The sequence below is a fragment of the Rutilus rutilus genome (assembly GCF_951802725.1).
Source record: "Rutilus rutilus genome assembly, chromosome: 24".
Lineage (NCBI taxonomy): Eukaryota > Metazoa > Chordata > Actinopteri > Cypriniformes > Leuciscidae > Rutilus > Rutilus rutilus.
Genome location: NC_140228.1, coordinates 26,110,164 through 26,254,342, shown reverse-complemented (window position 1 = coordinate 26,254,342; position 144,179 = coordinate 26,110,164). Strand labels below are relative to the sequence as shown.

Below are 144,179 nucleotides of genomic sequence, written 5' to 3'. Positions count from 1 at the left end.
CAAGGATCTGCATTGTCATTAGTAGGGTAAGAAAGAACAGTTACACTTTATTTTAAGGAGTCATTGTTACAGTGTAATTATATATTTAAGTACTGGATAATATTAATTAACTACATGTACTTACTTTAGGGTTAGGGTAGGATTATAATTTGGTTTATGGTCAGTTGCATGTAATGTTAAATACGTGTACTATATGTAACAAGGACACTGTAAAAGTGTTACTGAAAACACTTTAAAGGTTTATGCATACACTGCTGTTGGGTCTACAAATAAACTCTCAAAGTGTTAAAAATGTATTCTGTGAATAATGTACATATTTAACACTTTCAAAGGTGTCAATATAAAGATTTAGTTCACCCAAAAAATGAAAGCTTCAGCGTAAGTTCTGCCGGGAAGACTCAATTGTTACGTCACTTATTACCTTCTCATCTATCCAATAGTGTTCGAATACTTGTAGTATAAAAGATCGGTACTTACACTTCTGAGTTTGCAGATGCTGATGCTTTCATTCACCTCCATCCTCCCCACCACCACCAGGATGGTCCCTGCCCATACCTTGCAGATGCAGATTCTGTACCCTCAGATTACGAGCTACGGACGGGGCCTACGCCAAATAACTTTATATCATAATTTTTGCTTGCTGGGCTGTTAATAAATGTATACTTGTTACGGTATTTTGCCTCCTCAGTCTTTCTGGCAGAATGAAAATTCTGTCATCATTTACTCGCCCTCGTGTTGTTCCAAATTTGTATGAGTTTCTTTCTTCTGTTGGTAAGAATGTTGGTAACCAGACAGTTGATGGTAGCTATTGACTTCCATAGTATTTATTTTGTGTTCAACAGAGCAAAGAAACTCATACAGGTTTGAAACAACTTGAGGGTGAGCAAATGATGACAGAATTTTAATTTTAGGGTGAACTATCCCTTCAACTCCAGAACAACGGGTCATGTAAACATTTTAGGTTTAAGTTAAGTTTGCCTCAAATTAAGTTAAATGTCACTGGCTTTTTCTCTTCTTTTTTTTTTTCTGTGCATGAGTGAATGGCATTGCTATTGGGGAAACAACAAGGATCAAGCTCTGAAAGTTTGTTCTCAAAGTTTTAAAGCTCAGGATATCTTCCTGAAGGAGACAGTTCCAAGTACAGTAAGTGGAATTCCCCCATGCATACGAGTGGATAATATTATGACGCCACAGTCAGTCAGTGATACTCCTGAACCACCGTGAGCAACCCGTGAATACTAAACCTTCTTAATCAAGTGTAAATAATCAACCTTGTACGCCTGTCAAACCATACAGATTAATCCTGGTTTAAAATTCCCAGCCGAGGCCAAATTAAAATCTCATAGATATCCTTTAAACAGAAGGTGGTTCTAAATACAGCTGTATAAACGATTCCTTAAATAGACAGCAGTCACGCAGCAGGCGAAGACGGGCTATGAGAACAATGCCTGGTAGACAGCAGCATATGTGTGTTTGAGATTTATGCCATGATAGAGGAACTTGGCTCGCTGCCTGTGGATTGTCAGCTCATTGCCTATGGCCAATGATATAACGTTTGCGGATTGCGAAGACATTGGGCAATTTGCATGGGACAGATGTGCTTCCCCGTGCGACAAAGTAATTCGAGACCGCATCTAAATGCATATCTGTAATGCCTCTGTATTGGCTCTAGTAGTGGAAATGCACTGAAAGGAGCTGGGTGTTACAGTGCTGGGTAATTCAGTTCTGGGATCAGCGACTAAGTGTAATTTCAGGCTCAGATTGTAGGGCTATGTGTCATGTTTCTGTGGAAACTGAGATAATAGACAACATAAGTGCAAGCCAAGACATTACTATACTGGACATGGGCGGCTCTTACGGGCACTTGTGGGCTTTTAGAAAATAAACTCACTTAAAAAACTCTCACTAGTTTATTTCATTTTTCTTTGTTACAGTGGACATACATGGAGAATTATGGGGTTTTCATTTGCTGAATATCATTTCCAGCACATCTCAAATTATGTATTGAATTACGTGATGGAAGTAACATTTTATATATATTTTTGCAACAAAATGGCAGATGTCTGTCCTGCTAAAGCTAATTTTAAATATTACATTACACATTATGTATCTTAATTAAATGTAGTTACATTAGCTTATTCAACTAAATCAGTAGTCTGGCTATCACCAGACCAAGTCAATCTAAGATTGAACATTAGTCTGGGGAGTCTGCTCTGTATTTTCTACTGCACAAGAGGCGTGATCAACGGGCATAGTTCAGATGACTGCACGCAATTGGATAGTCCTTCAACCAATCAAACCAACGATCCGGTTGACGTACTTTGCAGCGAAAACTCCAGGCAGGAAACGTGTCAACAAACGTGTTTGTAGCATTGATCAGCGGTTTGCAGAAGCAGCAATGGCATCGAGCGATTTTTGCAGGTTGTGCAAAAAAACACATGAAAGTGAGTGGTATTTACACCCACTCGAGAGATTTGTTTGCTAAACTAAAGAAGCCATTGAGCATTGTCGAGAGGTTAAAAGGAATTGGATTGGATTAAACCCGCCAACAGCGCACCAGGTGGATAAGCCAGTTTGTGATTGGTCCCCGCAGATTTGTAACGGAAGCAGGATAGAAGAGTGTACAGGTTTCCAGCCTGAGCTGCAGGGCGAAATCAAATCGTCTACTAAATCAGAGTTTATTTGACAAAAACATGCACAAAAAAAAAAAAAATACCTTAATTTTTTCCCCTTTACTGACACTATTGTTGGAAGAACTATAATTAAAACTAAAAACAAAATAAAAAAGAATAAAAAAATACCAATGATTTGATTTAATATTTCATTTTGCCATATAAGATTTGAATTGTGTGTATTTAATGCCATCTATAAAAAAATCAAATAAAATTAAGCACTTGGCGAAAATGGCGAGAAAGGCAATCAGATAATATACAAGAAATGTTCCAGAGATGATAACATTTATAATAATCATCACAATAAACAATTCTTCAACCAATTAATATAGTTCATTAGCCTTTTGGTTGCAACTTTGGGCCATATAATCATATAATTAAATTACGTACAGTCACGCTGTGTGTGTATATCTGAATTTACAGCAGCTCTGACGAAGCTCATCTTATCAGATTTTAGAGCCAAAACCATCTGTTTAATATTAACTCAAACTCTTTTAATTCTGAATTTACAGAGCATGTGTATTGTAAGTTGGATTTTATGATTTTTTTGATTGTGTAAATACAAAGAGTGGCACAAAGATGAGTAAATGACAGAATTTTCATTTTTGGGAGAACTATCCCTTTAAAAATCTCCCTCATTTTGCCTACAAACCATTTCAGCAGCATACAAACGGTTTCCGATAACGTAAAAGGGCATTTTTCCACATTGTCCTCTGCTCTGCTTTGTGACAAGATACACGCAGAAAGCAAAGCATCATAATTAGATTAGAATACTGTGTGAAAACACTGGCTCGGACTATTGCTGCATATTGACATTGACAGCTGCCAATACAATGAGCAATGTTACCATCATCTCTGAAATGGGAATATACAGCTCTGTCAGATTTCCCGGTGGGGTGAACTCCTCAAGGCCAGACAGGAAAACTCGCACGGGAGGGAGAATGATAGCGCTCACAATCATAAAGCTGCTGATACGTACAGACACTCTATGATATTCATGAGCTCGCCGTCTGGCGCATTCACGGGTGACATGCAATAAACATGTAGACAATGTCTGTCCTGAAGATAATGTCATTTTATTGACTGGGCTGTGACCTACAGGAAGGAGCAAAGGCTTGACTGCTCTAGTTTGACCCCGGAGAGGGTTAAACAGGGGCTAGTTTTACATCCACATCTGTCCATCTGATTGGCTCATAAGCTCTTGGGAGTGGGGTACAGAAAGAGGGCTTAGCCGGATCTCCCAGCAGTAAGACTTGAGTGATAGCGTGATGGCTTTTTCCAGGTGATGTGTTGAGATTTTCTCTCCCAGGTGAATTACCCAGCTTAAAACTGCTGTTTAAAATTCACCCGGGTGCTTGGAGGAGGACAATCAGTGCCTCTTGCTGGCTGATTATATAGAGGTGAGGAGCATTCATATTCATGTATGCGGGCCACAGCTCCTTAGTTCTCTTCCCAGCAGCTCTCCTTCAGAGAGACGAGGTAGCGGTGCTGGAAATCTCACATCTCAAACTCTGGAACAACGAATCGATGTCCATAAATGATTTATAATCTCTAACTATTAGGAGAAAATCCAGCACTGTTAACGGGTCGTTCTGTTGTAAGCGGTGCAATTATGTCTGAGCAATTCTAGATTTCATAAATAAAAATACAAAATACAATTTAAAACGATAAAAACTATGATGGAAATGTTTGTGATGATGATTTGAGAAATGCTTTCTCCTATCTCAGCAAAATGTGTTACTATAAAATAGGCTACAAGTATAGAAATGTATATATATACACACACACACACACACACACACACACACAATTGTTTGACTATTTAACCACTCAAAAGATGATTTTTGCTTTGCTCAGAAAAATACTTAGAGTATGGTTTACTCATTATATATAATTAATAATATACAGTATTATCATAAATCTCAAGGAAGAATTTGTTTCACCCCAATTGTAGTACCAGTAATTTTAATGTTGTTAGACATTTTCTAAGCTGTCATGTTAGCATAAAATCACTCTTACATAGTGACAAGAATAAAATGATGACATCTTTTGTGGGAAAATGAGCAAAGTGATTTCAGCACAAAATTGCATCTTAAAAACTGCAGATCGCAGACTTTTCAGGAAAGAAAAAAATAATAACTTCTGTACAGTTTGGAATAAATTGAACCTCCAAGTTCAGAGAAGACTATATAATCTGTGCTTTGGAGGTCAAAAGTTAATGAAACAGCCAGTTCAGTTCAGAAGCAATTTACGTAATATACTGCAGCAAGCCAGACTGGCCATCAATCATCCTAATTTAATAAATGTGAGAATAATGATGAGACATTCATTGAGGACGTTTACTTACAGAACTCATCACGTTTAAAAAAAAATTATAGTGTAAAACAGGAAATGTCTAATCTTGTTAGGAAAGAAAAGCATCACTAGAACAACAAACGATTCAGATTACAATCAGCTGAACTCAGAATAATATCCAGTTCCTCTTTTAATGCAGGTAAATGTCATGTTGAAACCCTGCATTTGTTTGAATCCATGCAATATGATCAACTAAACCCTGACCATAAGAACACAGGGAATATAAGTCCAAAGTCCAAAAACAAACTGACATGTAATATTACTCCTCCTGGCACCCTGGAGTTTTGGAGGTCATGGCAGGGCGGTGCAAGCAGAATAGGAAGCCTCCAGGGTGGTGCCAAACGTGCAGGTGACCATGGTGGATACAGGCTGGCAGTGCGGGTAAATCGGGGGCAGGAGCCATCACTGGATGCTGGTCGGGGGATCTCGGGACTCTAGACGGGAGATGGAGTCCTCTCTGGACTCTGGACAAGGACTGGAGACTCAGGCACGGCGGCGGCGGGCCATCTTGGCAGAGGGCTCACGCGCCGCGGCGGCCATCTTGGCAGAGGGCTCATGCATGGCGGCGGCCATCTTGGCAGAGGGCTCACGCGCCGCGGCGGCCATCTTGGCAGAGGGCTCATGCGTGGCGGCGGACATCTTGGCAGGGGGCTCACACGTGGCGGCCTTGACTAGACTTGACTCTGGAATGGCGGCAATGACAGGACAAGACTCTGAAATGGCGGCCATAACGGGACTCAGCCACAGCACATAATCAATGTATCTGGCTAGGGAACGTACTCGGTTACTAACGTAACCTCGGTTCTCTCTAGAAGAGGGAACGAGTACTGCGTAAGATATCTTACGCTAGGGGAAAATCCTTTTTCCGCGAGATATTGAAGCCAAAAATTATCCTTAATTTTGTAATAATGCAAAACGCGTTGCGGCAGCATGCAGACATAGGCGAGACAGCTCGCGCGCCTATTGGCTGCTCTGCGGCAACTGCAGCAGCCTATCGAGCGAGGCCTGGCGTGACGCCAGACCCAATCAGGGCACTTCGCGCCCGCTGCGTCACGTCCCGCCGAAATGGGCGTGGTCTAGGCCTATAAATACCGCTCGCAGGCAGCTATTATCTGATTTTTCATCATCGAAGCAACCAGAGCGTGCGCGTGCACGGCAAGATACGCAGTACTCGTTCCCTCTTCTAGAGAGAACCGAGGTTACGTTAGTAACCGAGTACGTTCTCTTACGAGAGGTCTCTCGTACTGCGTAAGATATCTTACGCTAGGGGACCCAATGCAAAACGCCGTGCATGCTGAGATCTGACACCAAAGACCCAAGGGCGAAAGCCCGGGGTACATATAGTGCACAATCACTCAGGGAACTCACAGGGAGTCCAGGAAGAGGGAGGGGCGAAGCCGCACTCTTCCACATATGGTAGCGTCGCTGAGACGCGAATTTCATCATACAGACAGGGCGGGGTACGGCCTGAACTGATGGGGGAATGTGGGTCTTACACAGTTTGCCCAGGCACATCTCGTGCTGCTACTTTTTTACTGTCGAACATTGAGCTGTGCTCAGTAGACGCAGCATTCTGAGCTGACGCATCAGGTCAGATAATACTGGTAAACTTAGACCGACAGCAGCCTGGCCTGCAGGGCGGGAACCTCTAGGTTATAAAACCTTATAAATGTAGACGGGGAGGCCCAGCCTGCCGCCATACAAATATCTTGCAAGGCAATCCCACTTGACCAGGCCCACGAAGAGGCCATGCCTCTCGTGGAGTGCGCTCTGACACCCAACGGGCACTGCATGCCCTTGGAGGCGTATGCCAGCGCTATAGCATCAACTATCCATCTGGATAGGCTCTGTTTCGACGCGGCTAGTCCCTTGGAACGTCCGCTAAACGAAACAAAGAGCTGCTCCGTTCCGGGGCCCGCTGGGCACTAGGCGAGTCCTCAGAGTCGCCATTGCCATCAGCTCGCAGTGAGGGCAGCCGCCGTCAGTGAGCGCGAGAGCTGCATGTTCCTCACCCAGGCAGGAAACGCAAATCACGTGGCGGTCCCCGTCGCTGAGTGTGGCTCTGCACGAGCCGCAGGAAGGCATCTTTAAAAAGACGCTAGCTCTTTTAGAATGTGTGTCGCGGCGGCGACACACACACACAAAAGTACAGAGTAATAAAAGGATATAAGCGCCGGAAAGCGCAGCAGGAAGGCAGGAAGGCGGCGCGGCCAGCGACTTCAGTGACTCGTCCCGCTGAAGGTGCTCTCTCTCAAACGGCGCGGCTTCTTCTCCGGCTCCAGCGATGCGTGTGCTTCGCTTGAAGGATGAAAAATCAGATAATAGCTGCCTGCGAGCGGTATTTATAGGCCTAGACCACACCCATTTCGGCGGGACGTGACGCAGCGGGCGCGAAGTGCCCTGATTGGGTCTGGTGTCACGCCAGGCCTCGCTCGATAGGCTGCTGCAGTTGCCGCAGAGCAGCCAATAGGCGCGCGAGCTGTCTCGCCTATGTCTGCATGCTGCCGCAACGCGTTTTGCATTATTACAAAATTAAGGATAATTTTTGGCTTCAATATCTCGCGGAAAAAGGATTTTCCCCTAGCGTAAGATATCTTACGCAGTACGAGAGACCTCTCGTAAGAGAACCTGTGGTAGCCGCTGCAGGTAACTGGTGAAATAGGCGCCCATCCAAACCAGTCCAGAAGACGGTCTTTAGGATCCCCTCGTTCCAGGGCACCAGATGGGCAAGGTCAAGGAACTCCTCAACATAATCTTCGATCGGGCGGTGGTCTTGTGAGATGGCGAGAAGCAGATCGGCTGGGTCAACTGGGGTGAGGAAAATGCTCATCTTGCGGTCTGTCTTGGGTCGGTTCTTCTATTCACAACGAGGAATAACTTTAGAAGTAAGACTTTAATGATCAACACTAGGAAAAACGCAGGAGAAAATTACATCCAAACATTAACGAGAACCGACAGAGACTGAGGGAGAACACAGGGAATATATAGATGAGACAAACAAAGGACCTTAACCCTTTTAAACCGCCTGTGTCGTCGCCGAGACAAACCAGCAAGCTGTATTCGTTTTACCGTAACTCTTCAACCATTTGCACTATCAAAACCATTCAAATGCAAACTGAACAAATGCAAACAGAAATTCCAAACACAAACTGACATGTAACAGTCGTTAATAAAATGAGATTCTGACAGAAAAACTGAGCACCCACATAGCACCAATAAACGTTATGACCTGTAAGTTGATGAAAAGGTAATATGATGCACTTATTGCCTCAGATGTGACCGTTCTAATGACGGACAAAACACATATGTCCGACATTCTCTGAAATTGGCTGGTCAACAACCTTGTAACTCCATTTGAGCTTGATTTCGGTAATATGTTTATAGTATAAGAGCACATTAAAGTGTCTGATAATTAGGCCTTCGTTTAATTAGGGCATTTAAGTAAACCAACAAATAAAAACATTACTGGTGTGCATGTTTTACGACAAAACAATGGCAGCGACATATTTTAAGATATGTCAGTACAAGTTACTTTTAGTTAATACAGCTCAAACATGCATTTCAGTCTGTGAAACTGGGGGAAAGTGTTTTTCCATTTCCTGAAAAGTAGCGTTTTTAGAGATACAAGGTTTACGCCTGACAGCGACAACAATATATAAGCATATTTTTACACATCACTGCAGGGAGACTTCGAGGTGATTTTAAAAGTAATTTACTTTAAAAGTGCAACTATGATCCATTCAGTCATGGGAACCCAAAGACAAATCTAAATTTGAACTCAATTGTTTCTCCTAGACAGCAATCAGAGCAAAGAAAGAGCAGATGGAGATCTGAACTTTCTTCTAAGAAGAAAACCCCAGTAATCTCACATGTGTTTCCTCTAGAGTTTCAACAAAATCTCAAACTGCACTCATGTTTGCCAAGATCCCATGTCCCGAGATTTGTATGATCCTTTCAAAAACAAATGTTCTGAGCTATTAGGGTCCACATTAATTTTATACACTACCGTAAGAGTTTGGAGTCTCTTAAAAAAAAAAAAAATAAATAAAAAAAAGTAGTTTACTGTAAAATGAAAATGACCTGTAATTCAGCAAGGATGCATTCAACCGACCAAAAGTGTTAAGAGACATTTATAATGTTACAAAAGATGCCTATTCTAAATAAATGCTGTTCTTTTGAACATTCTATTCATCAACGAATCTGAAAAAACAATTTATCACAGTTTTTAACATTGATAATGATAAGAAATGTGTCTTGAGTAGCAAATCATCATATTAGAATGATTTCTGCAGGATCCTGTGACACTGGAGTAATGATGCTGAAAATTCAGCTTTATATTCAGCAAAATATATATTAAAATATAAAACAGTTACTTTAAATCGTAATAATATTTCACAATATTACCGATTTTACTATATTTTTTGGTCATATAAATGGAGCTGGTGATCAGAAGAAGACTTCTTTTGAAATCAGATAAATCAATGCTTCTCATTTATGTTTCGATTGAAACTTTTTGGATGGAATACTAGACACACAGATATTATTTTACAGAACAAATGGTATGGTACTTTACTCCTAAAAGTCCCAGAGCCCAAGACTGAATAAAACAGTAGTGAAAGTAATTTTGCCCCCTTCCTCTTTGGAAGATATATTTGAGGAAGAGGTGGTTTAGCAGGCTAGGAAAATTGTACCACATCTAAATCACGTCTAACATACAGACCATGGTTTAATGCCACCGGTAAGAATAAGAAAACTTTCTATGGTGTCATTCTTCAACAAAGTTACTGAATAAAGAGTGGTCAAGTGATTGATTTGGAAGCTTGTTTCTGCCACAGAACAAGAAAAGGTAATTGCCAGTTTATATCTCACAACTCTGAGGGAAAAAAAGTCAGAATTGCGAGTTATTACCTCTGAATAGCGATAATTAAAGTCAGAATTGTGACTTTATATCTCACAATTCTATTTTATCTTGGCTTTTTTCCCTCATAATTGTGAGATATGAGGTTATATAAAGTTATAAGGTCAATTCTGAGTTAGAATTGTGAGATCAAAAGTCACAATTCTGTGGTAGAAGCAAGCTATTGGTATTGTGGGTTTATGAGGACATGAATCTAATGGTGTGTATATATATATATATATATATATATTTATATTTGAGGCAATGACAATTAAAAATCATGCACATCATTGAAAATTATTGTGTGTATGGACAAATTCAAAATGAAATACATGTACTGCAGTAAATAGATTCTTGCCAACATTCATCTGACAACATAATAGCAAAATTCCACAGAAGCTGCATGCTGGTTTGATCGATTGAGTCGCAACCCCATACTGCCCCACTGTGGCTGAGAACAACTACCACATCTGAACACTTCCAGACCTCTCAAAGTACACAACGAGAGGCTTTTGAGGTGCACATCATCAGTGACAGACTGGAACAAAAGCAGAAAGCAATCATTTTATTAAGCTGAAGGGTGCATGACCTCTGTCCTAAAACACAATATGAAGAACAAAGAAGTGAAATATCAAGCAAAAGCAGTGAACAATGAAGCATTAGGACAAGCAAACAAGACAGAACAGCCAGTGAACCCAATCAGACTCGCCGTTTCAAATGCCAATGCAACAGTAGCCACGACCTATCGCAACGTGTAACTCTTCATGACATTTTCATGCTATTCAGTGCAATTCACTTAGATATGGAAATGCAAGCCTGCTAATCTGATTTCAATAAATGTCATTCAAGATTTAAATGGAAAAAAAAAGGCGTCTTATGTCCTTTCCACGGGAACTCAAGGAGGAACCTGAGCTGAGGAAAAAGAGAGACAGATCGCATGGATGATGGCAAAGGCCCACGAATCACAATGACATACTGATATTGAACTGCATGAGCTTATTTCCTCTATTTTTACATTCAGATTACTTTTGCTGTCATTTAATGCTAATTAAAGTCACTATGAAAACGAAATTGATATTCTATTTTTTATGGAATATTACAGTATTTATTATATACCAATTGTTTTAATTTGTGTGCCCCTTATCTTTCATTGAAACAGCTTCCCCTTCCTCCTGCAGCGACATCTCTTCTCTTTTCTGATGTCACTCACACGAGATCCACCAATAGCAAACCACGACCATCCAATCAATTCCCCACGGACAAAATCAAGTCCCGCCCTACATTTCTTCTTGTTTGAGAAGCTATTCACTCAGTTATATATCTAAAAAAGGGAAGAAAAGAAAATTGCAACTTCCGTTTCATTTAAAGTTAATCTTTAAAAGTACCAATAAACAAATAATAAGAGCATTAGGATATTTTTGTCACTCAAATTGTCTGCTTTCCAGACCAGATCATGTGAGCAGTGCAGAGTAGAGTTGTGTGATTTTACCTCCATTTGACCATAGTATTTTAACTATTGTTTAGTATCTTATTTTTACACAGTGCTGTTAACAGTATAATTTACATGAAGAGCATGCTCCTCACATTTATAAATTTAAATTAAAGGGATCGTTCAATTAATTAAATTCTGTCATTGATTACTCACCCTCATGTCGATCCAAACATGTAAGACTTTCGTACATCTTCGGAACACAAATGAAGATCTTTTTGATTAAATTTTACAAAAGATTTCTGTCCCTCCATTGACAGCTATGCAACTGCCACTTTGATGCTTTAAAAAGTTCATAAAGAGATCGTAAAACTAAGTCATGTGAATTGTGCAGTTTAGTCCAAATTTTCTGATTAAACTCAAACGTTTTATATAATGAACAGACTGAATTTAGGCTTTTAGGCTTTTATTCATATATAAACATTGATCAGCAAACATTAAAAGATCCTGCTTGACGCACAAGAACAAACCTCTTGCTGAAGCCCAAACGTGCTGCGTAACACGAGAATGAACCTCATTGGTTCTTGCTGAAGCTCAAACGTGATGCGTAAGACGAGAATGAACCTCATTGGTTCTTGCTAAAGCTCAAACGTGATGCGTAACACGAGAATGAACCTCATTGGTTCTTGCTAAAGCTCAAACGTGATGCGTAAGACGAGAATGAACCTCATTGGTTCTTGCTGAAGCTCAAACGTGATGCGTAAGACGAGAATGAACTTCATTGGTTCTTGCTAAAGCTCAAACGTGATGCGTAACACGAGAATGAACCTCATTGGTTCTTGCTAAAGCTCAAACGTGATGCGTAACACAAGAATGAACCTCATTGGTTCTTGCTAAAGCTCAAACGTGCTGCGTAACACGAGAATGAACCTCATTGGTTCTTGCTAAAGCTCAAACGTGATGCGTAAGACGAGAATGAACCTCATTGGTTCTTGCTGAAGCTCAAACGTGATGCGTAAGACGAGAATGAACCTCATTGGTTCTTGCTAAAGCTCAAACGTGATGCGTAACACGAGAATGAACCTCATTGGTTCTTGCTAAAGCTCAAACGTGATGCGTAACACGAGAATGAACCTCATTGGTTCTTGCTAAAGCTCAAACGTGATGCGTAACACGAGAATGAACCTCATTGGTTCTTGCTGAAGCTCAAACGTGATGCGTAACACGAGAATGAACCTCATTAGCCGCGTTTCCACTGTCGGGCCAGGGCCGGGCCAGGGCTTTAAACGGGCCGTGCCGGGCTAATAGCCTCGGGCCAATAGCACCGGGCATGCGTTTCCACTGTCGGGCCAGAAGCTCCACAGCGCTTCACTAAAACACGCCCGTAACACGCCTCTCTGGGACAACGTCACCCTAACCCATCATTTCACCAACAAATGGAAGTTTTATCAGAAAAATAATCAGAAATCACTAGAAACAGCGTTGAAAACAAACACGATAAAAGCGGCCGTTTGCTAGCTTTTTTTTGTTTGTTTGTTTAGCAGCTACTTGAATATTTAAAACCCAAGCATCGATGTTTTACCACAGGTTTACAATAAAAAGTGATACATTGATCATAATGAATTAATTTATGTAAAAATTGCACATTAGTCACTCAGAAATAAATTACCGTTAGGTCTATTTCACAAAAGAAAGAGGACACACTTACTTTTTCAGTCGCGTCTGTTTCTTTATCTGATAACTTAGTTACAGGACATATTTTCATCACATTTAGAAAAAATGATAATTTCTACAAATATATGCCATACGACCTGAGGAGCTTTAGCACTCTCTCGACTCCCATACAGATATTTTCAGTCAGAGAAACAGAGGAAGCTCCCGAAAAAAAAAAAGTTACTTTATTTTTTGATAGTCCGGTTTAAAGAGACGAGACGCTATGACAGATCAAATAAAAACATGACTGATAGCCTTTAAGATTGGTCTGATTTCTTCAAGCGTTCGCTATGTTGTTTTTTTTTACTATGCGTATCTTCAAGCGTTTACTATGTTTACTATGGTAACGGCTAGCGCGCATAGTCTTTTGCATCACAAACAGAAGGCATTCAAACATGAACGCGATTTAAATTATTTTATTTTTAAGTCTTAAATGCTTACATGCTGACAGAATCATCCGGCGCTGCCGTCTCCCAACGGTAAACTCCTCCTCTGTTGGTAACCACTCCTCTAGCCCGAGCTGGCCCGCTTTGGCCCAAGGTATTTGACGGGCCAGAAATCCTGGCCGATGGCCCCGAGTAAGCCCCGGAAGTGACAGTGGAAACGCGACTGGCCCTGGCACGCACTAGCACGGCCCGGCCCTGGCCCGACAGTGGAAACGCGGCTAATGGTTCTTGCTAAAGCTCAAACGTGATGCGTAACACGAGAATGAACCTCATTGGTTCTTGCTGAAGCTCAAACGTGATGCGTAACACGAGAATGAACCTCACTGGTTCTTGCATGTCAAGCGAACATGCTTGAGTGAATGTTAATGTAAATAGAAGACTAAATTCAATCTGTTCATCATATAAAGTGATCGAGTCTCTTCAGAACATTTGGACTAAACCGCTCAATTCATATGGATTAGTTTTACGATCTCTTTATGAACTTTTTGAAGCGTCAAAGTGTCAGTTGTGCGTAAAAAATCATTGTTGTTTCATCAAAAAGATCTTCATTTGTGTTCCGAATATGTGTTTGGAATGACACGAGGGTGACTAATTAATGACAGAATTTTCATTCACTTCTCTAACTCTAATCATCTGTATGTTTATAATTTGTAAACAGTGTAATTGTCTGAAACTGTTAGAAAATTATAATCATATAATTTATCTTGTAAAGATATTAAATGTGTGGAAAAGTATAAGTGGAGATGCTACTACTGCTAGAGAAAATAAATTATGTAATAAAACAGGAATCAAAATGAGTAAATTATCAGCCTTTCGAGGACAAATGCATTGTCTTCACATGATATCATGATTATTAAGGAAGGGTTTTGTCTGTCAAAACATCATAATGACCGCTTTACTGCTAATGAAAGGGAAGCGTTATCTGATATTAATCTGCTCTAATTAAAGGTTCATTTTAAATGACTTGGTCCATAGCCATGAGCGCAAGCCAACATGACTGGACTGTTAAAAAGCTCTTGGACTGTGAGAGGGACATTATTTCAGTCCGAAAACATTAATCATTTATTATCATTTACATATGAGGTTGACTACGTTCATTTTAAGCATCCATCCATCTCTTTCTGTTTCCCATTTGTATGCACAAAAAAAAAAATCCTTACAAAAAAATAATATCATGGTTAGACATTAAAAAATAAAAATAAAATAAAATAAAATAAAATACAATTTGTGAAGGATCATGTCCACTCTGAAGACTGGAGTAATGATGCTGAAAATTCAGCTTTGATCACAGGAATAAATTACATTTTAAAATACATTAAAAATAGAAAACAGTTATTTTAAATAATAAAGTAATAATATTGCACATTATTACTGATTTTACTATATTTTGACCAAACTAATGCAGCCTTGGTGAGCAGAAAAGACTTCTCAAACCAGACTTTTGACTGGTTATAAAACAGGAATCTATATATCCATACATAACCAGTCAAAAGTCTGTAATAATTAGTCAAAATTATAATAATAATTAAGATGCTTTAATGTTTTTGAGAAGTCTCTTCTGCTCACCAAGGCTGCATTAGTCAGTTATATATTATAAATAACTGTGGACTCTTTCTTTATGGAACACACGGCTGATGATTCATTAAAATATTAAAATAACCATATCTGTTCTATATGGATTTATTAATGAGTTCAACATTCATTCATCTGATGTATACGTTTTGCTTTAAAAACAGATATATCCACCAGGTGGAAGCAGCATGCAATGAATGAAGTATATGGCTTATTTTTCATTATATTATTATTATTATTATTATTATTATTATTATTATGATGTTATTACTAATGTCATTAACCTAATTTAATTTGATGGTTTTATTTTTTATTTTTTATTAAATAAGCCATTTTATTTGCCGTGGTAATATTATATAGTTTCTTATTCTGCAAACACATAGAGGTCTGACTGCTCAATAGCACCCCCTGTCAGTGCAGGCAGAACAACAGCGTTAAAACAAAACTGATTTGTTAAAGGCGCACTGAAGCGCTTTGAAACGCACAGCATTATTCAATGTGTTGATGTAATTTCCACTGAAACAGGAAGACAGGGCGGGACATATCGAACAGCGTTTCATTTATATTACAGTTCACCCAGATCCGTTGATCTCGGTAAAGATGCAGTTTCCTCCTAATCTCTAACTGTTTCTCATCATAATCTCCTCAATTTCGCTTTAAGATACAGCATTCTGTGCAGAATTCAAATGAGTCTGGTATGCGCCAACTCACGCACATGATCCGCTCTGTGCTACCGTGTCTCTGGACCGGAGCACACTGTGTGCACGCTGTTTGCGTCACACTAGTGTGAAACAGACTTCATTCGCCCCAATGGAAAGCATATTTACACTGTCTGAATTGTTCCCTATACCCTATATACTATAGTGCACATATGCCATTCACCATGTAGAAAATAGTAAATATGAGAACAAGTGACCGATTTCAGCCGCAGCTTCAGCATCTGTTTGTAAATGTAGGGGGCGGGACGCTTTAGATTCTATAGAGCATTTGATTGGACAGAAAATCTGATGAGAAGTGCAGAGTGATGTCATCAAAATCATTCATCACATCAAAATCACTAACCCGGTTAGGAACCCCTTTAAGGATACCAATTTTCTTTGTGAATGAATAATGTATCGTAAATAAATAAATGTTCTTCCTTAAAATACAGGGTGCATAAGTCTGGACACCCCTATGTTAAATTCCCATAGAGGCAGGCAGATTTTTATTTTTAAAGGCCAGTTACTTCATGGATCCAGGATACTATGCATCCTGATAAAGTTCCCTTGGCCTTTGGAATTAAAATAGCCCCACATCATCACATAGCCTTCACCATACCTAGAGATTGGCATGGTTTTATTTCAGTTAGCCTAATAGCTAGTTTGATTTGCATTGAGAGATGATCTTATGGAAAGTACTCCATGCCAATCTCTAGGTATGGTGAAGGCTATGTGATGATGTGGGGCTATTTTAATTCCAAAGGCCAAGGGAACTTTATCAGGATGCATAGTATCCTAATTTTTTTTTTTTTTTTAAATACTTAAAAATAAAAATCTGCCTGCCTCTATGGGAATTTAACATAGGGGTGTCCAGACTTATGCACCCTGTATTTCAAGGAAGAACATTTATTTATTTACGATACATTATTCATTCACAAAGAAAATTGGTATCCTTAAAGGTTGGATTTTTCAAAAAAAAATTAATTAAGGCATTAAGTTCAATTTCCAAAAGAAGATTTTTTTTATTCCTCTTTTTAGTCAACTTTAGCATGGGTGTCTAAACTTATGCATAGCACTGTAGATAAGGTTAACGTTTTCATGCTAAAAGCTAAAAATATTAATAAAAAAATATTTTAATTTTGCAATACAGCACTACAAAATTTCCACCATATATTTCAGATAACTTAATAAAAATAAATATTTAAATCTTAATTTTAATGTATTAGCTATGCAATATATAATTTAAATTAATTTATATTCAATATAATTAAATAAAAATGAATAATATAATTATCAATAATTATTAATTTAATATTTCTGAAAAATTTTTTTTTAAATGTTTATGGGAACCCAAATTCATACAGGTAAAAAAAAAAAAAAAAAAAAAATTATATATATATATATATATATATATATATATATATATATATATATAAATATATAAATTGCACTTACTGCTATTTCTGCTTTTCCTGGCAGCACACGGAAACAGAGCAGCGTTTATAAATGAGCCTAGGGTCACATGATGTCTGTCGGTCTCTGGTGCTTTGAGGGTGAAGCAGTAAGACAGAGTTCCGTGGACATTATTTTGTCTACAAGAGGTAAGAACAAAGACAACACACTTTTAAAAACAACAAACTAAGCAGAGTCTTGCAACATAGAAAATAAGATAATTAGTAAATGAGCTGCAACAGCTGAGAGCTTAAATGCTATTTAGGCTACTTTTTACTCCTTCACACGGTTTAGGGTAAACATTTATTTTCACACTGAGTAAGGGCAAAGCATTTTCTCTTAGTGAGTAATACAGATAAATGGGACAGAGGGTGTGTCTGTATAATATAATGATTATTTAGTCTGGTATTATGTCTGGTAATTGGTTTCCTGGGACTGTCCTTGGGTCACAACTTCAGCATGGACGACTACTCCCAAGACATTCAACTGAAAATCATTGGCCTGAGCTTCATCTTCTATACCTTCATCTTCCTCCTCTCTCTCACATGTCTAACCTGCTGTTTTGCACCTTCCGCTCATTGTCAGCCAAAGAAAAGATGCCCATTAAAGAGATAGTTCAAACAAAATAGAAAATTCTGTCATAATGTACTCACCCTCAAACCTGTGTGAGTTTCTTTCTTCTGCTATTCGGTAGCCATTGACTTCGATACAAAGAAAAAAATATATATACTATGAAAGTCAATGGCTAAATTCAACTGTCTGGTAACCAACATTCTTCAAAATATCTTCTTTGTGTTCAACAGAAGAAATAAACTCATACAGTTTGAGGGTGAGTAAATTATGACAGAATTAAAAATTTTGGTTGAACTATGCCTCTTATGTTAACATAAAACTGAATTTTTTAAAAACCAACCATTTTGTTATGATATTCTGCCATTTAGATAATTTTCCTAAGGTCTTCTGGGATGTAGTTGTGACATGGGCTGTGTTTGGCATCCAAAGCATGGTGGCAGGGTTTCGAGCACTCATGGAGGACTCTGCTGTCTTCTCTGATAAGATTCTCAGGCAGGAGGACTGGTCGTGGTTCAACGTGCCATCCGCTACGGGCTTTTTCCCATTTGAAAATGTGGCCATTTATGCGTACAAAGCAACGCTATCTCACGACCAATTCGTACGAGTGAGTAAAATGTGTCTGATCCCTATGAATTTGTACGATTTGTCTAAACTCCAGTGACGGTTAGGTTTAGGGGCGGGGTCAGTGGTAGGTCATTCGTGTGAATTCGTACGAATTAGCCACCTCGCAAAATTAGTACGAATTGCCGTGAGATCGGGTTGCACAAAGTGGTGTCCCGGTCCTTCGATCTGCTGTTAGCTGTGCACCACTTCTTTGCCCTGGCAGGGTTTGCTGGGGTGGGTGTGTGGGACTGGCTGGGTCATTTCTTGCCTATGGTAACCCTGCTTCACCCTTCACATGCTTCTCCTGGATGCTGCTTAAGGTGAGACGCAACGGTCAGGGGAAAATGTTTTTGCTTGAAAACTTAATAAAGTCTTTAAACTTAATCTGTGAGCAAAGCAGCAAAGAAACTGTCTAAAGACTGTAGTGATCTTCTGAAATACCAGCAGGCCAGTTTCACTTCTATTTTGATGTGGAGAAAAACATGTTTTTCTTCCTCTATTCAACAATTTATCATGCCTGATTCTGGGGAACACTTTATATAGCTCTGCTATATTTATACACTGTTCTTAGAAAGAGGAACTTTTTTCTTTTTCAGCCATTTAAATGGATGTGCTTGACCTTTGTGCTCTCTTCTCGTGACTTTTGTAGCATCTGGGTCATAGCACAACATTCTAAAAATACAAATTAAAAGACAAACATTTGCCTTGTCTTGCATTTTTAAATGCAAAAACGCTTTCTGTATGAACAACCCAGAATGCTTTTTTTTTTTTTTTCATTCCACTGTGCTTTTTCATTGCTTTTCTAGGTAAACATGCGCTACATGGATGTGTTTGAACATTCAATCAATCACTTTATTTATAAAGCACAATTGAACACAACTTCCGTTGACCAATGTGCTATACAGAATGCAAAAGTTTAAAATAAATACCATAACAAGATAAAAGACAAGGACAAACAGGACAACCGCATCAACATTCATTTCGTATAAGACAGATCAAATAAAAAAAAAAAGTCTTTAACCTCACTGTAAAGATGGACAGGGTGGGTGCAGTTCTAATTTCAAGAGGGAGATTGTTCCAAAGTCTTGGAGCAGCAATAGAAAATGCTCTATCTCTAGTCTTAAGTTTCGATCTAGGAACCATTAAGAGGCCTAAGTTCGCAGACCTAAGAGCTCTTGTAGGTTGGTGGACTGTCAGCAGATCAGAAAGGTAAGACGGAGCTAACCCATTTCATTCCATTAACATTGCACTTATATACTTGCAGAGTAACATGCATGACACAGCGTTCTAAAAAAAATGGCGCTCAAGTTAAATCTAACTCATTATTGTAACAAAACAAAAGGAAGATATTGTGGACAATGACCCTGAAGAAAGACCCGTGGTTTTCGCAACGCGTCAGTCTGTTTTAAAAAATACATACTGCCACTGATTGTTTTTGAAAGAGATGTGCATTTTACATTTTTGATGATTGAAACTATACTCCACCCATGCAATGAGCCATGTGCTTCACAAGATGGAATAGGGAAAAATACCTCTTGGTGAAAAGAGTAAAGGCCATTCCTCCTTAACAACTGCAACGGCTGGTGCAGGTCCACTATTAATATAGTATCGCTGGATGACATAGGTCTTCTCCATCAGAGGTTCAGCTCTTTCAGCACCACTCATGCCTTCCTCTGAGTAGATGTTAAGGAGATGACTTTTGATGTCATCTAATGATGCCTCAGTTTCGCCAAATGGATCTTCTACAGGACACCACCTTACACAGCCGTACTGATCTACAGGGGCTCTTGTCACGCCTCTGCCTTCATCTGGTACCTGACTGTGCGTCCTTCTCTCTCTGCGTCATCTCGCTAGAGTATTGTTCTTGGTTTTATATTCCACCCTAGTTTTTATTTGCTGCAGAGGAGAATGACAACCATCTCCAAGGATGTCTTCATTTTTTGCAACGTCAGCAAAACATTTCGGATGGCTCCTTGCAATGCTTCGAACAATGTTGTGACACATTGCTCTGTTTGGGTTAGGGTCATGATCCAACATCTGATCAACCACTGCCCTAACCATATCTTTTCTATCGCTTGGTGATGGTCTTGTTTTATTTGTTAGTGCGAATAGCTGTTGGCATCCTATCCCAGTTGACCTCGAAGGCGACATGCCATGGTCTGCCAAGCGGCAAGGATGGAGACGAAATGGTGTCTTGAGTGCATGGGCAGTTGGAAGGTGTGTTTAAGGAGCTGGGGACAAAGGTTGGAGTGACAGGAACCAGTTCCAGTTGAACTATTGTGAGTCCTACAAATAAGAGAACAGATTATTACATGAAGGTAAAGAGAAAGTACTCTATTTGTGTCTGATCATCGCTTTGAATCCGATCTGGATGTAGTCTTTGACAAAAATTTAATTTGGGAATTGAGGAAATCCTCAATTCCCTAAAACTCCACTAATATTTCCTTTGGCCAAGCAGATTTCTAACCCACTTGACCGACCGAGTAGATGCTATATTCATGCTATATTTACACTTATGTAATGCTGCCTTTCTTTTACTTAATTGTATGCATTCTATGCATTATATTTTTTACTTTATTTTTATTCTATTCAACTTTATTCAACTTTAGTTTATTCAACTTTTCAATGGGACAGTATTAAAAATATAGTTACCTTTAAAGCCATTCAGTAACTTTCGACACTGAATTGGTCGAAGGTATTTCTCTATATCTTTTTCTTGAACCAAAGCAAGGTCTTCCTTGTTTTCCACACCAAGCTCTTGCAACCCATACAGCAGTGAAGTCAGAGTTTCTTCAGAGAGACCAGGTATGAATGACAGCACCACTTCTTCCATCATTACTTCATCCATTTTCTGAAAAGAGTTTGAGCAGACATACAAACCATTCCATTTGTCAAATTACTATAGTTATATACACAATGTTTGAGCTTTATTACTGCAACAGACTGTACCTAAAAGAGTGGAACTTTATATAACTCATCATTCCTGACCAAACTAAAAGTTTCTAAGTTTACTGCACTTTTCAGTCACACTGTCCATTTTCCATGTTGATTACAAACAAATTATGTTTACTCACCCTTTACTGTTACACGTACAAGTTGTCCAACATTTCCACAACAGAAATCAAAGTACACTATCCCTTTGCACTATATACTAACTGGGGGGAAATACAATTAAACTATTTACAACTATATAGAAACAATTGTCTCAGGTAATTGACAAAAGGAAGGTATGAATTGAATCTGGATGTAATGAACTAGGATATTTAAGAAACAAAATATCAGTTTAGACAAATTATTTTGAAATAGTTGGATTTAATACAGACAGGGATGGTATCAGTTTCTTTTTTTCTATAGCATTTGTTTTTTTACCACACCTAAAAACCGCCAGCTCTGGGCTATGGAAGCTTGTTTCCGCCACAAAATAAAACATTTTAAAAGATAATTGCGACTTTTTATCTCACAATTGCGAGTTTACATCTCGCAATTCTGACTTTATTTCTCAGAATTGCGAGACATAAAGTCAGAATTGCGTGAAATAAAGTCAGAATTGTGTGTTATAAAGTCAGAATTGCGAGATATAAAGTCAGAATTACGTGTTATAAAGTCAGAATTCAGACTTTTTTTCTCGCAATTGCAACTTTATATCACGCAATTCTGACTTTATTTCATGCAATTCTGACTTTATATCTCGCAATTCTGACATCTTTTCTCAGAATTGTGAGATATAAAGAATTGAGACTTTTTTTTTTTTACCTCGGAATAGTTTATATCTCACAATTCTGACTTTATAACACGCAATTGCGACTTTATATCGTGCAATTCTGACTTTATATCTCCCAATTGCGACTTTATTTCTCAGAATTGTGAATTTATATCTCGCAATTGCGACTTTATTTCCCAGAATTGCGACTTTACAACACGCAATTCTGACTTTATATCTCGCAATTGCGACTTTATTTCTCACAATTCTGACTTCATATCTCGCAATTGTGAGGAAAAAAGTCACAATTCTGACTTCATATCTCGCAATTGTGAGAAAAAAAGTCAAAATTGTGAGATAAAAAGTTGCAATTAATATTATTTATTTATTATTCATTGGCGGAAACAAGCTTCCATACTGGGCACCTAAACTTTGACTGTGTGATGAGTGATAAAATAATGACTTTAAGCTTAAACAAGCTTAAAATATGCACAGTTTTACAATCAGTTTTTTTTGTTTTTGTTTTTTTGTTTTTTATCACTGTGATGAGAACATGTACTACAGAACATTTGGTAGTAAACCAGAACCTGTGCCATAGCTTAAATACATGTTATTAAAAGGAACACCCAATAAGTTTACATCTTCTGTGTGCATTTTTACCTAACTAGCTTGCTCCACTCATCACATCAATTCCGTCTACCTCTGTCACGTGCCAGTTCAAACTGCCTCTGGAAAAGAATGGTGGTGATACATCATACACTTTGTATGATGGAAGAGGATAATAGTCAAGCAAATCCTTTTGCTCGATGCAAACATAATCCTCTTGGGCTGCTCCTAATTCACAATAGACACCCATGTCGCTCAGCTTCACAAAAGTATGTTTCTGAGTCAAACTGCACAGACTCATTAAGAGTAATGATAAGATTAATCTTTCCAACAGAAAGTTCTCCATCAGTACTCTCAAGCAAAACACGCATCCCTTTTCGGTATACTGTGCCTTTCACTGTGACTCCATTGCAAGCTACTGCAGATTGTGACTCAAAATTTTGACCAGCTACTGATGCCCTGATCCTGTCATTGTAATCACTCACATAAAACTCTGTACCCTTATCAACATGCACATCTGAAAGAAAGAGACTGCCTGCCACTCAGGTAGGCTTGCAATAGTTGCAAAGATTCTTAAAGTTGTACAATTTCCTAGCACACTGCTTGAAGAAGGTACGTTTGCTCTCGAGCCGTAACGTCCACAGGCGTATAAGAGGGCCAAAGTGAAGAATCAGCTCTGGGTAATGGCACAAATAGTGATGCTTGGGTTTTGACAGACTGGCAGGGAAAAGCCTTTGACAACTGAAGACATATTCTTCAATAAGGACTTTAAGATATGCCACTTGGCCTGCTGTAATGGCTGGTGCACAAACAAGCTCCACAATCTCTCTCAGCTGCAGAATGAATTGCCATACTTCATTTTCAGAAGGACCTTTAATTCTGTCACACTCAAAAAGAGGTAGCAACTTCAGAAAGCACCAATTCTGAACTGCATGTCCACTTAATCGTTCACTACCAGGAGACATGTCTGCTGGTTTGCTGATGGCATCATTTCCTTGATATTTGAATTGATTTGTACATGTTTAATTGTAAGTAGGTAAAGTGCTTCTCCTGAACCAAGTGACCAACAAACAAGGCAAGGTCATAAGACACAATACCCTCAAACAAGTCATGCCCCAGACATGGCGGGAGCCCTGGCTAGCAAACATGAAAATAATTAAGCTGGTTAAAACAAAGGAGAGTCCATCTTGATGCTGCATACTGTGGCAGTAGCACTGTTGTCTAAACCTTGCAAATGACTTTGGTAGGATTGTGCAGTTCTTGAAGTCCCACACGTGTACGGTTCATTCATAAATGCATTTCTGTCGATCTCACAGTAGCGGCAGAAATGGCTTGCCCGACTGAAGTTTTCGACAAATCCCCCAATGCAACGTGATCCCAGGTTGTCTCCTGAAATGGCAACTAAAGCTCCTTTTACAACTCTGCCATCATTTGTCAAAATACCTGCTTCCTCTAGAAGTTTGAGGTCACTGATCAATGGTTCAAAAACGTTGTTCATGCCAAAGTATTTCGAATCTTTGTCCCTACATAGGAGGACAAGTTGCATGTGATCTACTGTGGATCTATAGTGAGGCAAAATGTCAGTCAGGGTCATGTAAACAGCTACAACAATGTGTTTTTTCCCCCCCCTGAACCAAGTGGGTTCACAACCTCAAAAGCATCTTTATATAGGATCACACCAACAGAGGAAGGTTCTGTTTTCAACAGCTGATTGCCCTTAAATCCCTCTCCATCTCTCACATCCTGAATTATATTTTCAGTAGCTGGTTGCAAATGTGTGGCGACATATAGTTCTCTTACATACTTTTGAACAGTGTAGCTGGTTTTAAAAAACTCTTCCTTTTTTGGTCTGTACTCAAAATGTCCCTGTTACACATCTTAAGAAGATCTTCCCTGTTGATTTCATCAATGATATTGCTTACAGTGACCTCTTGGATTCCAATTTCTTTCAGTTTCTTACTTAACATCATAAGGGAATGTGATAGGCCAATGTCATGGGCATTTTGAAAGTCCTCAATGATTGTCTGTATGGTACTGGCTGGTAGCAATAACTTTCCTTGTAATTTAATATACAGAAGGGCAAGGTTTTGCATAGAGAGTTTCATCTACATCAAATTGCCCCTCTGGCTCATTATCATCCACAACAGAAGTATCAGAACATGCAGACTACTAGGCTCAGCAAGATCGGACACATCTAACAAGGTGTGATCTAGATTTTTATGTTTCCTTGAAAAATGTGAGGCTAAAGTGGATGCAAGTGTAAAGCTGCAATCACAACCTATGACTGAGCATTTGATTTCTAAACCCTCATGTATATGTGACTTCTAATGCTTGATGAGGGAGCTTAAGGTGTCACATGTAACTGTACAAAACTGAGCAACACATTTTGAGGGAGTTTCAAATTGCTTGCAAGGTCGCACAGATGATCCAAGCCCTTTATGCTCTCTATACATATGAGTTTTCAAAATATTTGATTTACGATACATCCTAGAGCATTCATTCATTTCATGTTTTATTTATTTGGATGGGACAGTGCATATTAATGAATGTACAATAGAAATTGACATAAATATGCCGGATTTAGCACAGTGCTAATTTCCATCCGTATAGTCCCAGACATAAAAAAAATAAAATAAATAAAATAAAAACATAACTAATAGACATATAAAGCTAAAAAACATTAAAAGTACCTATACTATATGAAGTACGTATTATAATAGTTATTTAAGGTGCATAAATGCCTGTGCATAGACATCCCAAAGTGCTTGTAATAAATATCAAAATCTACCTATCAAAATCTACCTTCTTACCTTATGTTCACATTTTTGATTGTTATTCAGCCATCTTTTAAGCTGTTTCTTAAATGAAACAAAAGTGGGGCTACCTCTAATTTCCGTCGGCATACTGTTCCAATTTGCCTTTAATAGAAAGGACGTTTTGTGCAAAAGTAGACTTTTGTTATTCAGGCACACCGCAATTGCACTTAAAGTTAGGAACATTGCTATGCAGCTTTAAGTGCTGCATAAACTCAATAACAGTCTCAGACACATGCTCACACAAACTGAATTTACAGTTGAACATTGTGTTCTTCAGTTGAGGAAAAACTAAATAAGGCTTTTTTTTTTTTTTTAACTAGCAAATTTGGATGTAGCTAGCAGATTGCCCTAATAATACCAAGTTAACATATTTGGATCACCCACACCTAAATTACTTAACACTACTGAATCACATAAAAAGTAATGAACAATATATTCACATTAGTTAAAGATAAACGTGAAAATATGGGATCTATTAAGGATTACTCAGGCTGTTAACTTTAAAATGAACAGTGTGTAGTGTAGCTAGAAAGCTACTTCACCAGAAACTATAGGGTTTGTATTTAAAACACCATTACAAGATGACGGTTAAAAGCCAATAATTACAAACATTATCCTACAGATACAAACACTGCTATTACTTTGGACTGTCTAGTTATAACCTGTTCTTGCAAAATGAGTGCATCTTGGTCTAACAGCGGGAAAACTGCCACGCAAATCATTTATTTTGGCAGCGGAAAATTCCAGAGACAAGATTATATCTAAAAAAAAAAGAATATTGACATGCACACTTCTTTTTTCTGTTGATGAGACAGACAACGGCTGCTCCCTTTCACACACAGCAGGGAAGAAAATGATAGAGTTACTAATTTGAGATTAATTTAATCCACCTTTGCCCAAATTCACAACACCATAATTTATCAAGTTGATAACTGTCGTAATTACGGTGGCCCAGTAGTACACAACACAACAAAATTAAGCCACAGCACAACGAAATTAAGCCACACATAACGGAAATGCTCCCGACCATTAGAGGGCTCTCGGAGCACGGTAAAGTTAGTTTTCCTTGCCATTGTTCTATAGAGTCGGCAGTCTTAATATATCAATACCACGATTAGTTTTTACAGTATGTAACCATTGTATATCGACATAAAATATACTTCAAAATCACCTACATGAATTATAGCTGCGTATTTATACTCGAGAATGTTTTGACGCGCCATCACAATGCATCCCTAAGGGAACTCCTGGCAATTCCACCAAGTGGTTAAATATAATATAATTATAATATAATTTGATGAATAAAAATAAAAACCATTTGGTGAAAAAAATAAAATAAAAAAAATGTAGGTGAATTACAGTAGGCCTAATGTTTTTATAAAAAACTAATTGTGTACTGTGCATATAGGGAGCTATTGGCACAATTTCTGTTGTAAGTCAGTCTGGTTAATAGGAACTACAACCTTTGAATCATGATAAAAGAAAAAAAAAACGTATTATATTACAGAAATTTCTTACAAAAAATATTGTTTACTGTAATGAAGGGAGGTTTTGGAAGAAAGTCAGCTGTAGTAAGTCAGTCTACTACACTTGTACATTTTCTGTTGTGTTGTGGATTAATTTCCTTGTGTTGTTAACTTGTGTTTGCTTTTTAAATTTCGTTTTGTTGTGCACTACTGGCCACCGTACATAATACCCACATTAAGGCCACATCTTACCTTATAACTTTATTTCTCGTAGGTCACCGAGAAATGCTGTGGGAAAAGAAAGAACGCTGTTAGAGTAACTAAGAAAAGCATTAAGCAAAGCTAAAGTTACATTTTCGATGGTGTAGCTAACGTGACGTCTCACAGTCACAGTTACTAACTTAATGGCCCGGTTTCACAGACAGGGCTTAGACTAAGCCAGGATTAGACCATAGATCAATTAGGACATTTAATTAATTTTTTATAAACATGCTTAGAAAAAAACACATTACCGATGTGCATCTTAAAACTAAAAAGGCACTGATATATTTTTAAGATCAGTCAGTGCAAGTTTATTTCAGTGGAAACAGCTCAGACTTACATTTTAGTCTAGGACTAGTCTTAAGCCCTGTCTGTGAAACCAGGGGAATATGGTACAATTAACACTACAACCAACGTCTGTTCGTTCAAATGTGCGCGCTTAAACCTAGATGAGTCTGCTCCAGCCAAGTTACAAAAACATGACAACAGAACCTACAACTAACGCTAATTTGGTTCATACTTTTAAATAACATGCGCTATCATATAAAAAGAGTCATCAAATTGACAAAGTTTGACATAAACACTTACCGCTGAATCCACCGAATGAGACCACGGAGATCAGAGAGCTCTGACGACCTGACGCAGTTTCCGCTCGAAAAAGGAGGAATTCACAGTAGTTTCTTGTAATAGCCCCGCTTGCATTATTTTCACAGTAAAATTCTAAATGCGAAATATCACAGTTAAAGCATGTGGTAATAATCTAATTAACTGTGAAATGCTGGAAATATTTTACAGTGTAAGTTAAAATGGGTGGTGTGGCGCAATGGATAAGACACATGCCTTTGGTGTGAGAGACCCGGGTTTGAATCCACTGTGAGACACCAATGTGTCCCTGAGCAAGACACTTAACTTCTAGTTGCTCCAGAGGTGTGCGACCTCTGACATATATAGCAATTGTAAGTCGCTTTTTGTCAGCTAAAATGAATAAATGTAAAATAAATTTGACTTAAGAAAAACCTTAGACCTAGTCTCTGGACATTGCGTTTTTTTTTTTTTTTTTTTACTGCTTCATCTTTACGTAAATGTACTGAATATTCTATCCAAGCTTAATTTCATGTGTAATTGCTTTCTAAAATGTTTCCGAATGCAATTCATAGCATATATGCATTGCATTCTTTACATTAGAGCAAGGGATAAGCTGACGTTAGCATGAATTATCTTTCAGTTTTCTTTTTCAGGTCAACTATTGTCCTGATGGATCAATAGTTTAAGATTATGAAAATTATGAAGATAATTTTATATAAAATATAAAGTTAATAAAACTGTGGGTAAGTTTCATTTGAAAAAGCAAAAATTAATCAAAAAGCTGAGAAAATTATATTGTCAAAGACTACGTCCGGATCAGATTCAGAATTGATGATCAAAACAGATGGAGTAGATCGAGTACATCAACAGCCCCAAAGCTTCAGAGTCATTAACCCTTTCTGGGCCGACATTTCATTCTGTAACTTTAGGCAGTTTTGAACATATGCATGCTGTTAGATGATCACATTATTTTACATTTACCCAAACAATCTATCACTTGTTACTGTGGCTTCTTTACCCCTGTTTTCATCAGGAGATTCTGTACTCTTTCCAAGATGTGTTATAGGCTAGCGCCCCTTCCGTGACAACGTCGCTGGCTGGAAAGTTCAATCAATGGAGGGGAAAGAGTGAAGTAGAATAAGTAAATTCCTATGTATACTAGCATTATACTATCCTACAAAAAATTCAGATACTCAGAATTAGGAACATGGCCATTTGAACAGTCAACCACATGAGTGTTTACACTATGAAAGCAATCTAGTCAGATGCATTCGACTACCTCTAGAAGTTGTAGAAATTGGAAGAGCTCAAAACATTTTGGACACCTTTACAAGCGTTTTTAGCATACACTTGATCTGAGCAACCAAAACTCATCTCCAGGTGTAAACCTAGGAGTGAACAAAGCAGATTATGTTAAACAAAGATAAGGTCATGCTAATGCAGTACAATACTAAGACTCCCAGTAGACACTTGAGATTACAGGTTTGTTTATTTTCTCAAAAACAAAGCAAACACTAAATGAAGAAAACAAGGCAAAGTATGCAGCTATGACTTCACTTGATGCAACAACCTCAATATGCCTAGAGATAAATGCTTATGTTGAGTAATCTGAGAGTGCAGAGGTGCTGGATCTTGAAAGCCAGGCTAGACAGACTGCATCAGACTCATAACTTGAAGTGGTATTTTAGAGGGTTGTGCCAAAGGTTTGGAACCAAGACTAGAAAGAGACCTGTAACTTGACTGCTCTGGCTTAGAAAACACCTGGAATCTAGACTGCCGGGACACAGACTGGTAACGGGCTTGTGCTGACTGCAGGCCACTGATATGGGACACAGACTGAGAGCTGGTTTGCGCTGACTGCAGGCCAGTGGGCTGGGACACAGACTGGTAATGGGCTTGTGCTGAATGCAGACTGCTGGGCCGGGACACAGACTGGTAACGGGCTTGTGCTGACTGCAGACTGCTGGGCTGGGACACAGACTGGTAACGGGCTTGTGCTGATTGCAGACTGCTGGGCCGGGACACAGACTGGTAACGGGCTTGTGCTGATTGCAGACTGCTGGGCCGGGACACAGACTGGTAACGGGCTTGTGCTGATTGCAGACTGCTGGGCCGGGACACAGACTGGTAACGGGCTTGTGCTGATTGCAGACTGCTGGGCCGGGACACAGACTGGTAACGGGCTTGTGCTGATTGCAGACTGCTTGGCCAGGACACAGACTGGTAACGAGCTTGTGCTGATTGCAGACTGCTTGGCCAGGACACAGACTGGTAGCGGGCTTGGGCAGGCTGTTGGATGCCAGACTGGTCCACAGACTGGTAGCGGGCTTGGGCGGGTTGTTGGATGCCAGACTGGTCCACAGATAGTGAGCTGGCTTGGGCAGGTTGCTGGATGCCAGACTGGTCCACAGACTGGTAGCGGGCTTGGGCGGGTTGTTGGATGCCAGACTGGTCCACAGATAGTGAGCTGGCTTGGGCAGGTTGCTGGATGCCAGACTGGTCCACAGACTGGTAGCGGGCTTGGGCGGGTTGTTGGATGCCAGACTGGTCCACAGATAGTGAGCTGGCTTGGGCGGGTTGTTGGATGCCAGACTGGTCCACAGACTGTGAGCTGGCTTGGGTGGGTTGTTGGATGCCAGACTGGTCCACAGACTGTGAGTTGGCTTGGGCGGGTTGTTGGATGCCAGACTGGTCCACAGACTGTGAGCTGGCTTGGGTGGGTTGTTGGATGCCAGACTGGTCCACAGACTGTGAGCTGGCTTGGACGGGTTGTTGGATGCCAGACTGGTCCACAGACTGTGAGCTGGCTTGGGCGGGTTGTTGGATGCCAGACTGGTCCACAGACTGTGAGCTGGCCTGGGCGGGTTGTTGGATGCCAGACTGGTCCACAGATAGTGAGCTGGCTTGGGCGGGTTGTTGGATGCCAGACTGGTCCACAGATAGTGAGCTGGCTTGGGCTGGTTGTTGGATGCCAGACTGGTCCACAGACAGTGAGCTGGCTTGGGCTGACAGCAGGCTACCTGACAGTTTAACAGATTGTGAGCTGGCTTGGGCTGGTTGTTGTTTGCCAGACTGGTAATAGACTTGATGGAACTGCAGACACCTGGGCCGGGACACAGACTGGTAACGGTCTTGTGCTGACTGCAGGCCACTGAGCTGGGACACAGACTGGTAAGGGGCTTGGGCTGACTGCAGACTGCTGGGCAGGGACAGAGACAGGTATCTGGGTTGTGCTGCCTGCAGACCGCTGGGCCGGAACACAGACTGGTAACGGGACTGTGCTGACTGCAGACTGCTGGGCTGGGAGGCAGACTGGTAACGGGACTGTGCTGACTGCAGACTGCTTGGCCAGGACACAGACTGGTAGCGGGCTTGTGCTGATTGCAGGCCACTGGGCTGGTCCACAGACTGTGTGCTGGCTTGGGCGGGTTGTTGGATGCCAGACTGGTCCACAGACGGTGAGCTGGCTTGGGTTGATTGCAGGCCAATGGACTGGTCCACAGATTGCGAGACAGCTTGTTCAGAGTTCTGGCTGCTGGCTTGAGATGATTGTTGGAGGCTGGGCCGGGCCGCAAGTTGGTATCCTGCCTGTGCTAGCTGCACACCACTAGGCTGAACTGTGGAACCATAGCGTGACTGCACTAGTTGCTGGCCACTCAGTAATGGCACAAGTCCATATCCAAAGCTGGCTTGCCCTAACTGATAGCTGGATTGTGAGGACTCATTTCTCTGCTGCAAAGGCTTGACCAAAAAGTTAGAACTCGAAATCTGGACTGGCCTGTTAGCAGAAGATAACTTGGAAACAACTTGAAGTCTACTACTCTGAGGCTTGACAATGGGCTGCACTGCAGACTGGAAGCTTACTTCCACTAATTGGCCACTGGACTGGGAGCTGTTCTGCACTATTTGCTGGCTACTAGACACCACAGACTCATTACTAGACTGTACTACAGTTTGATAGTTGAGCTGTGTTGGCTCAGGTAGAGACTCAATGCGCATACTTGTTCCCATTGCAGTAGTCACAGAACCAGAAACAAGACTGCCACTACCAGTTGAAGATATCAGAGATCCTTGAAGTTGAGTACTAGCATCAGAGTCAGAACCAGGCTTATATACATTAGTCACTGGTCCAAAACTAGAATAGACATTTTGAGGACTATAGCTTACACTGCTATACACACCCTTAACTTGTGCAGCACTGTAAGTGTTACTCCTTGATCTTTGAGGACTGATGGGATTTGATACATCAGCACCATACCAGCTGTAGGAACTTCGTGGCTTCACATCCTGCATGGGGAAACCAGCCTCATAGTATAAAGGATAACCACTCCTGACAAAGCCACCAACTAGGAAAGTAAAAAAAAAAAAAAAAATAACGGGAAAGAAAGAATCAAACAGACATACTAGCAAACATGAATTATAGAACTTGCCTTGATAAACCTTACCACTTCCAAAATGGTCACAGACACAAAAACTGAGAAGTGCCAAAGAAAACCTGTAGAAAAAAAAAAATAGATGAATGCCACTTGTTAACAAATGCCAAATACTACAATTTATCATCATACCTTAAGAGTCGGCTAGTACCCTCCATGGCCAAACAAAAATACAACAACTAACCACCTCAACAACACCAGTAAAGATTCATAAAAACATATTTGACTTCCAACACATATTAGTGTTGCCTGAAGGGACTCTTTATAGTGCCAGCAACTGCCATTTACCAATTGTTTCCTGACAATCAGTTGTCATGGGAACATGTAATACTCAATTATTAGGTTCAGGTGTTACAACTCTTATCATGACAGCTGCCATTTCATTAAAGATAGTTGCTTTTTTATACTATGGCCCCATTTACAGGAAGGGAAGATGCAGATATTTCCCTGCGGTTTGGCCGATCATTTACACGAAAACCCTGTTTTAATCACATAAAACTATTATTTCTAAAAACTCCGGCCAAAGTGGAGATTTCTGATAACGCCGGTTACAGTATGTGTTGTCGTGTCAACTGGAAGAAACGGGGTTTTAGGTTCTCAAACGTCACATTATGCGCCAGAAAATGCTTAACGCCATGTGAGCGCCCTATGTTTACAGTTCTGATTGGCTTGCATGGCTTTATCCTTCTCCCTACACTGCCGCCCATAGGTTTGGCATAGTTATGATGGCGCTCGACGGCGTATTTATGCGGCTTGATGTAAATGACAACTTTTTTGAAAATGATGTTGTGTGCACAATGTTATTATTGAAAACGGAGGGGGGAAATATTTGTTTCTCTAAATACCCGACTATGTGTAAATGTGGCCTTTGATTACTGGACAAAAAGACAGCACACAAATTTAAGGAAGCAGTAGTATGCTCACTGTTCAAAAGTCTTAGCATTGATTTGGTCAAGCAGCCGTATATATTTTTATATTAAAATTTTTTTCGTTCAATGATAACAGATGTTATAAATGTATTTTCTTGCAAATTTGTACTTATGGCTTTATGTTGTGTTAACCAATCAACAGATTTGTTTGGAGTATCTTTAGGAGTTGCTAAACTCATTGTTATCTGCACTTCTCAAATGCGAAAATACAAATATTTTTTGTCTTTATTGAAAACTAGAGCAAACTGGTAATTTTATTTCAGATTTGTTATGAGTAAATACATGCCAACATAAAAATCTTGCAGGACTATTCCTGTGAGCTTTCCTGTGGTGAAAGCTGTGTTCAGATGAGACCCTCATCAGGTTGCTGTTGTTGTTGTTTTTGTTTTTTTGGGAAGTTTTTTTTTGTATTCAGCTGAATGGACATAACTTTATTTTATAACAAAAAGACCAGGTCTTAAAAGGAAATATATAAACACATAGGGCTCAACACTAAGGAGTTTATAAATAAATAAATAATATTTGAATAAATAAAGCTAAATAAAGACACTTATGAGCAAATAACAAGTAATAGCACAAATAAAAACATTAGAACACAGATACAAATTTCAGGTAGGCCTAACAGTATTTAGGTAAAAAATACTATAATGTATAAATTATATATATTAATCTTTAATAAAGCTAAAGTTATTCAGTCATGAGCAGATTTAAGCAGAGTTTTAGGCTACTTTCACTTTAAGACCAAATTCTTGGATCTGATTTTCTCCCAACTGTTTACGTTGATTAAGACTTTTTATTTTAACTCTGGGCTTAGGAGGATACTGCAATTTTGACATAATTTTGAATGTATTCATCCGTTTAAGCGTGACAAGACACAAAAGAGAGCTCAGTTCAGTAATGGTGTGCTGAAAACAGCACGTGTGTACAAAATTGAGCTTCTTTCGCATCTTCTTGCAGGTGAACGGTTTAAAATCCTTTGAATGTTTATGAAGACCACATTCATGTTCTAATACTGCTTTCTAGTTTCTAAATAAGTGGAATTTTGAAACCAACTGGCTGAAAACTATGATCTCCCTCAAAATCTGGAGTTGAATAAAACGCACCAATTTTGCAATCTGTCATTATTTGGCATGAGGCCAGGGTGTAACCTCTTGAGCATCAATTAAAAAAAAAAAAATACTCTGAAGTCTTAGAGGATAAAAATTTCCCTGTCAAATGCTGTCATAAAAATGTTAAGCTTTGGAGCACAGACTTAAGTTTGGTCTCATTTTAAAGAAGAACCTTGGCCGATTTTTGTTGAAGTAAAAAGTAAAAGTTAAAGGTTTAAGATTATGAAAATTATGTATGAAGATTATTTTATATAAAATATATATTTAATAAAACTGTGGGTAAGTTTCATTTAAAAAAGCAACATTTTTAAACAAAAAGCTGAGAAAATTACATTTTTGTCAAAGACTACTGGATCGGATTCAGAATGATGATCAAAACAGATGGAGTAGATCGAGTACATCAACACCCCCAAAGCTTCAGAGTCATTAACCCTTCCTGGGCCGACATTTCATTCTGTAACTTTAGGCAATTTTGAACATATGTATGCTGTTAGATGTTTGATGATCACATTTTACATTTGCCCAAGCAATCTTCTATCACTTGTTACTGTGGCTTCTTTACCCGTTTTTTTTTTCAAGGAGATTCTGTACTCTTTCCAAGATGTGTTATAGCGCCCCTTCCGTGACAACAGTGAACACATGGCTGGTTGGAAAATTCAGTCAATGGAGAGGAAAGAGTGAAGTAGATTAAGTAAATTCCTATGTATACTAGAATTATACTATCCTACAAAAAAAAATAAAAAAAAATCAGATACTCAGAATTAGGAACATTTTCCCTAAAAATCAAACCAAGTTTATGAAACTTGGAACAAGCAGCCAAGAATACTTTTCAGTACATATTGATCAAAAATTGAGTACAAGTCAAATATAGTAAGACTTTTCTGTCAGCATGTCAAGAATACAAGTGCAATTTTAAGTATTTTTCAAAGTACCTAATTTATATACACACTTTCAGTTTACTTTGTTTAAAAAGTACACTAATAGCACACTTAAACTGTTGTACGGGTGGCATGCTTCCCATAATGTTAATGCATTGGGTGAGTTGGTCATTTGAACAGTCAACCACATGAGTGTTTACACTATGAAAGCAATCTAGTCAAATCCATTCGACTACCTGTAGAAGTTGTAGAAAGTGGATAAGCTAAAAACATTTTAGACACCTTTACACCTGTTTTTAGCATACACTTGACCTGATCAACCAAAACTCATCTCCAGGTGTAAACATAGGAGAGAAATCAGATTATGTTAAACAAAGATGAAGTCATGCTAATGCAGTACAAACAATACTAAGACTCCCAGTAGACACTTGAGATTACTGGTTAGTTTATTTTTTTCTCAAAAACAATAGCAAACACTACATGAAGAAAACAAGGCAAAGTATACAGCTATGACTTCACTTGATGCAACAACCTCAATATGCTTGGAGATAAATGCTTATTTTGAGTAATCTGAGAGTGCAGAGGTGCTGGATCTTGAAAGCCAGGCTGGACAGACTGCAGACTCATAGCTTGAAGTGGTATTTTAGTGGGTTGCTCCAAAGGATTGGAACCAAGTCTGGAAAGAGACTTGTAACTTGACTGCTCTGGCTTAGGAAAGACCTGGAATCTAGACTGCCGGGACACAGACTGGTAACGGGCTTGTGCTGACTGCAGACTGCTGGGCCAGGACACAGACTGGTAACGGGCTTGTGCTGACTGCAGACTGCTGGGCCGGGCCACAGACTGAGAGCTGATTTGCGCTGACTGCAGGCCACTGGACTGGTCCACAGACTGGTAACGGGCTTGTGCTGACTGCAGACTGCTGGGCCGGGCCACAGACTGGTAATGGGATTGTGCTGACTGCAGGCCGCTGAGCTGGGACACAGACTGAGAGCTGGTTTGTGCTGACTGCAGGCCACTGGGCTGGTCCACACACTGTGAGCTGGCCTGGGCAGGTTGTTGGATGCCAGACTGGTCCACAGACTGTGAGCTGGCTTGGGCGGGTTGTTGGATGCCAGACTGGTCCACAGACTGATAATGGGCTTGTGCTGATTGCAGACTGCTGGGCTGGGACACAGACTGGTAGCGGGCTTGTGCTGATTGCAGACTGCTGGGCCTGGACACAAACTGGTAGCGGGCTTGTGCTGACTGCAGACTGCTTGGCCAGGACAAAGACTGAGAGCTGGTTTGTGCTGACTGCAGGCCAGTGGGCTGGTCCACAGACTGGTAATGGGATAGTGCGGACTTCAGGCCACTGAGCTGGGACACAGACTGGTAAGGGACTTGGGCTGACTGCAGACTGCTGGGCAGGGACAGAGACAGGTATCTGGCTTGTGCTGCCTGCAGACCGCTTGGCCAGAACACAGACTGGTAACGGGCTTGTGCTGACTGCAGACTGCTGGGCTGGGACACAGACTGGTAACGGGCTTGTGCTGACTGCAGGCCACTGGGCTGGTCCACAGACTGTGAGCTGGCTTGGGCGGGTTGTTGGATGCCAGACTGGTCCACAGATTGTGAGCTGGCTTGGGTGGGTTGTTGGATGCCAGACTGGTCCACAGACTGTGAGCTGGCCTGGGCGGGTTGTTGGATGCCAGACTGGTCCACAGACTGTGAGCTGGCTTGGGCTGACAGCAGGCTACCTGACAGTTCAACAGACTGTGAGCTGGCTTGGGCGGGTTGTTGGACGCCAGACTGGTCCACAGATTGTGAGCTGGCTTGGGTGGGTTGTTGGATGCCAGACTGGTCCACAGACTGTGAGCTGGCTTGGGCTGACAGCAGGCTACCTGACAGTTCAACAGACTGTGAGCTGGCTTGGGCGGGTTGTTGGACGCCAGACTGGTCCACAGACTGTGAGCTGGCTTGGGCGGGTTGTTGGATGCCAGACTGGTCCACAGACTGTGAGCTGGCTTGGGCTGACAGCAGGCTACCTGACAGTTCAACAGACTGTGAGCTGGCTTGGGCGGGTTGTTGGATGCCAGACTGGTCCACAGACTGTGAGCTGGCTTGGGCGGGTTGTTGGATGCCAGACTGGTCCACAGACTGTGAGCTGGCTTGGGCGGGTTGTTGGATGCCAGACTGGTCCACAGACTGTGAGCTGGCTTGGGCTGACAGCAGGCTACCTGACAGTTCAACAGACTGTGAGCTGGCTTGGGCGGGTTGTTGGATGCCAGACTGGTCCACAGACTGTGAGCTGGCTTGGGCGGGTTGTTGGATGCCAGACTGGTCCACAGACTGGTAACGGGCTAGTGCTGATTGCAGACTGCTGGGCCGGGACACAGACTGGTAATGGGCTTGTGCTGATTGCAGACTGCTTGGCCAGGACACAGACTGGTAATGGGATTGTGCGGACTTCAGGCCACTGAGCTGGGACACAGACTGGTAAGGGACTTGAGCTGACTGCAGACTGCTGGGCAGGGACAGAGACAGGTATCTGGCTTGTGCTGCCTGCAGACTGCTGGGCCGGAACACAGACTGGTAACGGGCTTGTGCTGACTGCAGACTGCTGGGCTGGGACACAGACTGGTAACGGGATTGTGCTGACTGCAGACTGCTGGGCTGGGACACAGACTGGTAACGGGATTGTGCTGACTGCAGACTGCTGGGCTGGGACACAGACTGGTAACGGGATTGTGCTGACTGCAGGCCACTGGGCTGGTCCACAGACTGTGAGCTGGCTTGGGCGGGTTGTTGGATGCCAGACTGGTCCACAGACTGTGAGCTGGCTTGGGCTGACAGCAGGCTACCTGACAGTTCAACAGACTGTGAGCTGGCCTGGGCGGGTTGTTGGATGCCAGACTGGTCCACAGACTGTGAGCTGGCTTGGGCTGACAGCAGGCTACCTGACAGTTCAACAGACTGTGAGCTGGCTTGGGCGGGTTGTTGGACGCCAGACTGGTCCACAGACTGTGAGCTGGCTTGGGTGGGTTGTTGGATGCCAGACTGGTCCACAGACTGTGAGCTGGCTTGGGCTGACAGCAGGCTACCTGACAGTTCAACAGACTGTGAGCTGGCTTGGGCGGGTTGTTGGATGCCAGACTGGTCCACAGACTGGTAACGGGCTAGTGCTGATTGCAGACTGCTGGGCCGGGACACAAACTGGTAACGTGCTTGTGCTGACTGCAGACTGCTGGGCCTGGACACAGACTGGTAGCGGGCTTGTGCTGACTGCAGACTGCTGGGCTGGGACACAGACTGGTAAGGGACTTGGGCTGACTGCAGACTGCTGGGCAGGGACAGAGACAGGTATCTTGCTTGTGCTGACTGCAGACCGCTGGGCCGGAACACAGACTGGTAACGGGCTTGTGCTGACTGCAGACTGCTGGGCTGGGACACAGACTGAGAGCTGGTTTGCGCTGACTGCAAGCCACTGGGCTGGTCAACAGACTGGTAACGGGCTTGTGCTGACTGCAGGCCACTGGGCTGGTCCACAGACTGTGAGCTGGCTTGGGCGGGTTGTTGGATGCCAGACTGGTCCACAGACTGTGAGCTGGCTTGGGCGGGTTGTTGGATGCCAGACTGGTCCACAGACTGTGAGCTGGCTTGGGCGGGTTGTTGGATGCCAGACTGGTCCACAGACTGTGAGCTGGCTTGGGCGGGTTGTTGGATGCCAGACTGGTCCACAGACTGTGAGCTGGCTTGGGCGGGTTGTTGGACGCCAGACTGGTCCACAGACTGTGAGCTGGCTTGGGCGGGTTGTTGGACGCCAGACTGGTCCACAGACTGTGAGCTGGCTTGGGCGGGTTGTTGGATGCCAGACTGGTCCACAGACTGGTAATGGGCTTGTGCTGATTGCAGACTGCTGGGCTGGGACACAAACTGGTAACGGGCTTGTGCTGACTGCAGACTGCTGGGCCTGGACACAGACTGGTAGCGGGCTTGTGCTGACTGCAGACTGCTGGGCCGGTACACAGACTGGTAATGGGCTTGTGCTGATTGTAGACTGCTGGGCCGGGACACAGACTGGTAACGGGATTGTGCTGATTGTAGACTGCTGGGCCTGGACACAGACTGGTAGCGGGCTTGTGCTGATTGTAGACTGCTGGGCCGGGACACAGACTGGTAACGGGATTGTGCTGACTGCAGACTGCTGGGCTGGGACACTGACTGGTAACGGGATTGTGCTGACTGCAGGCCACTGGGCTGGGACACAGGCTGGTAACGGGATTGTGCTGACTGCAGGCCACTGAGCTGGGACGCAGTCTGAGAGCTGGTTTGCGCTGACGGCAGGACACTGGGCTGGGACACTGACTGGTAACGGGATTGTGCTGACTGCAGGCCACTGAGCTGGGACGCAGTCTGAGAGCTGGTTTGCGCTGACGGCAGGCCACTGGGCTGGTCCACAGACTGGTAACGGGATTGTGCTGACTGCAGTCCACTGAGCTGGGACACAGACTGGTAGCGGGCCTGTCCTGGATGTTGGCCACTAGGCCAGACCATAGACTGGTATCTAGCTTGTGCTAACTGCAGGCCACTGGGCCAGTTCACTGATTGCGAGACAGTTTGTGAAGGTTTTTGGAAACCAAGCTGGGGCACAAACTGGTAGCTGGCTTGTGCTGACGGCAGGCCAGATAGTGAGCTGGCTTGGGCATGTTGTTGGATGCCAGACTGGTCCACAGACTGTGAGCTGGCTTGGGCTGGTTGTTGGTTGCCAGACTGGTCCACAGACTGTGAACTGGCTTGGGCTGGGAGCAGGCTATCTGACAGTTCAACAGATTGTGAGCTGGCTTGGGCTGGTTGTTGGATGCCAGACTGGTCCACAGACTGTGAGCTGGCTTGGGCGGGTTGTTGGATGCCAGACTGGTCCACAGACTGTGAGCTGGCTTGGGCTGGTTGTTGGATGCCAGACTGGTCCACAGACTGTGAGCTGGCTTGGGCTGGTTGTTGGATGCCAGACTGGTCCACAGACTGTGAGCTGACTTGGGTTGATTGCAGGCCAATGGACTGGTCCACAGGTTGCGAGACAGCTTGTTCAGAGTTCTGGCTGCCGGCTTGAGATGATTGTTGGAGGCTGGGCCAGGCCACAGGTTGGTATCCTGCCTGTGCTAGCTGCACACCACTAGGCTGAACTGTGGAACCATAGCGTGACTGCACTAGTTGCTGGCCACTCAGTAATGGCACAAGTCCATATCCAAAGCTGGCTTGCCCTAACTGATAGCTGGGTTGTGGGGACTCATTTCTCTGCTGCAAAGGCTTGACCAAAAAGTTAGAACTTGAAATCTGGACTGGCCTGTTAGCAGAAAACTTGGAAACAACTTGAAGTCTACTACTCTGAGGCTTGACAATGGGCTGCACTGCAGACTGGTAGCTGACTTCCACTAATTGGCCACTGGACTGGGAGCTGTTCTGCACTATTTGCTGGCTACTAGACACCACAGACTCATTACTAGACTGTACTACAGTTTGATAGTTGAGCTGTGTTGGCTCAGGTAGAGACTCAATGCGCATACTTGTTTCTGGTTCTGTGACCACTGCAATGGGAACAAGACTGCCACTACCAGTTGAAGATATCAGAGATCCTTGAAGTTGACTACTAGCATCAGAGTCAGAAACAGACTGATATACATTAGTCACTGGTCCAAAACTAGAAGAGACACTTTGAGGACTATAGCTTACACTGCTATACACACCCTTAACTTGTGCAGCACTGTAAGTGTTACTCCTTGATCTTTGAGGAGTGATGGGATTTGATACATCAGCACCATACCAGCTGTAGGAACTTCGTGGCTTCACATCCTGCATGGGGAAACCAGCCTCATAGTATAAAGGATAACCACTCCTGACAAAGCCACCAACTAGGAAAATTAAAAAAAGGGGAAAGAGAATCAAACAGACATGCTAGCAAACATGATTTATAGAACTTGCCTGGATAAACCTTACCACTTCCAAAATGGTCACAGACACAAAAACTGAGAAGTGCCAAAGAAAACCTGTAGACAAAAAAAAAAAAAAAAAAAAGAATTATTAGATGAATGCCACTTGTTAAGAAATGCCAAATACTACAATTTATCATCATACCTTAAGAGTTGCCTAGTACCCTCCATGACCGAACCAAACAAAAATACAACAACTAACCACCTCAACAACAGCAGCAGTAGTAGTAAAGATTCATAAAAACATACTTGACCTCCAACACATATTAGTGTTGCCTGAAGGGACTCTTTATAGTGCCAGCAACTGCCATTTACCAATTGTTTCCTGACAATCAGTTGTCATGGGAACATGTAATACTCAATTATTAGGTTCAGGTGTTACAACTCTTATCATGACAGCTGCCATTTCATTAAAGATAGTTGCTTTTTTATACTATGGCCCCATTTACAGGAAGGGAAGATGCAGATATTTCCTTGCGGTTTGGCCGATCATTTACACGAAAACCCTGTTTTTATCACAGAAAATTATTATTTCTAAAAACTCCGGCCAAAGTGGAGATTTCTGATAATGCCGGTTATGTGTTGTCGTGTCAACTGGAAGAAACGGGGTTTTACTTGGGACTATATTAGGGGGAAACACAGGCGAAGCACTGCTACTTGGGCACAGAGATATCTAATATATTATTATTTATAAACACTATAAGGAGTTTATAAATAAATAATATTTGAATAAATATCGTTAAATAAAGACACTTATGAGCAAATTACAAGTAATAGCACAAATAAAACCATTAGAACAAAGATACAAATGAAATAAAACAGATTTCAGGTAGGCCTAACAGTATTTAGGTAAAAAAATACTATAATGTATAAATTATATATATTAATCTTTAATAAAGCTAAAGAAGTTATTCAGTCATGAGCAGATTTAAGCAGAATTTTAGGTTACTTTCACTTTAAGACCAAATACATGGAACGCGCTCAGCTGGAGGACGCGTTTGCCAGCGCCGAGCGGAGAGGAGCGCAGTGCAAGTAGTGACATCATGTCAGAATCACATGTAATAAAATACCTAACTTTATCATTATGAATATAAACAACTAACATGGCTGTTAGTACTCACTATCAAGCTAGCATATCGATACTGGTAAAGTTTAAAATATATTGAGTTTGATTCGGTAACGAGCTAGTAACATAAGGCAAAGCTAAAAACAGGTTGCATTGATACCCGTTTTCCCATTACCATCAGTCACACTGTGATGAAGGTGAATTTCATGTAAGATTCATAACTTATACGGTGTTTTGCATGTAAGAGCTTCCACGATGAAAGCACTATTGGCTCTGATGAGGACTACACTCCGGAGACAAGTACCGCTACTTTATCCAAAGACTTTTTGGTCGTAGCCTTTTCGAATACTGTCTTCCTTTTTTTGCCTTGTTTGCCTTCGCTGACTGTATATTCAGGTACTAGGAATTTTGACTGCTCTTTCTCTGATTGTGATTCTTCCTAGCTTTCGTGCCTCTTCGCCTCCTTGAGTCAAACGGGTGCGCGCATGTGGGCAACTCCTGTAGCGGCAGGGGTGGTAGCCATGGTAGCGAGGGAGAGTGACAGTCGCCCAGCCAATCATTTCATTCGTTCCGAATGAAAATAAGTAGCTGTGTTTATTGCAGCCCTGAGAGGACTACAGACACTCGATTTTTATACTCTCTTTTTCAGAGTACTTACATTTTAATTATGTATTGGTATATAAAGACAGTTTAAACAAATTTGGGGATTTTTTTTTTTTAGAAAAAAACCTGCCTACCCTGCCTTTAAGTTTGGTCTCATTTTAAAGAAGAACCTAGGCCGAGTAAAAAGGAAAAGTTAAAATAGTGAAAAAAAAATTATAGAGGTTTAATATTATGAAAATGATTTATGAACATTTTATATAAAATATATATTTAATAAAACATTTTGAACTAAAAAACTGCTTGAAAATCAAAGCCATAAATCTAAACAACTTAGGCACTGTAACGATCTAAGTGCATGGTCTAAAGTAACGTGCAATTTACCAACCAGGGTTGCGTTCCAGTCCAAAATTGTCATGCCCTTCACTCGCTAACTTCCCTCCGTTTCGTTCACTCGGATGTACGTCATTGCTTACGTTGCACGAGTGCCCACTACTGGCGGAAACTGCAATGGGCAGAATTGGAACATCCTAAGCCCTTGATCACTTGGAATCAGCTATGGAGTTGATTTTTTATGTACATTTTTTTTTTCCCCTTTAAGATTTTTTTTATGCAGCATCCAAATGTGTATAGGTGTGTTTGGGTTGTTTTAAATTAAAAAGATTATAATGAATATATCATAGAGTTGTTTGTTGTTGTGGTGATTAGACGATATATGTGGTGACGTCACAATCATACTGCATTGTGGGACATATAGGTGCCTGAAGTGTACATATGAAGTAGACTCGCTCCCTCGATCTTGACACTTAAGGGTCTGGGCCCAGTTCCCCGATAACGCTCACTCTTAGAAGACTCGAAAGATATATCTTACCAAAGTTGTTTATGTTCCTAAGTGTGTTCCCCGAAGTGTCCCTTAGGAAGCTTCCTAACACGCTGCCTCTTACGTTCGACGTTACAAAGGCGCTGTCCCAAGTGAAGGTGCTGAATTAGTTGGCATCGATTGCTCAGGAATCGATTTTCCACTTCACGCGAAGGTGCATTACGGCGTTGAATAGAAGAAAGACAACACGTTCTATGCAAATGAAACATTCCTCAAATTATTCCAGTAACATTTATTTTAACATAGTTTAAGTTATCAGTAAAATATAGACTATTAATTAAATGATCAAATTGTCAGTAATATGTTCACACGATATGTTGTGACGGGTAGACGAACCGGGTATCCCTCGCTAATCATCCACCCTCCTTATCCTGTTGTGCCACTTGTGCAGCTTCTTGACATGGGTTTAACGACTTCTAAAAATTACAATCAGAATTGATTGGCAAGCAGCTGCAGTTACTTCTGTTTAATGCGGTATTGATTGCCATTGGTTCATGTTTTCAATAAAAAGCAACCTATCTACAATGAACAGAGAGAGGGAGTTAGATACAGAATATGGTGGGGAGAAGCAACGTAAAAAAAGGGCACCAAGCTTCTCGTCAGAGGAACTTGAAGTTTTGCTGGACGAGGTGAGCTTGCACAAGGTGACACTGTTTTCCAGCTTTCGGAATAACTTGTGCAACAGCAACAAAAAAGAGCTATGGAGCGACATAGCAAGGAAGATGGCTGCCTCCGGATCAGGCACACCAAGGTCCTGGCAGGACGTCAGGCAAAATGTCAAAAGGGCTTAAGTTTTGCCGAACAAAAAAATTGACATGGACTAAACGGCTCCGCGGCCGGCGCCGTCTTTGATTCAATACAAGGAGACGTTGGATCGCTGCCATAGTTGGTCGCTTACTGGACACCACCATGCTTACCCATTTATAGATATTAGCCATTTAGAGCCTAATTGTTTGCCAGATTTTAATTTATCAAAAGTGATTACCAATTTAAACACTTTAATGACATTACGAAATAGCCTAGGCTAATTACCACCATATTAGTTCTGATACCAAATAAAGTCAATTTCATAAATAGGCCTGTATCCATTGCGAACATATTTTTTAAATGTCCATAACATAAAATCATTGTTGAGCCACAACATTGTCAACATACCATAGTTTGACTTGTACTGCGCTGCGCTGATTTCTAAAGACTGCTGCACAGTGGCGGCGACTAGCGTCTTGAGCTCAAACAACGCTAAGAGAGAGTTTACGAATGGTCCAGACCAACCTATACGAAAGTGTGACTTACAGAAGATATACTTAGCATACGAACGTGTCGGGAATCGTGCCATAACATTAAGAGAGAGGTTAAGGAATAGGTTAAGAACTACTTAGCGATAAGAACGTTTTGGGGAACCGGGCCCTGTCCCTTAACTTATGCTTAACCTAAACTTCCCTCGTCCACTTCACGAAGTGCAACGCACTTCAAAATGGCGGCAGGGATTCCCCCGAGGGGAAGTGCTCAGGGAATTCCGCAAGTGCATGTCTAAAAGTGGACTGGAACGCAGCCCAGAGTCTCATCTCCCATTCCCTTCGTGCCAAGGCGGATTGCTATTTACATGGCGGAATTTGCAAGCGGAAAGACTGAACGCTTCTAGAGGAAACAGATCTCCTCGTACGCGAGGTTAAAGCACTCAAGCAAACCATCTACGGGACAAGCCAGATTCCACCATGTCTTTATGTACACAATATTAATCTTTTACACTGTAATCCTTTTATTTTTAATATGTGGCTAGTTTATGTGCTGCTGCACGTCCCTGTGTGTGTAAAGGCTCGGTTATACTCCAGTTTGGACGCGTACACGGACAGCTGCGGACAGCGCGGACGCGACCTACTTGTATTATACTGTCTGCTTAGGTCTGCTCGGGTGAACGCAGTAGATCGGCTTGCGCTGTTTTAGCCTAGTGACCGCGCGGTCCTAAAAAATTGGAGGCACGCGGATGTCCGCAAGGAGTCCAGCTCCAGCAGCGAAAGACAGAGAGTTAGCTAGGGAGAAAATAGTTGCTCGAGTCAATGAATAAGTTTACATTTTATTTACTGTTATACAGTGATGGGTGTAATTAATTACCAAGTAATCGACAGTGAGGAAAATAAGTATTTGTCATTGTAGGTGCATGTCCACTGTGAGAGACATAATCTAAAAAAAAAAATCCAGAAATCACAATATATGATTTTTTAACTATTTATTTGTATGATACAGCTGCAAATAAGTATTTGAACACCTGTCTATCAGCTAGAATTCTGACCCTCAAAGACCTGTTAGTCTGCCTTTAAAATGTCCACCTCCACTCCATTTATTATCCTAAATTAGATGCACCTGTTTGAGGTCGTTAGCTGCATAAAGACACCTGTCCACCCCATACAATCAGTAAGAATCCAACTACTAACATGGCCAAGACCAAAGAGCTGTCCAAAGACACTAGAGACAAAATTGTACACCTCCACAAGGCTGGAAAGGGCTACGGGGAAATTGCCAAGCAGCTTGGTGAAAAAAGGTCCACTGTTGGAGCAATCATTAGAAAATGGAAGAAGCTAAACATGACTGTCAATCTCCCTCGGACTGGGGCTCCATGCAAGATCTCACCTCGTGGGGTCTCAATGATCCTAAGAAAGGTGAGAAATCAGCCCAGAACTACACGGGAGGAGTCAAGTCAAGTCAAGTCAAGTATATTTGTATAGCGCTTTTCACAATACAGATTGTATCAAAGCAGCTTCACAGTATTAAATTAAAATAATACAACAAGGTTTGTTTCTAGTGGAATTTATAGATAAAATCAAATTAGATATCCCCAGAATATCCCCAGAATATCCCCAGAATATCCCCAACTGAGCAAGCCAAAGGCAACAGTGGCAAGGAACCGAAAAACTCCATCAAGTGACCTAATGGTGTCCTAAAACTCCATCAGGTGACCCAATGGAGAAAAAAAACCTTGGGAGAACCCAGGCTCAGTCGGGGGCCAGTTCTCCTCTGGCGTTTATTAACTAGAGGCCGGATTGTGGCGGAGAGGCAGGAGCTGGTCAATGACCTGAAAAGAGCTGGGACCACCGTTTCCAAGGTTACTGTTGGTAATACACTAAGACGTCATGGTTTGAAATCATGCATGGCACGGAAGGTTCCCCTGCTTAAACCAGCACATGTCAAGGCCCGTCTTAAGTTTGCCAATGACCATTTGGATGATCCAGAGGAGTCATGGGAGAAAGTCATGTGGTCAGATGAGACCAAAATAGAACTTTTTGGTCATAATTCCACTAAACGTGTTTGGAGGAAGAAGAATGATGAGTACCATCCCAAGAACACCATCCCTACTGTGAAGCATGGGGGTGGTAGCATCATGCTTTGGGGGTGTTTTTCTGCACATGGGACAGGGCGACTGCACTGTATTAAGGAGAGGATGACCGGGGCCATGTATTGCGAGATTTTGGGGAACAACCTCCTTCCCTCAGTTAGAGCACTGAAGATGGGTCGAGGCTGGGTCTTCCAACATGACAATGACCCGAAGCACACAGCCAGGATAACCAAGGAGTGGCTCTGTAAGAAGCATATCAAGGTTCTGGCGTGGCCTAGCCAGTCTCCAGACCTAAACCCAATAGAGAATCTTTGGAGGGAGCTCAAACTCCGTGTTTCTCAGCGACAGCCCAGAAACCTGACTGATCTAGAGAAGATCTGTGTGGAGGAGTGGGCCAAAATCCCTCGTGCAGTGTGTGCAAACCTGGTGAAAAACTACAGGAAACGTTTGACCTCTGTAATTGCAAACAAAGGCTACTGTACCAAATATTAACATTGATTTTCTCAGGTGTTCAAATACTTATTTGCAGCTGTATCATACAAATAAATAGTTAAAAAATCATACATTGTGATTTCTGGATTTTTTTTTTTTAGATTATGTCTCTCACAGTGGACATGCACCTACGATGACAATTTCAGACCCCTCCATGATTTCTAAGTGGGAGAACTTGCAAAATAGCAGGGTGTTCAAATACTTATTTTCCTCACTGTAAATACTGTAATTAAATTAAAGGGATTACTCTTAAAAGTAAGATCTGATAGAACAAATCTGTATATTTAACATACATTTTTAAAAGGTATATGTCACACCACGGTCTGTCCAGCAGAGGGAAACTGAGAGCACAAGGCCTTCCACATCTTCCTCCTAATTCTCTGCTCATTATTGGTTCAATGAAATCACCTGTGCCTAGCTAGTTAGTGGTAACCTGTGTATATTTAAAGACTAGCATTTGCTTGTATCTTAGCTCAGTCTTGAAGGTCTTTTGCCTAGCCCATGCTTTTGTGTTTTCCTGTTTAGTCTACCCTGAAGGACTTTTTGTCAGAGCTTTTATGTTTTGGACTCTTTTTGCCTGCATCATCCAGTGTGGATTTTGTACCTTGTTCAACCCAGCTCTTATGCTGGATCCTTTGTGTTGGCTCTGGAAGAATACTAGTAAAGACTATTTTTTCCCTTCTAACCTGCCTCTTGTGATCTGCCTCAATTATCTGCCAATTGAGTCCACACTGTCCTATAGAACAGTGGTTAAGACCTTGGGTTACAAGCAACACACTCTGGGTTCGAATCCCGGACCTGACAGCAAGACTGAGCCAAACAAGATATGGACCTGGCAGATACTGAACAGATTCACGGAGCCATTAGCAAACAGGGAGTTTTGCTTGGAACACATGAGACACAGCTCCAGAGACTGACAGACGCTGTGAACCAGATTGGGGAGTCGCTGCAACAACTACAAACATGCTTGCCTCGAGAACCTGTGGTACTACCATCACCAGAAACCCCACCATTAACTGCACCAATGCCCCAAGAACCAAAGATTCCAACCCCTCAGCGCTACGGTGGGAAGCCTGGTACCTGCAAGGGCTTCCTGACTCAAGTGTCACTCATTTTTGAACTCCAACCAGCCACCTTTGCTTCAGAGAGGGCTAAGATTGCATACATTATCTCCTTGTTGTGTGATCGTGCACTGGATTGGGCCTCAACCCTCTGGAGACAACAGTCCCCCATCTGCTCTGATCTAAAACTGTTCATAGAAACTATTCAACAAGTGTTTGACCATCCAGTCAGTGGCCGTGAGGCGGCAAGGAGACTATTAGACCTACATCAGGGGCATCAATCTGTGGCCGACTACGCAATTGAGTTTCGTACTCTGGCTTCTGAGAGTAAGTGGGATTCAGAGGTGCTTATTTCAACCTTCTATCGTGGTCTCTCTGAGGGGGTTAAGGATGAATTAGCCAGTAGAGATTGGGGTACAAGCTTGGAGGAACTCATAACTTTGGCTGTCCGAATTGATAACCGTATTCGTGAAAGAAGAAGAGAACGCTGTACTCCCCGAGAAATGCCCATGTTATCATCTCTCAACGTCCCAGAAGTTTCTCATTTAACTCAACAGACAGAGGAAGAGCCTATGCAGCTGGGTAGGACCCGCATTTCACCTAAGGAGAGAGAGAGACGCATGAGAGAAGGCCTGTGCTTCTATTGTGGTGGCTCTAACCACTTGCGCTCTTCTTGCCCTGAGTTAGCGTTAAAAGCCAAAGCTCGCTAAGGGAAGTGGGGACCTTAGCGAGTGGAACTGCTCAGTTTGACACTCCTCACTCCCGTTTACTGTTGCCAGCTATGCTTACTTGGGGGGATACCAGGGAGAAGACCGTGACTTTGAAAGCATTTGTGGATTCAGGTGCAGCAGATAACTTTTTGGACATTAATTTGGCTAAGAAAATGTGTATCCCCTATGAGACTTGCTCTTCGTTCTGGAAGGTTGAAGCCCTAGATGGCAGACCGATAGGGTCTGGAATAATCAAGTTCAGAACAGTTCCTTTATGGTTGACCATTGATACTAACCATCATGAAACAATCTCTTTTTATCTGATCAAGTCTACCAGAGAACCCCTTATTCTAGGTTACCCCTGGCTGCGGCTTCACGACCCTCAATTCTCCTGGACCTCTGGAACTCTCCTTCGTTGGGGCTCTGCGTGCGAGGATTCTTGTACCTTTCCTGCTTCCACTGTGGTTGGGAGTAAAGAAGTTATGGCAGCTATTGAGGTGAGTGCCAGTTCCTTGAATAAGCCACAAGATCTAACACTCATGCCCCCTGATTACTATGACTTGAGAGAAGTGTTTAGCAAACAACGTGCTACTAAGCTACCCCCTCATAGACCATATGATTGTGCTATTGACCTTCTTCCTGGCGCACTCCCACCTAGAGGTCACCTATATTCCCTCTCTGCCCCAGAGACTAAGGCCATGAACGAATATATCCAGGATGCTTTGAGTACTGGTTTTATTCGCCCATCATCTTCACCAGCTAGTGCTGGTTTCTTTTTTGTCCCTAAGAAAGACGGTAGTCTTAGGCCCTGTATAGACTATCGTGGGCTCAATAAGGTGACTGTTAAGAATCGTTACCCTCTCCCACTAATGTCATCGGCTTTTGAACTACTTCAGAAAGCTAAGATCTTTTCGAAGTTAGATCTGCGAAGTGCATACAACTTGGTACGCATAAAGGAGGGAGACGAATGGAAAACAGCCTTCAGTACCCCAACTGGCCACTGGGAATATCAAGTCATGCCTTTTGGGTTAGCTAATGCCCCAGCTGTGTTTCAGGCCTTCATCAATGACGTCTTGAGGGAGATGTTGAATCATTTTGTTTTTGTCTATCTAGACGACATACTGATTTTCTCAGACTCTCTACAGGAACACATTCACCATGTCCAACAGGTTCTGAGGAGGCTTCTTGAGAATGACCTTTTCGTTAAGCTTGAAAAATGTGATTTCCATGTGCCCCAAGTCTCATTCCTAGGCTATGTTGTCTCACAAGAAGGCGTCCAGATGGAACCAACGAAGGTGTCTGCCATCACCACCTGGCCCCAGCCCAAATCACTAAAGCAGGTACAAAGATTTCTTGGTTTTGCCAACTTCTACAGGAAGTTTATTCGCAATTTCAGCACTATTGCAGCACCCATCTCCTCACTTACTAAGGGGTCACCCGCTCGTATCCACTGGACTACTGAGGCTCAGCAGGCGTTCGACAGGTTAAAGGGACTGTTCTCTTCTGCCCCAATCCTGGTACACCCAGACCCCGAATTGCCGTTTATCGTGGAGGTGGATGCATCAGAAGAGGGAGTTGGAGCAGTGCTCTCCCAAAGGTCTATCACAGATAACAGACTCCATCCGTGTTCTTTCTTTTCCAGACGCCTGTCGCCAGCTGAGAGAAATTATGATGTGGGTAACCGAGAGCTCCTTGCTGTGAAACTTGCACTGGAGGAGTGGCGCCACTGGCTGGAGGGGGCCAAGCATCCTTTTATTGTGTGGACAGACCACAAAAACCTGTCCTACCTACAGCAGGCAAAGCGCCTTAACCCTCGGCAGGCCAGGTGGGCTCTGTTTTTTACCCGTTTTAATTTTGTGATCTCTTACAGACCTGGATCCAAGAATGTTAAGGCTGATGCCTTGTCACGCCAGTATGATTGTTCCCAGAGGGACCGTTCCCCAGAGTTCATCATCCCCAGAGACTGCATTCTTGCACCAGTTCGTCGGTCCGTTGAGGATACGGTGCGTGAGGCTCTACGGGGTGTACACATTCCTGATGAAGTTCCAGCAGGATGTTTGTTTGTGCCCAAGGAAGCAAGATCCGAGGTCCTCCAATGGGGTCATGCTTCTGCCCTTGCTGGACATTCAGGAACTGAGAGGACGTTGGATTTTATTCAGAGACGCTTCTGGTGGCCAGAGATGACAAGAGTGGTCCGATCTTTTGTACAAGCCTGCCCAGTCTGTGCTCAACAGAAATCCTCTAATCAGCGTCCTGCCGGCCTTCTACATCCTTTGCCTATCCCACAACGCCCCTGGTCTCACATCTCCATGGATTTTATCACTGGTTTACCAGCATCGGAAGGTAACACTGTTGTACTTGTGGTAGTGGACCGCTTCTCTAAGTCCGCACACTTCATTCCGTTACCTAAACTTCCCTCTGCCAAAGAGACTGCTGACCTTATTCTTCAGAATGTGGTAAGAATCCATGGAATTCCAGTGGACATTGTGTCTGATCGAGGTCCCCAGTTTATGTCTCGTTACTGGAAAGCATTCTGGTCCCTGTTAGGCTCTTCTGTCAGTCTCTCCTCAGGTTTCCACCCTCAGTCAAATGGCCAAACAGAAAGGATAAATCAGGAGTTAGAGAAATACCTTCGCTGCTTCACGTCTCATCAGCCATCCTCCTGGAATCGTTTCTTGCTGTGGGCAGAGCTGGCACACAACACTTTACGCAGCTCCTCCACTGGTATATCTCCATTTAAGTGTCAATTTGGGTTTGAGCCACCATTGTTCTTCAGCCAAGAGATAGAGGTTGGAGTCCCTAATGCTGAGAGATTCATCGAGCGCTGCAGAAGGACATGGAAAAGGGCTCACGTAGCCTTGAAGAGTGCTTCCATCCGCTACAAGAGGTATGCAGACAAGAGAAGGAGGGCAACTCCACACTTCAGAGTCGGACAAAGGGTCTGGCTCTCAGCTAAAGACTTACCATTAAAGGTTGTATCCAAGAAACTTGCCCCAAGATTTGTTGGCCCATTCAAAATCACCAGACGGGTCAACCCTGTTACCTACCAGCTTGCCCTACCGAGGTCTTTAAGAGTAAGACCTACTTTTCATGTTTCTCATTTGAAACCTGTATTAACCTCTCCTTTGTCTCCCCCAGCCACCACCCCTCCTGCCCCTCGTATTATAGAAGGTGGTCCCACGTACACAGTGGAAAGGTTGCTTGATTCAAGACGCCGTGGCCGTGGCTTTCACTACCTGGTCGACTGGCAAGGTTATGGGCCTGAGGAGCGTACCTGGGTGCCAGCACGACACATCTTAGACCCAGACCTGATCAAGACATTCCATCGCTTGCATCCTGATCGTCCTGGGCCGTCGGGAGCCGGCCGTAAAGGGGGGGGGCCCTGTCACACCACGGTCTGTCCAGCAGAGGGAAACTGAGAGCACAAGGCCTTCCACATCTTCCTCCTAATTCTCTGCTCATTATTGGTTCAATGAAATCACCTGTGCCTAGCTAGTTAGTGGTAACCTGTGTATATTTAAAGACTAGCATTTGCTTGTATCTTAGCTCAGTCTTGAAGGTCTCTTGCCTAGCCCATGCTTTTGTGTTTTCCTGTTTAGTCTACCCTGAAGGACTTTTTGTCAGAGCTTTTATGTTTTGGACTCTTTTTGCCTGCATCATCCAGTGTGGATTTTGTACCTTGTTCAACCCAGCTCTTATGCTGGATCCTTTGTGTTGGCTCTGGAAGAATACTAGTAAAGACTATTTTTTCCCTTCTAACCTGCCTCTTGTGATCTGCCTCAATTATCTGCCAATTGAGTCCACACTGTCCTATAGAACAGTGGTTAAGACCTTGGGTTACAAGCAACACACTCTGGGTTCGAATCCCGGACCTGACAGTATATTTTTAATGTAACCTTCTCCCTCTACACACTTTGGTCAATTCAAGAATAATTCGTGCAATTGTATATTGTTTATTTGAAAGCATTAAAAGTGCAGTTTCTTGTCTCTCCTTGTATTGTTCAAGTGGTTGAGGTTCATATGGGATTCAGTAATTAGTAATAAGTAGACCAATACTTTCTAAAGATAGTCATTATTACATTAATCTAATTACACTGCTGAAGATGTCATTTGTAGTTAGTAATACAAGTACCCAACTGTTATAATACCGGAGGTGAAACTGGAAGAACAGTATGTTATTCAACCTAATTTTAATTTTCCTGCAGGCATTAAAAAAACATGGCAGCAGCTGAAAATTAAATATAAAAACATAGGGTAGAGTGGGGGAAAACGCCCCCCTTAAGGAAAATGTGACATTATAGTGAAACAAAACATAAATGTGACTAGAATTGCCATCCCGGTTTTGAGTGACTATGGCAGGAGTTATTCACCAAATATTAAAATTGCTCAGCCTTCATAATTAATTAGTATTTTCACTGAAAATATTTTTGTACAAAGGGGGCGTTTTGCCCCAGCGGTGGGGTAAAACGCCCCCCAAGGTGGGGTAAAATGCCCCCTTTCTTACCAACCAGTTTGCTTCATAGATCAACAGCAAAATTAACAGACAATAGTTTTTAATCTCTAAAGGTAAAAGGCAAGTAATGTATCAACATGTATATATATTAATATTTATTTCAGCAATGTTCAAAATAGGCAAAATTAACTACCTTCCATCAGTGAGCTAACTGTGCTAGCAAGCTAGCTAGTTAATGCTCACTTGAGGTAATTTTTTCATGTTTTGTTCAAATATTTTGATTTTACCACCTAGTTATACTGCATTAAGTGTAAAACAAAGGATTTGATAGACAGAAATATTTTATTATAGTAATTATGATAGAGAAACTATGCCCCCAGGGGGGGCGTTTTACCCCACAAGCTATGAGTTTTTAAAAAAAATTTTAATTTTTAAAATATAATTATATTCCTTATAAATAATATATGATCTCAAACTACATACTTCACTGTTCATCTATCATACATCACTGCGATATCCTGCAGAACAATATTCTCTTAAACACTTATTTACTAATATCTGAAAATTATAGCATTTACCATGTAATCCTCTTCTCTTCAAATGTGTCGCTGGTGTCAGCTTCTCCATAGAGATTTGTATATCCCCGTTATCAACGTAGTGCATAGCAACAGTAAAAATGTATCTTGACTACTTTTAGTGGTTATTTTGGGAAAAACAGGTGGGGGGCGTTTTCCCCCACTCTACCCTACTTCAATCAAGTAAGGCTTGAGCATATCATGGGTGTAGGCTACCTGACTTTACAAACATTTGACATATTAAATAACTAAATAGCATCCAGTGTCTAGCAGTGCAGCAGCGCTACAGCCTCCCCATAGCCTAAAGTCGCATATTACTTCCGCGCTCTTTAAATAACAAATAAAATAATAATAATAATAATAATAATAATAATACTGCACCACTTTCTTTCTTTCTTTCTTTCTTTCTTTCTTGTCAACATTTTCACTTTCGGAAACACTCGGATTGTATATTAAATTTAACAAGTGCAAAACTCAAGTTGCACCATAGAGGGCGTTGTTGTATTGACTGATAATGTGCTTCACTTGTCAGGCTTTTCCATGGGGTTCATACAGCTGTAAAGAGACTGTTCAACTCCCTGCTCCTAACCCCTCCCCTAATCTTAACCCCTCCCTCACAACTAATCCTAAACCTACCAATACTAGGGGGTAATAATTTGGCGGGGGTCAGACTTTGACACAACATCTGGTTCACCCCTCATTTATTTTTCATGTATTTTTATTCCATTCCAGATTAGTTTATATTATTTTAGGATCGACTTTATGTCTGTTGCCTTTTTACTATGCTCATTATATAAATCATGAATTACCATTATGTATTACTTTACCTTGACTTACAGTACAATAAAGTGTATAATAAACTTGCCTTGACTTACAGTCTTGAAGGACAAAAGTTGGTATTATTACTTATTAATGGCCGACAAGACAATAAAGCTCCATTACAGATTACCAACATATTAAATCTGTCAATCATTTATGATTGTCATTTATTACAGTCTTGTTAAATTTGATAAATTTCAGCTCAGCAGATTCTTCTTTTTATATAGTTTATATATAGTATATATATTTTGTACACAGAACTACAGACATCACCTTTTCTCAGACATCAATAATATATTATAAGTTGCTAAAACTAAAAAGTTAGTCTTATAATAATAATTAAAAAGAATAATAATGATAAATGCTAATGAAATACAGATCATCATGTAACTGCCAATCAAAGGAGACACAACAAAATGGGGGGAAAATTATAGGAAGCAATTTCCATTTTTCTGAAGCTGACACTATATGTTTCATAATTGTTATCATTTGACATTTGTGCTTTAAATTGGTCTCTATATTTTTCTTGTGTCTTCAGACCATAGGTTGTACATTTATAGTCTTCGATATTGTTAGTTTTTGAATTTTTAGTTGTGACATGACACCATGATCAGATCAGACCATTTGATATGCCTATTTGAAAAGGGGGATACAACTGTGTAAAGATATTAAAGAATATTGATATTAAAGACACAAACATTGTCAGATTTTTTTGTTAAAAATGTTTCATCAGTGCCATTTTTGCCACTTATACTAACTTTTATATTGTTAGTAATATTTCAAAAAGAACATTTACAGAGGCAACTTAGGTTTACTTGATTATCCATGAATAAAATAAAATGTGAGTATCAAATATGTTCCATCAGGCTTCTAAAGGAATGTTTATTTGTTTGAATTGCATTATGTTTTGGCTCCTGCAAGCTTTATTCATAACATTTAATATTATCTTACTAAGTCATATTATTGGCAGAAATGGGTGTCAACTGATAATAATAATGCATTTTATGTAAGTAGTTTGTTATATTGTTAATCTCATTGATTTACAATGCAAACATCAGAATGCCATTGTTGTGTCAATATAATATCAGCGACTGTAGGAAATTGCATATTTTGTTCAGTTTGGTGCTCTGAATAAAATTGAGTTGTTTTTTCACTCTAACCCCAAATTATGCTCTTTTTTTTTTTACATGATACCACATCTATTATTGTACATTAAAATGTTGTTTGTTATTATTGTTTTAAGTGGATATGTGGATGAAAGTGCACAGACAGAAAGAGATTTTATCCATTGACTAATGTGTAACCAGATTTGGTTTAATGCAACCAATAAAACGAGACAAATATGCCATAGAAAATATATCAATATAGTGTTTAGGTTACATTCAAATCTCTTGCATGCAGATACAAAATGTATCGTTCAGAGTGACGTCAGACGCTGAACCGGAAGCTGTTCCGTGGGTTCTCTCTCTCTCTCTCTGTGTGTGTGTGTGAGTGTGTGTGTGTGATCGTGGGCTCGGCGATACACTGACAGCTGTATGATACAATGTAACTGCGACGGGTGAGAATGGAATAACCTACGGATACCAGCGCATACGCACATATAAACACCCCGTAGAGCAGCCAGCGTGGATTATGTGTTGATTTAATGAGGACAGTCGTGATTGAAACACGCTGATGTCTTTACACGACCGTTTGGCACGGGAGTGATCTCGCAGATCGCAGAGCCCGTGTTTCACCCCGTCATCCGCAGCTGTTCCGCCCATCATCTGTTCGTTTATCCGCACACACACCGGGACTCATGGGGAACAGCACATCATGCTGCGTGTCGTCCAGCCCGAAGCTCCGGAGGAACGCGCACTCGAGGCTGGAGCCGTACCGGCCCGAACCGGAGCTGAGCCGAGAGGACACGGGCTGCAACCTCCAGCACATCAGCGACAGGGAGAACATAGACGGTGGGTGTCATCCAGCATCATCGACACACTGATAACACCCGAGATTCACGACCGGTAACAATAATCAGTGCTGGCCAGAATAACAACTCGCTGAAGAGACGTCATGAGGGTTCTATATTTAAAAAGTACGTTTTTTTTTTTTTTACTTTACGGGAAATACCACGTAAATACCATGGTTTATGCTGTTGACCGTCACCATCATTCCTACAGTAGGTAGAAGTACCATGGTATTACCCCACTATACGATGGTAACGCCCTTACTTTACTGTTAGAATCACACATCATATGTTAAAAGCACGGTAGTGTTTTGCTGCCACACTGTAAAAAAAGAAAAGAAAAAAAAGTTGCTGCATTATTATTTTTTTTAAGTACAATCAACTTGGATGTTTAAGTCATTTAAACTTACTTAAAAAACGAGTTGAATATTGTACAACTTGCTTAACTTATTTTGATGAGTTAATGCAATATAAAAACATATGGTGTCATAGCTTATTGATCATATTATTTTTACAGTGCACTAGTCTTATTGGTACATTACAAAAAATACCATGCTAATCATATTTTTAAACAAAACTATACAAAATACTATACTACAGAACTACAGAATATACTATAATAATTTCATTTTTGGACATGCAATTGTAACCGGTGCTATTCGAGCCGTGGCGAGCAGGATTCGAACCGGGGTCTCCGGCGTGGGAGGCGGGCACGTTAAGAAGGATGCTAAAGACGCTAGCGCGCCTCTTGAGCCTGGGGGAGTGAGGTTTACACTCACAGCTCTTACTGACCGACGTCTGTTACACTTGTTGATAAAATACCATAGTGCTTGAAGAACCATGTAAATGTCATGGCACTTGAATATGGTAATCATTCTGTATCATGGTATAACCATCTTACCCTACCATGGTATGATGTTACCAAGGGTGTCGAATGGTTCCAGTGTTTGATTCACATTGTGGATTAAAGGTGAATGTTTTTGTGCGTGATCAGAGGTATCTTGGATCACAGCTGTTTGTTGTTCGTTGAATCTGGCAGTCGATCTGATCTGTGCAGTTAATGCAGCCGGTGCGCTGGACATCTGTTGAAGTGGAGAGTGGATCCAGATACATGAATCTTCTAATGTAATTTAACATCTAAAAGGAGATGGAGGCTGATGAGAGTGTCATGTGACAGCAGGCAGAGCTCATGTATATGAGATATAGCTGATCCAGGACCTGTTACTGATCCACATGATCATTATTTATATAGTTGTGCAGCATGAAAAATCAATAACTAACATATCATTATACTGTAGGTTGGTGCCATGAAATGTGTGTTTGATGAAGGGGCTTAATAAAGGGCCTATTAACGTTTCATTTGTGACCCTGGACCACAAAACCAGTCACATGGGTCAGTTTTTTAAAAATTGAGATTTATGCATCATCTGAAAGCTGAATAAATACAATTTCCATTGATATATGGTTTGTTAGGATAGGGACAATATTTGGCCGAGATACAACTATTTGAACATCTGGAATCTGAGGGGTGCAAAAAAATCGAAACATTGAGAAAATCGCCTGTAAAGTTGTCCATTAATGTTCGCGATTGTGCTGTAATCACTCACAAAAATAAATGTTTTATATATTTACAGTAGGAAATTTACTAAATATCTTCATGGAACATGATCTTTACATAATATTCTCATGATTTTTGGCATAAAAGAAAACTGATAATTTTGACCATAAATGTATTGTTGGCTATTGCCACAAATATACCTGTGCGACTTGTGACTGGTTTTGTGATCCAGGGTCACATTTATGCATTTTGATCGATCTGCTTTCAAATATTTCTGTACTTAAAAATTGGTCTTTGTGAGGACAATCTCAAGAACTTTTTTTTTTCTTTTTTAATTATTGACTAACACTCATGAATGATTGTTCTAATAAAGTCTTATAAACTCAAGGGTAATTTCTCTCTCTCTCTCTCTCTCTCTCTCTCTCTCTCTCTCTCTCTCTCTCTCTATATATATATATATATATATATATATATATATATATATATATATATATATGTGTTTATCTTTTGTTTATTGTTGTGTTAATGAGATACTATATTTATTATATACCATATATTTGTTATTATATAATATTTGTTTCAATATAAATTCGTTTATTTTTTTTATTTTTTTTTAAATCTTTTGTATTTTGTCATTTTTATACATTTTTATTTCAGTTTTATTTTAGTATATCAAGTTAGACTACATGAAAATAATGAATGTTGCCTTGGCAACTCTGAAATAAAATAAGTTTAAGCTTTTTTTATATTTTATTTTTATATTATATTTTTTATATTTTTTAAGTATCAAAAACAAGTAACAAAACCTAGTTTTGTGTTTCATTTCGGTTAACTGTAATATCCCTGTTTAGCTCAAATTTTTTACATAACATAATAAAAAAAAAAAAAATCTTTAACCACTAATTACAAATTTCAGCACATTTATACCCTTTTAAATAGGTTTTATGCCGAATGTCACATGAACAAACAGGAAAACAGGTCTCATTGCATCCGTTTGTTGTAGAAAGTGTTAATGGCAGAACGAACTGAAGGGAAATCTATGGACTCAGCTAATCTAGCTAGTTAATTTTATTGTTACCGTTTTACTTAATTTAAATATCGAAATGTTAGTGAGAAGAAGAAAAAAAACTTTTATATATCAATCTGCATATGCGATGGACATCGGTTATGCTCATCTTTGCTCGCTCCTTTGAGGGCATCTTGAGTAAAACGGCTCTATATTTACCGAAGCACATACAAAAGACCTGAACTGGAAGCAATGTGACCTGTTTTTACAGAATACAGAAGTTTATTGCGCATCACCCCCGTTTGTCTCAAGCACAGTTCTGAGGATAATAACTCTATCCATCCCAAAGTGCATTTACATACAGACACTTTTATCGCACACTCCCATGATACGCTGCAGATTGAGGAAGTCCCGTATTTCGTCATATCTAGCCCACCCATGGCAGCTTAGCTCGTGTGCCGTGAGATGAGAAGTGTGTGTTGGGTAAAGATACTCTTTTCCGCGGTCGGGGTCAGTCTGTGCCAGTCTCCTGTGATGGAAGAGGAGCTGGACTGTGATTAACACTGTCCATTGTGATTCAGACAGCTGCTGTGTGAATCAGCTTTATCCTACTGAATAAACCAGTGTCCCAGCTCTATTTTCAATCTCTCATTCATGAAAAGCTACTTCATGATAATGTAATGATTTTACAACATTATCACATATACACGCTTGTCTTGTATATCTTTGCATAAAACCTTAAAGGTACAATATGTAAGAATTTTGTATCAAAATATCCAAAAACCACTTGCATATATTTCTTTCAATTATGTACTTACATTATCCTAAATGTTTCCAAGAATATGTAAATTCAGAGAAATTCACAATTTTAAATAGTGCCCGTCCTATGACACTTGTCGCCTGTCAATGACGTAATATTTACGTTATCCCTGCTGCCATAGTAACCATGGCGACAGACGTGGACAGCTGCACTACGTCTAGCGGCACGCTCACGCTGTTGTTGTTTCGTTCAAACATTATGGACCATGGCAAGCAGACTTTGGGACAAAAGGAGAACTAAAACGAGGATCAATATCAGCGTGGCGTTTTCGAGATGCCGAGAGCTTCACGTCAGCGACTAACTTCGACTCGACGAAAAATTACATATTGTAGCTTTAAAGGGGTCATGACATGGATTTTATTATTTTAATATGTTCCTTGAGGTTCACTTATGTTAGTAAAGAATTTAGAAAAAGTAAAGAAATAATTAGTAAAGAAAAAATATTTTCTACTCGGCTCCTTTAAGGCTTGTTAGGAAACGCCCACTGTTATGATTGGCTAAAGTCATTGCATAGGAAACTTTATGGCCACTCGCTATTCCACACGAGTAAGTGTTTTGAAAACATTATCCATTTAAAACTGTCATTTATAGACAAAGCATTATTAAATCATTTACTTACAGTTTGTGATGCAGTTGCTGTCAGATATAATACAGTTCCTGCTTCATCTTTCAACAAAAGTTTCTTTGCAAACTCCATTACACCGTGCCTCGTTTACAAAACAAAATGCTTCGAACAAACATAAAATCATCCGACACGATCCAGAATGTTTAAACTGGACGCGTCAAAGCGAATGTTCTTTCACTCTTCCATTTATCCTGTTGCCTACAGACTCAAACGCGTGGAGTATGCCATAAATTGAATGCACATCTGTATACTGTATCAGTGTAGACAGCGTCAGTCATTATAATGGCTTCTATTTGCATTTGACAACTCGCTCAAACGCAGTGTAGGAAAGTGTCAGCCGTTAAGTGACTGAACGCCAGTGGGCGGGGCTTACGCCGTGATGATGTATAACTGTTCGTCGATGTCTTGCTCTGGAGGCGTGGCAGTCATATTCAAATGAATTTGCCTGTGTGACATCATAGTCACCTAATGTCAAAACGAGCTGTTTTTTGAGCTTGCTATGTTTGTAATGAGGAGGACGTTTAAAGTCATGAAACTTTACAATAGTACAAATAGGCAAATTTTGTTATTGGTATATAATTCAGTATGATAATATAGGATATTCCTTTTTCTTGAAAGAAATGGCTTTAAACAAAACTCAAGTAAAGTGTCTTCACAATTAAAATTTTGGGCAAATCCTTTCTCTGGGGTTCTTTTTGTAGCTGCCTGGTACCTTGATAATGCAGTATTGTTTCCCAATGGACCGATTAAAACTTGTCCCTAAAATTGAGTCGCAGCTTTGTCTTAAGAGCTAACAGGATTATGTGTTGTTTGCCATATGGTCTGCAAGTTTGTTTTTTTGTTAGTCTTGATATTGTTTGAATTTTTAATGGAACCATAAAATAGTCAGAGTTCCAGTTTGATTTATGTTCTTAACTGTAAGATTACAGTTTACTCGAGGGATACTGGAAGTCCGGCCTGTGGGCCGAATCCAGGCCCCTATACGGTTAGAAATGTCCCACCATGAAGTAGTTGCTGCCTCTTCTATCTACACAGAATTCAAGCGTGATGTGTGATGCAACAAAACTATACAAAGACACTTTCTGTGATATCATCAAACACGTATAATAGGAATGTTCTAGTTCTAGTGAACACCTTTAATTGGTAGATTTTATATGACAAAGTTGTGATTTTCACACAAGTTACATTTTGGGAAATGACTGCAATGCAGTTTGTGTGCATGTCCGGAATAGAGACAAAAACATGGTCGACCGGTGCATCTCTAGCATTCTGGGAAATTAAGTGTTCTAAAATACTAATACAGATCAGTTTGTCCGTTTATCTGTCTGTCAATTTTTTAAGTTGATTCTTAACAAAAACATATGTGCTCATTCATGAGTAATTACTTCTACCAACTAATCAAGTATTCTCGTAAGCGTAGAATCTGCCATTTAGAATACATACGAGCGAGTCGCTCGAATGGCGGCAGCCATGTTGGGCATCCATCTTGAAAATACATTAGCCAAAGAGGGACATACCTGGAAATTCAAGCTTCGCCTTTCGCGTTTTTACACTCCGTGGCACCGTGACGAATGCGAGGGGGAGATTACTCGCGACTGCCGGCAGATCTGAAATAATACGGCCACCGTAGGAGTTAAAACGCCCTCGGAATGGGAGGAGCTAGAAAGTAATATTCAGTTGGTAGTCATAAACAATTTCACCGCTAGATGGGAGAAAATCCTACGCAGTGTAGCTTTTAAGCCAACTCAAACTTAATCCTTAAAGTTAAAACGAATTTCATATTAATTTTTACTTTAATACAAATTTGAATTGCAATTTTGAATCCTGATTGTGTCCTAAATTAAAATTCAGGAAAGAAACATCTCTTTTTTTTTTCAACAGCTGACTCGCCGGCATTTCTACGTCAGGTTCTGTTCGCACAAGGCCTCTACATAAATAAAACTGCATTAAATCTACAGAAGTTCAATTTAAATTAACTTTACAAAAGTTGCATGTGTGAAAGCACCTATTGACTACTTCTGGGAAATGAAAGTCCTTTTGTAGACTTGAGACCGTTTTGATGAATGAGTTATTTTGCCGAGGTTGTTAGATGTGGAAATGAAAGTACCGTTACTAATACAGGTCATTTAATTCATTGGCCCCCTGATCGCCCTGAATGGTTCATGAGCTACACAATTTAAGCATCCCTGGCTTACACTTTTCCACATGTTTCCGCACTCATTCATATGATTCCCTTCAACATCTATTCTGTTGAGACCCCAGTCCTGCAATGCAATGTGACTCTGGCATGATTGAGAGTGCAGTACAGTAGGGCGTTTGTTTGCGAGTGCACTGCCTCAGGCTTGTGTTTAGAGCTGTGACCCTCCGAATGTGTGACTTGAAGTCAGACATTATAACTGCTGACTTTAAACCCCGAAGCGTCTATCCAGAAATCTTTCCACAAGTCAACCCCCCATGTGAAACGTTACTCTTGCTGCCTGCTTCACCTTCTCACATTTTTCTCCTCATTAGTCTTGTTCTTTTGAAGCAGTGTCTACACCATGAGTTCTCCTCTGTTCACTAGCTGTGGTACATACTCCTGAGTAGGGCTGTTCTCAATATTTGTTTCATATCAGATGATAGCGATAATTATCACGATAAATGTTGTTTAAAGGCAGATTTTTCGCTCCTGAGTGAAAGTTGTTGAAACCAGACAGTTAATAGTGATTTTAAACACTTTTCACAAATTAATATTACATGTTTTGTCTCTTAAACATGCACATTTGACATTAACAGTAGCTTGAGTTGGGATGCTGATGCAAGTTTGTTTAAACAATCAAATTTTTATAGGGTCAATTTGGTCTTCCATTTGGATCATGCTAACCATATAGGTATAACTGTATAAACCACGCATTACACCTCACTACCATGTAAAGCTGCGCGATTAATCGTTAAAAGATCGCAATCTTATTCCTAAACGACAATGGGTTCGCCTGTGTCTATTAAACCTTTGACAAAATCGCACTTGAACATTCAAATCTGCGTTGGAGAGAGCAGTTGTCATGTATAGATCATGTATGAACAGTCTTTTCAACCACAGAGCGTCGTTATTTCTGTGTTACAAATCATATCAATTCATAATATCACAGAAGAACTGGGATGAAAGTTTATAGTTCGGATATAAACACTGATGTCTACAGAAGCGATCAAAATAGAGAAAATTACCTTTTGAAAGTAACTTGACTCTTCAAATAAAGACTGTCAGTTACATCGTTACACCAGTAGGTGGCGATAAGTGACTGTTAAAAATGTATTTGTTATTGAATCATTCATTCAAGAGATTCATTGAAAAAAACACTGATTCATCCAGTAATGAAACAAGTGAAGCATTGTTTTAATGAGTCATTGAATCATTCATTTAAACACAAATTAATTTAGAATAAACATTTTAAATAGACTGCAGCAATTAACATTTGTCAGAACCTCCAGTAAATGACTTGTTATTGTATGTTGTTGTCTGTTCAGAACCGTTGGACAATCGGGATCATTGTTTGAAACCCCCAAAATTGTGATTTTCGTTGTATGCAGAATCTAGCAGCTCTATGATGTTTAATTCATAAATGTTTTATTCAATTAAAACTAAATCCATAAAATGATCCCATGACTGGAACCCTTAAAAGGTTATAGATGTGAAGCGCTTGACAGAACCCTTTAAGCTTATATTTAAGAACCTTTTCTTCTCAGAGTGTGTGTTAAACTGCTACTGATGTCAGAATCACTGAAAAGAGTCCAACACAAAGACATCTGGAAGAAATGACAAACATAATGTATTTGAAGATTCTGCTCTAAATCATCTGATGTCACATGAGGGGGAGTGAGCTCAAACAAGGCTTATTTTAGCCACCAGTCAGGGCTCATATTTGCTCTGCCAGAAATGATAGGGAGATTTGTGTTAATTTCTGCTGTAACAGAGCACAGGTCTGGAGATTAGTAGTGTTTGAAAATCCCTCTGGATTAGCACAGTGACACAGACAAGTGAACGGACACAAGTGAAGTGTTAAGCCCCGAGTATACCACAGTTTCGACATGAACTCTTAGCATATGCGTACAGCCGAACACATGGCCATTCAAACTCGAAGTATACTCCGTTTGAGCTTTTAACACAGACGCTTGACGCATGCATCCTTGCCCGACGTCTGCGCTATTTCTCTCCAGACGTATTACAGTTAATTAAAATGTTTTAAACTAGTAGGCTATAAATGTATGGTCGTTTCTGAGTGGACATCTCTAGTTCATTGAAAATTGATCATTTAAAAGTACTGATTCAGAATTCTGTTAGCATTTTTTTTTTACTACTGAGGTTTGAATCAGAGAATGTTTGCAATAGTGGAGGGAAGTGTGCCAAAGATAAGAGCGTGAATATGAGATGAGTTGTGAATGTGGAAAGACTGCTGACTTGCACTGCTGACTGCTTTAGCTGATGACGAATCTCAGCAGAAATGAAAGTGCATCAACATAAAATGAGTCAGCCGTAAAAACGCTCTCTAATCGTTCTTAATCAGTTTCTCTCTTACTCATGAATGGACCGGACTCCTGTTCGACGTTTCGCAGGGTCCTGTGGTGATTTACTCATTGTGATTTTTGTCCTCTGTAGGAAATGACATACAGGAAGTGCATTGGTTTTCCGTGTCCGTGTGTTGTGTTGCAGATCGTTTCATGTGCGGGTTTGAAGTTTTAGTTCTCCACAGGACTGGGTGAAACAGCTAATAATATATTGATTTTATATTTTAGCAATTTTATGAGTTTCAGAATCTCAAAATTTGTTCATAAGTTGCTTAAAAGTTTTTGGTAAATAAAAGATCTATATTGCAAAAAATGGTGAAGATGTGTTTTTCACACTGTGATAATTATATTTAATAAAAAAAAATATTATTTGAATTTGTAAATATTGTAATAATTCAATATTTACTTGCATACACTCTACCGTTAAACAGTTTGGGTAAGATTTTTACAATATTATTTTTACACTCTTATTTAAGTCTCTCCAAGGCTGCATTCATTTGATTAAAACCACTGTAAAAATAAAAATCGAAGTTGTAAATAAAGCAAAGATGAGTAAAAATAGTTTCAAAGTAAATCCTACGCCAATTTACAAAAATAATAAAAGGAATATTGAGAAATATTATACGGTTTAAAATGACTTTTTTTTGTTTTAACATGTAATTAATTCCTGTGTTGGCAAAGCTATTTTCAGCAGCCATTTCCAAACTTCTTTCATTAAAAAAAAAAAGTAAATTTTTTTTATAAATTGAACATGATTCCTCAGAAATCATTCTAATATGCTGATTTGCTGCTTAAGAAACATTTCTTACTAGCAATATTGAAAACAATTGTGCTGCCTAATTTGTGACTCTTTGATAAATAGAAATAGTAACATTATAAATGTCTGTACTGTCGCTTTTGATCAATTTAATGCATTTTTGCTAAATAAAAGTATTAATAATTAATAAAATCATAATGAGTTCAAACTTTTGAACAGTAATGTATATTATTAAATCTGTTTAGTGATATAACCTACAACACAGCGACTATCATGAACATTTTCAAGTAAAGATTTTACTGAATCATTGAGTTTATGTTTTGCACTCTTTAACTGAATCAAATCCATATCCATTTTGGCTTCTGGGGGGTGTTTCTGATTCTGAGACATAAAACATGTTTGTCTTTGTGTTCTTCACATTCATGAGTGTCAGGAGGAGCGAGTGCAATCATTGGGAATTTTAATGGCCAAATAAAAAGAACATTACAATTATTGCAGTATTCATGATGTAGGTTAATTTTGTAATAATTAAATACTATAATGTATGTCATAAATAGTCATTTTATCACCCAGCACTGCTTTCCCCAATGGCTTTCCTTTGTACCTCTTTGCTGGTGTATTTTTTTATTTTTTTATAATTCAGTGTCCTTTTGTTTCATTTGGAGCTCTTTTAAAAGCGTTTCTGTCCACATCTATGGTTATATTTCTTTGCCTAGTTTTCTAAGTATGTCTGTAGACAGTCTGGGCTGAACTTCTCTGCATACACATGGCCATCTGACCTCTTTGTAAACCACTTTTCACTCTTGTAGGACAGTGGATGCCCCTAGTTCTTTATCTCCCGCTAGGGGTGGGCGGTATGACCAAAATCTTAGATCACGATATGAGTAATTTTATTTCGCGATAATGATACATATCACAATATAGTTATGTTTGCTTTAAATTAGGTTTTTATATCATCACAATTTTATAATAATATCTTAATCGTGTGACATAATTCTTAAAACCAATTTCAATATCACAAAAAAAAAACAAAAAAAAATAAAGAAAACTCTTAAGCTTACTGAAGACCAGTAAACATCCAGTGATACAATAATGAACTAATTACAAGCAACAGGACAACAAACTACAATGGAACAAAGAAATATACCTACCTGGAAACTTCAAGCAGTAGGAATAAGAAATACTAGCCTATATAAATTGTTTAAAGTGATCAAATGTGGAAAACACACTTTATAAGGTAAATTATTAAGGTGAGACAAATGTGATTCAATGAAGAGCAGTGAGAGATTTTCTTTTTCATTTGATTAACATTAATGACAGATGACGGCAGGTTTATTAGGCTGCTGTCACTTTAAGAGCGAATGCATGGATCACATATACTGTCACGTATGCGTTTTCTTTCTCAAATGTTTACGTTCATTTGAGACATAAATTGCAGTGTTTACAAGGATACTTGCAAATATGGATATTTTTACACACAAGTATGTGTATTTAACCGTTGAAGCCCAAATAGGCGGCAAAAAGATTTAAATTCAGTACTCTCACTTCATGTGCGCTCGCATATATCAGTCCCTCCAGTTTTTCGTGATTCCGCGATCGCTGAATACAATGCAAAATCAACAAAATGTCGCTTTTTTTTGCGATCCTGCAGAATTCCTAATTTAACCGCAAAAATGAAAAAGACCTCACAAAACATTAAATTATAATCACCCAATTGACCCTTCGCTAAGCCCCGCCCTCCTTAGTTACTGTTGCTACGCCTGTCAAGCTTTTGTGCCTGGCACGTCTAGTATGCACCGGTTTCAGACATTCCCAAGGAGATAATTAGTCATTTTTGGCGAACAGGTGAAAATCTGAGAGAGCAAGACAAAAGGGACTGCAGTATGCATTCGAGGGATATATCCACGACATGATATGCAAACGATTATAGAATAATTTCATCAAAATTGAAGCTAAAGCCTATAACGTTAGGTCCCAGCGCAAGCAGCAGCCGCCTCGTACGCTGACCATTCAAATGGGAAACACACAAATTGAGGAACAGCTATGTGCATGCACAGCAGGGTGGGTGAAATTTGAAAATATTCTAATATTTATAAATCAAACAGCTTATCCATAAGTATTGTGGAATAAACACAAGACATTAGCCTGACCACTTTGCAAAGATAACATTCTCCCGCTTATATTTTACTGCTCACACGTCGTGGGTCACATAAGTGACTACTGTTTATGAACTGATTAAGTTTGCATACCAACCTTTTCCTTGGAGATCTCCGGCAAGCCCCCTGGTTTACTTTTACTAGAACGAACACCGGGAGAGTCGCAATCGGATTGGGGTACTAGTTTGGCCGTCGATTAACAAAATGCTGAAATATAATTTTAAGTAACGTTAAGTTATGTCAGTGAGCCTCCGTCTTGCCTTTAATCACACTGCTTGATCCACGAGCTGGACAATAACTTTATTCTAGAGCTGCTATAAAGTCAAAACACTTTACTTTTAATTTCCTATTATCAATGTAAAGCTGCTTTGGAACAATCTACATTGTTAAAAGCGCTATATAAATGAAGATGACGCCCGGCATTTCTCCCCTTGGGTTTTAGGTTTCGGGAAGGGAACAAAATCCACCACCCTGTCCAAACTTTTAGGATACCGGGTATCAGATTTGCACAATCCATACGCACAACGCTTCAGCATGTTTCCCTCGCTCGAAAGCTTGCCAGACCTCCCGCGCCTAGTTACGGTTGCTAAGCCACGATTGGCCTGTGGCGGTTTTCGGGCGTGGCTAAGCGAAGGGTCAATTGAAATATCTCTAGTTTAATTAAAGTTTCAATGCATTTTTACGTGGATACAGATGTTGCGGGAAAAGGGGAAACTCCTTTTCCTCGATTTACTGAAGCCTATAATGTAAAACGCATTTTGCAGCTGCACAGTGAGTGTCTGGCTCACTCATTGGCTGTGCTGGGGCAACTGCACATCCAATGGCGCGGGCGCCTCTGACGTGTACCCCAATGAGCTAGCATCACGCCATTACACGTCAGAGCCCGCCAAGGGGGCGCGGCCTTAGCCTATGTTATTATTTTACTGTCTATGATATTAGTCCCCGAAAAACGCCATTGTAGCAGGTTTAACTGAAGCGACAACTTGCCAGGTTACTATAGTGCGGCCGGCTACCAGATGCGGACAGAGTACACAGCTTCATTACTTGAGTAAAAGTACAGATACCCCTTGCTACATTTTACTCAAGTACAAGTAAAAGTACTACAGTCAAATGTCTACTTAAGTAAAAGTACTGAAGTACTTGTTTTTAAAAGTACTTGAGTATCAAGAGTACAAGAGTACATTTTCTAAATATTGCATTACTACTGCCACAGTGCTTACATTGGTAAACACAGCAAACACTTGAAGCGAAAACTATCATTAACTTGTTAGGAAAATTGAAATAGTCTGGCGAGGTGGGGCCATGGGTTGGCACATTCCCGGGATAGACCTGCTGCGTCTTCATCCATTGTTTCGTCCATGGTTTCGTCTCTTATCTAAATCTGACCATGGAGTTGACTTTGGCGGAAAGCTGAAGGTGATTGCTGATAGGCTGTCCCAATCAGTGGCGCCTGCACAATCCAATCACGTTTGAGAGGGAAACAACAAATTGAGGGTTTCCGAGATTTGTCTTTTTTCCTTTTTTTTTTTTTTTTTTTAGAAGTAGTAACAGGTACTCACGGTTATGGATAGAAATGTAGCGGAGTAAAGAGTACAATATTTGCCTCTCAAATGTACTTGAGTAAAGTCATGAGTACTCCCCAAAAATGATATTCGAGTAAAGTACAGATCCCTCAAAATTGTACTTAAGTACTGTATTCAAGTAAATGTACTCCGTTACTGTCCGGCTCTGCCGGCTACGCAATACTCGTTCCCTACTCTCAGGGAACTGAGGTTACGATAGTAACCGAGTAGTTCCCTTTCGAACGGTCACTTCGTATTGCGTAGCTATACGCAGTGGGGACGCCATGCAAAACACCGCACTATAAGTGAACTGGTTGCCTTCTGCAGCTCAGGACCCCTCAACTCAGGATTTACACACAGTTCTACAGTATAAATTACTACACCTGCTGTTAATATTTACATAGGTCAGGTAGAAAAATTGCCCATAGGTTGTTTTAAAAGTTAATTTGATGAGAATTTGATTAGACCAAAATAAACAAGCTTTATGCATTTTGTTTGTGATTTGTGTCATGTATGACTATTGTGCATCTGACATAATACTATTATGGTAAATGTGATGTCCTAATTATAAAATATAAAAATTGCACATTTTGTTCACAAATTTCTGGAAATTACCACCACAAAATCAGTCATTTTGATCGCAAAAATCACACAAAAAAATCGCGAAATCCTGGAGGGACTGATATATTGAAATGATGAATAATCACTGAAGCTAAATACACAAATCTCCTATTATAATCAGTGAAGCAGAAGCGGTCTACACTGTGCAACAAATCTTTTATTGTCATCATGTTTATACTTGTTGGTTATAATGAAAGGATTAGCGCCAAACAAAATCTGACTACCTTAAACACATCTGATTGGCCACTGCGTTCACACACTCAACAGATACGTCTGTGATTGGCTACAAAGCTCAACGCTGAATAAACACGTTGTAAATAGAAACCTCTGACGTTCTTTCAAAGGAGCGTTTTAAAGCAACTGTAAGCAGGTTGTGCTTCCAACACTATGTTTGCTTTGTTGAACACCTATCGGTACTGAAGAATGCCAGATTCAATTATCAAATAAATCTCTGGCATGACAAAGATTCATTTTGGCGGCCACCAAAATATTTTCGATACAGAAAAAACCCTGGATGAATAGAAAGTTCAAAAGAATTTGAAATAGAAATAGAGAGAACGCTTAAAGAACATTGCACTGCATTTTCACTAGATGGGTTTTGTGAGATCCTCCTGTAAAGCAGTCATGGGAAGATCAGTGAATGTGGGAGAGGGTGCCTGTTCTTTCAGCATCAGTCTGTACACGTGGATATATTTTTCATAAGGCCTTCAGGCTAAGCTTCAGGAGTTTGACTTTTGACGTACTAACACATTAATCGAACATTTGAAATTTGAGATGGAGTGTTTGATCTTTTGTGGGAAACCTTGCGGTCGGAACATACGCTCTAATAATATCAGATATCAGAAAGCTGCAGCACTGTTTTGTTGTAAGTGATGTGCTATAAATACAGCATGCCATTTAGAAAGGAAAATGAAACCATAACCCACAAAAGTGTAGTTGTGAGTTTACCATGCTTAAAGATTGCATTAAATGATTTAACATAAAATGTAAATATGCTACCGTTCAAAAGTTTTGGGTCAGTATGTATTTTTTTCTTCCTTTAAAAAAAAAAGAAACTAATACTTTTCTTTAGCATTGATCAAATGTGAAAGTAAAGACTTATACGTTCTTACACAAAATATATATTTCAAAGAAATGCTGTTCTTTTGAACTTTCTATTCATCAAAAAAATCCTGAAAAAATGTTTCCACAAAAATATTAAGCAGCAAAATCTTTTTATTGTGCAGCAAATCAGCATATTAGAATGATTTCTGAAGGATCATGTGACACTGAAGACTGGAGTAATGATGCTGAAATGACAGATTTATTATCACATTTAAAAAAATATATATTACAATAGAAAATAGTACTTTTAAATCGTTGTAATATTTCACAATATTATGTTTTTTGATCAAATAATCAGCCTTGGTGAGCAGAAGACACTTCAAAAACATTATTTAATTTAATTTAGACCAACATAAAATGTGTTAATAATAATTGCAATATTTCACAAGTAATATAGTTCATTAATATAGCTCATTCGTGATGTTGTCGATATGTAGACTAGCTGCATTAATGTGACAACTATTTTTACACATTTCTGAGTTGGAATCGTCTGTTTATTTCAGCACATCAACTGCTGTGTCTTTTTATTACGTTTTCTCCTCTCAAGAGAGCAGAGACTCATTTATTTCTTTGGGCAAAAGGCCCAGCACTGAGGGCTAAATGAATCAGAATTGAATCAGAATCAGGCTGTTTGTATGCATAATCATTATGCTAATGGTATCTACTTCAAAAGACCAATGTGCTATAACCAAATAAATCCTCTCAAACCTCTCTCTTGGTTTTGTGAAGCCAAATGACCGTGAGCTGAGTGGAGGAGGAACGTGTTCAGCGACAGCTCTTGTGATCTGCACTGTAAACATTAGACAGATCTGTTTGCACTGGTCTGTAAAATTTAGTAGTTAAAGCTGCATTCAGTAACTTCGGGATATCTTCGCTGTATTCTCGCTTTTTGCTCGCAGGTTTCTCTCTAGAGCTCCCCCCGCAGCTTCGGAATAGATATTTGACAACACTGTTGTAAAAACTCGTTGGCGATTCTCAGACACCAGAGGCTAGCAGATCAACGACATCAAAGCAGATGGGACATTCTTTAAAACGTCTTCTTCATTCGGGTTCGGACAGCGTGAGGGAGCGCAATAATGACAGCATTTTAGCAGATTTCTTTTGGCCGTAAAGCAATTGTTTACATCGCGAGACCTGATATCACGCGAGACTTCCTGACGCGGCGGCCCAAAGTTGCAAGTGCGTATTTACCGCTCACGGGCACCAGGGGGGTGCGAAACGACCACCATTCAACCCGAAATAAGTAATATAACCATTCCAATGACTCCGAAGCTGTTCAGTTAAGGTAAAAAAATTACTTAGTTCACCTTTAAAGGGATAGTTGAAAAATAAAAATGAAAAATGTTTATTACTCAAACATGTATGATAAAAATAATGGGCCGTTCTTCACACTAAGCCATTGTATTAGTGGTCGACCGATATATATATATATATATATATATATATATATATATATATATATATATATATATATATATATATATATATATATATATATATATATATATATATATCGTCAAGACCGATATATCGCCCGATATTTGACATTTTTCAATCATCGACATCGACCGATAAGTTTAACTGTTTGGCTGATGTGTCTTTTATTTTGACGGCGCACCAGACTTTTATTTTGACGGCCGTGAGAACGACGGTTCATTGGTTTACCCTCTCTGTTTAACAGTTCTGTCTTTTACTTTTATTGGTCAGAACTTCTAAACAAAGAGAGTAAACTGTATACTGAAAAGTATTATAGTGTCTGCTTTTTTATTATTAATAAGCATTAGGATGGCAATCACTATATGTACTCATCTACCCTCAGCGTTCAGCAAACACTTATTTATATCACTTCAGAGTCTTTGAATATCTAATAAACATTTAATTTCACAAACCTTGCAGACTTAATTGAATCCAGCTGTGAGATCTTCTGAAGAGTGCATTTATAGACTGCATAAAACGAGTGTATTCAGTGTGTGATGGTCGGTCCGTGGAAATAGGAAATAGGATAATTACATAATCAAGAAGTTGCCATCTAAAGTATAAGGTTCCTGCCACTGTTTTGACTTTTTACACATCTAAAATCTTCACGTGTTCTCAACCATCATATACAGACGTACAACGAGTGTGTTTAGCCCAGTACACAGCATAGTTTTGGATGTTCGGTAAGTGCCGTCGCAAAATATACAGCATAAAACCCTTTTTGTGTGTGTGTGTGTGTGCCTTTAGGCTCAGTGTTAAAAATGACAGTGTGAACGCCATGCGATCCAGGACTAAGAGTGTGTTCACAGTAGTTCGGTTCATTTGTTCCAGACCAAAAAAAAACACAATTTAGTCCTGGTCCGCTTAGTGGTCACATTGGCATTTTAACTTGACGATACCAAACCTAAAGGCATAGGGATATGTTCACAACCTGATTGGTCAGCTTTCATTATGAATATTTTGCTAGAACTTACCAAACATCCAAAACAATGCTGTGTCCGGGGCTAAATGTGCTTGTTGTGTGTGCGTAGCTACATATGATGGTATTCTGACCAGCTGAAAACTCGGGAAGAGCTTATAAAATGTGTAAAGGAGTCAAAACAGCGGCGGGAATCCCTCCGTCACACACGCAAACGAAGATCTGCTGTGAGGAGACGTGGTTTTGATGCCTATACCGAACTGTGATGGGCAATATCGCGACTGTGATGGGAATAAACTGGTATGCTTGAGGATTCTGTCCTTTTTAGGGTCGTGTCTTGTGACATCATGTCCTGTTTTGGGTTGGTTTACATGTCTTTGGTCTGTGTTGCGTTTATATTGCATTCGAACCGTGCTAGAGTTCGTTTGGAAGGTGACCGAGATCCATGTTTTCAGCGCCAGTGTTCAGATGTCAGCGTTCACACTTATTCAAATGAACCGCACTAACAGAGCGATCGCACCAGGGTTCGTTTTAATCCAGCCAAACATGCCAAGTGTGAACAGCTGAACGTAAATGTATCATTTTCTTTTTTGGTCTGGACCAAAACGACCAAGGGAACCGAACTACAAGTGTGAACACAAGCTAATATCTCGGCATCGCCATCAAAAAAATCAATATCGGGCGACCACTAGAACATAGTGCACAAACTTGGAGCTTGAGTAAATGTCAATTATTTTTTTTGCTAAACTACTCCTTTAACAGAGTTTGTGTGTGTTTTGTTTGGGCGATGAAAAGCAGACGGCTGCATCAAAAGCACCGCAGGCGAATCCACGAGGGCCATTGTTGAGCGGGTGTAGGAGTCATAGACCAGCTTCAGAGACGTGCATAAATATCACACAGTCCTTTCATTAAACCTCACAGACAACAGCCAGCTGGGCAAATCCCCCCTTCAGAGCTCAGCTATTTTCTGTCTGTCTAGCCTCTCTTCCCTTGAGTATCCTCTTTCTCTCTTACATCGCTACAGTAAGGCGTCTGCCCTCCTTCCCAGAACAGCGCTATGGAAACCCATCCCGGCCCTCAAGCATCGCAGGGGGCGGAGCTTGGCTTGTAGTAATTATGCATGGCACTTTGGGCAGACAGTGTAGGATATGTGGCCAGATTTTTCTCCCTCAAAGCGTTTTTTTTTTTTTTTGTCAATATTTGCTCTTATTGTTTGACTCTAAACTCTTCAGCCTGTTTAGCTCAAGTCTAATATTCAGTTTAAATTCACTTCAATATCTAGTGTGAAGAGGTTCAGAAAAGACTGCAGTGAGACATTAAAGAAATAGAATTTTTTTTTTTGTCTTTGCCACACAGAAGCGAAAACTATTCTTAGATGATTAGTGTTTTTATGAGAGCAGGAGTTATTCCCATGACATCAGCGCAGCTGCTCTGTGTTGTTGGGTGGGAATATGGCACATGAAAGGGGAGCCCTTATTAATATGCATAAAGGGGGTGTGGCCGCTGAACATGTTTGGAGCACCTCTGATGACCTGAATCGTGATCAGCATTAAAAATATTTAATAAAAGAAAAAAGAATAATTGGTTCAAATGGACAAGAAAGAACAAATAAAATAAAAAAAGTATAAAATAAGACAGCAAAAATAAGTATGCTAGAAACTTTATATAGAAATACACTTCTGTTCAAAAGTTTGGGGTTAATGTGATGTATGTTTAAGTAATTGCAGTAAACAGATAAAAAGAGAAATTCTGATTTTTTTTCCGTTTCCACAAAACTCAACATTGATAATAATAGGGAATGTTTCTTGAGCTGCAGAATTAGCATATTAGAATGATTTCTGAAGGATCATGTGATGCTGAAGACTGGAGTAATGATTCAGAAAATTCAGCTTTGATCAGAAAACATTTATTTTAAATTAAATTGATGTCATATTTAACAATATTACTGTTTTTCTTGTATTTCTGATCAAATAACTCCAGCATTGGTGAGAATAAAAAATCTTAACAAACATCTTTTGAATGGTAGTGTGTGTGTACACACATATACACACACACAAATGAATGCATTTAATTAAATTAATAAAGTTATGTAATCAAATTTACTTTTTTCAAGTAACTAGTAATGTATAACTTTTACATTTACAACAAAATATTTGACTTTTTCAAATAAGTAACTCAAGTTCCTCAAAATGAATAAAAACAGTGAAATGAAACTCAGAATATTACGCAAACGGGCAATAATTAAATGTTAATACAAATATACTTTACATATTTAATCTCACTTTATTAACCAATGTCTTTGCCACTGACATTCGATGATCCTATTCAAACATACTAATAAGTAAATATGACACTGTTTTTTTATTTATGTTTTCATTGCTGAAGTAAGAGTGATGCACTTTCTTCTCCTACGTCCTATTCTCTACTGTGATAGCAGCACAGCTGAAAGGTTTGTTTGAACTGCGCTCTCTACTGTACAGAATTTGCATTTCCTTCAGCCTGAGGCTTATCCATTACACTTGTTGTGAAAGGGCCTTTATGTTTGCAAAAATATAACTTTTTCTCTTTTTTTTTCTATTATAAAAAAAAAAACGGAAAAAAAAAGTTAGTTACTTTTATGACTTCTTCACTGTGGCAATTGTAATTCTGATTGTGTTGTGATTCTGATTGTGTTGAGATATGTGCTATTAACTCAGCTCTACTCTTGAATGTGTTCATGTGCATTGTGTATAATGTGCATATTGTGTTGCTGAGTTTATATGTCAGGAAGACAGGGTGGCGCTGGCACAGATGGCATCACAGTCAGACCTGCTTCCTTAACAGCATGACACACACACACACACACACACACGCATTCTCACACACTGCAGTAGGAAAATGATTCCTCAAGTTACTGAAAATAAAGCCTCCAGGATTCACTCAAGATCTCACAGATTATACATGGTTACTGTCAGGTGATACTTCACTAAAAGAACATAGTAACCTTATCAGTACAACATTTGCCATTTGCTTAACACCTGATCGCATAATACATTGTGTGTTTTACTGTCTAGTCATCCATCCATCCATCCATCCATGGCATTATTACACAGTTATGAAATGTCTTACTCTATCCCTTTTTCCTTGACACACACACACACACACACACACACACACACACACACACACACACACACACACACACACACACACACACACACACACACACAAACATTTTATTTTTATTTTTTTATTACTATTTAAGTAATTTGTTAGCATTATATATCTAATCATTTAATTAAAATGATGAATTATTTGAAAATAAAGGTAGCCTTTATCTTTGTATTACTGAGCTTTCTGCTCAACTAAATATTACAAGATGGCCTTCTTACAGTTATGAAATGTCTTAATTGGCCGTTTTCATTGACACGCACACACTCAGCATATGTGTGAATCATGATTGAGCTTGTGAGCTGTGTTGTGATCAGACACCTGTTAACACTCCAGCACTGCACAGATTCTGATCTGGACTCTAATGCCCTCAGCAGGTGCCGCTGGCCTGTTTTCTGCCCACACACTCACACACTCACAGCTGCCTCACTGCACTGGCACACGCGGGCAGTGTTTGGACAGCTTGCTTACATCACGCTCAGGAAGCTCTCTGATATGAGCTGTGCAGATTTATGAGGGCCTTTTTCATAGCGCTTAGTTGGAAGTCTGTGAGACTGTATTGATTTCTATTCTTTGACGGCTAAGTTCCCTTGATCTTCGGCTAATTTTAGCTGAGAACGTTGAGCTTGTAGAGCAGCTAGCATAATTTTTCAGAATCTGTTTAATCGACCCTTACATTTCCAAAGCCCATCCATCCATCCATCCATCCATCCATCCATCCATCCATCCATCCATCCATCCATCCATCCATCCATCCATCCATCCATCCATCCATCCATCCATCCATCCATCCATCCATCCATCCATCCATCCATCCATCCATCCATCCATCCATCCATCCATCCATCCATCCATCCATCCATCCATCCATCCATCCATCCATCCATCCATCCATCCATCCATCCATCCATCCATCCATCCATCCATCCATCCATCCATCCATCCATCCATCCATCCATCGCCAATAATGATAGCCGGTTATTCAGAATGATATCTGCTGATACAGATAGTTTGATTTTCTTACACTCAAATAACTGAAATGTGTATACAACTCAGTTGCACATAAGGTAACAAACCCTTGTCTTCATGTAGGGCTGATACGACATGATCGACAACAAAATATTGTTGATGTCAAATAGTCGTTTGATCTCACATTATCTATTTTAAGGGCCTGCAATAATGCGGTTTGACCAGTGGGGGTGCTGTAGCGCAAATGTATAGCAGCCCTCACGGATGCAATCTAATACTAGACATGGCTCTTCAGAGGGCAAATGAAGGTGAACCAGTAGAGTGTGAGAAAGTTTAACATAACTACAAAAAGAAATCCTTCATATGCAGGGCTGCCAACTCTCAGACTCAAGTCACACATCAATTTTCTCTGAAAAATACATTGCAGAGCAAAGAGGATTCTGACAGACAAGACAGAGCAGGTTACTTTGGATATAAAAAAGTGGCAGCTTTTAAGTTCTGTCAATTTTACTACAAAATCCAAGCGATAAATATGGTTTTGGCGCTCTTTAATGTGGAGTTACAGATCGCTGTATCGCCTCAGTTCGAACGACAAGTGAACCGATCATCATTTCCTCTTTACTACTAGTTACAGCATGAAGTAAACATGAATGAACATCAGAAGGTATGTTGAAAGATACAGAACAACTTACTGAAATGATTCATGTCTCATGTAATCGCTCAATCAGTTCCAACCGCAAAGACGTCAATAAAACAGCTTGTAAACAATGTCACGTAATGACACATTTACCTCAGGAAAGATATTAATATCTCGGCCAAATATTGTCCTATCCTAACAAACCATACATCAGTGGAAATCTTATTTATTCAACTCTCAGATGATGCATCAATCTCAATTGCAGAAAACTGACCCTTGTGACTGGTTTTGTGATCCAGGGTCACATGTGTTCTCATAGAGTCAGTGCTGCTGGCTGATCATAGAGAAAGAGTCCGCTGTCCTTTATCTGGGGTTTCCATGGTTTCCATGCCCAGGCGACAGGCGAGGACGCCACGACAAGACAGAACAAAGTATTAACACGGGCTAATTACTGCTCTCCACCCTGCCGAACACACACACACACACTGCTGTTTCAGCATCCATATCCATGTGCCTGCTGTCAGGATGCATCACATATTTACTTGATGAGGTTATTATCCACGTTACATTATCTCTATTTCAAAATAATGATGATAACTTTAGATATCCAATAAATGTCTGAATGGACTGTATGCGAGAGTCTCTTGTGAAGTATAGGCTATAAAGTTGATGCAGAAGAGCCGCTTGAATGAAGCAGAGTCTCTCAATCTGGTGTTGGAAACACAATTGACTTTCCTTCCTCACTAATGGCTGCAGTGCGTCAGCGCGTTCACAATGAGATCCTTTGATTTATTCCCTTTTTGAGAAGCCGTACAGGAGATGAAGAGGGTGTTGGCCAGTCTGCAGGGAAACTGGGAATGTGTGCGGTGTGTATCCCGTCGCAACCACATGCTCCCCTGCTCTCTTCTTTATTTTTATTCAAGGAGTAATTGACCAAAACGAGCATCCTATAGTCCTATAGTTATTTTACATATCCAGCCATTTCAATAGGAATCCCAGTGAATGGGAATTTCATGTGAGGGCGAAAGATTTCCCAGCTGGTTCAAATTAACTTCTGTTTGAGCTGGGCTTCATACATCGGTCATACACTATTGACAAGACATTTTTTGCAATTAAAATTTCACCGTAATTTTGCTAATTGGTTACACTCTCTATTTCGATAGTCCACTTTAGACATTCTATATGTAACTTTTCAACTACATGTCAACTAACTCACATTAGAGTATTAGTTGACTGTCAGTAGACTATAGGTTAGGGCAGGGGTGCCCAATCCTGCTCCTGCCGATCGACTGTCCTGCACAGTTCATCTCCAACCCTAATCAAACACACCTGCCTTTAATTTTCAAGTGATCCTGAAGACCTTATATGGTTGCTTCAGGTGTGTTTGATTAGGGTTGGAGATGAACTGTGCAGGATTGGGCACCCCTGGGTTAGGGTTGGGGTTAGGAGAATAAGTTGACTTGTAGTTGCCAAGTCACTTATAACACAATAAAGTGTTAGCAGATATTAAGCAGACCATCTACTAATACTCTAATGATATTTAGTTGACATTTAGCTCCAAAGTTACTTATAGTTAGTAGAATGTCTAAAGTGGACTATCGAAATAAAGTGTAACCTGCTAATTTCATTTTTGTTGTATGGAAAACAGCAGCTTGGACATTCTGCAAAACTTCTCCCTTTGTGTTGCAGAGAACAAAGACTGTCATAAAGTTTGCAACAACATAAGGGTAAAAAAAAAAAAAAATTCCAACCTCTTTTTGGGATGAAATATATATATTTTTTTTATGATTATCTGTCTATTAAATCCCCCTTTTCTTGCCATCTGCAAAGCTGGAATGTTTGGATTTTGGTCCCAGTCGGTTGTATTGCCTTCCTTCAGAGTTCCCAAATAATCAAGTGTGCACACAGTCGAGGCGTTATTTTCTTCTTCTTTTTCTCAAAAAGAACCATTGTTTACACAACAACAGCTTTCAGCGACCAATGAAACATTATGTCCAAAGAGAGGATGTGATGTCGTCTCCTGACAGGAAGTGTGACAGGCCACAGATGGCTCATTTGCACCAGATAATGACTCAAACAGAAATACCATCACCATCCAACTGTCTTTCCCATTAGACTTGGGGCACAAGGTTTGACTGAAGATGCAGACACAATCTAACATATTTGTTATCATAGTTGATTTATGGATGTTTGCGGTCGTTGCAGACGTGCACTGAAAGTGCTGTTTGTGCAGAGTACAGTTCAGGTTCAGTGCAGGGTCACAGTGGGGAAACGGCAATCAGTCTCTCGGCTCTTACGTCACTTCCTGTCATGTGAGGATGTTGTCGTGACCACCCTGTGTGTTTGTGGGTGTCCATTTCACCCTGTTGAGGATCATTGTTATTGTTTACTAAATCTTAACCTATTAAAAATATATATATTTTTTTTTTAAACAGAATTGATGCTGAAAAAAAAAAAAAAATGCATATTAATATAATTACAAATGAATATTAATTATAATATATAGTTTAATATTAATATATTGAAAGTTAGTTGGAAAACTAAAAAAAAAAAGCAGTTTTTTATATTTAGAAAAGTTTAAGTCGAAGTACTAAGATTGATAAAACTGCAATAAAAATGAACAAAAGCAGATGAGGTTATTGAAGCCGTCAGGCCCGTCACCCTGCATTATTTCAACTTAGTTTTAAAATAATCGTGTTTAACAGCAGCATTTGTGGTGGAAAACTGCATTACTCATGACGGCGTGCAGAGAATTCCTCCAATCAGAGAGTCTAAACAAACAAAATGCACCAAAATATCTTGTTAGCTCCGCCCCCTCCCATTGAGCACTGTGAATGTAATATAGTCGACCTCCCTATGCTCTCAAAATACTTTAATATTTGAATATATACTTAAAATATAATCAACATTTTTAATTTGATTATGCTGTTCGCAGTGCTTTATGGCATTGTAGTTCTTTCCCTCAATAAAGGCGTTAGATTTTTTACAAATCAAAGTTTGTAATGTTATGATTTTCCTCTTGCTGGTTGACTTGGTTCATGCATGGCATGCTGTGCAGTATATAATGAACACTTAAAAAGAAAAAGATTATAGTGAAATGTACTGCTGGCAAAAATAATTGTATTAAACAGCAGTATTGTACATGACCTAATTCAAATAGTGGAGTCCACTTATCATATTTTATGCAGTAATACATTCAGCTAGGCTATTTATTTATTTATTTATTACCGTTTTATCATGTGCCAGCTGAAAATGATTGCAAAGTTTGTCTAGAAAAATGCCTCTTCTTAATATCCCTAATTATTTAAGGCACAAACCAGAGTTGTAATGTTTAACTTAAACTAAAGCCATTATAAATCGTGAAATAAACTGTTGGAATAAAGTGAAATAAAAATAAATTGTTGAAATAAGTTAAAGTGCACCAAAAAAAAAAAAATGACAAAAGCATGCAAGAAAATTACTATAACTTAAACTAAAATTAAAATTAAACCTGAATATATATAAAAAAAAAAATAAAATAAAAACTTATTCAAAATAGCCTACATGATAAGTAGCCTACATAAAATAAACTGGCACAAATAATGGGCATAGTAATAGTGATGCTTGCCTGGCAATCCCACTAAAATGAGCTGATGTTGAGCTGAGAGAGAAACCGTCCAGCTGTCGCAGCTCTTGCCGGCTCTATTAGTGAATTAGTGATTAGTATTGTCAAGATTTGCATCCTCCCAGTGTGAGTGAGAGAGAAGCAGGCTAGTGTCTTGTGTGAGTTCATTGAGTTCAGTGTTCAGTCTCTCAGCATCAGCACAGAGTTCACTGAAGCCTGAACACCTCCATTATGCTGCGTGCGCTCCTCACACATCTCACACCCTGGAGACTTTAAAGTGCAGCTCACTGGACGGCAAAGGATTTTCTGGGTTAAAAAAATGATCCTCAATTTTAAAAACAAATCAAAAGTGTTTACAAAACCGTGCATACTGTGCATTTTGTGTTTTAAAGTACTAGTATTAATTAATAATGTATGTTAATATTAAACATTTGCATGTAATAATATTATTATAAGAATATTAAATTACCCATTAAGCAGTGGGGCTGTTGTTCTGCCTAGAACGTCTGGTTATGTGTTAATACATGTATACATTTTAATTCTAAAGTTCTTTACTTAATATTGATGTTGTTAATAAATGGAAATTTAAACAGTAGTCTAAATGCACACTTAAGGCCTACTAAATGTGTGTGTGTATATATATATATATATATGCCGTTCAAAGTTTTTAATTGCATCAAATAAATGTTTAATGACTATCACACTGTTTTTAATTTTAGGATTATTCACAAATCTAAGAACATGGCAATAATTAGTTAAAATTATAATATATTTTGATCCCCATTTGTTATGTTTATCTTGGTGCCTTGTATGTGCACCACTTTAAACAGTTTTTGCTTGTTTTTACAAGTTGATTGGTACATTTAAATGATTTGAATTATAGCTCTATTTCCACCCACTTTTATGCACATTTCGCATAAATTCAAAAAATGTGCATAAAAAAGTGTGCGCTCAATTGAGCTCTTTTTTTTTTTTTATCCAATGAGAAAACGTGCATAAACTATGATGAAAACACATTTACCAAATAAATCCCTTGATGCGCAAAAAACAACAACAACGTTTTAATGAAAATAAGTTGCGCGACTTTGTCCGAGCAGTGGATGTGATTGGATATCTGGACAAACCAGTGGACTAATTGCATCGCACAGAATCTCAAATGTTGGTTTGATCATTCTGAAATGCCTGAGCCAAAGTCTGTCATCAAAATTTTATTTGTTTTAATTCCCTCCCAGAAGCTTCTCAGACGACTGCGAAAGTAATTTGTGGTGAAGGAAAAATGAGCCACAGTTGCTTTCCTGATTGCAGCAAGTTCCATTTTTATTAGATATTTTGCGCCAATTTCCCAGGAAGTGATTATTTTGTTCTCTTGAACACACGGGATGGTATTTTGCGCCGAAGTTAAATTCACAACTTTGGGTGGAAACATAACTATTGACTGAAAACATTGTCTCAGAATTGTGTGTAAACGGTGCAACCCTCCAAATCCATTAAAGACACTGAAAGAGAGGGACGTCAATGAAAAAGTGCAGTTATGTCTTCATGAAAAAAGGAAGTACATGTTTCAAAACTTCCTTGAGTAGCTCATGTGACAAATGGACTTTTTTGCTCTTGTCATGTGGCTCTGGGTCAGTGTTTGGGAATTGTGTATGACGTCCAGGTGGCACTTTCCACTGAGGGCTTAGTGTGTGTGTATATGTGTTTGTATGTATTTGTGTGTGTTTGTGTTTGCGTGCTGTGGGCATGATGCCATAAACTGTCCTGTAATCTCGCCTCTGACACCAGCTGTACACACACTGAAGGATTTATTATCCCATCATCTTGATCTTTTATTACTATATTTTTCTCTTGTCGTTTTATTGATTATGGAAGTATATCCACATTTTAAATGCCTTTTGATTGTATATTGCTTTTAAAAAGGACCCATTATGCCCTTTTTTATAGTCTTGATTTAGTTTTTTTTCCATATTTGACATTGTTGTAGCTCCTCACTTCCCAGTCTGTCAGTAACGTTCTGTTTAGTTCCTGTCTCTATGAAACCCCTCCTTCTGAAAAACACAGTGTGCTCTGATTGGTCGGATGGACCAGTGTGTTGTGATTGGTCAACCGGAAATGTCACGAGTTTCGAGTTTCAACACACTACTAACTAACTCAACCAGGCCTTGTCCCTTTTTTTTGTGCAAATGCCTTGGGCGGGAATTATTTAAATGAGGAATATTGTGACGTGTTCGTTCTCGGAAGAAAACTCAAGACTACAATGGAGGCGTTTCAGGGAGTTCAGAAACACTGACACTGATATAGAGAATAACTCCCGCTGGAGGGACTTTGTGCTTTGTAACTTTGCAAGTTTGCAGAACTTTTTCATGATCAAACAGCAACAATACACTCTAAAGAGAATGTAAAAAAGCATAATATAATTTTTTTTTTTTTTTTTTTTTTTTGTCTAAAGCAACTAAAAGCATTTTTTATTGGAAATAACACTGTTCCAGTCGTGTATGAGTTTATTGCCTTCCTGGGAAAAAGAAGTAAATGCCCTAAAAAAAGAAGCCGCACACTGTCATCTCGCTACTCTTAAAGCTGAAACATAAAGCAATTGGAACAAAAAAAAAAAATCATAATTTTAACAGCCAGAAAAAAAGTAGCACACTTTTGATTGCAGCTCTTGGAAAAGGTTGTTTAAATTATTTCATGTCCCTCCTGGTGAAAATGAGCGAGAGAAAAGGCAGTCAGTCGACTTGTACAGATCAGATGGGATTTGTAGAGCTGATCCTTTCTTTCATTGTGTTGTAATGCACTGCACAGTAAATCTGGATTAACTTCATGTCATTCATACATCTGCATGGATTTCCTTCCCAGTGCTGCACCAGGAGTAGATCCTGATATCAGTCCCTGAGGATATAGGCCCATATACAGGCAACGGCAGCAGGCCAGTTAAAGTGGATTTCAATTGGCTATCAATGTTTTTATTGTTCATCAGCTGAAAATAGCTCTGAAAGTGATTCTAATCGTATTATTACTCTATGCTGTTATCATTGTATGGTGTTGCTATTCTCTTAGAATTAGAGTCTGTCTCTTTTTTTTTTTTTTTACTTATGGTTATAGTTCTCGTTCTTGCTGTGAATGAGCCTTTAAGCGTGTACACACTTGTTTCGGCTATGATTTTGCTGTCCAAGACCAATTTTGGAAAGATTTCAATCATTATGATATCCTGGCTCCGCCCTCCTACGTACTTCCGCTCAATTTTCATTTTCCTTCAGTACGTCGTCTGGGTTTGAGGTATATTCGCGGGTTTTCTCCGGCCAATTTTTACCTGTTTACCTTATCAGCGAACAGAGGGAGTGGCCGAGAATGATGGCGTTGAGGTTGTACGCTAGTTTGAGTTGTAGTTCAGTAATGGTGGCGGAGAAAGATTCGGTCCGTTGTGGCAACGCTGCCAATTATCCAGAAGTTAAAGCCGGAGCAAGAACAATCTTTGCTGAGTTTTGTTGGAGGCCATGATGTTGTGGCCCTCCTCCCCACAGGGTTCGGGAAAAGTTTGATTTTCCAGCTCGCTCCTTTAGTGGTGAATGAGTTGGATAAGGCGAACGCTAGCGATTGGTTATGGCAGATCCAGAGTGGCTCTGGGCAGATCCAATAGTTTTAAACTTCAACAGAGTATCCGCCTTCAAGGAAATTGACGCTTGTCAATGGAGAGAGGCCAGACTCTCTGTACAAATGAAATGTAAGAGAGTCTGGTAGGACCAGGCTATCATTATGAGGCATTGAGTCTTTGTTTGCATGATTTTGGAGAATACTGAATCAATAACCTTTGAAATGAATCTTCCAGAATGTAATCAGGCATTGACCAAAAACATTTTTAAATGGGTTGTATCAAACAATCATTATTTTATCATTCAGTTTCTATTAAAGTGGATGAATTAGTTTTTTTGCTGTATGATGGGCATGAACCGGTGAAATCCCCCTCACAGCGCTATTGCTCACACTGAGCTGAACAGATTTGGCTTCTACATGCTCTGCAAAGGTGCTGAGTTAATTCAGAACATTACTTCTCATCTTTTGAGCTTCACATCAGTCATGAAACCCCAGTTCCTCCCGTCCAGGGATTTGCAGACCCGTCTGGGTGACAGGAATGAACTTGGCAAGGCTGATGAGATTGAGAGCTGACAGCAGGCGTAAAGCATGAGATGTTTTTGTGGCCTCTTGCATGGAGGAGAAAAAGAGCATTTCTAACTTCCAAATTACATCTATTAAAGGGTTAGTTCACCTGTCATTAATTACCCATCCTAATGTTGTTCCAAACCTGAAAGGTCTTCGGAACACAAATAAAGATCTTTTTAATGAAATCTGAGAGCTTTCTGTCCCTCCATTGACAGCTACGCAACTACCACTTTGACGCTTCAAAAAGTTAATAAAGTTAATGAACAGATTGAATTTAGGCTTTTATTCACATATAAACATTGATCAGCGAACATAAACCGAAGCTCAACCGAACCTGCTTGATGCGCGAGAACAAACCTCTTGCTGAAGCTCAAACATGCTGCGTAACACGAGAATGAACCTCATTGGTTCTTGCTGAAGCTCAAACGTGATGCGTAACACGAGAATGAACCTCATTGGTTCTTGCTGAAGCTCAAACGTGATGCGTAACACGAGAATGAACCTCATTGGTTCTTGCTGAAGCTCAAACGTGATGCGTAACACGAGAATGAACCTCATTGGTTCTTGCTGAAGCTCAAACGTGATGCGTAACACGAGAATGAACCTCATTGGTTCTGGCTGAAGCTCAAACGTGATGCGTAACAAGAGAATGAACCTCATTGGTTCTTTCTGAAGCTCAAACGTGATGCGTAACACGAAAATGAACCTCATTGGTTCTTGCTGAAGCTCAAACGTGATGCGTAACACGAGAATGAACCTCATTGGTTCTTGCTGAAACTCAAAGTGGTAGTTGAAAAAACCAAAGTAACTGCTTGATTCTGCAAATCATCTTAGTAGAACAGAAGAATGATTAAAAATGATACGGCCATTTTGGAATAAAACTGTCATACGCAAGTGAGTGGCCACTGGCCGTCCATCTATTCCAGTCCTGGATGTCCTCTTCATGTGGCTTTGCTCTTCTTGAGTGTGAACATGCACATTTGTCAGTGACTGCAGGGGGAATGTTGACAGCAGTGGGCACTGATGCCAGGCAGACTCTAGGGCTTCATGCCAGCCTGTGCTGTCCAATGAGCCGTGCCCGAGACAGGCCACAGCTGGTGCTGTTAACTGGGCTACAGCCGCAATTCAGGACAGAAACATTCATTGACCTAATTCAATATTTTACAGTATTGATTAAGAATAATTATGAGCTATTGGCTCATATCTTTCCTTTGCTAAAACATTTATAGAATGTAAAATACCACATTGGGCCTCTGGAAACATTGTTACATTGAATCACTATTTTGAGTAATTGAAAAGGATAAACTGAAATGAACTTTTTTGAGATTTAAAGCTGATTTTCAGTGTTTTTAGCGCCAAGCCATTGGATGTAATTTAAACTAATAAATATATGCCCGGATTCACAGACAAGGCTTAAGCCTAGTCCCATTTCCAATTACTGTTAAAAATTTTATATATTATTAAACTGTTAAAGTTTTATGATTTTGTTTATTATTTATATTTAATTCAACTATTAAAAAATGAATCCAGAAAAAAAATAAAAAATAATTGAAATTGGAAAATTATAAAATAAAGCCGATTTCATAGGGCCCTAACATGTATTTTTGCACATGCTTGAAAGCTACGGATTTGTACATGCTCTAGTGTGCTTGGTAAGTGTGTGTGTTAGAAGCTGTTTCCCGAGTGTGAGGAAGTCATGGGGTGTTCAGACCTCCTCCTCTTCACAATATACTGAGGGTGGGTCTCAGGAAAAGAGGAAATGACTCAATCCCATTGAAAACTGTGGTTGCCACATGTTCTGCCATGAGTATGCACTTTTTTTTCTTCTTCAATAAAACACATTAATATTACAGTGTATGTATCCAGCTGCCCATAAACCTCTCTGAGACCGGTAGCACATTCACAGTTCTCTGGTCTCCCCTCCACTTTTTCATCCGTATCCACCTTTCTCTCCCACACAGCTCCATCTTTTATTAATCAGCCTTTCCTCTGCACCTCACAGCGCTTCATACGTCTCGCAGTCGAGGCTCATTTGAGATTCAAGTGGCTCTTCCGCATAAAAAAGACACGGCTTCAAAAGACTTAAAACACAATATAGCTGCCTGCTCACGTGGCTGTCTCTAAAGCGGTTATTTCACTGTCACGATTATGTTCAGTTTCGCAAATCTAAAACGCTGCAGTAAGTGATGATGATGATGTCTTTAGTATTGGCTGTTGTGGTTTTAGAGGCTATATGAACTCTGGGTTCCTTGTTTCCTGGTCGGGGTGTGCCACACAACGCCAGTTTCCTCTGATGACATCATGTGTGTGTGTATGTGTGTGTGTGTGCGCACATCCGTCTGAAAGTCGGAAGGAATCTGTGCAGAAAGGAAGTTTCTTAAATTAAAAATTGAAAATAAATTCTTAAATAAATTAAATAATTAAAAAAAAAATAGTATTAATATAAAATGTAAATTAAAGTCTGTGTATTGATGAGGACTAGAATTGATGGCAGGCAACAAAACAATGTTATAAACATTAATATACATTTTAATATAAATATAAGAATAAATATAGTATGTATATTGCAGTATATGTACTGTAAAATGAAATACAAGTGATTAAGGGTTTTAGTCCCTCATTCAGAAATAGTGCACAAATGGTCCACGGTTCCCATGATCATAAATCTGCCCCCTAGTGTTGGTACAATGGCATAGCAGAGTAAAATCATACATATTACTGTACATTGCTACTATCTTTGCAGCATGCAGTATTTTTGTCAATTGCCAAAATATGCCGTTTACTAGCAGAGTATGCTAGTGTTGTTATTGTTATTAAATAAAACTATTAAAAATCAATTGGTTAATTGAAAAAAAAAGCTGTATAAGTATAACATAAATATTACAACGGAAAGTGAAATAAAACAAGTTGAAGTACTAAAATGACTTAAAATTGAAATGAATTTAAAGTAAATGAAACATATTTACAGAAATATAGCACAACTAAAACATGAAAACAATAAAATCTAACTCAAAATATGAATAAATACTGTTCTGAACAGTCAGTATTTTGCTACATCGAATTATTTTATATGTTGCCATTTTTCAAGGCTGTGTGTATATGTATAAATACCGTGGCTTGCCTGACGAAGTGTTTCCCGATTTTGCTTATTCTAATAATCCTCAAATAGTAACTCAAGTCTTTCTCTTTTTCTCTCCTCAGAGCTCAACATGGAGTACAATCCTTCGGACCACCCGCGCGCCAGCACCATCTTTCTCAGCAAGTCTCAAACAGACGGTGAGAGAGACATGATGAGTGGGACAGTCTCCCCTTAAGACTGGATGCTGGAAGGGAACGTTAATTAAAACGAAACCACGGTCAGGATTGCTTCAGTCGGATCCAAGCGAAGCGCACAGATGGCCCTAACTTAGTCAGACCAAACATTCCCTCCTCAGAGAAAACTTTCAATAAGAGTTTGATTTAACACGATGCCCCTGGGTGATGATTATTAACTGTCAGCTCTTTCCAGTGGGTGATATTTCCACCCAGGCTAATGTTATGATATTCTCCTTGTTTCTCAGGGAATTGTTAGCGAGATGTTTTGTGACTCTGGTCTATCAGACGCCTCATGGTTCCAGTGACAAAACACAATTAGTGGCGTATGAACTGTGAAGTCGGGGACAAGTAAATGTCAGCCTTGTTATCCATGCTCAGATTTAATTTAGAAACCTTCTTGTTTTTCAGTTATTTTACCCAACAAGAAAGGTACGTTTGATCTCAGCGTGTTTGTTAGTCTGCTGCTGTGTTGTGCTGAAGCTTTATAGATTCAGAATGCCTGTAGTTTGATTTTATGCTGTAAGCTGCTTTTTTTGTTCAGGAAGCTACTTTTCATAAGCAACAAGCTACTCAGTTTAACCGCAGTGAAGCTATACCCTTTGTAGTTAGCTACACTACAAGCTAACAAAAAGTAGCTAATTACATTGAAGCTGCTTAATGGGGCAACAGCTTTTCAGATTAAAGGGGTGGTTGATTATGAATTCACTTTTCTAACTTTAGTTAGTGTGTAATGTTGCTGTTTGAGCATAAACAACATCTGCAAAGTTACAACGCTCAAAGTTCAAAGCAAAGGGAGATATTCGCTTTTAAAGAAATAGCTTTTGAAGGACTACAACAAACGGCTGGTAGGGACTACACCACATTCCTCCCGGGTTAGTGACATCGCCAACCCTAGAATTTACATAAACCCCGCCCCCAGAGCACAATTTATAGATTATCAAGACAGAATATGCTAATCAATGACTAGAAGATAACTACACATCAGCTACTTAAATTCATCAACTAACCATTCAGAAACGTCCTGTTGCATTCTACATGTTGTCACTTCTTCTTGAGTCTCTCCATCATCTGACTAAGGTTTTTGAAATTTTCAGTGCATGTCTGTGTGAGGTAAAATGACACAAGCTGTTGAAGCTCCGCCCTCTGTGCCGGGAGCAGCAGCTCATTTGCATTTAAAGGAACAGACACAAAACGGTGTGTTTTTGCTCGCCCTCAAAAAGTGACAACTTGAACATGCTATATACAAATATCTGTGGGGTATTTTGAGCTAACACTTCACATACACACTCTGGGGACATCAAAGACTTTTTACATCTTGTGAAAAGGACATTATACCACCCCTTTAATGTATTTTTTTAAAACTCACAGCAGCATTAAACACATTCATTTACACTCAATTTAGTGCCATTAAGAGGTTATGCATGTTGACCGTGTTGTTAATTCTGTCCTGTGTGTCTGGCTGCGCTGCTGTTTGTGTAGATTTGTGTATGCTATGCTGTCATCTGTAGGCCTTTAGTGCTGTAGTTTAGATACATAGTCATTATACAGATGCACATATTGTCAAACTGCCAATCTGAGGATAGTCATTAGTCATACATTGGTTTTGTTATTTGTGTTTGTGTACGTGAGGGGTGTCAGACTCTAGGGATTTCAAAAGTGAGTCCATCCCACATTGCGTCAAAAACCGGCTCTTCATTTTCACCTGCAGTCTCTCAAAAACATATGAGTCAGGTTTTAACATATCGCCTGTCAGTCAAAATAACTGTCCCCGCCTACAGATATAATAGAGGTCGCTGAAAATGAAATCATGATTTCACGATGTCAAATTATCTTAAAGCGAATCATCTGGTTGCTAAAGGACAGTTATCTTATGGTAAAGATGTCTTTCGTTGTTGCATTTAAGCAGTTAAACAAACTACTGTACCAGACACACCAAACCGACATCAAAGAACTAGCAGCGATTGTGGTGAATGTGGGGTCACCTAGGATTGGCCAGTTCTGGAATCGGATACTTAAATTCGGGAATCGGATACTTGTTATAAAATAAAAATTTAGATTTCCTCTTATTGATTCCTTTCTGTCCATTTTAATATGATTTTAAACCATTCAAGCACAAGAAGACTTGTTTTCTGTGATTCGCACACATCCAGAACATGCGCACAGAAAGCCGCCTCTCATACTGAATACTGCGCGATACTGAACAGAGTTCTCTTCCGCGTCTTTTTGCACTTGAATGGGCAAATGCACACAAAAAATGTCAAAATATTCTCGTAAACACAGTTGGTTATGTCTTAAGTGAACGTAAACAGTTGACAAAATAAACGCATAACAGTGTATTGGATCCATGCAGCTCTTAAAGTGACAGAAGACTAATTTGTTTCTTTTTTAATTACTGAGTGTTTGTTAGGCTAGTTGTTTTCGCTATGGTATTTTTTAAACCATAGGCAAAATTGTTTTATAGATGTTGTAGATGTTATTCAGCTACAATGAAATGTTTTGCAATAAGACTTATAATAAAGGTGAATGGATATTCAAGCGCTTTTTTTTTTTACCAGATTGGAATCGAAATAAAGAATCTATCAGAATCAGAATTGTTCAAATTAAACCGATACCCTACCCTAGTATCACCTCATGTCTGGGCCAAAAAGTTGAGCTTGAACACACAGCTAAGACTACAGCCAATGACCAACTAGCATGTACATTCTGCGTCTGTGTGAGAAGAAATAACTTTCCATACCAGCAGGTGGCAGTAGTCTGTATTCGTCATTCAAAAAAGGAAACCGAAAAAGCTAGGACAAGCAGTGCGTACCATTTTCACACCAGTCTCGCTAATCACTCCTTCCGCTTTTCTTCTTGTACTCTGGTTGGCTAATCTGTACAGCCAATCATAGTGATCTCTCTCATTGACGGGCTCAGTCGCAAATTCAACATGCTCAAGCGGCCAAAAATCAAAACATGCCGCAAAAAGCCTGACATTTTCTGACCGTCGTCTTGGTGTGTCCTGGCCTTTTATATGTAAATGATCTCTGTCATGATTGGTTAACCTCTGGGCATCATCATACCTTCATCAAGGCAGACATTGGTCTGTAAATATGTGAGCACAAGTTTGTGTGCTAACGTTAATACCGTAACGATTTCTAAACAACACTTTTGTGTTTTAAAGAACCTTTGTATGAATGTCAGAGTAGGTTTACATAGTAGTACGTATGTCTACACTAAACTTCATTCAACAAAAACCAACAACGGCAAATAAATAGAGAGGTTTATGAAGCTTTGATTGTGAGCAAACAATATTTGGAAGGTCTAAACCTCCTTAACAAATATCACAGCACTGTTTAATAGGTTTGTGCAACTGCTGCATGATCATTTTAATGCGCTTTTGTGATGTTATCAGTAGATTTTCTCATTCCTAAATGGCACAAAGACAAAATACACTGGTTACTTTACGGTCAGTTGGTTTCTTTCCCTCTATGTGATGTAAATGTCATTATAAAAATAGTACATACTGTACACACACAGCCAGATGTTTCTAACCATGCGTATGCTCAGCTCGCGTATGTGCCTTACATTTTTTTACACTAATTAGTTTGTCCACAAGGTGGCAACACTGAACCCACCAATTGTTTCAGAGTCGAAAAAGAATGCGCTCATATGAAGGGTTTAAGAGATGCACGACTCTAATTTAAATGAGTACAAAGACATTTTTTATTGCTCATGACTTCTGGAAAGAAATAGCACAGACACTGTACAATGATGATACTTTCTAGCACGCATGTGTCTGTTCACTAGGGGTCTGCCATATCATACCGTCCACGATAACACCAGAATCAATTTTTACATGATCAAAAAGTGTCATATCGCGATATCAATGATATAGCGACGCGGTGACATATGACGCATGCGTCTCTCAAAATGGGTTGCACAAGGCAAGCGTCAAGGCGCACTCATGCGTTTAGGAGTCGGGAAATGACGGAATTGTCACTTGCACAATCAGACCAGCAGTGCATCGTAACTAAAGTTTATCATTTTCACGTCTTTTTAAGTCATATCTATGGAAGCTTGTTTCCGCCACAGAATAAAACATTTTAAGAGATAATTGCGACTTTTTATCTCACAATTGCGAGTTTACATCTCGCAATTCTGACTTTATTTTTCAGAATTTTGAGATATAAAGTCAGAATTGCGTGAAATAAAGTCGCAATTGCGTGTTATAAAGTCAGAATTGCGTGAAATAAAGTCGCAATTGCGTCTTATAAAGTCAGAATTGCGTGAAATAAAGTCGCAATTGCGTCTTATAAAGTCAGAATTCTGACTTTTTTTCTCGCAATTGCGACTTTATATCACGCAATTCTGACTTTATAATACGCAATTGGGAGATATAAAGTCAGAATTGCATGATATAAAGTCGTAATTGCGTGTTATAAAGTCAGAATTGTGAGATAAACTATTCTGAGGTAAAAAAAAGGGGTCTTTTTTTCCGCCTTAGAATTGGACTTTATGTCTCACAATTGTGAGTTTATATCTCACAATTCTGAGAAAATATGTCAGAATTTCAGAATTCTGACTTTATAACACGCAATTGCGACTTTATATCTCGCAATTCTGACTTTATAACACGCAATTGTGACTTTATTTCACGTAATTCTGACTTTACATCTCGCAATTCTGACTTTATAACACGCAATTGCGACTTTATTTCACGCAATTCTGACTTTGTCTCTCGCAATTCTGAGAAATAAAGTCAGAATTGCGAGATGTAAACTCGCAATTGTGAGATAAAAAGTCGCAATTATCATTTAATTTTTTTAGAATTTGTGTACTCTCTGAGAGATGGTTATCTCTGCATGCACACATACAGTAAAGCCGCCTCACAAACAGCTCGCGAGTAACAAAAGTTCTTTTTCGCGGATTATATCGCCTTAACGGAAAAAAAAAGCATGCAAAATTGTGTCAATTCCGGTTATGGTTAGTATACTTGCATGTGACAGTGAGAGACAGTGTGACAGACAGTATAATGAAAGCGTAATGGATCCGTGCACTAGCTCTAAAAGTGACATCAGCCAAATGTGACATCAGCTGTCATTAATGTTGTCGTCAAAAACAACAAAAGATAGTACTTACTCTTGAGTTGGTACTTATTTTGAATAAGTAATTACTTCACGACTGCTAAAAAAGTATTTTCTGTATAGTATTAATGCAATCTGGACGTACTACATTCGGCAGTAATTTTCCAAATCTTAATTTGGCAGTTCTTGGCTAGAATAAGCTCCAAAGTGGACCAGACTTCATGCTGATACTCAAAAATAAGAAGCTTTTTTTTTGAGAAGTTGAATTACAACACATTTCTTTTTCATTTCTCTGCCCCCCCCCCCCCCCCCCCCCCCCCCCCCCCCCCCCCCCCCCTAACTGTTGATAATGAAATACAGACCAAGACCTCAGATTGTTACATGCTTCACTTCTAATGTTACTGACATCACAGTAATTGTGGCCCTTGTCTTTTCCTCTTACTTTTGTTAACTGTATCGACTGTTGTGTTAGTGTTGGTAATTATGCGTTTCTCTTTACAGTTCGGGAAAAACGGAAAAGTCTGTACGTCAACCATGTAAGTAGCAGCAGCAGCTGCGATGACATCAGTGGTTATGTGTCTTCTGGTAGTGCGATTCTCATAATGCTTGTGTCTGCAATGAAGATATTTCCCTCAAGTGTCACAACACTCACATAATTAACTAATCGAATCCAACAGTCAACCACCACATGAGAATGCACAAACCAATATTGCATGAGTCTCTGGGCTTGTGTTGCATCAGTAACTGCAATTCTTTGCCGTTCAATGCTTTAATTCTGTATAAATGATTTAATATGCATGGCTTGATTATATTCATTTCATTACCGCATGCTCTTCACACTAAATTTGCTATGACTAGCTTATGCTTTGTTCCTATTTTAATGTCTTTTACTTGCTTTGCAAGTTAACACACATTGCGGAGTCAAAGGTAAATATTTGCTCATTGCTCTATTAATTTTCCTAGATAATGTGTGTTTTGAAATTTTAATGATTTATTTGCATTATTAATGTTGCTTATCAGTTTGATATCTTGCTAAACATTTTCTAGTAAGTTGCATAATACATTACTATGTTTGCGTTGTACTGGATTGGGATTCTCACCCACACTAATGCACACATTAAGTGAGAATCACTCGGGTATACATGAGATGATAATGGCTTCTTTGGGGCTGCAGGTGGCCTATTTTGCAGCCTGTTTGCTGAAAGTGTGTGCGTTTGAGAATAACTGATGTTTTAGTTTGCACTCTTTGTGTCCTTGTCTTTCAGCAACATCCGTCTGGTCCAATGAGACGCAAGTACAGCTCCTGTTCGACGATCTTCCTGGATGACAGCACCGTCAGCCAACCCAACCTCAAATACACCATCAAATGGTACTCGAATCCTCCGTGTAACAGTTATTGAGCTGTGCATGATCGGTATATCTAACGCCCTTTTTACATCAGTTTTGGTCGATCGGATCACAAGTAGACGAGGGAGACACATACCCGTTTACACCTGGTGTTTTAATCCGTGTCTTTTGTCCACTTTCAACCACTTCTGTCCTGATTTCTTCAAGGGGAGGGTCTATGGGAGGGTAAATCTATGGTCCATTCGATCTAATGGATGAAATAAGCTCGCGAAATAAACACGCCTGGAGACGCCGGAAAAACATACGGAGAGCAGCAGCTTTCATTTCTGCTCTGACCACGGCGAACGCTGTGAATGCGTGTTAGAAATCATGAATGGTGAGAGAACATTGTGCTTGGTATGTTTTTCGTCTTCAAACCAAACTTGGATCTTCAAAGTTTAAATCCCGTCTGGCCAGTGCTCTTCACATAATGTTTACGCATTAGATCAGTAGGCCGAGAGTTGACGGTCTTTTGTGGCGGTTGGAACGCATTCGACCACATGAGCGTTTACACTACGAAAGCAATCCGGTCCAATGTGTTTCCGACTACCTCTGGAAGTGGTTGAAAGTGGGCAAGCTCAAAACGTTTTAGACCCTGTTTATCTGATCGACAAAAACACATCTTAATTTCAGGTGTAAAGAAGGGTCTAAATGAGCTGAAACGGTTAAAAAAAAATTCTTTGAGGATGTGGAAAGAGAATTTTGAAAGAAAAACCTTTGGAAATTGGGCTTAACAACTTCTTAGGTTGTATTGTTGTTAAATAATAACTATTGGTATAATGAGTGAGTTTGACATCTGAGCTGATTCAATAAGGACATGAGTTGTCTGACTGATTCAAACCAGTGACTCCTCTTTTTGATTCCATATCATTTGCCTTTCTGATCACATTCAATGTCACTTTATGGATTTAATAGGTTTAGGTATGTACCATTTAAAGTTCTGATCAATAATAAGCCAATCATTCATTTTATTGTATGGCTAATAACCTATAATGGCTGCTACAAATTCTATACTGACTGAATTAAAAAAGTAATAAAACAAAACTCTAAAATCAATGATATATTATAATGTATAGTATCAAACATTTGCTAAATATTACATTTTAACAGTGTTATTAAATTAATGTTTTTAAATACTTAAACTTAACTAAATGAGCGATGGGTGACAGGAAAGTCAAAGGAAATAGTGCAAATGAACATGCACAATTACATATCAAATATCGGACAATGTATATACAAAATGAACCCAAAAATATTGCGGTAATTGATATGGGATGATATATGCATTTACTAAGAAATACGAGGCCTCTTGTGGCATTAAATTCAAGAGTAGTTGTATGAGTGATTTACACACATCATACATACTGTAGTGTTTTCCGATTGTACTAATTCACTAGTCAGTCTACTGGTTCATTAAAATAATAGCATATTATTTCATGTGCACATTGTACGTATTATAGCAGCACAATTCACCGATAACACTACAGCTTCACAGAAATGCTGCTAGTTCCATTTAGATTGAATTTAATGTTGCATGTTATAATGTTATATCAACTTCTCTCTATTGTTTCTTCTGTTTGCAGTGTCTCCCTCGCAATATACTACCATATAAAGAACAGGTATGATTTTCATTCCTCTCATCAGATCAGGTGCTGTTACAATGAGAGCTCAGGGAAAGATGTGTGTGTTTGAGTGACTACACACGACAGAATGAATGGCACTGCAGGAAAACTGTGCTTTTGTGTGGTGTGGTGAAGTCCAGCAGTGTGTGTCGCGCTTCACAAAGACAGGCTGGAGTTTGTTAAATGGGTTTGGACTCAGGGATCCAAATACTCTCAACCACATGTGTTGCAATGCTCTGTGGGTGAAGGAAAGATTGATTACCTTCCCTTCTGAAAGTTTCATAGTTGTTTGTGTATTTGTGTGTGTGTGTGTGACTTTTTCAATGGACCGATTGTATAACTTTTATTTGATTGGCTCACATCAGCGAGGTTCAGGCCGCTGTTCTTACATTGTGATTAAAACCAGTCTTTATGTTGCCTAACTCCAGTTTTGTAATGTAATGTAATATAATATAAAAGACTGGATGTTTTTTTTAAAGTTTGCTGAATTAAACAAAAGTATCTCTATCTATCTATCTATCTATCTATCTATCTATCTATCTATCTATCTATCTATCTATCTATCTATCTATCTATCTATCATTTAATAGTTTTGTCTATCTATCTGTCTGTCTATCTATCTATCTATCTATCTATCTATCTATCTATCTATCTGTCTGTCTGTCTGTCTGTCTGTCTGTCTGTCTGTCTGTCTGTCTGTCTGTCTGTCTATCTATCTATCTATCTATCTATCTGTCTGTCTGTCTGTCTGTCTGTCTGTCTGTCTGTCTGTCTATCTATCTATATATCTATCATTTAATAGTTTTGTCTATCTATCTATCTATCTATCTATCTATCTATCTATCTATCTATCTATCTATCTATCTATCTATCATTTATTAGTTCTATCTATCTATCTATCTATCATTTATTAGTTTTATCTATCTATCTATCTATCTATCATTTATTAGTTTTATCTATCTATCTATCTATCTATCTATCTATCTATCTATCTATCTATCTATCTATCATTTATTAGTTGTATCTATCTATCTATCTATCTATCTATCTATCTATCTATCTATCATTTATTAGTTTTATCTATCTATCTATCTATCTATCTATCTATCTGTCTATCTATCATTTATTAGTTTTATCTATCTATCTATCTATCTATCTATCTATCTATCTATCTATCATTTATTAGTTTTATCTATCTATCTATCTATCTATCTATCTATCTATCTATCTATCTATCTATCTATCATTTATTAGTTTTATCTATCTATCTATCTATCTATCTATCTATCTATCTATCTATCTATCTATCTATCATTTAATAGTTTTGTCTATCCATCCATCCATCCATCCATCCATCCATCCATCCATCCATCCATCTATCCATCTATCCATCTATCTATCTATCTATCTATCTATCTATCTATCTATCTATCTATCTATCTATCTATCTATCTATAATAGTTTTGTCTATCTATCCGTCCATCCATCCATCCATCCATCCATCCATCCATCTATCCATCTATCCATCTATCTATCTATCTATCTATCTATCTATCTATCTATCTATCTATCTATCTATCTATCTATCTATCTATCTATCTATCTGTCTATCATTTAATAGTTTTGTCTATCTATCTGTCTGTCTGTCTATCATTTAATTGTTTTGTCTATCTATCTATCTATCTATCTATCATTTAATAATTTATCTATCTATCTATCTATCTATCTATCTATCTATCTATCTATCTATCATTTAATAATTTGTCTATCTATCTGTCCGTCCATCTTTCCGTCTTTCCATCTATCATCTATCTATCTATCTATCTATCTATCTATCTATCTATCTATCTATCTATCTATCTATCTATCTATCTATCTATCTATCTATCTATCTATCTATCTATCTATCTATCTATCTATCTATCTATCTATCTATCTATTAGGGGTGTGCAAAGCAGCCGGTATTTGTATCTGTATTTGTATTTGTTGAGAGGGGAAAAGTATTTGCATTTGTATTTGTATTCGAGTAAATTTCAAAATAGGTGTAAAAATCCATTTTTTTTGCGTTACACTTCTAATTTACGTTATAGTGTAAGTATTCTTTAATTATATCCATTATAATAATTATGTATATGCAATATTGGTTGATGTTTTTCCATAAATCCAGCAATGAACATGTAACAAGGAACGTCATTGAAAAGAAAATAACATAACAGCCATTACCTACGTTAATGTTACTCTGTCAACAGCCTATTGTCTAAATTACCAAGCTAACAGAGCTACTAGGGTTGTCACGGTGCCAAAATTTCAGTATTCGGTACCAATACCTGTGAAAATCCACGGTTCTCGGTAACAATTTCGGTAAAGCTTAATTTAGATTAAATTTACATATATTAAAGTTTATATCACGGTTACAAAGATGGAAACTGTAGTATTAAAAACACTACATTAATATTACATTTGTTAGATAACAATAGATAAAATGACCTAACAATAAACAATAGTTAGGCTATATACTGTCGCAATTATTCTCCTTGGGGTTCATTTAAAAATACATTTTTAAAATCAAAAGTTAACATTATTTATGTTAACATTATTTAATGCACAATGAATGAAGTGAACAAACATGACCAATCAAGTGTTTGTATTAAATAACATTCACAAACATTAATTAATGTTGTAAAAATATATTGTTCACTCAATGTGTTGATGTTAGATGCGCATTAAGTAATGTTAATGAATGGTATCTTATTGTAGTGTTACCAAACAGGAGATAAAACATGTTTTATTTGACTTGACTGTACTTATATTTAATCCAAAACTGCATTCATATTTAATTTTAAAAGAGCTTTTTAAACCTGCTAAGAGTTATCCAGCCAAGAATAAGCCTAGAACTGCTTTTCTGACGGACTGATATTAATGACAAAATGACGGCTTTTTTATTTCATTTCTCATCTCCATAAATATATCTAAAGCTAATGCAAGGGCTAGAAATCAATTAATTCTTTGCTGTAATCGTGAAGAGCGCAGTTCGCACGCTTTCTCCTTTCCACAAGCGCTTGCCCTCCCGTGGCGTCTGTCGTTGCTATGCAGCGCGCCGCTCGCTTCTATTATAAGCGCGATTGCCGCGCGCCTACATTTGAAATCTGCACGCGCAAAAAACGCGCTATGTGAACTACCCACTGATCTATATAGAATGACTGGATAGCTCATGACGTCATGAACAGTGAAGCCACCGCGCCGCCATATTGGTATTCCCTAGTGAGCTCATGCGTTCTATTGAATCAATAGGAAATTTTATGATTTGACTGAAAAAACATTGCCTAACCAGACACAGTTTTTAAATCTAAAGTCTCCCTGTACATGCTCACAACGCAAACATCCTAAGCATTTAAATGGGTATTTGTTTAAAGTCGGAAAATTTTCCTGCTTATTAAAAAACGGCAATTTCTTTGCAAAAGGAATAAAAAGCTGTACGAGAACACTAGTCGGCCTTCACTGAAAAGTTATCTTCACAGGTAAGAAAAACAGTTTGATACTATTATTTAAATAGTGAAAGGTAAAGACCTATATTTTTGTGAATTGGTGAATATTCAGGTGAATATTATTTCGTAGCGACGAATTAATGATAATACCTCAGCACGTTATACTAATTTGTTCCCTCGTTTTATTATATTGTAGCCACGTTGTAATTCGTTAAATCAAAGGGAGGGAATTAGTTCATCGTTCAAGTCGTCGTAACAACGAATTATTTAGATCAGTGTGGACAGGGCGCATAAGAACAAGCAGAGAAAGAGAGAGACCGGCCGCGCGCGCGCACTCTCATCGCCTTCAACAACACGAGCGCTGTATTGCTCTCTCTCTCTCTCTCTCTCGCATATCAACATCAATTGACACAATACAGTAAAAGGTCGGTAGACCGATTGTGTTTTATAAATTAGTAGTTTGTTCATATAAAGTGTTTGATTAGCAAGTACATGTTCAGGAAATGCATAATACAAATTGTATGGGTTAATGTAACGGTAAACGGACTCTGCACGAAGCTCTTTTGAAGCTGTCAAATGGTGTCGCTGTTGGACACTTGTGATTATTGCTGCCCTGAGGTTTCTTATAGGCTACTGTTAACTGTTTTATCGTTGTTTTTTTGAAGAAGCGGCAGCTCTTGCCTCGGAGAAAACAACACGGGCATAGCGACAATTTTGCATATAAATTACTACTTATAGGGCTTGAATTACAACCTGTGGGCAGTTTTTCCTACATCCTTTTGTGAACGTCGTTTTACACTTGTATACTGCGCAGCGGGTCATCTTAAAAGTGCCGTCGGAGCTACCAATCTCTGTATAACGGGCATTGGAGCCCTCTGCTGGTAGGGAATCGTAAGATGGCCGCTCGAACACTTCCGGTGGCTTCACTGCCTAGTGGCAGTTTAGAACGTCATGAGCTATCCAGTCATTATATAGATCAGTGGAACTACCCCTTATGACAACGTGACATTAGCCTAATCCAAAATATTTCAGCCACCACATCAGCAGCACCGCCGGTCGCCATGTCTCATGAGGAAACGCAGCTTTTTGATATAAAGTTTTTCTTGTTCCCGAATACAAATATTTTTAAAAGTATTTGTTCGAAATAAGTATTCGTAAAAAACACATTATTTGTGCTTTCCGAATACCGTATTCGGGTTCGGCTCCACCCCTACTATCTATCTATCTATATATCTATCTATCATTTTAATAGTTTTGTCTATCCATCCATCTATCCATCTATCTATCTATACCTGACAATATACTTTATATATCTTTCTTTTCTATTCTGTTTCTTTATCTGTTACTCTGACTTTGTGCCTATATTTCTCTCAAATCCTTAATACCACAAAAACCCTTAATGCTTCATAACCTTCAAACTTTAAGGCTACAGAGCTGTTGAAATGTAACTTTGACATGGTTTGAAATGGTTTTGGAAACATTGAAAATATATCATGACAGACTTTCCTTTCTAGTTCTTTAATGCATTATATGAATAAATCTTAGACAACAAGGACAATTATTCCCTAATCTAAATGCATTAACCCTTCTCCTTACAGAAATGTGGACGGGCGAATGCTGTTAGACATTTTTGATGAAAAACTTCATCCACTTACAGTAAGTGTTTCATTTCTGCAGCTCATTAATAAGCTGTTTAATTACATCCCGCATGTCCTAAAACGTCCTCTTCCCACAGAAACTGGAGGTGCCGTCAGACTATGAGAAGCACGACCCGGAACAGAAACAGATCTACCGATTCGTCCGTACGCTCTTCAGTGCCGCCCAGCTCACAGCTGAGTGTGCCGTAGTTACTCTGGTGAGTGATAGGTCATGTGACTTAATACTGGCCCAGTGAAAGTTCCCCTTTGTCTTTTTGGATTGGCTGGTAGCACAAGTTAAAATAGGGTTTACCGTAAGTGAAGTGGATTTACCATCACTCAGGTGAAAATTGTTGTCATATTTACTGCTTTATTAGCTGGTGCTAAGCCCAGCAGCTGTCTGTGTGTGACTCTTCATCCTTCTTTTGAAGGCTCATCCCTTCTCACTTTCCCAACCAAATACTTGTATGAGGTGTCATTAAAGCATTTCTAGACATACAAGAGGCTGTGAATGGTTGAGATGGGCTTAAGGGGAAGTATAGAGGCTGTAGTGTGTTTAATAGGGTTATAATCTATGCTATGGTCCAATGGCTCAGATGGTTCCCATCGACTGTTCATGCACCATCTGTTGTGTATATAATATTTACAAAAATGGCAAGCATGCTCTTAAACTTGTAAGCCACGATCTGATTTGCTAGCTTGATGCAATTTAATCAGTTTGTTACTTCTAGATGGCTGGAAAAAAATAGAATAAATGTCCCTGTGCTTATTTCGGTATTGTCTGTAGAACCTTTCTTGTAGACTATTGTCATTTATTATTTTAGTACCATTTATTTCAGATGTGCTCGTCCCTAAACATCTCATTAAACAAAGCTAACTGTGGTTAATCACTTTCCATATCAGTTCGATATTTTCTTCCTAGCTTGTTCTTGGCCAAAAAAAAAAAAAAAAAAACTGGCCAGACTTAATACTTTAGTCAAAAGTCTGAGACTAAAAATTAGGCCTGTTTTTACGAGTGTTTCTTCAGCGTAGCTATTATGTGTGAGATTGAGATTTGCGTCTGAGTTAGACCCGGAATCTGTGAATTGATAGACTTCTCAGATAGACAGCTTGTTTGTGACTTTGTTGCTAAATGTAGATTGAGACAGACTGAGCCTGTTCCTTGACCTGTAGGGGCCAACAGGTGCAGAGATGCTGGTGGAGTCTGATTGGCTGTTGCTGCTCCTTCAGTTATTGAAAGGAAACTTTGAGTCACTGCATACTGTGATCTTCATGGCAGGCTGTATGACACTACTATCCAATTAAAGAAATTAAGCTGATTTTGATGAAAAATTAGAATTGTCAATCGTGGCAATAAAATAAATTAAACTAAATTTGGATAAATGGACAAAGTTAAAGTATTAAAATTACTAAAACTGAAATAATAATAAACTATAGCTAAAAAAAACACACAAAACAAATTACTAAAACTTGAATTAAAATTTAAGCTAATTTCAAATATTAAAAGACACTATAATAATATATAAATAATGCTTGCAAAAAACCCTGCCGGGGCTGCTTTATGGTAATTCATGTTAATTAATTTAATGTTTATGACTCCACTCTTTTTGACTCTTAATGTTTATGACTCAACTGAAAAAAACTCAATTATGTTTTAATAGCTCTACCCAGGTTAGTGTTTTTTTTTTCTTTTTTTTTTCTGGAAGGTGCTGAGTCTGACTGTTGTTGATGATTATGAATGAATCAATTATGAATTAAGTTGTTGATTTGTGACTGGTAGTAGGTGTGTAGTTTGCTGGCACTACCTATAGTTCATCTTGAGTTGCGTACAGGAGGCTAGCTATATGTACTAACATGTTTTCATAAGCACATATTTTGCACACAGTTGCCCACGGGTGAGCTGGAGCCCCGCAATGCAGTGGAACCAATTAAACGTGTGATTCTGTCTGACACTTTCTACAAAGAAAATTGGCTTCTTATTAGATATCTTTCCCACTGTGGCCAGACTAATATCATTTGACATTGCTGTCCCCCATTGAGTGTGTATGTGAGTGTTAGTGCTTCTACGTATACTCTTTTCTAATTGTATACATCATGCGCTTTTCATTTCATAAGGACGTCTTTGTTCGCCTACATCCGTCAGCAGTGTTTCTGAATGCTAAAGACGCCCATGGCTACAGCATACTGCCATACGCAAGGTCAACAGAACACAGACTTACAATTCAACCACTCAATAAGCAATGTTTATAACTCTCTTTTAGAAGTACACAAAGGAAGATTATTGGTGTTAATAAGGCAACCATCACTATTGCTAGTGCTCATACTTGGCCCCTAAACATAGCAGTAGACTTTGACTTGTAACATCCTACAGACACAAACAAATACCTCGAAGCATGTGACATTGTTAAAGTAGTCAGACCTTTTAGCTTGGCTACATGCTAAAAATACTTTTGTAACAACATAGCAGCACCTGGGAAACCACCCAAAATACTCTAGCATTGTGGCTGTGTCTTCTACACTCAATTTTATTTATAAATAAGCAAAAAACTTGTTTGCTTTAGATTTATCTGTAATTTTTTCATAAAGGCTAGATGCTTTCAATAGCCTTAAAAACAGTAATGAGGGCTCAGTGTAATCCACGTGTCTAGTTCTTTTCATATTTACAAATAAATACATGTTTCAATGATACAGTGTCGTTTGGCCTTATTTAAAAGCAATCTTGCATCTCTTTGAGCCCCAGTGAGCTTTCACAGGTGACCATGTCAAGGAAAAAACTATATTGGTGGTGGAGAAAAACCATGTTTCTTAATAATATTTCAGAGGGGCAGCATGTATAACAGCAGGGGGCCTGACACAGATCCTTGTGGCACTCCATAGTTTACCAGTGTCAGAATTACTGGTAACGGTCAGATAAGGAGGGTCTAAACCAGCTTAATGCCTGTCCTTGATTACCAGTGTACGTTTCTAATCTGTGTAAGAATATGCCATGATATATAGTGTCAAAAGCAGCACTAAGATCTAGAACTAGGAGTGAAATGCAGTCTTAGTCGTATGCTAGAGGCAAGTCATTTTTAATTCTGAATGTTGTCTCTGTGCTATGATGGGGTCTGAGACATAACTGAAGTTCTTCATAATCATTATATTTACATAGTACATGTTAGTGTCGTAGTATAACTGAATGGTATCCGGTTTGCAGCTTGTTGCCAGTGAGGCATCAGGTGTTTGTCTTTCGACATACGTGCTCCCTGACCCGCGTGCCAGTCTTGCATTAATCGCATATTTGTAATGACGCTGTAATAACCTTGCTCCATAAACAGAAATGCAAGGGTCTGACACTAAAATCTAAAAACAAACATTGGTTTCTTTATTGCTGATTTTGAATAATGCCCATTAATCAATTCTAATTTATTTTAAATTCAATTATGAGAATTTCTCTGTAATAAACTTAATGAAGCACTTCCTCTCTCTCTTTTTTTTTTCTTTTTTTTCTCAGGTTTATCTGGAGAGATTATTAACATATGCAGAGATTGATATCTGTCCTGCTAACTGGAAGAGGATCGTTTTGGGTGCCATCCTGTTGGCATCAAAGGTGTGGGATGATCAGGCCGTATGGAATGTTGACTACTGCCAGATCCTCAAAGACATCACCGTGGAAGACATGTGAGTGTTTTTTTCTCTTCTTCTTTAAAATGGCAGACTTTCAGTACCAGAAAAATTCAAATGTAATGATAATACTTAAACATTGTGGAACAACAATTAGATACTACATTCGTTTTTTATCAATCCACATATCACTTAAAAACTCTGAATGGAATGGCAAGATGTGCATAAAATCGTACAATTTCACATAAACAAAGTATGCACTGAATTGAGGCAGATCATTTTTTTATCCGATAAGAAGACGTGCATAAACTATGATAGAAACACATTTACCGAATAAATTCCTATGTACGCATGACTTTGTCCCAACATATCATATGATTGGATAACTGGACTAACCAGCAGACCAAATTCAAATCGCACACCATCTCAGTTGTTGTTTTATTCATTCTGAAATGTTTGAGCCAAAGTCTGCCATCAAAATGATTTGGCTCTCAGAACAGTCACACAAGATTGCATTCACAAACATCAGGCATCCGCCTCCAAATGCTAGATAACACAGTAGCGTTTGTCATTGCTTTTCGCCTGCATGCTCTGAGGTGCAAGTAGTTTATTATGTTGGAAAAAAGTGCTACAATGGCTTTTGATACTTTTCATGGAAACATAGCTATTGATGCTTATAAGATATGACTTTTTAGCATCTGAAGAAATTAAGGTGCCATATATAATGTCCCTGAAGGCAGCGTAACAAGAAATTGACCTGACAAGTACAAAGAAATACTTGACACTTTCAGCATGTTGTCACATCTGTCCTTTCAACTCCTGCTGAGTTATTTTAAAGACCGTCCTGACTATAAATTCAGTGAAGGAGGCTGTTATATTGTCCTCAAAGCATACCACAAACAGCAGAGGACCAGAGAGTGTGGGTTTGTCAGTGTTTGTTATCTTTTTTTGTCAGAAGCGTCACTGTTGGCTATATTTAGTTGGTCGGTTGGAATAATTATGTGGTTGGTAGGAAATAAGTTTTTGTTAGTGCTGTGAAATTTGGGGATGTATAAAGGAAGATTTTTTAATATGACCGAATGATCAGGACTGGTTGTTTCTTGTCAGAATTGAGGTTTTAAAATGAAAAGACATTGATTTTCATTGAAAGATGCTTTTCTTGAATAGCTAGACTGTCAAGATTTTCTTTTCGCTTATTTCCGCCCACTGACAAATGTCAAAAGGAACATTCACAAAGCTAATTATCTTTGCTTTCTTTCTCTCCCACCAGGAACGAGTTGGAGCGGCAGTTTCTGGAGCTGCTGCAGTTCAATATTAACGTTCCATCGAGCGTCTACGCCAAGTACTATTTTGACTTGCGTTCACTTTCCGAGGCGAACAACCTCAACTTTCCCCTGGAGCCTCTCAGCAGAGACAAGGCCCAGAAACTGGAGGTGAGGGGGTCAATACCACTTCAGAATACTAACACTCATTATATAGCTCATGATATTTAACTAAGACTGTCATTTAAGAGCACATTCACATCCCAGTGTGCTATGGTTTCTATGTTATCAAAGAAAGTTCAATATCTTTGGCAGATTGTTAAATTGAATCTATTCCAGCAAGTTATAAGAAATATGGCAGTGAAACTTAAAAGCTTGCTTTGTTACAACTCTCAAAAAGAAGGAATATGATGACATGTTGTATTGGTCCATTGGTTCAGTAGCAGCAGGGCTGAGTAATTACCTCGCCTGAATCCCCATGTGTGTCTTTTGCCAGCGTTCAGCCTCAACGCTGCCCAATTACAGTCCTGACAAGACCAGGCCTATAATGATGTTAGTTCAGTTGCTTGTGTGTGTGCGTGTGGTTGCTTTTGGTGGTGTACTAGCCTATCTAGAGTCCGTGGTCTGTGGGTGGACAGCTCAATCAGTCAGTCAGTGGTTTGTGATCCAGTTCTATCACGAGGACCAGCCCCCCCCCCCCCCCCCGCTTCCATACTGCACTGGCCCTCTTTATACACTCCCACAATCAGCTGTCATCTCAAAATAACGGACACAAGCTGTATCTTGTCTCAATATTGAAACTTTTTTTGGCTTATTCTTGGAGGTGTTTGTCCTTGGAAATTTGGTTCGTGCATCCGAAAGTACAGGTTTGGCCAATACTTTTGTGACACTTTCACTTGTATAAAATGTGTATCTAGCTAATTCTGTTTCTACTCAATGTCATTGTCATCTCTCATAGTTCAGCAGATAATAATAACAATGTAGATAATTTAGAACGAAAAAGGGCCTAGAACAGAACCCTGGGGAACAACTTGAGTAAGGGCAGCTTTGGGTGGTTTGTTCTACAGAATAGAAATGCTGTATTGAATAGAATCATATACAGATATATACACTATAATTATACTTTTAAACTGTTGCCTATTTCCATTCAGACCCAGTTCAGGGAATGTCTTCAGTTAGTCAAGTTCCACAGTCATGAAAAACCTGGAAACATTTAAAAATAGTTTTCTGGGCCTAAGTCAAAGAAATGTAGAAAAGCTTTAAAAGTAATTTACATGCTTAAATGTTATTTTTTCCTAATATGGTCAGTGTTATTAAATGGAAGTGATTAAAGGTGTATTTGTAGCTGAGAAAAGGCAATATCATGGTCTCATTAAAATCCCAGAGAGTGAAAATGCAAATGTAGAAATTATGTTGAAAAGTTCATAGACTGAAATACACTGTCATTTTATTGTTTGGGGTCATTAAGATTTTTTTTAAGAAATAGTTTTATAAAAGAAAATTAAACTAAACAAACTATATTGGAAAAAGTGACAGTTAAGAGGTTTTAAATGTTGTTGTTTTTTACATTTTAAAATGTTCTTTTGAACTTTCTATTCATTAAAGAATCGCGAAAAATGCGTCATGGTTTCCACAAAAAATATAAAGCATTGATGATAATCAGAAATGTTTCTTGAGCAGCAAATCATCATATTAGAATGATTTCTGAAGGGAATGATGCTTAAAATTAATTAATAAATTTAATTGTGTCTAACTCCCCTTCTCACGTTTCTCACAGGCGATCTCCAGGCTTTGTGACGACAAATATAAAGACTTGAGAAAAGGAGCCAAGAAGCGCTCAGTGAGTGCAGATAACCTGACAGTGGTCAGATGGTCCCCGGCCATCATATCCTAATATCGGTGGACGTTGGGGACTTTCACGAGAGACTGAGAAAAAGAAACTGTCAGAAGAAGCGTTCTCTAAGAGGACACATACATGCTTCGTACCTCCACAAGACTCTTGAGCCTTTCTCCCTGCTGGTCGTATGGCTGCTGTATATACGAGACACCCACACAAAGATCACTTTCCAACCTGTGGCTTAGAGGAGAGAGAGAGAGAGAGAGAGAGAGAGGAGGATATATAAACGAGGGAGAAAGATGCCCAATGACTGGAACAGCATTCCAACAGCTCTGTGTCATACGTGTTTGCCATTCTAGGTGAGGAAGTGTTCGCACCATGATCTTGTCTGGTTAGAAAAGTTTCACCTGGATGTGTCGTATCAAGATGGCCAAAATCAACCACTTCTCAAGATATCATTCCTAAAAGTATTTTTTTTTTTTTTTCTGTGAGCTGATCACACTATTAAATCACCACTGTAGTTATACATACTGTTATTTAACATTTTGTTTAAGATTTATTTTAATTAAATTAAAAGCATCCTCAATGACGGTTTATAAATCAGAAATTAGTCTTTAATAATGCACATTAATGGGAAAATATACAATTTGGATATCTCTGTTTAGTCTGATTATTTTATTTATTTTTTTAATGAATTTTTGTTATTCTTTTTTTTTTTCAATTTGTAATACTTGATCAAGGCAGTTTGTGTCATTTCGTCTTAATGGAAGTTGGCTTTGTATTTACAAAAGGAGAGTGTTGTGCGTTTCCATGGGACTTTCCTTTTGAAGCGGAAATTACAATAATTGGATGCCATGAAAAAATATGTTTCAAAATGGATTGAAATTGGATGTTTTAATACTGTAATCAAAGTTTTTTTTTTCTTTCCACAAAGCCAACAATGACGTTCCATGACCTTGTATAACCTTCACATTCTTATTATTTTCATACCCGTCTCACCCTTCGCTTCAACAAATGATGGATATACACATGCTGTGTCAGTCATTTCCAAATCCTCAAAGCAATACATGCTCTATTGTATACAAAACCTGCTAGAAAGATTGGAGTTCATTTTTGAAAGGTTGCTTGGTTACTTTTGCTTACAATTGATGTCTTGAAGTCCAAAAACATGCTATTAAAGGTGAGGCTAATAGTACCACTGCGATACAAATGTTTGGACAGATTGCAGTGTTTTATTTGTCAATTACAATGCGTCAAACCAGCGACTGAATTGAATTGGTGAAGAAGAGGAATTCCTGCTGTATCCACTGCCATCACCTGTGGTGCCTGCGTTCAGCGGGAATAAAGCCTTAACTATACAATATCAAAATTAACCATGCTATCTTCCATTCTCATTAAGACATCTAAATTAGTTTTTAGCAAAAAGAAGTTAGTTTGTTTTGAAATTGGTTCTTCCCAGTTCAAAAGATCAGCAAGTGTTGAATTACGCTATCAGATGTGTGTGATAATGATTCGTTATATATAATGTCATCCGTCTGCTAAGAGAGACTGAGACGTATTCATCTGTGAGACTTCCAAAAATATCTTTTGTATATTGTACATACTTAAAACCTACTTAAAGAAATTTAATTATGATCTTGAGATATTTATATGTGACCAGTATTTAGTTTTCTTAATTCGTATTAAATTCTGGTCAGTGATGGATAAGAATTTGAAAAATATAAATATGTTGGTTGTTTTGTCAGGAATAAGTCAATCTTCTGGGATCTGACACAGTTTCGAAGCGCTGGTATTGAGATGTTTTTCTTTATTCTGTCCTCAATTGAATGTCCAGTTGAGTTAAATCTTTTTTTTTTTTATGCACCACAGAAAGTGGTAAAGCAATTTCCCAAGGTTATGTTGACATGAATGTAACTTTTCATTTTAGCAGCAATGATAAAAGAAAGCAATTTTCCGTTCTTCTTGCTACAGATGACATCAAAATGGCCATTATTTTCAAGCAGTGTGTGTTTATTCTTACATTGATTATAATCTAGATTTAGTTTTTTTGTATTTTATTTCCAATGCCCCAAAAAAGTCTTAACAAATTTACTTAAATAGTTCAATCTAATATAATCTGCACACTTTGTGTCTTTGTATACAATACAGTGAGTCGGCTATGTGATGTTAACGCATCCAACTGGACATACCAAGGTTATGCATTGTTTGCAAAATCAAAAGACAAAATAGGAAATTATATTTTGCATGAAGACAATTAAGCCTAATTTAGGACCATAATATTTTAAGTGTCACATATATATATATATATATATATATATATATATATATATATAAGGTAATTGCAACTTTTTATCTCACAATTGTGAGTTTCTGAGAAAAAAGTCATAATACAAACTCTTGTGAAGGGAAAAAAGTCGGAATTTCGAGATAAACTCGCGTTTATATTTCACAATTCTGACTTTTTTTCTCGCATTTGTGAGAAACAAACTTACAATTGCGAGTGGGAAAAAGTCAGAATTGTGAGAAGTCGCCGTAAAACAAACTTGACGTTTCCATACGAATTGACATTTTTTGGGGAAAATGTGGTTAATAGGCTTAATTATCTTATTCATACAATATATCATTTTTAATTTCTTTTGATTTTGAAGTGAAATATAACCCAGACATGTTCTTGACTGTTTCGTGAGATTCAGCACTCGTGTCAACATCTTGTGACGAGCATTCTGGAGAAAGCGTGAAACTAAGACAGTGAACACAGATTTATTTCCTAAAGATGAAGGATGTTCTTCTCAAGGAAGATCTGTTCTTTGTAAACGGCGTGCGCTTTAGACTCCCTCTGCACATTTTAAGAGTGTTGGAAATGGTTTGAAGTCTGGGAAAACATTCAAGGAAAGTGTCTTTGGGAAGGAAAACAGAATCATAAATCGAAAGACTGATTAAAAGCATTTGAAGATTGTATTATTCTATTTATTTTCTGTGAGCATGCGAGGAAGCAGCCCAGCGTTGGATCTGAAGAAGTTGTTGTAAAACTGGAGGCGAGTGGCGTGTTTTAGCCGTGCGCACTGAACTCTACCTCTGCAGAGTTTTTGGATTCTTATTTAATACCTCTCTCTTGATCTTTCCATCTGTCTCTCTGTAATCCTTCTCGTTTTAATTGCAATTTCTAGGAAATTACAAATTCAGATCTTTCAGAACATTTATACTATAAATGGTTTCCTGTGAAAATAAGAAAACTGCTGTAGTTGTGAGTTTTAATTTTATATTCAGTCACTGGTTGTATGCCTGTTATCATGAATAATACATTGTTGTTGTCATTTGTTTCTGTTCCAAAGGTCAAACCCTTCCTCTGTATCTGTTTTCATTGTGCCAAAGGCTGAATCCTATCTCCTATGTATGATCTTAGTTCCTTCTAATTTCTGTTTAACTAAGTGAACCCAGGCGCCTGCGGTCATATCCGCCCAGGAGCTGGAGGCTACAATGGTTGCATGCAGTTTCTTTGGTTCTCGGACTATGATTTTAACTGATGCTCCCAGGTCAGAAGCAATGTTTAGAAACCGCCACAAGAATAAACTTTTAAAGTTGCAATAAAACTGATTTGATGTGTTTTCATTGAGCCTGTTTGCATTATGCAGGATTAGGGACTACATTATATATAACATTTTTTGGGAGTGAATATTTTTCAGGGTAGATGTTTTAAAATAAAAAAAATGTATGTACATTTCTGCACAAAATAAACATTCAAATTGAAAAAAAGTAACATTGACATTTGGTGACAAAATAATAGCCTCTTTTATTGTAAATTATTATTATTATTATTGTAGATCTGATTTCTACAAAGAAGCCCAGAGTGCTCTGATAGGCCATATAACCCAGTGCGTTGTGATTGGCCAAACACCTCAAGCGTTTGTCGGAAATGTAACACCCCTTACCATAACCGCAAGCTTCAGCTTCCAAGGCTTCAAAAGCAATTGTAAACACAAACGGTTAATAATGTCATCAGTTTTACCGTATCAGGGCCCATGTCCGATTCTGAAAATGCACGATCAAACAGATGGATTGGAACCAACTTTGCAATTCCTGATTTCATCCGTTTTTAGAAGGATAAACAAAGGGGTTTTGCTCTCGCATCAAAACGCACAGCCTCTCCACAACAATTCACTGAAGCCTTGTCTTCTTTCATATGCCTTTAGGTGGGCATTGTGCTAATATTTCACACTGTGACGTAGACGTTTGCGGAAATAATATCTGGGCTTCGATCGAGGCATTTTAGGCAAGTCTGGATCAGTGTTCTGTAAAAATAATTCCTGTTTGTGGGACACTGTGAGCTTTGTAACTTTGCAAAATAGATCATAAAGGAAAAGGAAACCATTAAAAAGCCTCTTTAAAAGAGGTACCATATAGAAATCAAAGTGTTTTATTATTATTATATGAATAAAATACAGTTCATTGCTTTAAAAAAAGGAATGTTGGAGCTATAAAGCCTATTCGATGCAATTTCTCTAGAAACCAGTCATATATAGCCACATAACTGAATTATATGAAATAAATAGTTCAATGTCCAAAAATAATGCATTAGCTATAATACAGGCAGGTCATTCTGTACTTAGCATATGGTCTATTCATTTCCATCCTAAGTCTTCGGCTTTGCGCCTCTAAATGTGTCCCTGGTGAACGACACCATTGCTAGTTGCCTTAAAATGGAGCTTTATAGCAGAGCTGGCCAGCTAATCCAATTACAGAGATACAGAGGCTAGAAAGAAGAAACTATTGAAATATTTAAGGCTGTATTAACAGTCATCTGTTCTGAATTGTCAATCACCTCAAATGTGGAAAATGTATTCGTGTGTTGAAAAGAACAAATTTGGTTAGACATGCAAATGCTGAATGATTTGCATTGTCTTTTCCATGCAGGCATAAAATTAAACTGTTGTTCGCCTACTCACTTTTCAAACAGGATGCAATTTGCTGTACTCCTAGTGTAATTAATCTTATAAACACATTCCAAAAAAAGAAATAATCTCCGTACGTGATTCCCTAAGACAGATTAATAATAATATTTAAGCAGAACCCAAGAATGTACGATGCAAAACAGCCTTTAATAAACTTGTTAATGAATAGCATTATATATAAACTAACAGACTTAGGTCCACTACAACTTCCCTCAATGCCTCCAAAATAGCAAAAAAAAAATTGCCAATATATAATTTGTGTATAAGTCTCCATTCATTAGAACGCAAGTCCTTCAAAAGCTCTGTCTATGTCCCTCATTCAGAGGTCATTTAGAGAGGTCTAAAAGCTTAGAGAGATTCCATCAAGATCTACTATGATCCCAAGGCATCCAGTTATGTCAAACACCTCAAGGACAGAGCTAAAGAGGGGCTTCTTTTTAATAACGTATAATAACAACCTAGCGCATCGCTAACAGAAGCCAACCAAAAGAGACCTCATAGCTTTCAGATTAAAAGGTTTCAAATTAAATTGGTAACGCTTTATTTTGATGGTCGCTTTTGAACATTCTGTTGACAAAGTAACTTTGCAACTACATGCATGTCAACTTATTCTAACACTAACCCTACCAGTCTACTACTACTCCACTAACACTCTAATGAGAGTTAGTAGACATGTAGGTGCAGCGTTACATATACCATCAAAATATAGTGAAACCAACCCAACAAATCTCAACACCCAACAAAACACTTAGCTATGTAAATGCCTTTATTATCTTAATATCAAACAAATGCACCAAAATAAAACTCATGTCGACATAAAAAGTCTTTCCTAAGGATTATGCCACTCAAGACCCTCTATGAACTGGCATTGAAATACTTTCCATCATACATGAGGATTTAATACGGGTTATTTGATGCCTGATGCAGCTAGTTATTCTCCTGTAAGGACAAACAGAGCCCAAATATCACAGCAAGGCCTGCGTGCCGACATGCCTTTGGTGGGTAAGAATAGCCCCACAATGGAGCTCACATCTCTCGTCTTCTGTTGTCTGAGAACAGTTGTTGTCAGGACGGAGGAAGAGGTAAGATAGGAAGCCAAGTTGGTGGTTACTCGTGAGTCTTGCCGTTGCGGATTACACCGGACCTGGTATAAAAGGACCTGAACAGGATTTCGAGTGCTTGTAAATGGGGTTTATTTTTAATGCCTGCTTGGACTGAGTTTAAAACAGTCTGTAAAACTCGTTTTCTTATGTGGAATCAAGTGGGCTGTGCTTTGACCAGCGAGATACTCTTGGAGTTTGGAGGCCTAAATCTGCTGGCATGGCTAAACTGGCTGCATCAGGCATGATATTCATAACACTGAACCACAACGTCACCCTCACAGGTATGTGTACACTTTTACTATTTTAAAACCCATTTATACAGAAGCTCCAGGAAGTATTTGTGCATTTAAACCACACCAACAATGTCTGAATGTTATTGTATTTGTATATGTATAAAAAAATAAATAAAACACCATTCATTTTAAAGATTAAAATTTTTACCTGCACATAAGTTTGTTAGATTTTAAATGATAAAACAATAGATATACTGTTTAAAGATAATGAAGATAAGGACACTTGCTGGTTGTCGAACATTAGTGGGTGCTGGTAATAAATTATACCTGACACCAGTTCCTTCATTTAAAAAACAGCTAATTTGTTGGCAGATGCCACATGTTTATTTATTTATTTATTTATTTATTTTGTATCTCATGCAATGATATTTATACATTCTGAACTGTCCAAAATACTTTTTGGGGCCATTGTATCATTGTTTAGTATTTACAGATTTTTGACAGTTTATGCATAATGCAAAACAAAGATGAAGCAGCACTTTATTTTGCAGTCCTGTTCCCCATGTACAGTACATATGATGTAGTTATTATAGTTATACCTGGGTAATAACTAGCAACTGACCCTGAACCTACCCCTAAACCTAACTTTAACCCATGTAGTTACCTTATATTACCAGTACTGTAAGTGCGCGTACTGTAAAATAAAGTGCGACCCAAGATGATTTACTCATATAAATCTTCTCTAAAATTTCTGCAAAGTGACAAAATCGCTTTAACGTAGATGTAATATTGTAAAAAGTATTTAGGCAAAGCCATAACATCAAAAACAATATCCGCTGAATATCAAGCACAAAATTGATATGATCCTGCCAGTGTTCTGCTACATATACTCTAAAACAATTGAGGCATATCTTATATATTGACATTAAAACAATACTGAACTTTTTGTCAAAAGAATACATGGCTAGTTTATTTGTTCAATTGAACAACATTAAGTCAATTTCCAGACCAATTTGAAAAGGAACATTATAGTTTATTATAGTCAGAATAAGATCTGTATCAACTGGATGCTCTCTTCTTTCCTTAGGGAAAGCATGGCTCATCTTGGTGGTATTCCTAAGGATCCCTGTCTTGCTGTTTGCTGGTTATCCCCTCTACCAGGATGAGCAGGAACGATTTGTGTGTAACACCATTCAGCCTGGTTGTGCCAATGTGTGCTATGACATGTTTGCCCCTCTTTCCCTTTTCCGATTCTGGCTGGTGCAGCTCACCACCCTGTGCCTCCCCTACATGATGTTTGTCATCTATGTGATCCACAAAGTAAGTTCTAGCATAGCTGCTGATAGCAGAACTTCTGAGTCCATAAAAGCAGACTATCAAGAATCGTTCGGCAAAGCATCTCTTTGTAAGACCGTTGTGAAGGCTGAGAAGGGGCGAGTGCAGTACTTCACAGGAGCCTACATCTTGCATCTGTTGCTTCGGATACTTGTAGAAGCTGGATTTGGAGCTGCCCATTATTACTTGTTTGGTTTCCACATCCCCAGACGCTTCATGTGTCAGCAGACACCCTGCACAACCATAGTGGACTGCTACATCTCTAGACCCACTGAGAAAACCATCCTGCTGAACTTCATGTTGGGGGCAGCTGCTTTGTCCTTGCTGCTAAACACGTGCGACTTTATCTGTGCCATCAAGCGCTCCGTGAGGCAAAAAAGCAAAAGAAAGATGCTGGTGGAGAAGATGTACGCAGAGGAGCAGTACTACCTGTCAGAGAATGGGAATCAAGGTGCGGATGTCAGCATCCCGCCAAATCAAGACGTGAAGGGACCGGGAGGGTTCCGCAAAAGAGGGACCAGAAACTCGAGTGGCGATGAAGCTGCTTCTGTGCTTTTGGAGGACGACCCTCCACCACCCTTACCTCTTGGAGGAATGTCTACAATTTCTGGAATGCCTGGTTCCAACAACAATGATGATAGCAGCAGCTATCAACCCACCCAAGAAGAGGTGATGGTAAGAGAGGGCAGTGAAGTGGCACTGTACCCCACTGAGCCTTTGGGAAGTCCTAAAACCATCCGAGTTAGCAAACACAGTCGTCTCAAACCTCCGCCCCCTCCACGAAGGGACAAACTACCTGCTCAAGGTGCAACTGATGTCTCAGGAGCAACCGCGGTGTGTACCAGAAGAGTAGGGCAATATACTCTGGTAGAAATGACTACTGGTGAAGACATACCGACTTGCAGTGGAGATGGCCAAGAGAAGAGGTCAGAGTGGGTTTGACTGTTACTCCAGAAGACTATCCATATGAATTTGGCTACTGGCATTTTTAGCATGTATTCTCATACATTGTAAGTTCTGAAGTGGCATTTCAAACGCACGTGAGTTGCAAAGAAAAGTTGTTTGGAACTTGACTGGAATAGATCGCACGGTGAAATGCGAGGTATTATTAGAAGATGTCAACCTTGGATCAACTACGCCTATCCGCATCCACCTGCCTCTCTTATGTTTGTGTTAGCTCTTTCTTTCACCAAGCAGACGTGCCTTGACCCTGCTACAATCAGGGGACAGCTAAGGCCGTTCTAAAAACAGGCCGGTTGCAACCACCCAAGATCTGTGAGGATGAAAAGCTAAGACTGACATACTTTCTGCTTCAACTGGGGTGGCCACCAAAAAAGAACAACCCTGAGGGTACGAAGGTGCTACCTGCTTTAAAGGGCCTCCAAAATCCTCTAGCCTGCAAAATCTCAGGGACTGTCAAGGCTCGATCAACAGCACCCCATCATAAAGCAATTACTGCCCAGACTGCTTTTGTATTTATGGAGGTAGCTTGTAACACTATTTCAAGGACCTGCTGGATGTTGGTTTGGAGATTTAGAACAAACACTTAAAATAGAGCTCCATAATCTGGTGTAACACGAGAGCAAGACAATGCACGCATTTCAGACTCTCAGAAGCTAGCCGCAACATGCAAACGATTGGACGTGTTAGCTTTGGACAGTCACCTAGACCGCAGCCCTTCTGTCCTCACAATGTTAGTCATGTGTCTTATTAAACACACCAGAGACCTGTCTATTTATGATGTTTCCTTATACACCACTGATGCTGCTAGCTGCTAGGCATTATGGACTGCTTCAAAAGTAGACTCGGGGAATAAATCAAATGTATAACTTAACTGCTTGCATGTATCCATAGGCCTATTGTAACAAGCTAAAACTATACTGTAACATTATAAAATAGTATTTACCTTTTACAGCAATTTATTGCATTACATTATCAACAGGGGAAGCTAAAGGTCTATAACAATTATATAATATGTCCAGCATGTAAACTCACATCCTTGAGGCTTTTTTAAAAACTTTTGTTGTTGTGGTTGTTGTTGTTGTTGCAATTTGTCAATTCTCTGCATTTTTTAAATATGATGTGTGAGAATTGCCCTCTAATGGCTATTATCATATTGTCACCGCATTAATGCATTGTATTGCACAACGTGTTTTTTTTTTAGTTTTTTTTTTTTTAGGTTGTTTTTGGAGTTTGTTCTTGATATGACATTCAAGGTGAAATCTTGTCCTAAATTGGTTTGAAACCAAGGAACTTGACTGTCACCCATGTGTGCAGCTTCCACTGTTACTGCTTGCACTGAGACTTACTGCCCTCTGCTGGCAGGAGTTGGTAATGCACTCCACTGGCTTCAATTCTTAATTTAACTAGAATTGATTCCAGCCAGGGATCTAAAATGGGCGTTATCTAGCGCCCCGGAAGTTGTCTTTAATTGGTCAGGTAAGGCTGTGTTAAATCAAGAAAATTTAACACACATAATGTAACGAAAGAACACCACAGAAACAGTGTAATCACCATGGGAAAATCTCAGAGTAAAACTGAAATATGATACACCGGTGATTTGCCAGATGAGAAGTTTATCTATGTATCATCTTTTTACTCTTTTAATTCATTTTATAACTGCACCATGTATCTCTTTTAATTTCTTATAAAACTGGTTTATTTTGTGATTATTTTAATCCCTTTCTGTAAAGCACAATTGCATTGGCATAGTGTATGAAATGTGCAATAAATAAACTTGCCTTGCCTTGCCTTAAATAATACTTTTATTGTTTTAACTTTTCCATGTGGATTATCAGTTAAATCTCTATTAAAGATTTTAAGACTCATTATTCAGGTATAAATGATCTTATATTCAGACGTCTGCTGTGGCAGCGCGTAGACGGTGTCGTCACTTGTTATCTGTTACTTTTCTCAGCGCTATAGAGTAAAGACAAATCACGGTCGTTTCCGTTTTACTTTTATTGATTGATTTCATAGAATTAGTCAATTTAGATGTGTCAAAATTGTATTTGCATGTCACATAAAAATCTTTGCATTAACATTTTAAAGATCTTATTTGGTTTAAAAATGTCCCAATTTGGTATAAATCCTGAGGATTTGAGTTTCTGAGCGCAAACACATAGTCTACTTAAGGAAAAGTAGGCAATATTTGCCTCTTAATGGTTTAATTCTGTCTGTAAATCGAACTGTTAACACATATACTACAAATGGTTGTAGTGGATTTATTATCATAATATTGATGATCGCCACAATTAAAAGTAATGATTGTGAGGACATAATATTATTCATATAGGCATAGGCCTTCTTTAATATAACGTTTCAACACTTTCTCATAGTTAACTTTTTATGTTCTGTCAGCGACACATTTACATTGAAATAATGGATGATCAGAAGATTTGATTAATTCATCTGTAAAAGTTAACGCTTAAACATTTCCACACTTTTCACAGAGAACACACAATGCACTTAATGTTCGCTTATTGCTATCGGATGTGTAGAAATTTACATATCTTTAGCACTTACAGCCTCGAACTATCTGATACGTGTAACTTAAGAAATCATCTGATAATGTGTAGTGAGTCACTACTAGTGACTACTTTATTTAAGACGATAAAATCTTGCAAATTAAAGGGGTAGTTCACCAAAAAATGTAAATAATTTTCTCACCATAAAGTTGTTCCAAACCTGTATACATTTCTTTCTTCTTCTGAACACACAACAAAATTAATTTGAAAGAATGTTGGTAATTAAACAGTTGCTGGTCCCCATTTACTTCTAGTAGGGAAAACAATTTAAAATGCTACGGAAGTCAATGGGGACTCGCAGCAACTGTCTGGTTACCAACATTCTTAAAAAATAACTTTTGTGTTCAGCAGAAGAAAGAAATTCATACAGGTTTGGAACAACTTTGTGAGTAAATTATGACAATTGTCATTTTTGGGTGAACTATCCCTTTAAGCTTGTCATTTTTGTGTAATTCTTCACATTGGCCGCTAGATGGAGACACATTACATCAAAATAAGTCGTTATTGTTGTCAGCAGATTCATAGGAATGCACTTGATTGTTTTTCAAATATTGTACTTTGCTTTCTAACCATATCTTATTTTTTTACGAAGGACAACTTAACACCGGTTTCCACAATTTCTTACCTTCTCGTTTTAAAGTATCACGAATGCAACAAAAAGTTTGTTTTGTATGTGTAAAGGTAAAGATGGAAATACCACATCAAGTTTTTAAATGAAGTGTGAACAGAAATAGGAAAAAAGATCTTGCAACTCTAACCCCCGGTTTCACAGACAAGGCTTAAGATAGTCCCAGACTGAATTGCATGTTTGAGCTGTTTTAAATAAAAACATATCTTAAAACATGCCAGTGCCATTGTTTGGTCTCAAGATGCACACCAGTAATGTTTTTTTGAACGTCCTAATTGAACTAAGGCCTAATCCTGGCTTAATCTAAGCCCTGTCTGTGAAACCAGGCCCTTATGTCTGAGCTAAACACTCCATGAAAAGTATCACTATTTACTGCCTTTCATAAAGGCCATAGGATTTTAGATCATTGCATTAGAGTCTAATTGAGTAAATGATTTATCATAAGCACCATGGTTTCCTTGGAGTTATGAAATGAGCTAGAGAAGTTGATTAAACACTTTTACATTTGCTAAAAAATACAGAGAAATAAAACATTCCAAGTTACATTATATAAAAAGACTCAAAACTAACCATTTCATTTTACGACACTTTCCGTGTCATTCTCTGTCTAAGAAACTCTCCACAGAAAGGGTCCCTGGATTACGCAAGGGACCACCTGTAGGTTTCCATTCACCGTCCCTGTGAGTCGTGCTACCATTAATACCACAGCTGAAGTTCAAAAAGGACGTTTTGATAGTGTTAAATAAAATTAAACTGTCACGGGTTCTCTCAAACAAAACATGGCTGGGGCCCCGAGCTTCAAATCATTTCTATAACGTCGATCAAAGGACAACGGTCTCAAATTAGACATGAAAAAAACTTGGCGCATCAGTCTAAAGGTTCTATCTACATGGCACCTTTATTCTAGACTTTAAAAGAAAGATCAAAGTTTCCCCAGATGAAAAGGCCCGGTTTCCTGCATTTAAGGTCCCCGGCCCTCTTTTAGTAAATTAAGTAGCGAGCATCACGTGAAGGGTTCAACAATTACGGAGATTCTCCAGCACAAGGCCCTTGTCTCTAATTAGGCCTCAGATAGCTAAAAGAGTTTCTCCACAAAAGCATCTTCAATGGGAATGACCACAAAAGCAGCAGAGATGCGGAGCACTCATTAATCCAGAAATACAGATTCCTCAAAAAGTTTTTATTGTCAAAATAAAAGTCATATTTGCTTTTCATGTGGCATCTACACTATATACAAATGTACAATAAATTTATAAATCTTCTTTTATACACCATTTACAAGTTTGTATAAATACATTTCGCATTAAAAAAAAAAAAGAAAGAAAAAAAAGACAACCCGTATATAATAACAATAACAACAATAATTGGGCACTAAGACATTAAGGCTTATTTAAACCATCTTTGATTGTTCAGACAATTCAAAACTTGTCTTACAACAACGTGTAAAAGTACACTCAAAAAAATATTAAGCCTTTTTTTCAACATTTACATTTCAATTCATAGTAAGATTCCATCGAATTGAATTGAATAGTCCTTACATATTATTCATATTATGAAGTAAGAATTTTAAATGAGTAAAACAAAACTAAACATATTTTATTTATTTATTTAATATGTGAATACATATCACATAAACTAGCCTAAATGTTCCATTAAGAATGTTTTATTAAGCTCGAGTTTTTACTCATTTAAAATTCTTACTTTACAATGTGAATAACATGTAAGGAATATTTCAATTGGATGGAATTTTACTATTAATTGAAATGCGTAAATCTTGAAAAAAAAAAAAGAAAAGAAAGAGAGTGTAAAGGAGACAAATGCTGCAAGTTGGGGACGTGTGTTACTCCACTAGGAACAATAATGCCCAAATTCTCCTTAAGAATGACTGATTGCATGTCATGTCCATATCAATAGAATGGAATTAGCGAAACGCAATTGTTTCTGTATTGTTTCAACCAGTTCTTCAGCTAATAGAAACCATCAACAAGTTCATTTGTATGCAAATGACTGAAAGGCTAAGAGACCCCCCAAACAATTAATAGGGTTTTCTTGTTTCAGACCTGGGACAAAGGCATCTGTTTGGGGCACGACACTGAGCTGGCGGTACCGGACCTCCACGTTAATCCCGTGCTGACGTCACTGTACATGGAGCCACCGGAGCCCTTACTGCCCCAGCAGCAGCGCGTGCAGAAACTCCTCCAGGACTCCAGGGTCTTCCCGGACCAGGTCCAAACTCCAGAGGTGATGCCCACCAGAAGGCACATAAAGTATTTGAGCATGAAGACGGCATAGTCCGGCCGCTTTATCTCCTGCTCTAATAAACACGAGCAGTTGTGTGTGATCTCCCAACTCTGTCTGTTATGCTGCTCGTAGAAGTAACACGCCACGATGATGGTGGCGGGAACCGTGTAGAGCACCGTGAAGATCCCGATTCGGATCATCAGCTTCTCCAGTTTGTCCGTTTTAGTGCCACCTTGCTTAATGACACTTCTGATTCTAAAGAGCGACACAAATCCAGCCAAAAGAAACATGGTGCCGATGAACAGGTAGATCACTAGCGGCGCCAACACGAAGCCCCGCAGGTTGTCCAAGTTCTGGTTGCCCACATAGCAGATCCCTGCAACCGGGTCGCCGTCCACCGAGCTCAGCGCGAGCACGGCGATGGACTTCATGGACGGGATGAGCCAAGCGGCCAGGTGGAAGTACTGAGAGTACCCCGCGATGGCCTCGTTGCCCCACTTCATGCCCGCTGCGAGAAACCAGGTGAGCGAGAGGATGACCCACCATATCGAGCTGGCCATCCCGAAGAAATAAATCAGCAAAAACACAACGGTGCACAGCGCGGGGCCGGTGGTTTCGTAGTGAATGTGCTCCACGTCATACTCCCGGTTGCAGGCCACTTTTTCGTGCCCGGCGATCAATCGCACAATGTAACCGATCGACACAAACATGTAACACGCCGAAAGGAAAATAATCGGGCGCTCGGGGTATTTAAACCGCTCCATGTCGATCAGAAAGGTGGCGACGGTGGCGAAGGTGGATATGAAGCATAACACCGACCAAAGTCCGATCCAGAAGGCCGTGAAAGTCCGCTCGTCCTGGGTGAAATACGGGTTGTGGCAGGGCATGGCGCAGTTGGGGATCTGACCCGTCTTGACGCGGTTATACAGCGGGTGTCGGTCGCTGTTCACCGCCACCATCGGCGCGCGGCACTGGCAGCCCGGCTCGCAGGGTTTAGTCGCTTTGGGTCCGACGCCAGCGCGTCCGCTTTTCTTTTTGTGTGGGTTAAAGGCTTTGCTTGGGTAGTTGGTGGGTTTGGACAGCACCGGCGACACTGTGGTGGAGTCGGTTCGGTTGTAGTCCATGCACAGCGTGTCTGGCGCGCCCTGCACCGGCAGCGAATCGCACCTCATCCGATCCGGCCAAGGGAAGCCGTACTGCCGCATGAGCGGGGCGCAGCCAGCCTTCGCTCGCTCGCATACGCTCCGGCACGGCGGCAGGGGTTTCTTATAGTCCTCAAGGCATATGGGGGTGTACATGCTGCACAGGAAGAACTTGAGATCCGGGGAGCACTGGATCTCCACCAGAGGCCAGAACTGATGCACCTCCAAGCCGGCTTCATCCTGCGTGTCGTGGTTGAACTGGTTGGGCATGTAGGTGTAGTTGTAGCCGATGCCCTTGCACAGAGGAACGGCTATCTCCTGACAGGTGATCTCCTTGGCCGTGGTGCCGCTCGACCGCGGCAGCAGGGCAAGCGCGAGGAACAGGTAAATCCCCAACAGGTAGCACTCCATCCTTTCCCCCCCTGTCAACACAAGCAACGCAGCGCTGGAAATAGTTGAGTTCAGATCTTGCAGAGCAGACCCATCTCCGCTTCACTTGTTTGGCACGGAGTTGCGGTTGGGTTGCATACCGAGAATAAATAGCCGCGGGCAAAATGGCTGAGGGAATAAATGCAAGCGTTTCGGGTTTCCTCTCCTTATTCCTTCTCCGGCGATTTGTAAAAAAATAAAATAAAGCCGCGTTTCGATGTTCAAAACTTCTCTGTTAACAAGAAAACTCCCGGTGTAAACGCGTTTTCTTCATTCGTGGTGTCCACTAGAGCCTTTCTCATACAAATCAGTGCTGTCGAGCAGGACGCGCTGAGTATAAAAGACAGCCGGATAGACACGCCCCCCTCGCGACACTCACCAATCACAGAGCAGCAGGGGCGGGCTGCCCTGACCTGTCAATCAAGTTTGCTCAAGGTGTACAATTGCAGAACGCTGTTTTTGAAATACAAATTAGACCAAAATACAAGTTTATGAGTAAAGGAGGCGCAGATCACACTTAAATCAAATGAACATTTGTATTGAAAGTTATCGTTTGTATTGAATCTCTAATGCATGTCTTTGTTTGTTTACTAGCCTATAATAGCGTGTTTTAGATGTTCTTTGTTGTGTTAAAATTGGAACATTTCTGAAAGATATTAGGCTATTATTCAATTATTATTATTGTTTTTACTCTTGTTTTTTTTTATTATATAACATATAGATGCATAGAAAATGAATGTTTTTATGAACATTGAGATTTAAAGTAAATTCATACATATATATATATATATATATATATATATATATATACACACAGGAAGAATATTGTTGGTTTAACTTAAAGTAACCAACCTGGTTGCCTTAATTTTAAGTTCATAAAAAAAAAAAAAAAAAGTTAATACAATGAAATAGATTGGTTTAATCAGTAGAAACTCAAAATATGATGTTATCTGAACCACATAAATTAAGTTGATTTGACAAAAAAAAAAAAAAAATGTGATAACAAAATCTGAAAATATTTGCGTATGAATATATATATATATATATATATATATATATATATATATATATATATACATGAAGAGTTCAGATGCAAAAGCCTATGATCTTCTATGATCATTTTTATGAAGCTCGTATATTTAAGTTAAATAATTTCACTTAAATGGCAATGCAACTGACCTATTAATTGTCATTTAAGTGAAATTACTTAACTTAAATATACAAGCTTTATAAAAATGATCATTCTAGAAGAAAATTTCAGATGGCACTTAGAGGCTTTTGCATCTGAACTCTTCATATATATATATAGAATTTTTTTTTTTATGAAATTTTTGTCAGATCAACTTTTTATTTTTTAAATTTTTTAGGTTTTTGCATTTGAACTGTGGTTTGACAAATTACTTTTTAGGATTACAGCATAATATTTATAGCTGACTTATAAAATTATGTTCTAAATAGTTTTAGATAGGTTATAACATGCCACACTGATTGGTAAGTACCCATTTTCTTTTTAAAATTAAACTGTTTGAATTTGTGGCTTTGGGTCCAGCTGCAGTTTCATCAGGAAACTTTTACTCATTATTTCAGCCTATTATTTTATGGAACTCTCTGAAAAATATAAAATACAGCAACAGTCCGTCTCATTGGGCCCCCTAATGTATCAGGGTTAATTTGTGAATGATAGGGCCTGGTGGGGGGTTGTCCCGCTGGCAGAGCGGGGAGTTGATGTTTTAATGGAGGTGTGGATGCGCAGAGCTCCTGCAGAGGATGTAATTACTGCAAACTCAAGAACAAGCAAAGCAGTTTGTTAAACAGTGGCAGCGGACAAGCAACCCCTTCCCCCAACTCATTATCACGGGTCGTCTTAAAGGAAATGCAATGTCATAGTAAAATTAGAGAGCGTAAAACAAATGATTAAAGCGCTCCCGCACAAGTACATTCACGTTCAATAGCTACAGAAAGAGTTTTTTAACAGATTTTTTTGTGTGTGATCTCTTTGAACCATTGTTCAGTGCTTTAAAAGGCCCACACGTCCATCAGAAGTAATTACATTTACGGTACCTATGTGTAATATGTATAAAGCTGTTTTCCTCTGCCACAACTGTTTAATGATTTCCATTACAAAGCTGCAATGACGTTATGGGACATCACAAACCCGTTGTGCTGGTTTGTTTTTCTTCGCTTTGAGCTCCGATATCTTGATAATTATTTTTTCTCCTTTCTTTGGGGGAAACTGGTAGGGATTTAGGAACAGGTGTGCCCTCTGAGGCTTGTGGCAAATGCGGGCAGATGAAAAGTAGAATCACTTTCACTGATTATGTCCATTATTCCCCCAGCCATATTGATTAACAGGAAGATAGAGCACACTCTAGTCTCCAGCAGTTGGAGCGTAACCTTTTACCCTGGCTCTATCCCAGCTCCGGCCGGGCTTGGGTTACATAGTGCCCGGGCATTCCAGAGTACAAATGGAATTAGTGCATCTGTTCGAAAGTTAATTTTCAAATCACCATTGAATGAGTCTTTAGAAAGAGCTGAAATGGTGGCCGGTGGCTATCAGCCAGAATAACACGCCTAGCAGTAATACAGGCCTGCGGATTCTTTGTGTGCTTATTATTATTATTTCTAAAGCGTGGATTATGAAGCTTCAGATGGGAGTTCATTTGTAGAAGCAGGAAACTCTTTCCCGAATAGTATTTCAATACCGTTGAGCTCTATGTGAATATCTTTTGTAGTTTTTATGCAATCCGTTTAAATTGTTTCCGGACTGTATTGACTAAATCTAAAAGTAAATGTAATTAAAGAAATTAAGATCTACTTACAATGTTTGTGGAAAAATGTTGATTACCGCAGAGTTAAATTTTATTTGAAAGTAAAAAATACAAATTATAATTACAGTGGACACTTACAATACGTAAACAGGCACATGCTCCACTTAAAAAGCATAAACTAATTTTGTTAAACTGTTTAAATGATCATTTTCTTAAAAAAATATGTATTATTTGAGCTGTAAATGGTCTAAGTATTTATTTATTTACTTATTTACCCCTATAATCTGAGCCTAAACATACTACCTATCATCCATCCATCCGTCCACATTTATTGCCCTGTTTACTTGCATTGTAAGTACCTTACCGCAAAAAGTGAAGTCCAAACTATTCTGTAGTAATCATCATTATGCCACACATTGAACCGGCAACATTCCTTTAAGGTGTAATTATTACTGTTTTGAAATTTCCACTTAACTATAACAGCTTAAGTAATCTTGTTTCCATCAATCACCTTTCAAAATAGTAATCCTAATGACATTGAACATGTTAATGAAACACTGTCTGTGTGTGTAATCCATTAGCATAGTATTGATTGGTTGCACAGTGTGATTACATCTGCAGGAATCTTATCAGGGATGTTTACGTTTCATTAAGGCTTTCAGCCAGACCAATAGAGCAGAATGTGTATTTGTCTAGAACCATGCACTTTAGTACACTTTAGACAAGAGAAAACATCTATCTTGAACCTGCCTTGGTTATAAAGAGTGAGAAGGAGTAAGATATGAGAGAGAGAGTCAGCCATTAATGCGGGCCGCTCAGTGGACAGGTAATGATTCACTGTGAACTGCCGCTAAACTCAGATTTATGGCTCTTGCTGCTGTTATTGAGTGACAGAGAGCATGTGAAAATTATCCTTCAGGGCTAGTTGTCTTATACCTGATTTCCCGAGGTCAAGAGGAGACACTATTGAGACAATTACGCTGTCTGTCAGAGCGTCAGAGAACATAATTTTCTTCTGTACCTTATCCTGCTTCTCAACTAAAGTAAGTAGCTCTGATCCAAAATGTAGTGAGCTGCCTGCTTAGCAACATTAGACCTTCGTTTGGCCAAATTCCCTGAACACAGGGGCCATTCACACAAGAATTGTTACTTTCTTGCATTACAAAACACAGAGATGCATCCCATTGCAACAAAGCTCAGTAAAAAAAAAAAAAATCCAAGATGGCATTATTTGTAGGCTATGTTTTTAGTGCTTATTAGAGTATGCCATTGGCTGAAAAATGCTGCCTCCACGGGCCGCGTATGGTAGGAAGGTTACATAGCACGTTCGGATCCAGTGTTCGTGTCACATTTTGTATAGTGAGATCCCTTCATCTGATCGATTTCTGAAGGAAACATAGATGTAGGCTATCCTTCAATGCCTATAAAATACCACAATCCTGTGCGTTCGATTCTGTGACAGTTGTCTGGTGTCATTACTATTGTTGTAGGCTAATTATATTTGCTTAGTTATCACCAAAGCTTTCTCTATTTTTGTGGATCATTAAACCATTATGATGCCTCAGAAACCTTTTTGTGAGGTACCTTCATGCGTAAACACGCTTGCGAAGTAATTTCCTGATAGGGCAGCGAGGCAACAAGTCAGCAGCCCAAGCTTTTGGACACAGCCATTGTTAGCTTAGCAACATGCTAACAGCAAGCTCTGAAATCAAGTCTGCTGAGTCTGCTGAATGCCTTGCATAAAGTTAGCTGTCTAAGGTCACTTGGAACATTTTTCTTTTTACAGAATAGATTGTAAAAATGCTACAGTAATTTGTTACCTTTAAGTTTACCTCACCATTTATGGTGAAAATCTGTAAATGATTCCAGTGTAAACTATGTAGTTCCAATGTTGTTTTTGCAATGGAAAAACTATGATTTATCATATAATTTACAGTGAGAATCAGTAAAAGGACATTCACAGAAGTCTCTTTGTAACACATCACAAATTACTATATTGAATAAAATGAATTTAGCTTCTGTGTAATGCATGTTAGGGTGTTTGTGTTGCATTTTCTGTTAATCAGTTAATGTTTATTGCATCATTTTTTTCATATTATTGGTTTTGTCTCGTGAATGACCTTGTGCACCGCTTATGTTAGCTATGTTTTATGGACAGGCCACTTACAGTGAGCTCTGATTCATCATGTGGTTTTTTGTTTTACCACCTGTGTTATTGTGGTTATCAGTACATTTGAAGGTAAAAAGCAGATTTTGGTATGAATATTATATCAATTAATGAAATATAGCTATAAGTTACACAGGCATCAATATGCCATCCTGTAATACCTGAAACATAGTTCCGGTATATTTTATTCCGGGGAATTTCTGGCAACCACAGCTGACATTACATTGAACAGGATATTTTAAGGCAGCTCACTAGATTTTAAGACAGAGCTAGCACGTTGTTTGCCTGCCGCTAAGTCAATTATCAGCCTTGTTTTAAGAAACGAGGCTGTGTTTAGCAATTGTTTTGCTGTGTTTGTTCTTTGACTTTGGCCAGGCCTCCGCATTTCTCCATGGAGAGCTGGAGGTGGGGGAGGGCGGCCCAGCCCCCCAGTCCCCTCATCCTCATCAGCACGTGTTTTCTTTGGGCTTGGCAGCTAATCAGATGCAGGTGGGGCTGGATCCCTTCTTCGGTCCCCTGAGGTGGTGGAGCGCGCTCCCTGGGTGTCCCCTCATCTTCACCTCATTACCTTGACAAACAGGGGCCGGCCCTGCTAATCAATCCACCGCTGAGAGCACACAAGACGAGACATCCTTCTCACAGATCCGCTCGTTGTGTCTGTGTACCTCAAATCAGCAGGTTATTACACACCATACAGCGTGCATCAGTGAGAAACATGGAGCACGGAGGGCCGATTGACAGTGTTTTGACGTAAAGTTAAGAATGTATGTAACCTCTTGTTGCAATTGATAGGATCATGTTAATTTGAGTTATGCAGTGATTTTTCAGGTGTTACTCATGGAAGCTTGTTTCCACCACAGAATGAAGCATTTTAAAAGATAATTGTGACTTTTTATCTCGCAATTCCGACTTTATTTAATTGTGTGAAATAAAGTCACAATTGCGTGTTCTAAAGTCATGATTGCGAGATATAAACCTGCAATTGTGACAAAAAAAGCGCAATTACCTTTTTTATTTTTTATTCATTATTACAATTTGTGTGACAGGGTTGCCATATCATGGCTGCGATTCAGAGAGTATAAACAAAATTGATTATATATATATTCATAACTATAAGTATATAAATATTAAATATAAGTATAAAATATCTTACGCAGCCTTGATTAACCCTGCAGGTAAAATGAAGGGGACTTATTGGAGGATGAAGGATGAAGACTTTGATATTGCCTGATTATTGTACAACACAGCATAACATAAAACATATTTATATTTTTTTGCAGCTGCTTTACAAGCCCGACTCTCGGTTCACTCAGTATCTGTTTATCTGGACTATGCTATATGAGGTTACGGCACTTTGGGTTCAAAGGTTGACTCCAGTCACCAGCCATTAGAGAAAAATGTATTCAATAATGTGAAATCCAAATCATAAATATTATATGACCCTTATCATTACCTTTGAAATGTGTTTGATTATTGTGCATTTAAAGAAGGGAAAAATGCCTTTTTTAATTAAATATATTTTCTATTCACAGAACATTTAGGTGTCATATAGAGCACTACATTTATTTAGTCCTTAACTTTCCAAGTGACTTTCCGTTAACCAAAGTTTTTCTTCTACTCTCCATACAAGTACTCACGTTAAGGACTCAATATGTATCTGGAATTCACAATGTAATGCATTTCTGAGTTAAACAGGATATTTAATGAGTTTGGATGGCGGGACACTGGGAACACTTGCAGTGTATGGCTGCATCTGAAATCACATACTCTCTGAGAATGTACTTCTTTTGAATAACTCACTACTTTACACCTGCTAACAAATGTAAATTCCGAATGAAATCCTGTACTATATCCATAATGTTGTCATTGTCACGTAACCTACCAGCATCAGTTGTGTCGATTCACTGCCAACTCCTCTCTCATGGCCTCATGGGATAGTAAAGTGTCCTTCAGAATCTTTTCCCCTACTGTTTAATGAATACTTTGAATTCGGACATATGCTCTTTTTACATACTTTTTTTTTTCACCTACTTTATAGGGAAGCATGTGATTTTAGATGCAGCCTATGTGTTTAACTGCGGGGTGGAAATCGAAATGGATCTGAATGTAAATGTGTTATTATTAGTGAACATTATCTGGTAACCTGCGATTGGTGGTTAACTAATCAAACATCCTGACCCAATCCTTCTCTCAACTTACTCTTTTTGTCTGTCTTCATTTCAGGACAGTTGAACAGATGACGAAAGGCCAGGCTGATCTGAGGAAAGACGCACATGGAGAGACAAAACGAAGGAAAGGAAGGGAGAAGAGTGAGAAGGTAAGAAAAAAAAAAGAAGGAAGGCTGGAAGCAGACGTATAATAAGACGACCTCGCGGAGTCTAGCTTATGCGGGCGTATTTGTTTTCTTGCTTCATTCTGTCAAACCTTTCCTGCTCCGTGGGCAAGAACCTCCAGCAAATCCACCCCGGGCCCCTTCTAATGCTCATTAGCAAGAAGATTAAGACATGTTTATTTACACGCTAAAAGAGTGAGTGGGTAAACAGGAGGGCTTATTTATTAATTTACCCTTAACGTTGAGTGCACTTGACAGGCTGGATAAGAGGGAATTGATGCGAAATATGCAGGCTGTGTTTGAAGTGTGCATGGGGATATCTGCCGAGGGTTGAGGTGCCGCGCGACTGCGGGGTGATGGAAGCAAAGTAACGTTCCCGTGACGCAGAGGCAGGGGGGTCAAGATAGGCCCATCCCTAGGAGACCCGGAATCGCCCACGATCGTGTACCGTTTCACTCGGGAGAGAGATGAAGCCACCTCTGGATTCCTGTTTCGTTTTCAACGCCCACATCGTCTCAAGTGGAAGCTTGTTGATGGATCTGGCATCTTTTGAATAATACATGGCCTGGATAATGACTAGCACAAAGACCTGTTCAACTATTGTTGATATGACTGTCTCGCTCTCATCTTTTGCTAATTGCCAGTAGTTGCGTCTTACAGTACGGGTACTTATGAGATAAGAAGAGAAACGTTATAGATTTACTCTACGTTATCGCTGGGTGAGCGAGGGTTACTGAGTAAAGGTGTGAAAGGAGGAAGAAGTGGAGGAATAAAAGTTGCCAGAGCAGAGAAAGTTTACAACTTCAGGTGTATTTCTCGACCTTTGAACAGTAAGACCAATAAAGATCATTGACCTTCAGGTTCAGTAAGCGTGACAGTCATGCACTGCCAAGCTTTGGATGATTGGTTCAAAACCAGTTTCCAACAAAACAGATTGCTTTACATTTACAAATTCATTCCCTGTAGAGAGAAATGTGTCCTAATTCAACCCACAAACAGTACTGTGCAAAAGTCTTAGGCATGTTAATATCTCCCACCCCCCGTCCCCCCAAAAAAATGGTTTTAAGTCAGTTATTTGTATCTTTTGCTGTAGTGTGTCAGTAGGAAATATCAGTTTACATTTCCAAACATTCTTTTTGCCATTAATTGTAATAATCCAGTGAGATTTGTGTATGCACAAGGAGTCTGACAACAGCCGGTATGATCTGATCTCACCATCATCGAGTCCGTCTGTGATTACATGAAGAAACAGAAGAAACTGAGACAGACTAAATCCAGAAGAACTGTGGGAACGTCTCCAAGATGCTTGAAGAAACCTATCAGCAAAGCTACAGTACTGTGAAAAGTACTGGCACTTGTGTTAAAATGCTGTAAAGTGAGAATGCTTTCAAAAATAAAATCATAAAATGAATTTATTTATGATTTAACTTCTATTAACGAATTCAAATCAATATATGGTGTAACGACCCTTTGCGTTTAAAACGGCTTTTGTCCAGGTACACTTGCGCATAGTTTTTCAGGAAGCTTTGCAGGAAGGTTTCTTCAAGTGTCTCGGAGACGTTCCCGCAGTTCTTCTGGATTTAGCCTGTCTCAGTTTCTTCTGTTTCTTCATGTAATCACAGACGGACTCGATGATGGTGAGATCAGATCATACCGGCTGTTGTCAGACTCCTTGTGCATACACAAATCTCACTGGATTATTACAATTAATGGCAAAAAGAATGTTTGGAAATGTAAACTGATATTTCCTACTGACACACTACAGCAAAAGATATAAATAACTGACTTAAAACCATTTTTTTGGGGCATGCCTAAGACTTTTGCACAGTACTGTAGATCGAGTCTTGAACTCGATGATCTGTTCATCAAGTAAAGGTTCTCAAAGGGGATTTTCGCAGTGATGCCATTGAACCACTTTGAGTTCTACAAAGAACATTTTAGATAAAAGAACCACTTTGCTTAGTCTTTAATAATCTAAAGAACCATTTTCCACTAAAGAAGCTTCAGTGCAATGGAGAGTTTCCATTGGATGTTAAAGGTTCTTCGTGGAACAATAGATGCCAATAAAGAAAGATTTTAGAGTGTTGGCTAAGATGTAATGGTAGAAGGTAAAGCAGAGCCATTTCTCAAGACACAGTGCACCTACAATAACTAAATTGAACTCTGCAATACTGATTAAGCAGGACATTTGCAGAGTTGGAGTTTTGCTGTCTTTTTCTGCACGAGTGTGATGCAATTTGACAATGGATGCATCCAAATATTTAGGATTGGGGACCAAAGTACATTTAAAAAAAAAATTTGATCAGCTTAACACAGTTAGGTATACTTTTGAAAAGTAATAATAAGTTTTCTTTAAACTATAATTTAAAACATTATGTATTAATAATTAATTATTATTCTATTGTGTTGACTATTTTACAACAGTACATGTACTGTACAAGTACTTGCTTAGAATTTTAACTATTATGTGTTTTTCGATATTACATTTGATATATTTTAAATGTAATAAATTGTAACTTCATCATTACTGTGTAATAATATACACTCTGTATATTTTAAACATGTGACCCTGGATCACAAAACCAGTCACAAGTCGCAAATAGCCAACAATACATTGTATGGGTCAAAATTATCGATTTTTCTTTTATGCCGAAAATCATTAGGACATTAAGTAAAGATCATGTTCCATGAATATATTTAGTAAATTTAATACCATAAATATATAAAACATTTATTTTTGTGAGTGAATGCAGCAAAATCACAAACATAAATGTAGAACTTTAAAGGTGATTTTATCAATGTTTCGATTTTTTTTGCACCCTCAGATTCCAGATTTTCAAATAGTTGTCCTATCCTAACCATACCATACCATAAACCATACATCAATGGACAGCTTATTTATTCAGCTTTCATATGATGTATAAATCTCAATTTCAAAAACATTGACCCATGTGACTGGTTTTGTGGTCCAGGGTCACATATTACATACAAGTTTCAATAGAAATTATATTTAGTTTACCATAAATGCTTGTCATTTGGACTACTTTTAATGGTGGAGATGTGGTCATATGATATAAATATAAATATTGTAAATATAATGTAAATATTGGGGGTTGCTTCCCCCCTCAAAATCCATGGTGGTTATGTCCCTGAATGTGACCTGATGAACCACCACAGGGAAACTAATACAGCCCTCTTTTTATACTCTTTAATAAATGCTACATTTCAGTATCAGCGTGATAATGCAAGATTAATGAAGCACACCACAACTCTGCACTGCCTTCATGAGAAAGTACAACACACACACACACACACACACACACACACACACACACACACACACACACACACACACACACACACACACACACACACACACACACACACACACACACACACACACACACAGATAAGAACATACTAGATTAAAGCAGGCTGCTTCAATTTCACCCTATTGTGATTTGGCAGATGATAATTAAGCCATTTCAATTTGCATAACGACAGGAGGTGTTTATGTTTTGTGTGGCGTTGGCTAAATTAGGTTAGCAAATGACAGTGGCTTCCTTTGAGTGTTTTAATATGGTGTGATTTCATCAAATGAGAGCAGAGAGAGTACTAAATGACTTGTTTAAGACAATAGATCTTATCTTTTAAAGATACAATGTGGCTTCAACAGTCACACGTCATATCTTTGTGTATTTATTGACTTGAACTAAGGGCAAGATTGTCTGATTGAAGCGTCCTGTTAGCATTAACAGTGGCTGTGGTTGCGGTGAGGAAAAAAATTCAAATTAACCCCTCAAACTGGTTACTTTGTCTCATGAAAGATACTTAATACAGAATTCTAAGCCTATATAATAACAGAGCTTTACATATACCACAATATATAGACTTTTCAGCCAAGTTTCAGTGTTTTTTTCTTCTGTCCAAACCCGGTTTTAGACTATCACTAAAACAGCCATAAAACACACATTTGTCTTCTCAATCTAATCAGATCTACATATATAGGTCCAGAACAAATAAAAATTACACTAATTACACAACCCTCTCTTTTCATTTAGTTCTGCACCTATGATTAAATCATATATACATACATATAAAGAGCATTTAGCTTTGCCATGATCAACACAGGGCAGTGTATGGCAGACATAAACCTCAATCCTGACCATGGAACAGGAAAGTATTTTTACAATAAGTAATGAAAGAGAAGGGTAAAATGTCTCAACCTCAAATCAATAATGCTAATTGGTAATAATGAATTCAATTTTACAACCACTTCAGTTAACCACTGGAAAAGCGGCAGTATGCAGTCGGTTTGGTGCGAAGCCCATACTAAATTTGAATACCACAAAAAAGTGACCAATCTAAATGGATGAGGGTCTTTTTCTTTCTAAATATGATTCGTGTCAGGTAACCTAAACAATAACTTGATGTGGTAACATCTAAATGTACTTTTTTCTGACATTTTTTATATATTTCATAACTCTTCTGTACTGTATATATAGGCCTACTATGATATTAGACTACATAGCCTATAATAAAAGAAAATGAATTTCAAACCTGAACCAAACATATTTTTATTCAAAGATCAACAGTCTGTCATTAATCTTTAGTCTGCCACAAAAAAAAACAACAACATTAAAATCATGAACTCAAATGTCATTGTGAAAAAAACTAAAACAATGACTGTTGTAACCGTGCGTAAATCAGATCTTTCAGGCTAACGCTAATAAGCTTTATGCCAAAGTTATTACAACTAAATTGTCGGTCATTAAATAAGAAAACTAAATAATTGTGTAGATGATTTGCTTTGTGTAACCCGACATCAGACATTAGGCCGAAGTATTTTTAGCGGCATGTTGGGGTTCCGATACACCAACCATGTCAACGAAACGAATGAATGAAAATGAGCTTATCAATGCATATCTAAATTCGTTCCTAGGGTATCTTTGTAGAACTTCAAAAAAAGAAACAAAAAAGATGCTGCAGCCAATGAGCAGCCGGCGGGGGCTGGCTGCAGGACGACTCAACCTCCACGGACAGGTTTTAATGTTTTATCAGACAATAACTACTCAAGATTTTGCTTTAGTATAATTTTCGGGACAATTAAGGCCGGATTCGGGACAACAGCTTGGATTTCGGGACTGTCCCGAATTTTTCAGGACGTCTGGTCACCCTACTTGATACACAGTGATACAAATGATGGCGTCGTTTTTTCCGTATCAATTCCATTGCGAGTCCTCATACTTTTAAAGTGCATGCCAAGTGGATTCGCAGCATCTTCTCGACATGTCCATAACTTTATTTGTTGTGCACTTTAAAACTTTGCAGACCTTTTACCTTCACAAACAACGTTATTACACACTGTGTGAATGGTAATATTCAAAAAAGCTAACAGACTTTAAATCTGTTTTGGCTCACTCATTGTGATTTTCAATCAGTGATTTTTTGCTTATTTACTAAACCAAAAGTTTGCGGATTTGGAATCGGAAAATCATAACTCATTAAGAATCAACTTACCCTTCCCAGTTTGACTTCTGCCACTATCTGTTAGTTCATTTCAGATGTTGTGTTCAAATTGACAGGGTCAAAATATTAATAACTTATTATGCTGCAGTCAATGTTTTTCCTGTTAGCTTTTTGTTTTTCTATGGATTTATTTTTTGCATGGTAAATTTGCCTTTTTTTGCCAAATAATTTTGTCAGATAAATACCTTAACCAAGTTTGGAAACCAAGTTTCATATTTAAAATACTTTATATATATATATATATTTCTCATATTTTGATTGTTTAATCAAACTTGTAGGGCTATTAAATAGAAATATCACTTTTGGCCACTACTGTAATTATGTAAATAAATATAATATAAATGACCATACTTTCATGTATTACAGACGTGTATATACATCAATGCGTATTTTATATAAATATAAATCATTGTTAATTTAAATAATAATCATTGTCATGTTTGAAAGCACTAAATTAAGTAATAAATGCCTGTTGTGATGTTTAATATGAAAATAAAGGTACTTATTCATTTAATAAACAAATTTAGTTACATTAGGTGTGTCTTTTACCTTATTTAGCCGTAATAACGATATTTATATTGCAACTGTCACGTCTTACATACTTTATATCTGCGAACAATCGTACAAAACAAACCTGGGATTAATTAAACAACATTTTTAATTGCATTGTCTTTTACTGTTAAAATTACAATCATTAACTAGTATGCACAGTATATCCAGCAAAGCGTTCAGTGTCCATTTCACTTTGGGTTTAATGAGATTTGCTCCACACTTCCGCAAAAAGCGTGATCCCAAAATGAAAAGTGTTCCGATCACAAAGCGATGTACACTTGCTATAAGTGAGGTTCAAAACCGCAGGCTCGCGAGCCATCAGCGCAGCGATAGAAAGTTGATTGACGTGGAACACGGCGGATCCACTCGGGGCCCCTGACCCGCTCTATGTGTGAGAGCCTGAAACCTGATGACGGCCAAATCCAGTGTGGAATGGCTGCAGGCGGTGACCTGCACTAGAGGGGTCACGGAGAAACAAAGAGCATTCAGGTACAGAGCGAGACACTCTCCCGCTCTGATAAGAAGGGCGAAGAGGCTAATGTACAAGAGTTTGCATTGTTAGCACTGAAGACAAAGATGAATGGAGCAGAGGGTTTCTTTCTTTTTTCGGCTGCGGAAAAAGGGTGACGGAGGTGATTGACAGGTGCGTAAACACTCCAAATCCGAGTAGACATTCCAGAAATTGCAAACAGTATGGAAAATATGCCACAAGCAGCAGCAATAATCCTCTTTTGTGTCAAGAAGCTAACGTTTAATTCACTTCTCGTTCACAACACAATTCACCCTTTCACCAAGTAGGAGTGCAGAACGAACACACGCACACACACACTTTTGCTCTCTCTCTCTGTTACACACACACCTTTGCCTCAAAAGCATCATTCTGCGCCCTAACTTGATGTTTACAGAGTTAGCACAGAGCGACACAAACTGCGGTGAGCGTTTTTCAAAAGCACAGATGATCTGGTGTTTGCGTGTAGTAGTTTGTTTTGTGCTCAGAGTGTCGTCAAAGAAACCCCGGATTACTTTCTACATATCCAGTTACACAAAAGAAACAGATTAGCTATTGAGTTTGTGCCTGTGAGTCATATGGTTCCCGAGGAACCTTTCTCAAACTTACGTTGAGGAATGAGTTTTCGACTGCTATACAGGCGAACAGGTGGAATACTGTGGCTCCAGTAACACCAGTAACACCAGTAACACCCTGCAGGAATATATCCCTCATCAAACCTCACTGAAGCGGGAACGGTCGCGTGCTGCTAGCCACGTTTGGAGAGTTAATGAGGGTCAGGCTGATAAAGTTCACGCTGCTGTTTTGGAGTGATAATGTTTTTTAGTTCTTATGAGTGACGTTATCAAGTCGACTGTAGTTAAGGAAGTGTTTTTATGTACAAACAAGGTGTTTATAATGAGTAAGTGAGCTGAGAGTGAACCTATCTCCGTGTGCACAGTGAATCAGATCTGGGATATTGAGGATGAGGCGTATAACTAGTTCTTTTAGTTCTTCGCAATGAGTTTATACTTCCATATAGGCATGGCCTATTTAAAATGCATTCTTGCGTCCCAATCCACATACTATCTGTCCTAAATAGTATTCAAAATTAGAATTAGTGTGTCCCAAATCGTAGTAGCACACACTAACAGATGATATTGCCCACAACCCATTGCGTGGTGGATGAGGATTCGATTAGAACTACAAACACAAATAAAAAGTGTTAAAAAACTACAAACATGGCGGATGTGCGAGACCATTGGTTAGAGAGGGGTTTGACTGTGATTATTAATCAGTATCTAACCTGAAGAAATAATATTTATTCAATGTTATTCACATAATGTTATTTCGATACGGCAGGAAATTCAATTCAATTGAATGTGGAGGATTTGAACTGTGACTAGATGATTGACAGGGTAGTTGAAACGGTGACAGAGCGGTCCGTTAAAGACGCAATTATGACAAAGTAGTATGTCCCAAAGCTATACTCTTCTGATACACACTCAAAAGTATGTACTTTTTCTTCACAAAAACAGTACTTTTAGGGCATAGTATAAGTAGGCGATCTTGTAACTTTTGTGTGGAATGTGTGCTATTGGTCATAACGCTCAGTCAGTATAATGATAACCGCTTTTACATTTGCACAACTTTAGACGCAATTTTAAAAAAGTTATCCCTAAAATCAGAGGGAAAAATCAGATCAAAGCTGAATTTTCAGCATCATTACTCCAGTCTTCAGTGTCACATGATCCTTCAGAAATCATGAAAATATGATGATTTGCTGCTCAAGAAATGTTCGTACTGTTGAAAACAGTTGTGCTGCTTAATATTTTTGAGGAAATCATCTTTACTGTGATTTTTGATCAACTGAATGTATCAAATATCTCAACAAATGAAAGGTTTTATAAATGTGAGGTGCATCCTGGGATGCTTTTCAAACCGAATTAAAGGGGTTCTCATGTATGCTGATCACTTGTTGGCTGTTTCTCCTTCACTATTTTGGCTTCAAAACTAATTTCAGACAATTAAGCAGCCTTTAAATCAAAGGTTCAAAACAAGTCAGTGAGTCCAAATTTTGACTGTTAAGTGCATGGTATGTTGTTTCCAGAAAGCCCTATAGTATCATGGTGCTATTTGCCCTAGTTCTCGTTTCCTGTTTCATCATAAATGTAATTTCTTCTTTTCTCTGTTTCTTTTACTATAGAATTCAATCTCTCTCAGTCCATCACTCACTCTAGGGCCTAATTATGAGCTAGCTTGAAATAAATACATGTATTTTACGAAACAACCTCTTTTTTTTTTCATGCATCTCTACAGTCTCTACTGCGCTCAGGCTGGGTTTAGAGGGGCTCTTTGGGATTGACTGGCCTGAGATTTATGGGTGCAGTAATTGTGTCTCATTAATTCTTACAGTAATGCAGGGGAGCTATACAGGCTATGCAATTAGCAGGCTGAGCCCTGAATAGAGCAGTTAATCAAGGGACAAAGGCAAGAGCTCAGCAGCCATTAGGCACAGAGGATGTCGGCCCATTGTCAGGGACATAAGGAATGCATGCAGACGTGCCTTCATTTAGGACAACTCAGGCAGGGGAGAATCCAAACCCTCTCCAGAGCTTTTCAGCTCCCTACTTAAGCAAACTTCCTGCTTTTTCACGCATTTCACAAATAATGCTTCGACAAAAACTATAGAAACCCTTTCCTAAACTGACATGTCAGGAGAGAAATTAAAAAGGAAACTTTATTGTAATAATAATCGGTGTGCCTCAAATATCCACGTATCTGCAGCTAAACTAAAAAAGATAAAAATAAATAAAATCTCTTGATTTTTTATTTAGGTCATATTTATTTTATTTTATTTTATTTTATTTTATTTTATTTTATTTTATTTTATTTTATTTTATTTTATTTTATTTTATTTTATTTTATTTTATTTTGTTTTATTTTCTTTTTTGCTCTCTCTTTCTGACACACACACACACACACACACACAAACACGCGCACACACACACACACACACACACACACACACACACACACACACACACACACACTTTCTCTCTCTCTGTCACACACACACACACACACACACACATTTTATAAATTTTATTTATTTTTCTTTGTTTTGTTTTATTTTTAATAATATCTATTTCTTAGAGTTATTTTAAAATAACATTCAAATATTAATTATAAAAAAAAAAACATACAATTTATACATACATATATATATATACAGACCCTTTCCAAAAAATTTGAATATCATGGAAAAGTTTATTTATTTCCATAATTCCATTCAAAACGTTAAACTTCCATAGATTATAGATTCAGGGCCCACAACTTAAACGATTTCAAGTATTTAGTTGTTTATTTGTACATAATTTGGGCTTCCAGCTCATAAAACCCACGAAAACAGGATTTCAAAAAATTTGAATATTACATGAAATCACATTGTAATTTCACAGTGATACCATGGTCATTGAACCAGGTTTTGGTTATTTTGGCAGTGTGTGCAGGTGCAAATCCTGAACATGTCCTGGTAGACGGCTGCATTGAGTGGACAGCACAGTGGACCAACACCAGCCGATGACATGGCTCCCCAAACCAACACAGACTGTGGAAACTTCACACTGGACTTCAAGCATCTTGGATTGTGTGCCTCTCCATTCTTCCTCCAGACTCTGGGACCTTGGTTTCCAAATGAGATGCAAAATTTGCTCTCGTCAGAAAAGAGGACTTTGGTCCACTGTGCTGTCCACTCAACGCAGCCGTCTACCAGGACATGTTCAGAGCACTTCATGCTTCCTTCATTTTCCAGCAGGATTTGCACCTGCCCACACTGCCAAAATAACCAAAACCTGGTTCAATGACCATGGTATTACTGTGTAATTACTGTGTGATTTCATGTAATATTCAAATTTTTTGAAATCCTGTTTTCGTGGGTTTTATGAGCTGGAAGCCCAAATTATGTACAAATAAACAACTAAATACTTGAAATCGTTTAAGTTGTAGGCCCTGAATCTATAATCTATGGAAGTTTAACGTTTTGAATGGAATTATGGAAATAAATAAACTTTTCCATGATATTCGAATTTTTTGGAAAGGGTCTGTATATATATATAAATTGTATGTTATTTTATTTTTAATTTTTTTATATTTTATATATCTGAATGTCATTTTATATATATATATATGATACTTTTTTATATCTTTTTTTTTATATCAGTTTCTTTTAAAATTGGTTTATTTTTATTTTTAACACTAATTTCAGTTCATTTCTCATCCAATAGCGTCAATGCATTATACTGCAGAATATTAAGTGTTCCCAACTAAGCAAGTCAGAGGCGACAGTGGCAAGAAACCCAAACGCCATCGGTGACAGAACTGGAAAAAAAAAAAAAAAAAAAAAACATGGGGGAAACCAGGCTCATATACAAACGTCTGTTCACAGATCCAGGTCTATTGCAGTCATATCTGTCGAGTCAGGAGTTTATGAGACCTTTTACCACCTCGGAAGAGCCGAGCGAGGGAGAAGGATGAGACATCACCAGAATACTCTACCTTATCTTCCCTTTCCTCTCTCTCCCTGCACTCTATTCCCTTTATCTCCCACCGCAGATAATCACTCACTCACCAGTGAACGAACCTCACCCGGCCATTAAAATTAAGCATTGAATTATTGACATGTAATTAGCGTGTCTTTCTTTTCAAGAGCCACTGCAAAGTTTCCTCCTGCAGTTTCAGTGAAAGGATGAGTCTTTCACTCATTGTTGCTCAGATATAATAGTTT

At 39.0% G+C, this 144,179-nt stretch overlaps 5 protein-coding genes and 2 pseudogenes across 10 annotated transcripts; 3 read left to right on the top strand and 4 right to left on the bottom strand.

Moving 5' to 3' along the window:
* Positions 1 to 18,237: 18,237 nt before the first annotated feature.
* LOC311284370 (protein CLN8-like) lies at positions 18,238 to 19,086 on the top strand (annotated as a pseudogene). Its single transcript has 3 exons — positions 18,238 to 18,411; positions 18,528 to 18,730; positions 19,060 to 19,086. The product of its transcript is annotated as a protein CLN8-like (transcript).
* Positions 19,087 to 19,349: 263 nt separating this feature from the next.
* LOC311284369 lies at positions 19,350 to 21,243 on the bottom strand (annotated as a pseudogene). Its single transcript has 2 exons — positions 21,063 to 21,243; positions 19,350 to 20,696 (listed from the first exon to the last, which is right to left on the bottom strand). The product of its transcript is annotated as an uncharacterized misc_RNA (transcript).
* Positions 21,244 to 29,286: 8,043 nt separating this feature from the next.
* On the bottom strand, positions 29,287 to 32,515 carry LOC311284418 (uncharacterized protein). 2 transcript variants are annotated; one of them, XM_084399451.1, is made up of 3 exons: positions 32,410 to 32,515; positions 32,290 to 32,339; positions 29,287 to 32,190 (listed from the first exon to the last, which is right to left on the bottom strand). In XM_084399451.1, exons 1-3 carry the CDS (start codon positions 32,433 to 32,435, stop codon positions 29,489 to 29,491), a joined length of 2,778 nt encoding a protein of 925 aa, XP_084255577.1. In that variant the 5' UTR covers positions 32,436 to 32,515; the 3' UTR covers positions 29,287 to 29,488. The 2 variants fall into 2 exon arrangements, with proteins under 2 accessions (XP_084255577.1, XP_084255576.1); XM_084399450.1 differs by having other exon boundaries at positions 29,322 to 32,190; positions 32,275 to 32,339; positions 32,410 to 32,513.
* A 3,101-nt stretch (positions 32,516 to 35,616) lies between these two features.
* LOC311284417 (uncharacterized protein) lies at positions 35,617 to 41,421 on the bottom strand. Its single transcript, XM_084399449.1, has 3 exons — positions 41,308 to 41,421; positions 41,170 to 41,219; positions 35,617 to 41,084 (listed from the first exon to the last, which is right to left on the bottom strand). The coding sequence occupies exons 1-3, from the start codon at positions 41,331 to 41,333 to the stop codon at positions 35,701 to 35,703; spliced, it is 5,460 nt and encodes a 1,819-aa protein (XP_084255575.1). The 5' UTR covers positions 41,334 to 41,421; the 3' UTR covers positions 35,617 to 35,700.
* Positions 41,422 to 56,580: 15,159 nt separating this feature from the next.
* ccny (cyclin Y) lies at positions 56,581 to 111,185 on the top strand. 3 transcript variants are annotated; one of them, XM_084398886.1, is made up of 11 exons: positions 56,615 to 57,101; positions 89,960 to 90,034; positions 90,482 to 90,502; positions 95,641 to 95,675; positions 96,405 to 96,508; positions 98,109 to 98,144; positions 103,231 to 103,288; positions 103,368 to 103,487; positions 106,763 to 106,929; positions 108,143 to 108,305; positions 109,912 to 111,185. In XM_084398886.1, the coding sequence occupies exons 1-11, from the start codon at positions 56,948 to 56,950 to the stop codon at positions 110,026 to 110,028; spliced, it is 1,050 nt and encodes a 349-aa protein (XP_084255012.1). In that variant the 5' UTR covers positions 56,615 to 56,947; the 3' UTR covers positions 110,029 to 111,185. The 3 variants fall into 3 exon arrangements, with proteins under 3 accessions (XP_084255013.1, XP_084255012.1, XP_084255014.1); XM_084398887.1 differs by lacking the exon at positions 90,482 to 90,502 and having other exon boundaries at positions 56,581 to 57,101; XM_084398888.1 differs by lacking the exons at positions 56,615 to 57,101; positions 89,960 to 90,034; positions 90,482 to 90,502; positions 95,641 to 95,675 and adding an exon at positions 95,986 to 96,066.
* A 4,802-nt stretch (positions 111,186 to 115,987) lies between these two features.
* On the top strand, positions 115,988 to 119,765 carry gjd4 (gap junction protein delta 4). The gene is made up of 2 exons (XM_084399295.1): positions 115,988 to 116,304; positions 117,344 to 119,765. The coding sequence occupies exons 1-2, from the start codon at positions 116,241 to 116,243 to the stop codon at positions 118,531 to 118,533; spliced, it is 1,254 nt and encodes a 417-aa protein (XP_084255421.1). The 5' UTR covers positions 115,988 to 116,240; the 3' UTR covers positions 118,534 to 119,765.
* Positions 119,766 to 122,919: 3,154 nt separating this feature from the next.
* On the bottom strand, positions 122,920 to 125,864 carry fzd8a (frizzled class receptor 8a). Its single transcript, XM_084398884.1, has one exon. It carries the CDS (start codon positions 125,538 to 125,540, stop codon positions 123,801 to 123,803), a length of 1,740 nt encoding a protein of 579 aa, XP_084255010.1. The 5' UTR covers positions 125,541 to 125,864; the 3' UTR covers positions 122,920 to 123,800.
* Between the last annotated feature and the right edge of the window lie 18,315 nt (positions 125,865 to 144,179).

Coding starts and splice junctions, on each gene's coding strand:
- fzd8a (XM_084398884.1), bottom strand. CDS start 125,540: ATGGAGTGCTACCTGTTGGGGATTTACCTGTTCCTCGCGCTTGCCCTG.
- ccny (XM_084398886.1), top strand. CDS start 56,948: ATGGGGAACAGCACATCATGCTGCGTGTCGTCCAGCCCGAAGCTCCGG. Junction 98,145..103,230: donor TACTACCATATAAAGAACAG/GTATGATTTTCA, acceptor TTCTCCTTACAG/AAATGTGGACGGGCGAATGC. Junction 108,306..109,911: donor ACAAGGCCCAGAAACTGGAG/GTGAGGGGGTCA, acceptor CGTTTCTCACAG/GCGATCTCCAGGCTTTGTGA.
- LOC311284417 (XM_084399449.1), bottom strand. CDS start 41,333: ATGGAGGGTACTAGGCAACTCTTAAG. Junction 41,220..41,307: donor GGTACTAGGCAACTCTTAAG/GTATGATGATAA, acceptor TTTTGTCTACAG/GTTTTCTTTGGCACTTCTCA. Junction 41,085..41,169: donor CTGTGACCATTTTGGAAGTG/GTAAGGTTTATC, acceptor TAATTTTCCTAG/TTGGTGGCTTTGTCAGGAGT.
- LOC311284418 (XM_084399450.1), bottom strand. CDS start 32,435: ATGGAGGGTACTAGCCGACTCTTAAG. Junction 32,340..32,409: donor GGTACTAGCCGACTCTTAAG/GTATGATGATAA, acceptor TTTTTTCTACAG/GTTTTCTTTGGCACTTCTCA. Junction 32,191..32,274: donor AAGTGGTAAGGTTTATCAAG/GCAAGTTCTATA, acceptor TTACTTTCCTAG/TTGGTGGCTTTGTCAGGAGT.
- gjd4 (XM_084399295.1), top strand. CDS start 116,241: ATGGCTAAACTGGCTGCATCAGGCATGATATTCATAACACTGAACCAC. Junction 116,305..117,343: donor CCACAACGTCACCCTCACAG/GTATGTGTACAC, acceptor TTCTTTCCTTAG/GGAAAGCATGGCTCATCTTG.